Source organism: Callospermophilus lateralis, unplaced genomic scaffold (genome assembly GCF_048772815.1).
Source record: "Callospermophilus lateralis isolate mCalLat2 unplaced genomic scaffold, mCalLat2.hap1 Scaffold_1246, whole genome shotgun sequence".
Taxonomy (NCBI): Eukaryota; Metazoa; Chordata; class Mammalia; order Rodentia; family Sciuridae; genus Callospermophilus; species Callospermophilus lateralis.
This window is the reverse complement of record NW_027512429.1, coordinates 53,282-197,460: the sequence shown is the minus strand read 5'-3', so window position 1 is coordinate 197,460 and position 144,179 is coordinate 53,282. Positions and strand designations below refer to the sequence as shown.

The 144,179-nt window shown below is 44.6% G+C and overlaps 1 protein-coding gene across 1 annotated transcript; it reads right to left on the bottom strand.

Annotated features, from left to right (window-relative positions):
* Positions 1-75,167: 75,167 nt before the first annotated feature.
* LOC143382683 (E3 ubiquitin-protein ligase RNF213-like) lies at positions 75,168-131,322 on the bottom strand. The gene is made up of 39 exons (XM_077108061.1): positions 131,121-131,322; positions 127,370-127,956; positions 126,405-126,570; positions 125,194-125,411; positions 124,084-124,224; positions 123,810-123,974; positions 121,662-122,775; positions 120,524-120,717; positions 115,893-119,174; positions 114,205-114,341; positions 113,581-113,676; positions 112,539-112,657; positions 111,691-111,810; positions 111,060-111,257; positions 110,148-110,286; positions 107,831-107,965; positions 106,915-107,060; positions 105,599-105,757; positions 103,754-103,877; positions 101,987-102,107; positions 98,753-98,853; positions 97,615-97,784; positions 97,436-97,523; positions 95,363-95,474; positions 94,130-94,312; positions 93,262-93,384; positions 92,426-92,536; positions 91,774-92,016; positions 89,291-89,385; positions 86,715-86,874; positions 85,904-86,084; positions 80,960-81,043; positions 80,494-80,674; positions 80,065-80,266; positions 78,820-78,897; positions 78,074-78,268; positions 77,552-77,641; positions 77,289-77,467; positions 75,168-75,321 (listed from the first exon to the last, which is right to left on the bottom strand). Exons 1-39 carry the CDS (start codon positions 131,320-131,322, stop codon positions 75,168-75,170), a joined length of 10,293 nt encoding a protein of 3,430 aa, XP_076964176.1.
* Between the last annotated feature and the right edge of the window lie 12,857 nt (positions 131,323-144,179).

Below are 144,179 nucleotides of genomic sequence, written 5' to 3'. Positions count from 1 at the left end.
ACTGTTTCATCACCTCCCAATATTGCCAGAGGCTGATGAGGAAATATTTATAGACCTTTCGTGGATATTTAAGATCCAAATCACAACACATATTTCATTCTATACTTCCTACATCAGGATGCATATGCCTAACACTGCATGCTGGTATTTGGAATTCACAGCTGTGACTTAAGCAAGGTCAAACTGGGTCTCACATGTAGACTGGTGTGAATCATACAGAGATATGGGATTCTGTCTCCATTCTGGCAGTGAATGAACACTTTGGTTGTTATCTCTGTGGGAGGGGTAAGCACATTTCATGAGAGGGTGGAAGAGAGAGCCAACTACAAGTGGTAGTAGTTCAGTTTATCAGTCGGTTCTCTGCTTCTCAGGCACATATCATAACTGTCTTTCCTGAACTTCTCTGAAAATTGGTTCAGCCAAACTTAATTTTCTGCTTGTCCACCCTGGGACATGCTGGATTCTATAAGGAAGATTATTCAATGTTACTGTAATAGTTAATTCCATGTACTGATTTGGCTAGGCACAAACACCCAGCAGTTTGGGCCAAACACCAGTTAAATGTTACTGTGAAAGTTTTTGTTTTGGGCGTGGGGTGGGAATTCATATATCCACTCAGTGGACTTTGATTAAAACAGATTACCTTCCACTGTCGGGGGTCTCATCTACTTCATACATATATGGCCCCAGGAAGCAGACATCAATTGCCATGTCCCTTAAATACATCTACTAACAGACACCTAAATATTTTTCCACTTCACAACTATTGCTACTACTTCAAGACAAATACACACACACACACACACCTGAGGTGGGGTAGTTAATACAAACTCAATACACAAGTAACTCTCCATAGGTATCTCATCTTCATATACAAGCTCACACACTCCCAAATATGAAGAAATAACTCTGTCTTCCAAAATGCAGAAGCCTGCCATCTGCACACCACACAATGAATATATTCATCCGACTGCTCCACAAAATTAGTAACCGACCAGCCTTCACACACTCAATTACATGTGCATGGGTAATGAAAATAAAAATTATTCAAAATCCCTTGTACCAAAACATGATGTCCAGAATGTACAAATATCCCTCCTCCATTTCCCAACTATAATAATCACATTGCAAGTGCAGAGAAAACTACCCAAATGCCTTCCTTAACATAGCCCATATGCAAACACATGTGTATCCAAACTCCCCAGGGTGTGTTCATGGGAAAACTATATATATACAAGACCACCACACGTAAAATATTACAAAAACCAGAGCTGACTTTCCCTTGATCTCCCATATCCACACAGAACAAGAAGATGACCATCACCACTTCATCTGACCCACACTTCTGAACACGTACCACATTCTCATCAGGCAGTCGAAACAGAGCAAGATCCAAATTATGACTGCACATCAACACATTAGGGACCCCACCACCCCATCAAAGGAACAGTGAAAACACAAGAGCCCTCTGAACTCCTACTAACCCTCCAGGACAAGCGCAGCGTCCCATGTTCTCACCCAAACAACCACCCCGTGAACTCATGCCCATCAAAACGGAAGGAAAACTTCCTGGCACCCAGAAATATCCACAGGGGCCCCCAACAACCCAGCAACGATACGTGAGACCATATCATCAACTTCACTGCCGCCATACACAAGCACCACAAATTAATAAGACAACATGACTCTCTTTATTGCACACGACTTGTGGTCACCCGGTTCTCCCATCATCATTTAGGTGCTCTGTCCAGACGAGCCCCCCAACAGCCCACCTACGATGGCCCGTCAATCACGGGGTGACTACAGCAGACTCAACACACTTGGCTCAGTGTGTTCCCTTCTGCAAACTTGCTAAGGCCTGGGAAATGAGCGTCCTTCAGCTAACAACCCGGATGCCAGGTGACAGTGTCCTCTACATTCACAGGTTTCAGGCGGAACAAGAAGATGACAGTCACCACTTTGTCAGACACCTACAGGAGCCTCAGACCTGCTGACCAGGACTGCGCTTCTCAGGCACCAAACAGGTGCCCTGGAGCCGGGTTTCACACAGGGTGCAAGGGACATGGATGGAGGATGCTTCGACGTGGGCGCCGCACTGGCCATCTCACCCCTCACTGCCAGGCCTGCTGCAAGCGGCCTGCATCCCCTGGGCTGCCTGGCAAGGGGCAAGGGCCAGAGGAAGGGGCAGGGACACAGTGGGAACAGAAGAGGTTCGCGGGTCCAGTACCTAGAGGCTTATGGGACTGAGTCTGGACGCCACCATGGGAGCCCAGCTGGCCATAGGGAACCCGCTGTTTGTGCTCGCGCCTGTGCCTTTCCCAGCAGGAGCCCCAATGGACGTTGGAGCCTTTGCATGGCAGCCTGTGCGCGCGCCCTTCCAACCAAGCATGTGCTCAGGCGCGAGAGATGCAGGAGGGACACCTGTGGCCCTGCAGGAGGAAGAAATGGGCAGGGAAGCCTGCAAGGTGTCTCCGGCAAGAAGGCTCCCATAAAGAGCGTCTGGGCTGGTCCTTCTTTCAGTGGGAGCACCTGAAATGACAAAGTGATCTTCGCAGTTACAAACTGCTCATGCCTACAGTAGAGACCACCCTGCTGCAGTCCTTGGAAGCTAAGGAAGCTCTCTACCCTGTGCTCCTTCCCATGGCCAGTTTGCACAAATTGAATTTGACTAGTGTTATCATATGAGCACCTGTGGTATAGCAGTTTGAAGCAGTGCAAACTGATTGCATGGGTAAGGGCTGAAGCTCAGTGGCAAAGCACTGACAGAGTATACAAGGCCCTGAATTCGACCTTGGTTTAGCAAATAAAATTTGCTTTAAAAAATCTGGTCTCCAGCATTCATTACAGTGTATGATTATTTTTTAAAAAATTTAAAAAACCTGTGGAATGAGAACAGAGTTTTTCTGCACTGCATATTTTATATCACTGCTTCAAAAGAAATAACAAGGGAAGAAAGAATGGAAGAAGCTTCTTTTTAGTGCCTAAATATTATGGTTTGCCCCCCTCCTGCCATTTATTGAAAAGACTTATAATAAGGTGTTAATATTTCATGAACACCGAACTGTGTGTTTTGCAAGCCAGGGATGGGAGAAAAAAAAATCATCACCAACAAAAACAACAAGAAAAAAACATTTTATACATAAAACACAATCCATACCCCACAGTTTTTTAGAGTATTGACTGTGTATACTGGTGATTTTGTGGCTCATGAGAGCCATGGTTCACTGGTCCTGCCCATGATTGGAAGCAAAGACAATTTGGTTGTTGAAAGAGAGGGTCACCTTTCACACCCCTCTCCTGTGGATTTTAGAAACTACTTCAAAATGACCCGGAGGCACACACCACTTGTGTCACCCCTGAATTGCCTGAAGGGAACTCAAAGTACTTCTATACCTATTAGAGCTCTTCCTGGAATGTCTGCCCAGCCCCCCTGCCCAGGCCAGCTGTCCTTGGCCCCTCCCCCCCTACAGAATGTCTGGATCCAACATTCCACTGTGGTTTACATTTAAACTTTGGCCAGTTTGGCTCACTTGGACCCTGAGCATCTGTTACAGACAGGTCACTCTCTGGGTCCTGTACTGACGTTTCCCACTGTGGAGACTGTGAGACACTGTGTCAGGTGTCCTGCCTGGCCTTCAGAAGGAGGTGAGCCTGGACAGTCAGGGGTCTGTTATCTGAGGGCAGTCACCCCCAAAAACCCTTGGGAGTAAGAATGGAGCACTTACCCTGTGGTCAACTGATTGAACTGAAGTAAGGGAAGGAAAGAGCCTTAGACAATACACTTGAAATGGCCCAGGAAGCCCTGGGAAGACTGATACTGCTCATGGGGAGGAGAGCTCCTAAGACCCAGGTAGACTAATCCGGGGAAGTACACTGGGTCAGCAGAAAGGAGAGAGGCCACGGGATTGATTCCTTGTAGAATGGACACAGGTCACTGCATGGTTTTTTAGGCAGTCACAGATGGGGTCCCAGTGAGGCCGTCCTGGAGTCAAGATGCTGAGCCCTGTGTCCATTCTTCAGACACATGGAAGCTGCCTGGGATATCATTCTGAGGGGACTGACTGGGAGTCTCAGATCATAAGTGGGCAGGGGTAAGAAGTGTTCTTAGCTAGAAAACTGCCCAATGGGGATCTCAATGACCACAGATGCAGTGCGATATAGTCTCTGTGGGTGAGGCTGCAGGGCACTCCAACTGCCATAGCCCAGGGTCCCTCACAGACTTCCTGCCCAGGAAAACTTCTCCTTCCATTCAGACAGCAGGTGTCATTGATTCCAGAAGGGCAGGGAACCCAGGAAACCTTAGCCAACATAGATTTGGGCCTCTGGGGGATCTTCTGAATCGTTATCACTTTCACACTCTGTGTGTGTAGCCTCAGCTCATTGTTTTCAAGACAACACAGAAGACTTTTGCTTATCTTCATGGTTTGGTTGGTACTCCATGATAAGGGAGCACATGTGGGGTGTTCTTCATTTTCCAGGATCACGTTTAAAGATGACTGGGTTCTTTTGAAGACAGGAAGGAGAATAGCACACAGTTAGGAAGGGGCTCTACTCATATTGTCATTGGAACTTAGGCAGCTGTCCCGATTGATACATGCAAGTGTTGAAGTGTGGTACACCTCCCATTCTTTGTCCTCACTCAGCATAATGTCCTGGTGAACAGGAATGTGCTCCCAACAACCTTGCTACAGGTAGCAGCGGGTGCAGGCCTGAGTCTCTGGGACACTTTCCTTCCCATTATTAGGAGTGCAAAGGAAAAGGACATCAGAAAGGCTCTAATTCCCAGGCCCAATAAAAAAATGACCAGTGTCTGTGAAAACCTCTGGAAAACCCCAATCCTCACCATCCCATCAACTTCATAAACCTCAGTAACCTTTGCTGGTCAGCCCAGGAGAGGATCTCCGGGACTCAGTGTCTATCACATAGACCTCTTCCCTGGGAAAGGAGCTCCCTGCATTATGGCAGCAACCAGTGAGCACTAGGATCACAGATGGCCAGGATCTGTCCCCCATTCGTGTTTGGTGTGGGAAGTGCTGGGAGAAGCACCCACATGCTGGGCAGGATGTGCTCCTGGGTGAACTACAGAATTCCTCAGCCTCTAGCTAGGCAGAGATCTCAATCAGGTGTTTCTTGTTTGTGTGTGGATGCCTAGGAATAAAGTGGAGGGGTATATAAGGAGTATTAGCAAAAGGAAGGCTGAGGAGGTGATGGGGGAATAGGTTTAGAACCTGTCACCTTCACAAGTGACCCTAAAGTCCCTGCATCTGCCCTGGAGAAGGTCCCTTTCCTGTTGGTGAGAATGAGGAGGAGCATGGTGCCACTGAATAGAGTCAAGTTGATCCATTTCTAGGGAGTCACCTAGGAGGCCAATGGAGTGTCTGCAAAGGATGCACAAGGGGCCTCTCAGAATCAGAAAAAGCTGAGTTGTCACAAATCCTGGTGTACTGAAAATGAGATTTCTCTGGGTAGAACTATGACTAAAGGAACGGAGCAAGAAATTCACTCAGGGACATTTGCAAACTGCACAATTTCCCTGCCCAAGGGCCCTGAGCTGTGAGCATTTGTTCGCAGATTTCCACTGAGTAAGAAACTGGGGGTCCTCAATCCTGCTGTCATTTCCCCTCCCCCATTCTCCGCTTTGCTTTGCCTCCACAGCATCTGCATCGCGGAGACCAGGCATGAACTTCAATCCTGGTGCCCACATGTCTGCATTCAGGGGCCTACCCTTTCTTCCAGCTGCCCCTGTGCCAACACACCAGCCATTCTGGGAGTTGTCCCTGGCACCAAGGGTGACTGCACCTATCTCCCAGGGTAACCCTCTAGTGCTGTCCACTTACCCTGGACAGTCATATGTGCCAGGGCTGTCCACCTCTGGAAAACATAGGCCACAACTGAGGCCAGTGGGGCCTCCTCATATTCACAACATTATCCACACTCAGACTCCCCTCAACTGGAGGGCCCCAGGGGCCTTCTGTGGGGGTGTAGAGCATCCTGCTCCATTCCTCACAGCACCTTCTGCCCTGAGGACCACTGTACCTGCCTCAGACAGTGGAGGGATTCAAAACTATGGGATCCACTGGCACCTGGGCCTTCGCCCTCCAGCACCACGACCATTTGCCCAGATGGCCCCCATCATGTTCCCAATGAATGCACGCCAATGGCCAGGTACAGTGTACGGGGAGGGCACACTACCCACCTTCCCAGCTGCAGTGCCACTAGATGACTCCAGCAGACCTCCCAGCGTGTATGAGAACTTCCGGCGCTGGCAGCGCTTCAAGACCCTGGTCCGCAGGCACCTTCCTCAGACTCCTGATGTGGAAGCACTTTCCTGCTTCCTCATGTGAGTGTTCTCCTCAGGCTCCCCCTTGAGCTCTGTCAGGAGGAAAAGCATGGGTTGGAAAGAGGAGGCTGGGATGTAGGGGAACTGGACGAAAGGTCCTGAGGGTGAGGGGACAAGCTGAGACCAGGGAATGAAACGTGCCTTATGTCCGGTGCCTATCACAGCCCTGTGAGTGCAGGCAATCTTTGGCTCCAATGATCATCACCATCACATGGAGGACTCAAGGTCAGAGGAGGTTCCTGGGGGTAATGTGGGCCAGGAATCGAAGTTGGCTGTCTGACTCCATGCCTCCCCCAGTCATTTCACCTTCCACCATAGACCTGATTGTTCTCAGCACCAGGGACATCCCAACCACAAGTGGGTTTAGTGGTGCTGGCTCCAACACAGAAATCTATGGCTACCCATACACATTGTCATGAACTCCTGATCAGGACCCTCTGGTGATGTCACACTCGAGGGGAAGCTGTCTTTGGATACTGCATGGGCATGTTCAACTTTGCCCCAGTTTGTAACTGCTCCCAGGCCATTCTGTGCCCTGTCTTCAGTCAGCCTGGGCCACCATGATGCTATGGAAAATTTGTGAAAAAACAAAAAGGCATTCCTTTCTCACAGTTCTTTAGTCAGGATTCCCAGGTAAAGGGTAACTGACCTAAAATCCCATGATTGCTCTCTCTTCTCCTTGCTTGAAAAGACAGCTGGCTCACCTGTGTCCTCACAGTGTCTCCTCCTTCTCCCAGAAGAACACTAATGCCCCCTCATGAGGCGCCACCCTCAGGATCTCATCTAACCTTCTAAGCACTAAATGCAGTGTCCAGATACCATTCCATTGGGGGTTAGGGCTTCAACAGGTGAATGTTGGGGGATAAAAACATTCATCACATAGTACACCTCAATGATATTTGAGGAATCCAATCACAATCATGCTGGTCAACGCAGCCCTTGGTGTTCAAGTTTTGTATAAGTCTCCTGGAGTCCCAATGTCAATACTTTGAGTTGAACATCATGGGGCAAATAAAACCAAGGTAGGAAATTATGCTGTTGGTCTACTGATAAAGGAGGGTGACCTTGTGGACACTGATCCTGATGAATTCCAGCCCAGTGCTTCGGTCTCTGTCCTGACGAGAGCCCACCACGACCATGGAAGAGGGCCTGAGGAAGGGTTTGCAGGAATGGCAGCGCACCAGCAACTTTGATCGGATGGTCTTCTATGAGACTGCAGAAAAGTGAGCCAGTTTTCAAGGCCCAGAGCCTACTGATGGGGGATCATGGTTTGCACAGCAAGGTCTGGTACAGACTGTCACCTACCTATGTTTTGGCTCCGAGGCATCTAGCTCTCCAAATAGCGGCTCCTTCTAGCTTGAGGCCTGGGCATTCTCTCGGCAACAATCCCAGAAACTCCAGGCTCCATACTCTTGATTCCAACTCTGCCTTGAGGTTCAGGGTCAGGATGGGGAGGAGGTACCAGCCCAGCCAGAGGGTCTGCTGCTGCTTTGCTGGCTCTGCAGAGGGGAAAAGTTGCACTAGATTCACTCGGGCCACCTGCCTGGGAACTGGTACCTCTTTCTAGAGTGAGGTCCATTATAACTCATCAAAGTGGCCACTACTTCAACCTGATGTTCCAGAAGAGGGTGGTGGTGGGGAGTGCATTGTCAGGGCCAGCCACCACCTCAGGTGCCCCCAGGACATGTCTCTGGTCCTTACTGCCTTTGCTCTATGTAATCCCAGCCTTTCTAACAAGGGAAGGGAACCCACCCTCCTTGGAAGAAACCCAATGTTCTCAGCTTAGCTTTCACTTCCACATGACCCTGCCTGTAATTTGGTCTCCCAGGTGATCCTTTCAGGGCCCAAGGTCCCAGCCTCGGTACCCCTGAATTGGGTCAGGACCTCTGGTGTTCCCTGATATAAATCACATCCCTGACCAGTTTCTACAACTAAACTGATGATGTGGTTCCTCCTGGCAGAAACAGGAGAGAGCCAGAACAAGGATCAGCTAGGGGCCCTGCCTGGGTCCCTCAGATCTGATTCCCTTAAGGTGCTAGTTGATGTAGTGTTTCCCGAGAACTCTAGTTCTTCCTCTGTAGCAGCTCCCTCCTGTCACTGGCCGGACCTACTCCAGGACGCAACTCCACATTCCTGCCACTAGCTCCTGACTGGTAGCTTAGAATACTCCATCGCCTAGAATCCCACACCAGCACCTGCCTGGTATGGCTAACCTGATTCTCAGCTCAGCCTGTGCCTGCCTTACCCAAATCCCATCAAGGTTCATGGAGTTTGAGGCTGCAGAGGAGATGGAGGATCCAAGGATGCAGTTGTCAGGGGTCTTCCAGTGCCGACCTCCTCCTGCAACTCCGAGGCTGGAAATCCGAAGGCCTCCAGTCCCTGAGGCTGTCCAACAGCCAGGTAGGGTACCCACATTCACACAGTAGTCCATGATAGTGTCCAAACAGTGAAAAAGGCCAAGGCAAGTTGTTGTCCCAAATAAGAACTTTTCCTTCAGTATTGGAGATTCACTCTTACAAGAAAAAAAGCCCCTAACACCTGAGGTCCCTGCCACCCAGCTATGAACTGTGTATTGACTGGGCCAAGTACAGATCTCCTTTCTCTCCTTGTCTCTCCAAAGAAACAACACAAGATCTGCCTGGGACTTGGGTCCCGGTAGGGTAGAGTGCATGCAATACCAGTCACTACAAATGTCCTCCCACTTGACTCTCCTAGATGTTGCATCTGGTGCACTATTATATCCCTCGGTTCCTGGGTCAGGTTGTCCTCATGCATGGCATACCAGGTTAGGTCCCCTGAACCCCTGAACCCTGCCTACTACCAAGTGTTTGGGATGAACATGGAATCCTCATTCACACACCACTCTGGTCCTCCCTGTCCTAGTGTGCACCTCCAGAAAGACCAACACTAAGGTATGGTCTGCCCGCTCATTAGCGGCCAAAACCAAGGCACCAGAGACCAAGGTGCCTGAGACAAAGGCACGCAAGTCCAAGGCACGCAAGAACAAGGTGGCCAAGACCAAAGGGCCTGAGAACAAGGCGCCCGACGAGATCCCACCTGAAGCCATCCAAGAGTACATGGACATCATGGATGAGCTATTCGGGCCTACGAACTTTGCCACGTGGGAGCCCTCCTACTTGTCTACAGAAGAGCTTGTGGCAAACTTGGGAGAGGAAGGACTAGAGCAACAGGATGATTTATACCCAGATCCAAGTCTCATGAGCTTTGTTGATGAGAACTTTGTCAACAAGGTGAGCTGGGCTTACAATCTTGGTGTATACAAGGTTTTGGCACCCATGGAATTGAGTTTCCTGGCTTAGAATCTCAGATTTATTTTGTGCATGTGTCTGTGTGTTAGAGTGAGAGAGAGAGAGAAAAAGAGAAAGAGACAGAGAGAGAGAGAGAGAGAGAGAGAATGTGCATGCACACGTGTGCACTCATACATGGGTGTAGCTGGTACTTGGGATATAACAACCCCATGGTGCAAATGAGCATGGGATTATTATTGCTTCCTCTTTCTCCTAGAAGTCCTCCTGACATGGGGCCATTTCCTCCCAAGGTCACTCACACTCTCTTCCTTCTCATCCCAGGCAGAGAATATAATTCATCCTCGCTTCCTGCAAGAAATGCTTTCCTCCAAACCATATATAAATATCTTGGCCCTAACAAAAGAACTGGAGCAGCAGGAAGGACTCACTACTGACCAGGTAGAAAGCAGAAGGAAGGTCTCCCAGTAGACCAGGGGTAGGTGATACAGAAGAGAGGCATGGACACCTGATAAAGAAGTGCAGGGACACCAGGAATAACAGTGGTTGGGAAGAAACAAGAGGTAGACAAGAAGAAAAGGGCACCAGGTAGAACAAGGAGATAGAGACACGAGGTTTACCAGGGTTTCAGAACAGACACCAAGGCACAGAGCAATATATGGCAGACTAGGAGACAAAGGGACACAAGTATACAGGAAAGGGAGTTACCACAGGTGGAGAGGGGAGCAAGGGATAGCAGGTAGATGAGCAAGGCACAGGACCTTACTCATGTGGCCCACAGGATGTTATCATTATCCTGTCTGTGATGGCTCCCTGAGTGAGTCTGTTCCAGGATACAGGATGTAGGATGGGAAAAAAAAAGGAAGGAGACATGAGAGCCATGAAAGGGTTCAGGATATCAAGCAGAAAGGAAGCCCAGGAGTGTGGCCAGCAGACACTCAGTGTGTTTTTATGACACCAAGATGAGTAACAGATCCACTTCCCACTGAAATATGATTGTCCTGATCCCTGTGGCCCATTTCATGCATGAAGAAGAGTTGGCCAGTGCCCATATCCTCCTTCAGCTTGTGAAGAAGCACCTTTGCAGGTGCCTCAAGGTCATAATATGTCCCAACAGGACACAAGAACTTCCGAGGCAGCTGCAAAACACGGTGCAGAGAAGCGGAAACATCACACTGATCAAGGGGCCAGCATGGAGGACTGGTCCACAGAGGTGGCTTCCCAGGTCATGAAGAGGAGCAGGACCATCGAGCCAGAGTTGCTGGGTTCAAAGGACACTGCTATCCTCCAAGGCTGTCACGGGTCTTCTTCATTGGGGACCATTCACTCCAACCATCCTCCCCCAAACCGCAGATCCTCCTCCTCAAACCTGGGGAACAAAAGTGTAGTGGGTCCCAGAAAAGCCACTTCTTCTGGGCGGCCACATAAGACAGCCAATAGCTGCAGTGTGGACGAGGACCTCCAAAGCCTGGATTTCCTCCTTATCTCCCAGCACCGCCTGCTGCCCTGGGAACTGTCCCAGAGCCAGGCCCCTCCAATAGAAACCCTGTGCTCAGGAGATCAAGCAATCCAGGCCCCACCTCCCCAGAGAGGACTCCTCAGCTCCCACCCTCCTCCAGGTGCCATGTCCATGAAGAGTGCTCTCACTGGACGCACATGCTTCATGAAAAACACACCCTGCACTGGGCCTCCCCTCCAGGTCACTGGAGGGCAAGATGTGGATCTGGAGCTGGCTAAAACCTCACAGCCTCTGAAGAGGAAGTGCACATCATCAGGCAACCTAAAGGAGAAGAGGCCCTGAGGACAGTCCTGTTGACCAGTGGCCTCTGGGGTGTCTGCCCCTCAGGCAAGATCTCACCTTGCTTCATTCTGTTTTGGAAGGTCCAAAGGTTCTTCATCACATAGGACAGTTCCTGTGGGTTCTCAGAAAAATGAAGGGAGTGGGAGGGTATAGTAAATGTAGAAAGAGGGTAGGGGGACGTACTGAGAGGGGAGGGTCACAATGTTCAATCCTGGGTGGGAAGCTGTACCTTGTTTGACTGTAACTGGGAATAAAGGCACTTTGGTAGGAAAAAAATCTCCAGCTTCTGCCTTCTGCCATGTTTTCTGTGCACCTAAATGCAGTGAGAATTGAGAGGTGATAACTGGGGTTGCTAGGACCCAGGGTGCACAAGTGTCCATCTATTGGGTCTTGTTTCCAGATTTAGATGAGTCCTCCCCCTAATCCTGAGAGAAAACAGACAAGATTCCAAAACCCAACTCATCACCCCGTGGGAAATGCCTCTCTTGGTTTAGGGGATCTTCTCTGTGTATCCCTCCATGATCTTTGGCTGTTAAACATCTCCCTTACCAATCATCTGAGGGCCTGCTATGAAGAGAAATAACAATGAGGCAAAGCACATCTCCCTTGGTATTCACAGTTCTGAGGTCTGAGGAGGAACTGGTGGCTCTCAGATCTTAGTGTTACTAGTTCTGAGATTGAATGTCAGGGACCCTCAGCTCCTAGTGATAGAAACTGCCATGTTGCCTTCATGGGATCAGTAGCCAGCCACTTCCATCAGTTCCCTGGAGGTCATCTGACAACTGCACCTAGCAGTGCCTGCAGTTCTCCACTGCTTTTGATTTAAAAGGTGAACTCAGGCATGCACATTGTCCTTCCAAGATACCCATAGTATGTCTGCTTAGGCATGGTTAGGGCAGGGGCTCCTTGCACTCCACACTAAGGACCATTGAAGGGTCCCAAAGGGTTGAGTCCTGTTGAGCACTGCAGATTGGAGTCATCTGGGGAGGACCTGCTATGGAAGCAAAGCACTCTGAGTGACTGTGAGGCATTTGTGGCAGCCAAGGCCACCACAAACAGGGGCACAATTTTTTATCAATTTATTGAGAACATTGGGCCCTTCTGTCTCATTTAGATGGAGAGCTGCTTTTGAGCCTTCAAGCCCCTGTGCAATTAAATAAATTCTAGAAATAAGCCTGGGAACAATTTTTTCCTAGACAGCTTCTTTCTCCACTCCAGAATGATGATGAACAATATTATTCAACTGATCCCCAGTATGGCTGTGGTCTTCCTGTGTAGGCTTCCTGATGAGAAGACAAGGCCGACCTTTATACCTCTCCCCCCTACAGTTCTGACCGCAACTCACTAGGGACCCAGCTGGCTGCAAGTCCTGACTTCATCCCAAGACAGACCCACCCCCCAACTCATGCAGTGCTCTGACCCTCCCATATGTAGTATTGGCCCCACCCTGACCCCAGCCTGACCAATACTGAGTGTGACGGGCAGAAATGTAATGTAATCAAGTTCTCCTACAAATCAATGAGGAAAAAAGAAGGCTACACATCACATGGTTTGCCAATCAACAAAATGTGGAAGTTTACCAAAGAGAATACTTAAACAGCAAGGAGAACAAATTTTAGTGCCATTTGTGAGATGAAGAAATGGGGTGACTTCAGACATGCACAAAAGTGATTGGAATTGAAGTCGTTTGTGGTCTGTCATGTGCAATCAAACTCCATGGTTCTTCATAGGGCCCAGGTTCCATGCCATCAGTATCAGGGTCACAAATTTTTATCAAGTACCTATTGACAACTTTGAGCCCCCCTGTCTCAGTTGGATAGAAACCTTCTTTTGAGCCTTCAGGCCCCTCTGACATTAATCAGGTTTCTAGAAGTAAGCCTGGAAATAGTGTTTCTGAAGACTACTGAGTGATGCTGGAGAGTGGGGATGGATGAAAAAGTGTGGCATGGAGAAAGGAGGCTGGGATGTAGGGAAACTAGAGGGAACATCCTGAGGGTGAAGGGATAAGCTGAGAGACCTACATTCCCAACCCACTTCATCACACCAGGGGAGGAAATGGGCCTTATCTCAGGTGCCCATCACAATCCTGTGAGTGCAGCAATCTTGGTGCTCAATGAGCATCACCATCACTCAGGGGATGTAAGGTCACAGGAGGTTCCTGGAAGTAATGGGAGCCAGGATTTAGAATTGGTTCTCTGACTCCATATGATTGTCTCTCTCTCAGTATTTTCACCTTCTTGCATTGATCTGATTGTTCATGGCAGACAACATCACAGCTAGTGTCAGAGATACGGGGGGAGGCACCAGTATAGATCTCTCTGGACACCCAACCACATTGTTCCGAGGAATTTCTGTTTAGGATATTGAGGTGGTGCAGAATACATGAGTGAGTACTCATTCCATTTGAATCCTCCGTGGACATGTACATCATTGTCTCAGGCTTTAACTCTGCTCCCAGGGCACTCTGTACTCTGTCTCACTCAAATAAGGCTGCCATATGTACTGCTAGAGAATGGGAAGTTGAAACCACAGGCATTCATCTCTCACACTTCTGAATTTGGGAAACCCCAGAAAGATGGTGTGAGATTTAATGTCCAGTGAGTTTTCCCCTCCAGGCTTGAGAAAATGGCTACCTTGCCTGTGACCTCCTAGGGCTAAGAGAGCTTTAGCATCCCTTCCTTTTTCTAGAAGGGCACTAGTACTATCATAGGAAATCTACCCTGATGACATCATTAAAATCTTAAGAGCCACTGAAGCCACCATCTCATGGAGGTTAGGGCATTCACTCATGCATTCTGCAGGCCAAAACTTTCAGGTCACAATACACAAAAACATCAAGAACTCAAGAGAAATCAGATTCCAGGATAGTACTTGATGTTCTCTCTAGTATATAGAGCATGTCCTGGATGCAGGGAGCCCACATGGGGTGGTCAAAGTGACTGAACAGAAGAGGCAAAGGCAAGGCCTGTGTTGGGTCAGGTCAACTTGCAGGGAAGTGTGGGTTGTGGATTGTGACTGATCCTGAGGAACCCAGGCCAGTGCTTTGGCCCCTATCTGGACTGGAGCCTACCATGAATCTGGAGGAGGGATTGTGGAGGGCTCTTCAGGAATGTCAATGCATACCTTTGATCAGATGATCTATGAAAGGGCAGAAAAGTGTGTCAGATATCTGGGGCTAGGCCTAAGTGCTAGGGAACATGGGTTGAACAGCTGGCTCTGTTGGAGCTTCTCACCCAGCCAGGAAGGGCATCTGCTACCACAGAGAAAACCACTGATCGCTTACATCTCCAAGCATTACTTCCCTCTACCTGGAGCGCTAGACACTCTCTAACAGTTCCAGAAGCTCTGGCCTCAATGTTCTTAGTTCCACCACTGCCTGGATGTTCAGGGTTAGGGTGTAGGGCAGTAACCAGGCAAGCTCAGGGGGTGTCCACCATCAGTGAGGTCTGTTCACAGGGTACAAGTTTCACTACCTTGGGGTTGGCCAACCACCTGGAAAATAAACCATCTTCTAGCATATGGATCACCCCTGCTCATGAACAATGCCACAATAACACCCTGATGTTTCAGAAAGATTTAGAGTTCAAAAAACATGATCAGGGAATGCCAGTGTCTCAGATGCCCCAAGCACACACCTCTGGCATCATAATTCATGTAATTCTCACTATTCAAACAAATGAAATACAGCCCTCTTTGGAAGGTGGGTTGGGGTGGGAACCCAGGTGTTCCACTACTTTCAGCACAGCTTGGACTTTCACATGACCTCTCCTGAGTCTTGGGTTCTTGGTATATAGTCCTAACCCCACCATTAATAGAGAGAGAGTTGTCTTCCATAAATCATATCTTTGACCAGATGCTGATGCTTGGCTTTTCTGCGTGGTTCAGGGCAGGGACATGAGAAGCCTGGAATAAGTGTGGGAGGATCTTAGAGAAATGTGCCTGGTTCACTAAGGACCACATGCTTCTCTTCAGGTGCTAAGTGATGTCAGGAGCACTCAGAATGGTTTCTGCATTGGGAAATAATCCCTCCTGGGACCAGCCCATCCCATGGTCTGAGCACTACTCCCCATGCCTGCTACCAGCTCCTCATTGCTATGAAGCTACAGCTTGAGTTTTCCAATAAGAAATCTTTTTTTAAAATAATCCTATGTCTTGCTTACCTGTCAGGTTTGTGGATTTTGAGGCTGAAGAGATAGAGGACCCAAAGCTTCAGTTGATGATAGATTCCAGTGTCAGACACATCCAATCCCATAGAGGCTCAATCTTCCACATTCTCCAGTCTTTGAGATTGTGCAGCAAGAGAGAGCTAAACACATTCCCATAAAAATTTATGATTAAAAAAAAGGTGATAATGGGGTGTGATAGCACACATGTGAACATTTTCTCAGAATAGGGCACTTCTCTTGCCAGTGGAACAGCCCCTGAGCATTCGGGATTCCAGATGCCCTTGGATTTGAAGTGGATATAGCCTATTCCAAGGTGCTATCTTCTCTCCCCCTGCCTATGTAAAGAGTCAACACACCGTCTGCCTAGGACATGAGTCCATGTGGCCCAAGTATATCGAATATGGGTATCTCAAAATGTCCTCCCACATGACATACATTGTCCCACTGGTGCAGAGTCTCCTCTAATGGTTCCTGATGTCAGAATGTGCAGGGCCATCCTGGACCAGAGTAGATCCCTTAAACACTTTCTTTCACTGAATGGATGGAGCACAGCTAGAACAACCATGTACGCATCACCCTCTTACCCTCTGTCCTAGTGTGAACCTCCAGAAAGACTGGCCCTGAGGCTCACCCACCAGAAGTCTAATACTGCAGGTATCCAGAGACCAAAGTTCCTGACTAGATCACACTTGAAGTCATAACTGTATAGATGGATATCATGAACATCTGGTGGGGTTTCCCAACTTCACCATGTGGATAGGCCCACATTTGGCCATAGCGAAGTCCATGGGAAACTTGGAAGAGAATGAAATGGAGTGACATCTAAAAGGGGACAATTTGTATCAAGATCTAAATCTCCTGCCCTAGACTGATGAGCTGTGCTCCAAGAGGACTTTTTCACCAAGGTGGGCTGGGGTGGGAATCCAGGTGTCTACAAGACTTTGGGAATGTCAGCCTGGACTCATGGAATTATGTTTTATTCTTTACATTCTCAGCACTGTTTGTCTGTTGGGTGGGGTAGCTCATGGTCTTGATTTAGCAACTCCACGGTGTGAACCAGAAGACACCATCCATGCTTCCTACAACTCCCAGAGGTGTCTTGGGCTTGGGGACCCTTCCTACCAAGGCCACACACAATTTCTTCTTCTAGAGGCACAGGCTTCAATTTCCACACCCCCATTTCTTGGAAGTGTTGCTTTTCATAGGACTACACATGGATATCTTGACCCTAATCAAAGAGCTGGACCATGAGGAAGGACTCACCCAGCAGAATGGCCATCAGAACTTCAGTCTGACACCAAGACAGGTGATACCTCCCATTCATTTTTACACATGCCACAAGTCCCTCTGTCTACCCTCATACCCAATACAGACTGAGCATGGGCCATTTCTGTTCTGTAGCTGGTGAAAATGCAACTATTGCCCTCAAAGTAGAAATGATCAGTGTAGGTGCCTGAAAGTTATGTTGTACCCCGACTATAGTGCTTCTAAATCAACTGCCAGCCAAGGTATAGAGGGACATAGTGATAGCACTGAACATGAGTCCTATATGGAGATCTGGCCCACCAGGGGTCACATAACCCTAGGTCCTATAATGAAAGCACACTGGTATCTTCCTGCACTGTTGTGAGTCTTCCTCAATGGGGCCCATCCAGTCCTCAACTCTTCCCTGGACCACAGAATCTCTTCTCTAAGCCTGGGCCAGTGAAGGGCAGTGGGTCCCAGCAGAACTTCTCCTACAGGAGCCACATGAGAAAGCAGAGGTGTTTAGTGAGGACAACCATGACCCTCCATACCCCGAACATCCTCCTGGCTTCCCAGCACCTTCTGCTGTGCTGCAACTGTCCCAGACCCAGGACTTCACAAAGGCCCCTTCATCCCTGGAGGCTGAGCACTACAGGCTCCTCTGCCCAAAAGAAGAGTCCTCATCTCTATCCCCCTCCTGATGCCAATCTATGAAGTGAACTACAGATTGACACCCAATGCATGCAGGAATGACACCCTACTCTGGGTCTCATCTCCAGGTCTCTGGAAAGAAACATATGGCTCTGGGGCTGATTCCTATTGCCCAGCATCTGAGAGGAATGTCAGTCATCAGACCCCAGAGAAAGAAGAAGAGGCATTGAAGACAGTAGGATAGGTATCGGGTGAGCCAACCTCTCAGGCAGGGTCTTGGTGAGATCTCACCTTCACTACATCCTGCAACACAAGGGGCAAAGATCCTTGTCATTCAGAACTGATCCTGCTAGTCCTCAGGAAAGGGAGGGCAAGGAGAGGGCACTGGGAATGTAGGAGGAAGGCCAAAGGTGGGAACTGGGAAGGGAGAAGGAGAGAGGTGCATACCTGGGGCAAAGCTATACATGGCGGGAGTTGACTGTCAAGAGTGAAGAAAAAGCATTTAGTAGAGAAATGTTCTCATGGCTGCTGCCTTCTGCTGTGGTGTCTGTGCTACTCTGTGGGGTGAGGACTGAGAGGACGAGGTATCTGCAGATTCCACTCCTCAGGGTGCACAGATGCAGGGCCAAGCCCTTGCCTCCATATTTAGCCTGCACCTTCCACTGATGCTGGAAGAAAAACAGAACAAAAGTTTAACAGAAACCCAGTCATTATGTTGTTTACATAGCCTCAGTTAATTTAAGGGGCCTTCTCTGTACATCCCTTCATGAACTGTGTCCCATAACCATCTCTGTTACCAATTGGCTGAGGATTCAAACATCCATCTGGAGAGCAACCACAAATAGGAAAAGTGCACCTCCCTTAATATTATCCGTTCTCAGTTTCCAGGGCCAACATATCCCAGATCTTAGCATTCACAGCCCTAAGAGTGAATGACAGTGACCCTCAGTGTCCAGTGAGAGCAGCTCTGCCATTGTGTTCCTGACAGGAGGAACGAGTAGCTACTGAGAGTTCCCTGGAACTCTTTCAACAACCAGACCTAGTAGCTCTTAGCAGCTCTCCATTGCTCTCTGTCATTCTCTTTCATAACTGTCCTCAGGGTGACCTTCCAGGTCTGCTTTCAGTGCCAGCAGCCTTTCCTGTAACCAGTTCTTAGTAAAATCAGCTCTACCTGCTCTACTTGAGATAAAAGGCATGCATAGGTTGAATATAACAATGTACTTGAGGCCTCACTAGGAGTTATGCTGCACCACAAGGGTAAGTGTTAAAGGAACTTTTTGCATAAGGAGATTGGGAAGGAAGCTCATTTACTTAAAAAGAAAAAACAAGGTGGGCTCAAGCACACACAGTATCCTTCCAGGAAACCATGGGACTTCCCTGAGGTATGGGTAGGAAGAGGCTCCTCATACAGCAGACCAAAAACAGCTAAGGAGATTCAAAATGGTGGTATCATTGAAAGAGATTGAAGGATGGAGTGATCTCAAATATACTTTGACCAAATATAATTCTAGGTCACAGTGACATCATTGGGTCAGCCATGAATGTCAAAGACAGGGAAACCAATGTTTTTCTTTCCTTTTTGTATTTTTGGTGGTACAGGTTATTGAACTCTGGACCTCACACATGCTAGGCAAGTATTTTATCACTGTGCCACAACCCAAGCCCCCAAAGTTTTCTTTAAATGCCTTTTGGAAAGTGTTGGCCCTTTCTCTTCTGTCTCATGTAAGAGAGATGTTTGGAGCCTTCCGTCTTTTATACCATCATAGAATTTTCTAGAATTGGCAATGGGGATGGCATTTTACTTAGATAGCTTATTTCTGATCCTGTGGAAGAGGCTAGATATCCAGGATGAACAAATATTCAGCATCACAAAGGGCTTCCTGCATAGGTGGACAAGGCTTGGTTTCTAGGGAAAGAAGTCATGGCCCCCTTTGAAACTTCAGCTAACAACACAGTCAAGATACATTCTGCCTGTTGTCATTACTCCCCAGATGGCAAGCCAGACAGGCATCCTACAGATCACTGATAACAATTTTAGAAAACAGGGGAGTGATGGACCACGTAAGTTGGAGCATCATTCAAGAACTGAGGAGCTGGGGCAAGCTGATCCATCACCCTGCAAGATCCCCACCTACACACATGGGTGATGGCCACTGCAGAAGCACACTGTACACAGGCCCTGAAGTTCCTGACACACCACTAAGCATGCACAATTCAATGACTCAAATTCTTTTTTACCAAAGCATACAGTAAATGAAAGTGAGGAAATACAGAGTGAGATTGGGGCTAACTAATAGTGTTAGTGCTTTTCCAAATGCTAGTTAGCATAAATTGGGACCAATAGCATTTGTCTTTTTCCAGAGCCTTACAGGCATAAGCTTGGACACATCACAGTGATGCAAGGGCAATATAAACCCCTAGACTAGCACACTTGGTCAGAGAAAGCCAGCTATCAGGTCCCCTCTTGCACTGCAGGAGTTCGATACATGTTCTTCAATAAATCCTACTGTTACACTCACTCTTCCTGGTCTGCAGAGTTCATTCTTTGAATTTGCAAGAAAGATCCCAGGAAAAGGAATTGATGGTGAGCCACTGGGTTCTGCATTGACATAGAAGTGTATAAACCACCTTTGAGAGGAGCACAAATTCTTAGCTGCAGAAAACTGCACTTCACACAGTCTTAACCTGCCAGCGGAAGCAGAAAAAACCCAGTTTCACCTGCTAACAGGGGTAGAAAATCAATATTCTTCTTTCTGTGCCCAAATTGGGGCTTCTATGGAGGGTGACTGAAATGGAGCAACAAACTGTCTCCTTCATTTCTGCAGTTCTATACTCCTTATAAAAATAACTCTCTCTTTCAAAAATAATTAATGTCTGTCACCCATCTAAAATTCAGTAGAGCACCTGCTAGTCTAAAGCCACAAGTGTCAGACTTACTGGAGGAGGCTTGTTCAATATCTTTTGTCACTAAAGTAGAAATGTTGGTCAAGCTCAGCTTCAACCTCTCTCTGAGGAATACAACACATCAATGGATCCATTAAGTGTTTGCTTTTTTTTTCCACTTTAAGACTGACTGGACTCAATGGTGGGAAGGGGTCCCTTACCTGGTGTATCTTGGATCCTAACACAATGTCTTAGTCTGATCCAAGGTCTTTGAAAAACAGTAAGACACTAATCCCCAGAGGGTGAGCCACATTGTCTATTGCTCCAGTTTTCTTCCCTTCTTTTCCTTTCTGTGTCTCTCTCACACATGCGCTGTAAACATCATGTAGATTCTGATTTCTTTTACTCATTTAAATCCCAATTGTTTCAATAGAACACATGAATGAGGTTTTGAGGAATTTTCAATCCTTAGAGCACCTGTTAGGACCCAAATCCCATGCTGTCTCTGGTGAGCTTCACTCAGGAGCAAGGTCCCATTCTCTGGGTTTCCAAACCCTGCCTGTTCAGAGAAGAACCCTCTCCTAGTCTAGACTTCAGATTAGGAACTTTGCCTCCACCAGGGGAGAGAGCCAAAAAACTTTTTTTTTTCCCCCACAGCATGGAGGGGATTCTGGTGCTCAGAACCCAGGAAGAAAAAGACACAGCATGACAATCCACAATTCAAAGTCTCTTAAACCATATTTGATTTAATGTTTGTGCTGATGCAACAGGATTGTAGTGGCCCTAAGAATGAGTATGATAAGAAATATATTAGGAAAGACTAGAATCTTCTTTAGGGCACTTAACCTAGAGGGACATGGCTCTCTTTTAGCATAATAACTAGGTTCCTCAAGGACATGTAACTCTCTTTATACTGCCCCCACAATGCATGGCAAAACAGTACAGAAAAACAGAAGATCACTCCTTTGAAGAGGGAAATGACACAGGAAAGGATTTTTGAATAATGCATTGGTCAGCACAACTAATATGTTATGAAGGCCTCAGAATGTGGTCACTCATGTCTTGAGGATCATAGTACTTTGTGGTGCTAAGAGCAACTACTCCACCTAGCAGGATTCAAAGGGTGGTCATCCATGGCTTTCAGGTCCACATGGCACTGAGGGATACCTCAATATGCCAATGGAGGGATGCCAAAGGAGGTCTTCTTCCCCTTTGTCTTTTAGATGGGTTATACTCCACCTGGCACCTGACTCCTTGAAGAAGTATTTGGAAACATTGGTATTTCTTTGACACTCAGACCCTAAAGAAGTGTCTGGTATTTTTCTGAGCCCAAGCTTGGCCTGAATACCAGCTGGAGGATGTGGAAAAATAGCCTCCTGAGGCAAGTATAAACTGTAATCCAGTTTACACTTAAACATAAATTGTAAAAGGGAGAAAAAAGTGGCCACAGGTACCCTATATACAACAAGCTTTTTTTTTTCTTCCTGGAGACACAACCCAAAATTATGCAACCAATGTAAATTAGATTCTTCACTCTTGGCTACACTAAAAAAATGCAATCCAAAGATTCTCAAGCTATATCAGCACCAATATTTTCAGCAAATAGAATAGAACTTTACTGGCTCTAAGTATGAGTATGATTGCAAATATATCAGGAAAGGCTAAAATGGAAAGCAGTTTCTCTTAGAGAAGGATCAAATACAGAAAAGCCTTTTTTCTAAACACTTATATCCTCCTTACTCAGGTTTTGCCAACAGAGCCCCAACATGCTGAGGAAATAGAAAATCAGGAGGAATGCACTTCAGCTCCTTCCTATACCTACAAGTCATAGGAAAGAGTCCCAAAAGACTCATTATACTACAGGTCACTTTTCTCTGCAAGGCTTGAGACAAATTAAGAGTGACTTAGAAAGATTCCAGGATGACCTTGATAAATATACAGAGATATTTCATGGCATTAACCAAACTTTGACCTACCTTGGAAAGACATAATGATGTTAATGAACCAAATTCTCTCTAGCACTGAACACTAGGATGCTTTATGGGTGGCTGAATCCTCTGGGGATGAATGATATATAGTGCAAGTCCCAGGAGGCCTTCTCCTTCTAACTGAAATGGACTCAGAAGAAACATAGCCAACAAAGCAATAGGCAGTTCTCTAGGAGGATCAAAAATGGGATACAGATGGGTCACATGGGGCAATGGAAGGGAAAGTACTTTCAGGATTGTGTGGTACAGGGCTTTAGGAAAACCCATACTAAATCTCCAAATTATTTTCAAACAATCTGGAGAATGCAGAAACTTCCACAAACATTTTAGAAAAACTCAGGGAAGCATTAATTAAATACACCACAATGTCCCCTGTTTCCCCAGCATAACAACCTGAAAAACAAATTCATAACTCAATCATTAGGAAAAAATTACAAAATCAACTGCAAAAGGGAGACAACACTTTAGATAGTTTCTTAAAACATGCCACTTGGGTGTTTTACAATCATGACCAAGAGGAAGAGGAGGAAGAAGATGAGGAGAGAGAGGAGAGAGAGAGAGAGAGAGAGAGAGAGAGAGAGAGAGAGAGAGAGAGAACAAAAGAAAGCAACTGCCCTTATGACAGCCCTACAGATGGCTAAATCCAGTAGACAAGGTCCCCAGAGTGGTATTGCTCCCACCATAGCTGGCTAGAACTGTGGCCAAGAGGGACATTACAAGAAAGACTGCCCATGAAACAAAGCAATGCCACCAACACCCTAACCTGTCACTGAAGTGGATCACAGGTGGTTAGAATACGCACACAGGCAAGGACCAGTTTACAAATCCCTCACTTCAAACAGTCCAACAATAGGAATGATGGGTCCTGGGGAATCCTTCTTAGGTTCCAACTATTCAGACTGTTTTATTTCTGTACAGGAGCCCAGGATGACCTTGACTGTCAAGGTATGGAAAATTAATTTCTTTCTTGACACTGGTACCATTTTTTTCTAATGCCTCTCAAACCTCTGATAAGTCCATCTAATTGACCTTGACTCTTCTACCCCTGCCTCAGGAAGACCTGAGCCTGGCAGGCCAAAACCAAAGTGAGCTGAGGCAAGCCGATCTGCTATCCTTCTGCAACAAATCCTGCCCACAGTGGGGATGCCCACTGCACAACTTTTCCAAACCCCAATTAGCATATACTTGACCAATAGTATTGGTTCTCCTTCCAATTAATAAATACAATAAATATTTTTTACTCAGGAAAAAAGTGAAGTTGAACCAATGGAATTCCCAAGTGCAAAACAATTTCTGACTACCTACATGCATTTTTTAGAATATTTATTTTTTAATTACAGATGGACACAATATCTTCATTTTATTTTCATGTGGTACTGAAGATCAAACCCAGTGCCTCATGCATGCTAGGTGAGTGCTCTACACACCTCTGAGCTGAAACTTCAACTCACAACCCTGCATTTCCATGAATTCTAAAGACAATGTGCAGTGTGAGAAAGGTTGTCTAGTGTTACATTTCACATGGTGTAATACGGAAATGACACATTAAGATATCATAAAACAGTGCATAAATACTTTTCTCTCTTTACTGAATTCGAGAGGTTTAAAGATGTATGAAGTTTTGAAGCATTTTGGTGATGGCTTTCCATGATAGAGAGTTGCTGTCTCAGGGTGCCAGGAACATATTGGGAGTTCTGCTAATGCTACAATCTGAGAGCCACTGGTACTCCAACCACAGAACTGCTAATACTAAGGGAGCTAGTTGTACTCTGCCTATTTGTGATTGCATCTAAATTAATCCAAAGAAGCCTAAGATGTTTAAGAACCTCTTCTCTCCTGATGCTAATTCTGAATTTCCTTCCTGCCCCATACATACCAGGATATGAAGGTTTTAATGCTTAGTGGGTGAGCAACATGCAGAAAGGGCACTAAGAGAACAACTTCCTCTGTAAGCAGCCCAAACATGTGTTCATGCAGGTTTACTCATGTGAGAGTTCTTCAGTTCTTCCAAATAATGTCCCCTCTGCACATCACCACATCAGCCTACATCTACCTGGAGAAGGCCACATTTTCTTGCAGCAGTGCACTTTGTGCTTACTTCTGAATCTAGGCCTCAGGGGCCTCTTCTGTATATTGACAATTCTTCCTTATTTACTTTCCCTTGTTCCTTGAAACAAAGCTCTATTACATCTTGTGGTTCTCATTTACACTTTCATGTTATCTGTACTTCACATATGATACCACACATACATATATACACATGTATGCATAGATTCATATGTCTACTATACACATATATGTGTTCTAATTCAAATTACAAGGGTGAATATTGTTTACTGGCTGTATCATGAATGATATGCTCAATAGAATAGTGGCTTTCTGGGGTGGAATTTATTTCTGGTTACCATGGGCATGCCATGGAATCAGGGAGAGTGATTAAGGAATAACTGTAGGAATTAAGAAAATTGTTTGTGAGAAAATATTTATCAAAATAGTGCCCAGTCTGGGTTCAAATATCTTTGAGACTTAAAACAACACTTGTATTCCCAATTATCTAGATGCAAGACTCAGGATGAGAATCCTAATTACTCTAAGAAAGATAAGGGCATATTGTTCAATGTCTACTTAAGAAAAGGCCAAGGGGCTGGGGTTCTAGCTCAGTGCCAGGGTGCTTGTCTAGGATGTGTGAGGCCCTGGGTTTGAGCCATAAGTGTAAATCAAACAAACAAACAAATCATGTCAATCGTCATCTACAGAAAAAAAAAACTTAAATAGAAAAATCCAAGATGACAACAGAAAGTTTTCTCAGAGAAAAGACCCAAGAGCCCTACAAAAATGAGATAAACAATAATGTGAAAGAACTCTTGTCAAATTGAGTAATAATCTCCACTGCATAAAAGACAGCATTAAATTATCTGCTCTGCAATATCTAAGGAGTGTTTTAGAGCAGGCATTTTGATCTTTAATCTATCTCATTACATTAGTCATCTTTCTGTGGCTTTGAAACCATATGTAAGGTAAACCAATTACAAGGAAGAAAACTTTATTTTGACTGAACATTTCAGAGAGTTCTTTCTATGTATACTTGGTCAGCTTCATGGTTCTGGAGACTCCATGGAGGCAGAACATCATGGCAGAGATCACATATTGGAGTAATGCTGCTCACCTCATGGCAGCTGGGAAGTAGACAGCATGAGGCCAGGGTCCCAATATCCCCCTCAAGGGCATGTCCACAACCACTCAACCTCCTTCCAGCAGGACCCACCGCGTACTGTTTCATCACCTCTCCATATTGCTAGAGGCTGATGAGGAAATATTTACATTATAGACCTTTCGTGGATATTTGAGATCCAAAACACAACACATATTTCATTCTATACTTCCTACATCAGGATGCATATGCCTAACACTGTATGCTGGTATTTGGAATTCACAGCTGTGACTTAAGCAAGGTCAAACTGGGTCTCACATGTGGACTGGTGTGAATCAAACAGCGATATGGGATTCTGAATACATTCTGGCAGTGAATGAACACTTTGATTGTATCTCTTTTGGAGGGGTAAGCACGTTTCATGAGAGGGTGGAAGAGAGAGCCAACTACCAATGATAACAATTCAGTTTATCAGTAGGTTCTCTGCTTCTCAGGCACATATCATAACTGTCTTTCCTGAACTTCTCTGAAAATTGGTTCAGCCGAACTTAATTTTCTGCTTGTCCACCCTGGGAAATGCTGGATTCTATAAGGAAGATTATTCAATGTTACTGTAATAGTTAATTCCATGTACTGATTTGGCTAGGCACAAATACCCAGCAGTTTGGGCCAAACACCAGTTAAATGTTACTGTGAAAGTTTTTGTTTTGGGCGTGGGGTGGGAATTCGTATATCCACTCAGTGGACTTTGATTAAAACAGATTACCTTCCATTGTGGGAAGGTGTCATCCAATCAGTTCAAAAACTGAAGAGAACAGACTGACATCTCACAGGAAAGAATTCTGCCAGAAGACGACCTTCAAATTTGATCTGCAACATCAATTCTTCCCTGTGTCTTCTGTTTCCATTTATTCCATACTTTACAATAAACAGTTCAAGTGCATCAATATCTTTGTTTTATTGGTCATACTAGAGCTCATTCTAAACTTCCAGGTCTTTAACATCAGATAATGCTAAGCCTGATAAACTTATAGTGGCCCATGTACAAATGTCTCCATATGACTGTACTCAAGCTTCTCACTCCTCACATAATCAGAATGCTTCCAATCCACACACAAAAACCATATTATATGACAGGAAGCTCAGCAAATTGTTCACTCTTGCCCACAGTGTATGATTCACATTTCAGCTTCACCCACTTGGGTAAATCCCCATGGTTTATAGGCACATCAACTGTGGCAAATGGATGTAACTCATACCCCTCAACTTTGGCAAACCATGTTATACTTGTTCTTGTTTCATTTTTGCCACTGCTCATATAAAGAAAACACTCATGTTGTGTCTCATTACTTAGCTTCTTTGACAGTACTCATTTATTTTTTATAATTTAAGGCTAATGATGTTCCAGCATATACCAACTATTCAACTATTTTACAAAAGACAAAAGGGGGTGATAGTACCCCACAAATTTGTTTGTCATGCTCTTCTTGTTTTATCATTACAATTTTTAAATTTTTAAAAGTCTTCCTGCTGTCAGCCAGTTTGGTTGTGCACACCTGCGATCTCAGTGGCTCAGGTGGCTGAGGAAGTTCAAACCATCCTCAGCAACTCAGTGAGACCCTGTCTCTAAGTACAAAAAACAGCTGGAGATGCTCCTCAGTAATTGAATGTCACTTAATTCAATCCCTGGTACCCCCCCCCCCAAAAAAAAGTCTCACCGCTGCTGAGCAACACAGGGCTCCTACAATACTTGTCAGGCTTAGTTTTGTGGAAAGACAAACAGGACAATGGATGAGACCAGATTCCATAATGATAGAGGATACAGCCTTTTTTCCAGAAAGCTCAACATGCCATTATAGAGACAACTAAAAATGCTGATGTATAAGGCCAACCAGATGATTGAACAACAGGGAGGTACTAAGTCTCCAGCCACAATGTTTGTGGCTATGTTGGCTCCATTGAGCTTCCAAGTAAGTGGAGTTCATGGGGAAACTTTTTGGACCTATTTCTCAGACACACCTTCAGTACACCCAGCAGGGTGGACTGGAGAGTCCATCCCAGTACTTACTAATGACACTCATATGATAGGAGGTTTTACAGATAAACACGTTACACCTATTCATGTAACTGGGTTTAATGATACTGGCTATAGTGGAAATTTACCAAATGTTGGTCCCATGATAAACATGCTGGCTGCTGAAAAGTAACCTTTGATGAAAAGGTAGCATATGAGGGGGCCTAGACTGGCTAATCATTATAGCACTTACAGCAATAATCATTCTGCAATGGAACTTAGCAGCTTTCCTAAATGGATGGAATGTGCAAATGTCTTCCCAGTGCAACATGAAATCTCTAGAAATGGTGGATATACTTTGTATTGGTCTCAAAGAACTGGTAAGAGACAGCAAGGTCAGGATTCCATGATTCCTGGAGGATTTGGTGGTAATATTCTGACTTCAAGTGATGATGGCATCCAAAAAGATCTGTGGCATTTAATGGTTGACTTGGATTTTCTCCATTATATAAACAGCCATATGCCTGACTTTATAGACAGGAACTGTGAAGAGGGCTCCAACTGTGGCCTGTGGGCCAGTGCTCAATCTCCTTATAGTTTAACTTCTGGAAATATAAGAGCAAGAATAAAAACAGAAAAATGTTATATAACATCCTGTATAGTTTCAACTGTGACACCTTCTTTATCCTTATCTCAAAACATTCAAAATACTCATTTTCTTTATAATGTGGCTCAAAATACTTCCAATTCCTTGTGAATCAGGTAAATATTGATGAAAAGTTTGAGACTAAATTAAATTCTTTGAAAGCTACTGTTGTAATTAACTTTCCACTCTCAAATTTAAGCAAAGGCTTAGATGCCATGCTGGCTATGTCTGTGTTACTGCAGCCAAATATAATTCTTCCCAATTGGATTGGATAAAGGCAAAAAATCATCTGGTGGGCATTTTGCATAGCAATAACAAAAGTGTGGACCTTATGGGGTGATATCATCACATCTAGGATATTCAGAAAAGCAGGATCAATCTCATGGATCCTGCATCTGTAGCTTAAGAAATACTTCATGACTTAAATGGCTTTAATCCTGGGAATATGTTGAAACATTCTGCATGCTTTATTTTTGGAATGATGTGTTTGCTACTAATTTTCTTCTGTGTTATTACAATAGATTGCTACACTCTCAGAAAAAAGATCCAAGAACCTCATGGAATCACACAACACTTACATTTAAAAAATTAAGTAGGAGGAGATGCTGGAGGCTGTGAATGAATTATGGGTTATTTGAGCCATATCAAGGGGGTTGCTTTTCTGGGAACACTCAATGAAATTCCACCAATTCAAGACTGCTCAGATTATGCTGACACCCTGTCCATTGGGTCAGGCAGTCCTGGTTCCAACACAGGAGAAGGTCATAACCTGCTAAGCCCCAACCAAGTTGTCTTTACCATCTTCTTCCTGTTTTCCTCTGGAAGTCTTTCACTCTGAATACCACTGGCATTCTGACTCACTTGAATAAAGTGCATGGACTCCACCAGAAGTGAATCATCCCACTGTGCCCCACTTTTCACTTATTCCTGTGTCTTGTCCTTATTTCTTACATTACTCATACCTTCAGTATTTCTGACACTCTGCCCTATTTCAAAGATATTGTGTAAATGTCATAAGACTGGCTACTCAAAGAATTTAAGTTAACTATATAAATGATGCTTAAAAAGCTAATGAAATCTTTTTGAAGTTTTTTTTTAAGTTGTCAATGGACCTTTATTTTATTTATTGAGATGTAGTAGTCAGAATTGAATTTAGTGCCTCACACATGCTAGGCAAGCACTCTGCCACTGAGCCCCAGCCCCACTAAAGTAAACTTTGAACACAATGTAAGAGGAAACCCAGAGAATGGCTACTCACCAAAGGAAGAATATTAATACAAAGAAGGAAATTACAAGAGAAACCAAATGAGAGTCTGGGCACTCAGAACCTTAGTACTGAAGTGAATAGAAACCTTAGATGATGAACAGTGAATCAGAACATGCAAAACAGTTTGCAAACTTAAGAAGATTATCTGGAATGACATGCAGGTAAAGAGAGCATGGAAAGAATGAACAGCAGAGTAACATTTTTGATATGAGGTGTCCCCCAAATGCTTATGTGTTATACATTGCAGAGTTGAAATGATGAGTTTATGAGAGCTGAAAACCAATTCGTAAATTACACCATTTGATAGACTGATAATTTGGATACAATTCATGAGTGGTAACTTGAGGCAGATATGGTATTGCTAGAAAAAGTATGTCACCAGGGGCATAACCTTAGGGATTATAGTATCCCTGATGACTTGCACTCAAGCTCTCTCTGCTTCTTGGTGGCAACATCTGGACTTGTTTTCCAATGCAATACCCTTCAGGAATCATGTATATACTGCCACACTTTGGGCAGACAACAATGTGCTCAACTCACCATGGACTGAAACCCTGAAACCAAGAAAAAAATATCTTTTTCTCCTCAAAGCTGTACTTGTCATGTCTTCTGAAAAAAGTGATGAAAAGATGACTAGAACAACCACCTAAGAAATTTCTAGGAAACCATGAGCATTGCCAACAAGTACTCAATTGTAAACACCAGAGGAGGGAGAAAGAGTGTAAAGAGAATCAAAACATACATGAAAAAAATAGTGCATAAAACATACCAAATATGATGATACACATGAACCCATACACCAAGGTGATAAATACCAAGAAAACACACCCAGTGAGACCCTCATCAAGACTCTGTAGTCCAACTGTCCAAAACTGAAAAACAAAAGTGACTCTGAGAAGAGGGAAAAAATGCAAATGAAAACACAGAAAAACTGTATATCATAAAATGAGCCTCCAGAAAATAAAGGGATGGTGATGGCAGACTAGGATGCTCCCGGCCCTTGCTCTCCCATTAGAACTCCAAATGACAACAACATACTAGGGAATAAACTTTTGGCAAGTGAAGCAATCAATCCACATTCTGCAGCTATCAAATGAATGATTACCCATTTCAGGAAAAAAAAATCCAAATAGGAAATTTTATGACATATTGGTTCAACTTGCCCCACTTGCTTGTGACATGGAACAGCAAAACTGGAAGCAACATACACACTGCTGCTAACTTGCTCTGACCAAAGAAAGAAACACAAGTAATTTTCAACATTCTGGCATCTCAGAAGGGATGTCTGGGAGATTGTGTTCTGTCTCACTTGACTCAGTATTCACTTCAGAAAGAAAGGGTAGCATATTTTAGATCTCGGGTATAAGGAAGTTTAAAGCTCTATTGGATATGAGGTGTTGATCTTCATGAGGCATGCACAACTAATAGCAACTGGGGTCAAGGAACAAGAGCAGTAAATATAATAGAACATCAGAAGTCCCAGAGAATGAGTATGAAGGACTGTCTGAGAAACAGACACTTAAAAGGAATTAATATAAGCATATTAGGAAATTCCAGGAAAGATTGAGCCACAATGGAACTGAGAAGACATTGTACTTCCTGGATGATAACTGAATGGTTTGCCTTGTATGGATCTAGTGTATAAATACTATAGGCATAGTGACTGTCCTTCAAATGACCAGTTTAAAAAAGAAACAGAAAGAAAGAAAGGAAGGAAGGAAGGAAGGAAGGAAGGAAGGAAGGAAGGAAGGGAAACTTGACCTACCCAAAAGACCAAAATAAATCTGCCTAAAGCAACAGTAGAAAATAAAAAAGGCTTAAGACATATTACAAAAAGACATCTGTCAGACTTCAATATCCTCAAGGGCTAAGGGACAACAAGGATAGAGAACTAAGGAAAACAGGAAAGAGGTGTCAACAAAAAGATTATGAATAAAAGTACAAACTGTAAAGAAGAACCAAATTTTGCAATAATAGTAAAACTTGAGTATAAAATAAAATAGGAATATTAAACTGCAACTCAAATATGAAGAAGAGTAAGTTGCAAAAGAGATCATTTGAAATTATCCACTCTTTTTTAAATTAATTTTTATTGTTGGTTGTTCAAAATATTACATAGTTCTTATATATCATATTTCACACTTTGATTCAAGTGGGATATGAACTCCCATATCCACTCTTAAGACAATAAAATTAATGAAGAAACAAAAACAACTACTAAAGCACACAGCCACAAAGCAGACTTAAAAGTGAATTATGGCAATATTCAAATGAAAAGTCAGAGAGAAAGACATATTGGAAATAATAATGGCTGAAAACTTCCCAACTGACAGCTGGGCATGGTGGTTCACACCACTATACCCAGCAAATTGGGAGCCTGAGTTAGGAGGATCACAAGTTAAGAGCTGGCCCCAGCAACTTAGCCAGGTCCTAAGACACTTATCCAAAATGTGTCTCACCTGGGCACCCGGGCACATGGGTAATTCCAGTGGTTAAGGAGCTTGAGAAGGAGGATCATGAGTTCAAAGCCAGCCTTAACAAAAGTGAGGCACAACTCAGAGAGACCCTGTCTCTAAAAAAATACAGAACAGGGCTGGGAATGTGGCTCAGCGGTTAAGTGCCCCTGAGTTCAATTCTTTGTATGCCTCCTCCCTCCTAGGAAACCCTCACTGCTAATGTGCCCCAGAATTTAATACCTGGGACAAAAAAAAAAAAAAGAAAGAAAGAAATCTTGATGTTAAAAGAAGAAAAAAAATTATGAAAGCAGATTTATAAAAACAAAAACCACTAATACACTAGGGATTCTACTCAAGAATATCAGATTTCTCAGCAGAAACCTAGATCATCAATAGCATCTGGGATGATACGTTTAAAATGCTTAAAGAAAATAAACTGACAAACAAGAATACCAGGGCCAGCAAACTGTCCTTCACATTGAGAAAGGAATTAAGACATTTCTTGACCCTCCCCCCCACCAAAAAAAAAAAAAAAAGAAAATAGGTGATCAACTACATTGCCAGTAGAGATGCTGTTTAAGAAATTTTAAAGGGAGTCCTTCCAATTGAAATTAACAAACCTTCAATAGGAATGCAATATCTTAATATAAAGTTCTCTGGTGTATGTAAATGTATGTAAATGTATGTGTATGGATGGAAAAATATAAAAGATTATTTTTAAATTGGGACTTTTAACTTTTTATTTTCCTGAAGCAATGAAATGAAAAAAAAACATGCAAATTGCACATCGATAATAATGAGTAGCCAACAGATGAATTTTTGTGACAATAAGACAAAGGGGAGGAGGAAAAGCTGCAAAGGAGTCTTGGATGTGATTAAAGATATTGGCTTAAAATGCATTGTGGTAACTTTAGAATGTTACTTGTAATTCCCTTGGCATCTAAAGGAATTTGATGCTCTTTTAACCATCAGGAGTCACTTTAAGTGTAAATGGGTAAAACTCCCAAATCAAAAGCCATATGTTGGTAAAATTGGTCTAAAAACAGGATCTGAGAAGATTGAAAGTGGTGGATTAAAAGAAAGTTTGCTTTTGCAATTGCTCCATTTCTTTGGATTCCGGTGCTTGGGGCTACCGCTTCTCGGCAATGTAGATTAATGAAGAAATTCACTGAAATTCATTATAAGATAGGCAGAGACTCTTAGAGACCCAGAAATTCGAGCCTACAGAACAAAGGAAAAGAGGATTTTTGAGCCAACCCAGTGGCATCTGGGGCAGAGGTTCACCACAAAGGGGAGGGAATAACACAAACAGAAAAACACAAAGGACAAAGATGACATAGAAAAACCTGGAGAACAGAAAAGCAGTCTACACTTGGCTGTATGAACCTGGTGTTTGAAAAGATCTCTGTGCTACTTGACCTGCAAGCAAAAGACCTGAGTTGATTCCCTCCAAATAGGCTAAACCACAGCCTGTTATTGTGCAAGCTGAGGAGATCACAGGAAATATTACCATGCTGTCTCTCAGCCCATTCATGAACATCACACCCATTTTTCACTTTGATCAGGACCTTCCTACCTGCAGTCACACAGAGCCAGAGGAATGACTGCACTGCTGCCCCCCATATACCAATATGGGGCTCCCTCATCCCTCCCCCTCTTAGGACACAGCAGACATTGCCATAACCCTCCCCATGTAGTAGCCTCCACCTTGAGACAATGGACAGACAAGGCCTAGAGGCAGCTGCCCACCACAGCACTGCATACAACAGTGCTACAGCCCCATCAGGTCACCCATGCCAACACAAGGCCCACCCTTTCAACTCCATCTCTGAAAGCCATCACCTCTATCTTGGGACCTCTTTGCCACCATCTTGGGTTACCTCTGCTGCCACCACCACCATCTTTCATTGAATCAGCTTCCATCTTGGGACACTGGATGGGGCCAGGAAACCCAACTACAGGATTGGTTACACCAGAGGTATCCCTGCTAGGTGTGCTATTACCCACCATCTTCTTGAAGAAGCAGGAGAGAGCCTTGCATGGAGTTGCTGCTTTTTCTCTTTTCTCATGCTAACAGCCAATATGTTTGGATTCCTCTTTCACTTTTCCTAAGATCTAATGTCTCTATATTCTCACCCCCTACCTCATAAATACCACACCCTGTACCCCTGGCCTTCTTTCTTTGCCCAACATTAGGAAAAAAAATCCAAACAGGAAATTTCATTACAAGCTTGCTCACCCTGCCCCACTTGCTTGTAGCATGGAACAGTGCAAGAGCAGTGATGAGCTCACTTGCACAGTGGACACCCATACGTGTATGGAGATGCATGTAATCCACTGAGCCTGCAGAGAATTTCTGCCCACTCTCTGCAAGCTACCCACTGCCATTTACTACCTCATTACTGAACAAATAAAAAACAATTTTCAACATTCTGATATCTAAGAAGGGACACCTAGAAGGTAGCTTTCACTCACTGGACTCAGCACTCAGTTAGGAAAGGAAGTATAGCATATTTTAGAGCTCAGGCATATGAAAGGTTAAAACACTGTTTGATATGATGTTCTGGTCTACATGAGCACGATGTAGGGAAACTAGGAAACAAGGAATGTGGGGAGTAAATATAATAAAACATCAAAAATCCCAGATTATGGGTGAGACTTTCATGGAAATAAAGACACTTAAAAGGAAATCAATAAAAGTATGCTGGAAAATTGGTGGAGAAACATATACAAAACCCAGAGAATACTGAACCAAGCAAAAATGTACTTGGCTGATAACTGAACATCTTCCCGTGTGTGGATCTAGTCTGCATATGCTAGGCCTACTAGTGATTCTTCAAATGATCAATTTTTTAAAAAAAAATACAATGAATAAAAAAGGAAAAAACCTGACCTACTCAAAAGACCAGAATGAATTACCAAAGTCAAGCCTGAAAAATAAGTCTGAAGACATTTTACACAAGGACACATGCCAGAATTAAATATGCTGAAAGGCTAATGGACAATATACATTCAGAACTAAGAAAAAGTGGAAAGAGATGTAAACAAAACAGATTTATCAAGAGATACAAACTGTAAAGAAGAGGATTGTAGCAAGAGAATAGACAGGAATAATTTAGAGTAGTGAAGTACATGGGAAAACAGTAGAGTACATAAAACAAACACACAATTGTATTTAGAAAAATATAGATGTTAAAATAGTAAAATTTGGAGAGAGAAAAAAAATGAAAGAAGAAAAAAGAATAAAAGAGGGCATATAAAACACGTCTATATTATATAATTTAGATGACTCGGTTTTCAAAATCCTATTTCCTACAAAGTTCTTGGTTTTATGTATGTTGGGGATGTGATGGCTGTCCACTGGAGATCCAATCTGTGAGTTGCCCCCACCTTATATGGTGAAAATGTTGTGCCAAGATGGAGGTGGTCTGCTTTCAGTGCCAGGTATCTGGTGAGGTGCGGAGAGCCGGGTGATGGTGTTGTGCTGTAGGTGGGTATCAGCTGAGTGACCTGCATGGGAGCAGAGTGATGCCTTGGGGATATGCAGATGTTTTGATAGGTGATTCTGCGAATGTGCTCTCCAAGTCTTGCATGGGCTAGAACTTTGGGCTTTGGGTCCTTATCCAACAGCAGGCATCCTGCTTGAACGCTGAGGCCCAGAGCCCTGCACGGGTTCATAGCACTGGTGATTTCTGGGGAGATTGGCTGTATAGGGGTCTTCTAACACTCTCAGAGATACAGTATTCTGAATAGGTGATATCTGGATCCCAGAGGGACACAGAATACTGCCTCCATCTCTCCCTCCATCTTTCCAAGCTGTTTCATTAGTAAACATGTTAATAACAACAAATTGTTCGTAAGGGGAATGTGGATGATATTGGGATCTGCTAACATTGTTCTTCCCAACAAAGGAGAGGTCTTGGAACCCTACCAGAGCACTACAAACCTGTAGGGTAAAAACAATAACTCTCCAGACACACAGAGCTGGGAAGGAAGACACACAAGCAACATGAAAAGACAAGCGAAGAATGAGCCCCAAACAAATCAAGACACCAAGTCCTTAGAATCATTGGCAGCCACAGCAGAATAAGTGACAGAGAAAAGGTTCAGGATGTGTGGATAAAATGTTATGTGAACTCAAGGATGATATAATAGGGCAAATACAGGCAGTGAAAGATCACTTTGACAAGGAGCTACGTAAACAAATACAAGAAGAAAAGATCACCTCAAGAGAAGATAGAAGTTTTAACAAACAAGCAAACATAAAACCCAAACAAAAAGAAATCCTTGAAATGAAAGAAACGATAAACCAAATTAAAATCTCAAATGAAAGCATGACCAACAGAGTCGATGACTAGGAAGATAGGACATCAGACAATAAAGATAAAATTAAAAGTCATGAAAAGAACATAAATCACAAAGTGATAATGGCAAGAAACCATGAGCAGAACATTCAAGAAATATAGGATAGCATAAAAAGATGAAATTTAAGAGTTATTGACATAGAGGAAGGCATAAAGATCCAAATCAAAAGAATGAACAAGCTATTCAATGCAATAATATCAGAAAACATTCCAAACTTGAAGAATGAGTTGGAAATCCAATTTCAAGAAGCCTAAAGGATGCCAAATACACAAAATCTCAACAGTTCCACACCAAGACACATCATAATGAAAATGCCCAACATACAAAATAAGGAGAGAATTTTAAAACCACAAGAGAAAGGAATCAGATTACATATAGAGGAAAACCAACTAGGATAATGGCAGATTTTTCAACACAGACCCTGAAAGCCAGAAGATCCTGGAATAACATATATCAAGCTCTGAAAGAATATGGGTGCCAACCAAGAATCTTGTCAACCCAAATTAAGCTTTAGATTTGAAGATGAAATAAAAACCTTCCATGATAAACAAAAGTTAAAGAATTTATAGCTAGAAACCTGGCACTACAAAATATCCTTGGCAAAATATTCCATGAAGAGAAAAAAAATCAGCAGAGAGATGTAGTACCCTAAAGAAAAAACTAATCAAAGAAAAAAATCAAGTCAAGATAAATATCAAAAATATAAAAAAATGGCTGGAAATACAAACCATGTCTCAATAGTAACCCTGAATATTAATTTAATGGCTTAAACTCACCAGTCAGAAGATATGGACTAGCAGAATGGATCAAAAATAAGGAAGAAGAAGAAGAAGAAGAAGAAGAAGAAGAAGAAGAAGAAGGAGAAGGAGAAGGAGAAGGAGAAGGAGAAGGAGAAGGAGAAGGAGAAGGAGAAGGAGAAGGAGAAGGAGAAGGAGAAGGAGAAGGAGAAGGAGAAGGAGAAGGAGAAGGAGAAGGAGAAGGAGAAGGAGAAGGAGAAGGAGAAGAAGAAGAAGAAGAAGAAGAAGAAGAAGAAGCAATAATATGTGAGAGAGACTCTTCTGATAGGAAAATACATATACAGACTGAAGGTGAAAGGTTGGGTAAAATCATACCACTCAAAAAACTGCAGAAGCAAGCAGGGTTTTCAATCCTCATATCAAATAAAGTAGACTTCAAGCCAAAGTTAATCAAAAGGGATAAAGGTGGATATTACATACTACTCAATGGAACCATACACCAACAAGACATAGCAAATATATATATTCCAAACCATGGTGCAGCTATGCAGCTATGTTCATCAAACAGTCTTCTCAAGTTCCAGAGTCAAATTGACCACAACCCAATAATCTTGAATGACTTTAACATACATCTCTCTCCACTGAATAGATCTTCCAAACAAAAGCTGAACAAAGAAACTATACAACTAAATAATATAATAAATACCTTAGAATTAACTGAAATATATAGAATATTTCAATCTGCATCATGCAGATAAACTTTCTTCTCAGCAGCACATAGATCCTTCTCTAAAAAAGACCATATCCTATGCCACAAAAAACTCTTAGCAAATACAAAACAATACAGATACTACCATGCATTTTATCAGATCATAATGAAATAAAATTGGAAATCATTGACAAAATAAAAACTAAAAATTTTTCCAACACCTGGAGATGAAACAATATGCTACTGAGTGAACAATGGGTTGCAGAAGACATCAAGGAGGAAATTACAAAATTCTTAGAGGAAAATGAGAACACAGACACAATATATTGAAATCCCTGGGACACTACAAAAGTAGTAATAAGAGGAAAGTTCATTGCATGAAGTGCATTTCTTAAAAGAAGAAAAATTCAACAAATAAATGACCTCACAATAAATCTCAAAGTCCTAAAAAAAGAAGAACAAATCAAGAGCAAAAGCAGACGAAGGCAAGAAATAATTAAAATCACAGCTGAAATCAATGAAATTGAAGCAAAATAAAAACAACTGAAAAAAATGACAAAACAAAAGTTGGTTCTTTCAATAAGTAAATAAAACAGACAGACCCCTAGCTACCCTAACAAAGAGAAAGATAGAGAAAATTCAAATTACCAGCATATGTGATGAGAAAGGTACTATCACAACAAACACTATAGAAATACAAAGGATAATTAGAAATTATTTTGAAAACTTATACTCCAATAAAATAGAAGATATTGAAGGCATTGACAGATTTCTTAATTTATATGATTTGCCTGGATTGAATCAGGAAGATATACACAACTTAAACAGACCAATAACAAATAATGAAATAGAAGATGCCAACAGAAGTCTACCAACCAAGAAAAGCCCAGGGAAGGATAGATACACAGCAGAGTTCTACAAGAATTTAAAGAAGAACTAATATACCAATACTCTTCAATTTATTTCAGAAAATAGAAAAAGAAGCAGCACTTCCAAACTCATTCAATGAGGCCAATATCACCGTGATTCCAAAACCAGGCAGAGTCACATCAAAGAAAGAAAATTTCAAACCAATATCTCTAATGAATGTAGATGCAAAAATTCTCAATAAAATTCTGGCAAATCTAATAGAAAAACATATCAAAAACAAAAACATATCAAAAATATTATGTACCATGGTCAAGTGGGATTCATCCCAGGAATGCAAGGTTGGTTCAACATACAGAAATCAATAAATGTAATTCAGCAGTTCAATAGGCTCTACAAATCATATCATCATCTCAATAGATGCAGAAAAAGCATTTAACAAAATACAGCACCCTTTCATGTTAAAACACTAGAAAAACTAGGGATAACAGGAACATATCTCAACATCATAAAGGCTATCTAGGCTAAGCCTCAGTCCAACAACATTCTAAATAAATAAAAAAATTGAAGACATTCCCTCCAGAAATGGGAGCAAGACAGGGATGCCCTCTTTCACCACTTCTATTCAACATAGTTCTTGAAACACAGGCCAACACAATCAGACAGATGAAAGAAATTAAAGAGATATGCACAGGAAAAGAAAAAAATTAAATTAGCAGGGTTTGCTGATAACATGGTTCTATACTTAGAAGACCCAAAAAGCTCCACCACAAAACTTCTAGAACTAGTAAATGAATTCAGCAAAGTATCAGGATGTAAAATCAATACCCATAAACCAAAGGTATTTCTGTATATCAGTGACAAATCCCCAGAAAGGAAAATGAGGAAAACTACCCCATTTACAATATCCTAAAAAAATAAATAAATGAAATACTTGGGAAGGAACTTAATGAAAGAAGTGAAAGATCTATACAATGAAAACTACAGAACCCTAAACAAAGAAATCAAAGAAGACCTAAGAATATGGAAAGATCTACTTTGCTCTTAGATAGGCAGAATTAATATTATCAAAATGACCATATTACCAAAAGCACTATAAAGATTTAATGAAATTCTGATCAAAATACCAATGACATTCCTCATAGAAATAGAAAAAGCAATCATGAAAATTTTCTGAGAAAAATAAGAGACCCAAAATAGCTAAAGCAATTCTTAGCAGGAAGAGTGAAGCAGGTGGAATCACAATACCAGACCTTAAACTATACTAAAGAGCAATAGTAACAAAAACAGCATTGTACTGGCACCAAAACAGATTGGTAGAACAATGGTACAAAACAGAGGACACAGAGACTAACCCACAAAATTACAATTATATTAGACAAAGGTGCCAAAAACATGCATTGGAGAAAAGATAGCATCTTCAAAAAATGGTGCTGGGAAAAGTGGAAACCCATATGTAAAAAATGAAATAAAACCTTGCACAAAACTCAACTCAAAAGTAGATCAGGACCTAGGAATTAAACAAGAGACTCTGCATCTAATAGTAGAAAAAGTAGTAATCTTCATCATGAGGGATTAGACCCAAATTTCCTTAATAAGACTCTGAGAGTGCAAGAATTAAAACCAAGAATTGATAAATGGGATGGAATCAAATAAAAAAGTTTCTTCTCACAAAAGAAACAATCTGTGAGATAAACAGAGAGCCTTCATCCTGGGAGCAAATTTTTACCCCTCACTCATCAGAGAGAGCACTAATCTCTAGGATATATAAAGAATTCAAAAAACTAAGCACCAAAAATAAACAAACAAACAAATAAATAAATAAATAAATGGGACAAGGACCTGAATAGACACTTCCCAGAAGAGAATATAAAATCAATCAACAAATATATAAAAAAAATGTTTATTTTCTCTAGCAATTAGATAAATGCAAAAGGTAGTACCATAAAAGACACTACAGAAATAAAAAGGATAATTAGAAATTATTTTGAAAGCTTACACTACTCTAAGATGTTGTAACACTCCAGTCAGAATGGCAGGTATTATGAAGATAAACAACAATAAGTGTTGGCGAAAATGTGGGGGAAAAGGCACACTCATACATTGCTGGTAGATCTGCAAATTGGTTCAGCCAATATGGAAAGCAATATGGAGATTCCTTGGAAATATGGAAATGGAACCACCATTTGACCCAGCCATCCTCTCCTCACTCTATACCCAAAAAGACTTAAAAACAGCATACTATAGGGACACATCCACATCAATGTTTATAGCACCAAAATTCACAATATCTTAACTGTGGAGCCAAGCTAGATGCCATTAATTGAATGAATGGATTAAAATAAAATGTGGCATATATACACAATAGAATTTTACTCAGCAATCAAAGAGAATAAAATCATGGCATTTGCAGGTAAATGGATGGCTTTGGAGAAGATAATGTTAATTGAAGTTAAAAAGACCCCCACAAAAAAAATGCCCAATGTTTTCTCCTAAGGAGATTGACTCACAGTGAATTAGGGAGGGGGAGCATGGGAGGAATAGATGAATTCTAGATAGGGTAGAGGGGTGGGAGGGAAAAGGAGGGAGCAGGGGTTTATCAAGGATGGAGGAATGTGATAGACATCATTATTCAAAGTACATGTATGGAGACATGTACTTTGACATGTCAACATACTTTATATACAGCCAGAGATATGAAAAATTGTTCTGTATATGTGTAATAAGGGTTCTAATGCATTCCATTGTCATTTATTTTTTAAAAAATAATCTACAAAAGAAAAAGAAAAATAAAAGAATGGCAACCAAGAAAAAAATAATGTCAGCTGGGGTTGTGACTCAGCAGTGGAGTGTTTACATAGCTAATGCAAGGCTCTGGGTTCAATCCTGAGCACCCATAAAAATACATAAATAAAATATAGGTATTGTGCCCAACTACAAAAAAAAAAAGAAAACAAATAATGTTGCCAAGCACAATGGCACATGCCTGTTATCCCAGTGGCTCAGGAGGCTGATGCAGAAGGATCCTAAGTAAAAAGCCAGCTTGAGCAAAAGCAAGGCACTCAACAAAGCAGTGAGAACCACTCTCTGAAAAAAAAAAAAAAGAATACAAAATCGCTTTCAATCCCCATTAGATCTCCCCACCCTAAATGCAAATAAAATAATGTCTTAAGAGGAACCTATGTGGGTGAAGAAACAGGAAGACTCCACTAGGCCTTTGTTATATGAAAACAACAAATACATTTTCCTGAGGCATTACACTGACAGGCAATAGATGCAGTATATAAGAGTCATTCAGATGTTTATGGACTTCCCAACATCAAAGACCACCCACCAGCTCTCCTGAAACCACTCTCTCTACACCTTCAATATCTTCAGAAAGGTGCTATCACCACCCATCTTAGGACCTGATCAGCACTGGGGATCAAACCCAGGCAGAGACTGGACCCAAGATTTCACCCATATTCCCTAGTTCACAGGATATAAACTCATAATAATCCTCATATATACATTTACAGGGAGGTTACAGATTTTTCTTTTAGAAAGAAAAAGGCACCAGAGGCGGCAAAGGTATTCCAAAAGGAAATCATCCCTCCTTTGGCTTCCAAAGATCACTACAAAGTGACAAAGGTCAAGATTTCAGGCCACAAATTACCCAGCTAGTAGCAAAAGCACTGGGGATATACTATTATCTACATTTCCTTAAGCATCATTTTCGTCCAGTAATATAAAAAGCGCCAACCATTCCCTTAAGAGTACTTCTGCTAAGTAGTCAGGCAACATTCAAAACTGAATAAATTTATAACACATTGGCTTTAAGAGAGTTAGAAATACTCTGAAAGTTAATCTGATGTTACATCCATATGAGATATCAGCAAATATAATCATTGACCAGAAGTGAATCAGATTCTACACTACCTGATTGATCTGGGATGAGTTCAGACCACAGTCCAAGAATAAGGAAATGCCTGTTGGCCATGTCCAGTAAATTCCATAGAGATACACAAGAAAGGAAAGCCAGGAGACCAGGTTTTTCTTGAGACCTGGAAGGATGTGAAGCCATCAAATCAGCTACAACCTAGATGGAAGGTACCTTACACCTCATTTTAGCTCCCTCTATGGCCATAAAGGAACTCAACATAACAAGTTGGATCAACCTCTACTGGGAAAAAAACCCTCCCTCAGGATCCTAAAGATATTCCAGGCTCACACACAGCTTCAAAGAATTCATCCTATGGGCTGTGAATTTCTTGAAGAATCTGCTTACTGTTCTGGCATTATAACTCCTCAAAATCAGATATGTACTTCATAATTATTAAGTGAAGTTTGCTTGCTCTCTTTGCTACTTCACTTTTGCCTTAGGACAACTTCTCCAAGTATGAGCAGTGACTAAAGCCTTTAATCTCTTCTCTTCTTGGCTCTGCCCTTCTGAAACCGGACCAAAAACAGTTTTTACTGAGACTCTGGAAACAATGAGTTGAAAAACAAACTCTTCAACTTCCTCTCAAGTTTCTAAAGTTTCCAAATGAAGCTACAGAAAAAACTTCTATCAACATCCCTTGCTCTTATGGAGCAATATTCCATATCCCATCACTAACTTTAGCATCCCAGATCTGGTGTGTTTTATTTCTCACAGCCAGCTTCCCAGCTCCTTCTTTGCCTCAGAGCCTCCCATTCTCATGGATGAGCCCACTGGCCCTTTCTAAAGCAGTGTACTCTCACTTCAGTAACTCCCCTTGCTCTGTCTACTGTCTCCTCCAATTCTCTGTTCCTAACTAAAAACCCCCTTTTGTTGCATCCATCTGGAAACAACACCTTTTCATGACTACAAGAACAAAACAATTATAAATAGAAGGAAGAAAAATAGCTGGATGTGCTGGAGCATACTGGTAATCTCATAATATTCAACAAATGTGGCAGAAAAATTAAAACTTCTAGGACACCCTGGATCCCTTTACCAGACCCTGTCTCAAAATAAAATTTACAAAAGGGCCAGAATATACTTCTGTAGTTGGTATAATTATGTCTAGCATGTGTGAGGCCATGGGAGAATTCCTTCGTACTGTAAAAGGAAAAAAAAAAAGAACACTAACAAGAAAATAAAGACTACATATTGGAAAAACACACAGCTACTATATTGAATCATCAAAGATTAAAATCTTTTCCACAAAAATGAAAAACAGACAAGGATACAGGTTTTTTTTTTTTTTTAGATAGAGAGAGAGAGAAATTTTAATATTTTATTTTTTAGTTTTCGGCAGACACAACATCTTTGTATGTGGTGTTGAGGATCGAACCCCGGCCGCACGCATGCCAGGCGAGCACGCTAGCGCTTGAGCCACATCCCCAGCCCAAGGATAGAGGTTTTGACTAGCCAGATCAATCAGCAATAAGTAGAGAAAATGGTCATACTAAGAGGAAAAGAAGAAGTATAATTACCTTTGACTAAAAGCCAATATAAATTCATATCTCAAGAACCTTGAGATCCCAGGAAAATAATTAGCAAAATGAATAAATACAGTAAAGTTGCTGATACATAACCCAACCACACATAAGCTATGTTTGTATGTACTAAATTAAAAATATGGGAAAAAATCAAGAAAACAATTCAATCTATCATATCAAATAAAACATAATACAAGACCCTATGTAACCAAGAAGACCAAGGATTTATTAGCTGAAAACTATATAACAATGAAGGAGACACAGAATGACATCAAGAAGTGAAAGACATCAAATATCATGGGCAAGAACACTTAGATGTGTTAACACAAATTTGTTTTTGTAGTTTCAACATTACCCAAAGCAATCTATACTTTCAGTGCCATCCCTAAGAAAATCCTAACTTCTTTTTTATGAATACTATATTCATATTTTCATATTATATTTTATTTGTACTTTTTAGTTCTACATGAGAGGAAAGTATATTTTGACATATTTATACAACTACAGACTACACCTTATTTTAATTAGAATCCCAGTTTTGTGGTGGTACATAAAGTGGAGATTCTTGGCTGCAAAAATTTTAAAATCCATCCTAAAATTAACATGAAATACAAGAGCTACCAACTACTGAAACAATTCTGAACAAGAACAACATTGGAGGTCTGACACAGCATAATTTCAATATTCCCTGCTGAAAAGCTACAGTCATAATAAATGGTGTAAAAATGAAAGACAGAAACGTAGGTTAATAAAAAAGAGTAGAAAATCCAGAAACAAAACAAAACAACCCTCAGGGCTGGGGATGTAGCTCAGTGGCAAAGCACTTGCCTAGCATGTGTGAAGCACTGGTTTGATCCTTAGCACCACCTAAAAATAAACAAATTATAAAGGCATGTTGTTCATCTACAACTACAAAAATGTTTATTTAAAAAATAACAGAAGTTCTCAAGAGATTTCTCACAACAGCATTCCATGGAAATGGACAGTCTTTTCAATAAATGCTGTTAAGAAAACTGGATAGATAGCCACTCACCAAACAAGGAAGTTGCACCCTTATCTGACACCATAGAAAAAAAAATCACTCAACATGGATAGAAGACCTAAATGTAAAACCTGCAACTATAAAATGCATAACACACAACAGAGACAGTCTATTACAATGGATTTGAAAGTGATTTTTTGAATAGAACACAAAAAGCACAGGCAACAAAAGAAAGAATAAACTACATCAAGCCTGAAAACTTGATTCTTCAAGGGACACAAACATCAGTGAAAGGGCAACACCCTAAATTCAAGAAGACACTTGAAAATCACATTTCTGATAAGAAATTAAGATCTATGATATAAAGAGCCCTTATAGCTCAACAACTAGGAAAGAACAACCCAGTATTAAAACAGGTAAAGGACTTCCAAAGAAGATATGCAAATGGCTCAGAAGCACATGGGAAAATGTTCAACATCAATAATCAGTGGGGAAATCAAAATCACAATGAGATGCAGCTTCACACACATCATCAGGGCTACCATCAAGAAACAGAAAACACCAGTGCTCCTGAGAATGTGAAGGAACCGGAATTCTCCTGCACTATGAATTAGAACACAAGTGGTGCAGGCTCTGTGGAAAACTCATTGGTGGTTCCTCAAATTATCAAAAGTAGATTTCCATGATCCTTCAATTCTACTTCTCTGCAAACACCTGCAAAACATTACAAGAAAAGGCATGGAGAGATATTTATACACATACAATCACTCGAGGATTGTTTATTACACTCAAGGTTCCATTGAGGAAGAATTTTTAAAAATTTTTAGCTGTGCATTGTAGTTATATATATGCATGGAATATCATTTGCTCCAATTCAGTCTTAGAACTTGCCTATTCCCTCCCCTTCTACCTGGCTCTCTCTCCTTTCTTCTTGTCTACTGGTCTTCCTTCCATGCATGTATAGTTTTCTTAACTAGAGCTTTACAGACATACATAAAGATGACATTCACTATGGTCTCTTCATATAAGTGCATTGGATAGTTTGATCAAATTCATTCCACTATTTCAGCCTTTTCTTAACCCAAGGAAGAATATTTTACATGTAGCATATGATGGAATATTATTTGGTCTGAAAAATACAGGAAATTCTGACCTATTATAGAATAGGGATGGAACTTGAGAATGCTAAGTAAAGGACTATATACTATATGATACTACTTATATGAGGTACAGCACATAGAGAGAATGAAATAATACAGAGAGGAGAATTGTGGTTTCATAGGGCATAAGAAAAATTGAAATTATTGCCTAATAAATAAGCTTCAGTTTGGAAAGAAGAAAAAATTTCTATGGTTTCATGCTGGTATCAGAAGAATGTCAAAATAAGAGAAATGAACACCACTAATGCACATTCTGAGTAGTTAACTTGGAAAATTTTGCTGTATTTGATCACATATAAAAATTAATCTCTTGTTTATTTATTTAAACATAACTAAAAACCAAAGAGTTCTCCACTAGTAGAACTGATCAGTAAGAAATGTGAAAGGATAGTTCAGGTTGAAAACATGATTTATTCACTCAGTCCTGCCAAGAAATGAACAATAACATTGAGGGTAGCGCCTCAGAAAAATTTAAAGCCAGTATCATTGTACATTTAGTTTTTAACTCCTCTCCTAATGTAACTGAAGTGCGACTGTGTAATATTTATAGAGCTCATGGGTTTGCCAGTACATGTACACCAAGAGCTCAGGCATGTGCACACATGGACCATCAATAGACCCCGGCTGGGAGGGGCCTGTGGGGACTTATCCTTAGGGTCTTGGCCTTTGTCTTGGCAGAAGGAAAAATCCAAGGGAAAAAACAACAGGTGAACAGACATAAACAACTCTCTCAGCTCCTCTAAAGGACATTCTGTCAACTCTAGTGAACTGCCCTTGTGCCCACCTGCCCATGACTGAGAGAGCAATACCACATAATACACTGTACACATTGAACTTAACAGCACTAAGCAAGATGAAACCAGGAGCTAGCCATTCATCTCTAACAAGCTGGATTGGTGAAAAATGAAGCCTTTTCCTCTCGCACCTCTCTGTCTCTTCATTACTGGCTGTCTCAGACAGAGCAAAGCAGCACAACCAAACATTTTATAGTTATAATAGCTGCAATCCTCTCTAATCATCAAAAAGAAACAACATATTTACAAGACACAATGGCACAAGGGGGATTGCAACTGGCCCACAAGAACAGGAAACCAGCAAGCAAGAACGAAAAAGCACAGCAGTGCAAACGTTAAGTCTAGTGCTCCAGGTGTGGAATTAGGACACATGACTGGTGTGATATGGGCCCCTGAGAGCTTGGGCATCTTCACCCCTCCAGTCTGGCCTGGTGTGGGGCCACTCCCTGGAGCTAGCTGTGCTCACTGTCTGTGACTTCCCTTGGCAGTTGTTTCATAGGTCATTGATGAGTTACTGAGGTCTTCATTACAACACTCACTCCACCCTCACATTTGACAAATACCCATTTCTGGGCCTACTAGCTTGGACTCTGTCTGGGACATGCACTTCCGGGCCTCAAGACTTTACTCCAAAATATCAGTGCAAACCTCCACAAACCCATGACCCTTGCATTCTGAAATTTTGATAACCATCATCAAATGGACAATGCCAAGGTCAGCTGTAACAAGAACATTAGCCAGACCAGCCTGGGCCATGGCCTCTGTGGGTCCATATGGTGTTAGTAACACAACAAAATAAATCTTCAGGTAAGGAATCCCATGACATTCTCCTCTCCAACAAGTCCTTGAGCCTACTACAAGTGGGTCCTTCCCATTCCTGAGATGCCTCAAGTTGCCTTCTCTAATGTACTGGTGCCAATTACTCAGCTTCTTTGTAATACAAATAATTCTTTTACCAGCCACACCAGCCTTGGCCCCAACATTGTGAAGCTTTCCTTTCTGGAAAACCTGAGAGTATTTTATACCTTTCTACTCTGGCTTTTTATAGTGAGCCCCAATGTAAATCAGGCTAAAAGCAGCTAGTAATACCCAGGCCTTAAATCAAATGCTGTACTGCCTTGAAACATTCTCTGCTGGATTAATCAGTCTGTGTTTTAGTTGCCTTTTACATCACTGTGACCAAAAGATCTAACAACAACAATTAGAGCAGGACAAGTATATGTAGCTCATGGTTTCATAGGTCTCACTCCACTGACCACCAACTCCATAGCTCTGGGGCCAAGGTGAGGCAGAAAATAATGTTGTAAGTGCAGGGAGTGGGAAATCAGCTCAGGATATGGCAATGAGGAAGCAGAGAGAGAGAACTCTGCTCACCAGGGACAAACTGTGTACCCCAAAGACATGCCCCCTTTGATTGACTACAGGTACCATGTATGAATTAACTGGACTCATTAGGATTAAACTATCAAAACCCAAACATTTCCCCTCTAAACTTTCATGTGTGATGCTATGATATGGGTCTTACACATGAGCTTTCCAGGGACACCTCGTATCTAAAGTATAACCTTCTCTTACCTTAAAATAAGCCTCCCATGAATTCTAAAGACATGTACAATGTAGGCTAATTCTTGCCAGAAGTAATGTGAGTGGGCTCTATACCAATTCCCAAAATGGTACTTATTTCAGTCTCAAAATGTCATGGACACAGCCTCTACTGTCTGCATTTCTCCACACATTCTGATCTGACCTCACGTCAGCATCACCCACAAAGCTCTCTTCTAGCAATCTAGGCTTTCTCTAGCCTGTTTCTCCAAGCTCTTCCAATGTCTCCTGGAAACCAGTTCCAAAGTCCTCTAAATCACATGACCAAGTATACTCAAAAACATGTGCACATTCTCAGCACTCTTTTTCTGGGTTGATCACTTTTCTGAGTTAATCAGTCATGTGCCACAGTACTAAAATATCTGAGATCAACACCATGAAAAGAGAAAAGATTAATTTGGGCTCATTGTTTGGAGGATACAACCCATGATTTCTTGGCCCTGTTGCCTTTGGACCTCAGTCTGGGCAGTATAATATGCTTGAAGAAAACTGCTCACTTCAATGTGGCCAGGAAGCAAAAAGAAAAAGAAAGGAGGTAGTGACAGAAAAAGGCCCATGTCTCAATATCCCATTCCAGAGAACAACTCCAATGCTATGATTAACTTCCACTGCATCCTACCTCCTAACACCTCCCCCTACCTCCCAGTAGCACCATCCACTGCAGACCAAGCTTTTGACTCATGAGCCTTTCCCAGATGATGATTACCCAACCCTTATACTTATACTTCTCAAATGCGTGAGACTAACATAATTATATATCAGGACCACACATTCTACTAACATCATGAAAGTCATCAAGAATTACATGCCACAATATACAAAAAACACAATTACTAAGCATCCTGTATACACAGATATAGGGACATGGGCCTTTATCTATCACTACCACCTTTTTCTTTTTCCTTCCTGGCCAGAGATTCTAAACACACACATCCACAAATCCATGAACATACACCTAATCACTTGGGTGCCTGCATACAAAACACAAAAATGCTAGTCTTGCATGCAATGAGACAGAGAGTTGGATACCAGCACACACGATTAATGCACACATTAATCTCTATCCATGTATGAATATATACATAATTTCCAAACAGGAAAGGAGAGACAGACACATAAATATATCCAAATCATGAATATAAAGAATCTTTAAAATACTACAAAGTATTCCACATCTCCAGAATGCAGCCTGCCAACCTCACCAGCCAAACGTTCCTCTTCACACCCAGAAATGGCATAGCATTCTCCAAAGAAATACACTTTGAATACTCCTAGCAACCTCATTCCCAATGAAGAAATTTATAGAATTCAACCAACCATCTACAAATCCACAAATCAATTTGCATGCCCATGACACAAAAATTATCTCAAGTATATCATCTAAAATACACATAAGCTCACTTATAAATCCCAAATAAAACAGGTGAATAGAATACATTTGATTTTACTCAAATGCTAACAAATAACTGTATCATGTACCCTAAAACATATAAACACAATTCCCACAGCCCCTGTATATATGCACAATGCCACCTCTTCATCACATACATAGATCCTTACTTCCCAGTTACAAATAACTTTCTACATCATACATATATGGCCCCAGAATGCAGACATCAACTGCCATGTCCCTTAAATACACATACTAATTGACACTTAAATATTCTCCTTCTCACAGCTATTACTAATACAGGCAACACAAACACACATACACCTGAATTGTGGTAGTTAATACAACCTCAAGACAGAAGTAACTATCCATAGGCATCTCATTTCTACACAGTTACCCATTACATAAAAATATGCTAATATACCCAATTATAGACAAAACATTATACTATACAAGCTCACACACTCCCAAATATGAATAACTCCTTGTCTTCAAAAATGCAGAACCCTACCAATTCCACACCACACTTGAACATATTCATCCTACTACTCCACCAAATTAGTAACTGACCAGCCTTCAGGCATGCAAGTACATATACATGAATAAAGAAATTTTGTATAAAACCCACATAACAAAGTACCATATCCCAAATATACAAACACCCCTCCTCCACTTCCCAACTACATCAATCACATGGCAAACCCAGAGATATATACCCAAACACATTCATTAACATAGCCCATACACAAACACACATATTACACCCAAACATCCAAAGGTGCATTCATGAGCCTAAACAAATAAACAACAGCCCTCCAAATACACCAAACCCTGCACAGTCTCACAAAACATATCATGACTTTCCCTTGGTCTCAAATAGCCACCCAGACACCACCATCCACACCGGTGAATACTTATCAGATTCTCATGGGTAAGTTGAAAACAAAACAAACCCTAAACTTTGAATGTATTCAACACATTAGGGACACCAGCACACCACAAAAAAAGAGTAAAAAACACTCAAGCCCTCTGAATTCTTACCATCCCTCCAGGAAAAGCGCAACATCTCATTTTCTCATACAAATAACCACCCCATGATCTTCATGCCCATCAAAATGAAAGAAAAACTTACTGGCATCCAGAAATACATACAAGGACTGCCCAACAGCCCACCAACACCATGTGAGAGCATATCATCAATTTCACTGAGTAATACATGAGAACCACAAAATTGAATATAAAATATGAATCTTTTTATTGCAAAAATTCCTTTTGTTCAAATGGCTCTCTTATAATAATTATAATCAAAGAGTCATCATGAAAGAACATATAAGCCCTTCACCCAATCAAAATCCAATTCTCTTAGCATATACTTGCCCTATCTCTCACAGATTATCTGCACACTATAAACCCAGCTAGAAATGCACAAGACCCTCCCTTTTTGGAAACTCCCTAGTACAAAGTTATGGGAGAAGGTCACACCTGAAAACATGCTTGCCAGAAATGTTGACCATGCCAGGCACGGTGGCACACACCTGTAATACCAGCACCTTGGGAGGCTGAGGCAGGAGGATCGAGAATTCAAAGCAAGCCTCAGCAATGGTGAGGTGCTAAGCAACTCAGTGAGAACCTGTCTCTAAATAAAACTCAAAATAGGGCAGGGGATGTGACTCAGTGGCCAAGTACACCTGAGTTTTAATCCCCAGTAAGCAACCCCCCCTCTGAAAAAAATGAAAAAGAACTGTTGACCACAACAAAACCCACAAACCACTCTAATCAAGAATTTTAACAGAGAAACCTTGATCACTTAAGTCTTGTTTAGGTATACTGGACCAGAACTCTTGGTGACCATACATGAATAAAATAAGATATCAACAGACCACACTCCAGAAGAGGCTACTTTTTTGAAATACCAGACAACTGATGCACCCATCTAGGAATATCATAAGTTCCTTGAAGCCTAACATCTTCCATTCCATCAGGTCAGCTTGTTGCTAATAAAGCTCACTCTCACTAATTCTCAAGTCATTGACTCTACTGAGTTACAGTGAAAACACACACACACAATGTAAAATGCTCAACAGAACACAAACAAATTCTCTCCTGAAATTCTTCCATATCAAAAATATATATGCTAGGGGCTGGGCCTGGGGCTGGGGCTCCGTGGTAGAGCACTTGCCTAAAACACCTAAGGCACTGGATTCTATTCTCAGCACCACATAAAAGTAAATAAATAAAATAAAGGAATTGTGTGCATCTACAACTATGCTAGCTTTTAACCTCTCATATACTGGTCTCACTGCCCCTAAATTAACATATATTAACCCAAACATTGTACAAAGACACACTACTCTGAAATACAAAAACAACTCCCACAATCCTGAACACAAACACACATTTGTTTTTTTTCTTCCTCAGAATGGAAATGAAAGTAATGAATTTGAGCTGAACAGTACTAGACTATGTTCGATACTGACACCTGCAGGCTGGATCTATTCTCAATGAAGGGACTTGTTTACCAATTTCTGAGAAGGCTGCTGGAAACAGCCTTGGCTGTCAGCTCCTTTGACACTGCATCAGCTATAGAGAGCACCCTCAAGAGCTCTTACAACTTTCTAGGGAGGTTTCATGGATAGATGGGTAATAAAAAGATGAGCATAGCCCTAATGACAATATTAATCCTCCACTGACACATGAGGTTAGCTGAGACTGTTTGGGGGCCTGAGTCATATTTCAACTTTTCCTCGACCTGATTATGCCTTCTTTGAGCTTTTCTTAAAAAAAAAAAAAAAAAACCAGCATGCTTACAAAACTGTCTCAGGAACTGAACTGCAAGGAACTCAACATAAGACAGCATTCTTTGATTCCTTCAATGTTTACTCATTAAGCACCAAGAGGCACTGAAAGACCATCCTCTTATGGATATTTCACCCCACAGAAGAAAATAGACAATAAGCAAGTATATGTATTATGGATTCACACATGGAGTTTTTGGAGAGATCAGTCAGAAATTAGATTAAGGGACAGGGTCTCTACAGAAAGAAGGGAAGGGCTACAAATATAGACTTGAGGAAAAGTGCAAATGGAAGAATGCATTCCCTCATACTAAATGGTTCCAACTTCTGTGTTTTTCTCTTCACTGGATACAATCTTATCTTAAGGTGTACATTCATTTTCGGGTGCACTAGATACCTAGTGAACCCATATTGTAGACTAACAAACACTGGAAAATTCAGCAATTCAAAATGATATGCATTTGTCCTCTCAGGCATGGCATCTGAGGGCCAGGATTAGGGATGGCTCTGCCAGATAGCTCTCCTTCCCCAGTCTGACCTCACTCAAGTGACAGGGACATGCAGCTCTCCCAGGGCCATATCCTCCAGCAATCAGCCTCATGATGTCCTCCTGTCAATGATAAAAAAAAAAAAAAGAGGAGGTCTCCCAGCAAGGCAGAAATCTCAGAGCCAGGACACAAGGAGTCATATGGCATGGGGGAGATTCAGTGAGGTAGGGAACCAGGTCATTTCTGCTACTCCCTCAACTAGGTGTAGACTCTGGGGAACAAATTTTACCCAAGAGCAAGTTATCATACTTGAACTTTTGGGAAGTCAAAAACACACCCTCCTATCTCTTTTTTATTCTTCATTGCTTACTTAATGCAGTCACTGAAGGATGCTTTGGAGGATTTGAAGACAATGGGACTGCCCCCTTTCCCTGAGGTATCAATCCTACATGAGACAGATTCTAAACTCAATGTTCTTATGAGGGAGAGGTGGAAGTTGGGGCTTTAGGAGCAAGAGCAGGGAGCCCATGTTCCCCATGGGGTATAAAATACATGCTGATGCACTGATATGGATGGAAAGTGGGGGGTGTATTAAAGAGATGGATATTCTGGATGAACCAATAAACAAAATACCAAACATTTTGGCAACTACTAAGAACACACCATTCACTGCTCCAAGCACTTTACACCTTAACTCTAGTCTTCACAATCGTGTAGATTTAGCTTTATCATTCCAGTTTTATAGAAAAGTAAGCTGAGGCTCAGAGAGGTTAAGACACTTGAACAAAGCCACTTGCCAAGGGTCAGTGCATCACTGAACACTGTGATACACTGTGTTTAGTGGCACCAGTTTGTTTGGGAAATTTAAGCATGGTGGGACACTTACACCCCTGTAAAATAGAAGTCAAGGCTCTTCTGCATACTCCTAAAGCACATCTTACTAGCATACCTCTAGTGTGTGTGTGTGTGTGTGTGTGTGTGTGTGAGGTTTGGGAGGCACATGGTAGCTGAGGCACAGATTTTGCAGGCTTTCGACAGCTTAATCCAAGAAACCAGGTATCTCTGCCAACCAGCTGTGTCCCAGAGAAGCCAACAGCCCCTGTAGCTGCCCAGCTGCTTATCAGAAGGTTCTGCATGGAGAGAACATCTCCCATTTCACCTCATGCCCAAGAAATCACACAACTTTATGACTTCTGCCCATGATGTAGCCAACGCTATGAACGTTCTGCTCTCCATAGCTATCTGCCCACCATGCTAACCATTTCATGACCCAGATCCAGGACCACACAAATGGTGAAGAATTATGTTCCTGCTTCAGGAACAGACCTCACTGGATCTATCCACACAAAGAAGAACAGAAATCAAAATTTAGGAGGATTCTTTGGCCCTGAAAAGTCAACTAACCCAGCGAGGATCAATGTAGTTATCTCTGCATAGACCAAGGGTCCATAATCCCTGATGCCCAACTCACAATACATGTAGAGAATCCAAACAGACTGTTGCCTGAATGTCATTACTTCACACAAACATGTACTCATACTTACTGATCACACACACACACACACACACACACAAAAAAAAATCATGAGCACTCACACACACACAAACACATACACACACACAATATGCTAGTAAATATTTAATAAGATATTCTCCAGGGGAGGCAAGCAATCCTTCACTTTTTAAAAAACAGAATATTTATTTTTTGTTGTAGTTGGACACAATACCCCTACTCCATTCATTTATTTCTGTGGTGCTGAGTATTGAACCCAGGGGCTCACACATGCTAGGCAAGTGCTTTACCGCTGAGCCACAACCCCAGCCACCATGCCTTCACTTTCAATGTAAGTGCTGTAACCACCCTGCCATGACTGATTTCAGCCTACCAACCTGATGTCACTGAACACAGAACTAGACAGAGATGAGCACCAACAGCCCTCACAAGCTAGTGCCAGCCAGCTCCAGCCCATGTGTAAATATGTGCACACATTACACCTGTACCCAAGAAGGAACTTCAACTCCAACCACAAATGTACAAATAAATCTACAACACATATCTCTAAAACACACACTGCTCATAACTCCTACACAGACACAGATCTATGAAATAGGGAACAGGGTCAGTAGGTGTCAGTGGGTCTTGGTTTAGCAGGCCACTTATGAGCTGGTCTTGGTTAACAAAAGATACCTGCAGTTTCAGGCCTCCTACTCAACCATAAATATCCTGCTTGCGTCTGACTGGACAAAATAGTATTCTACCTAACTACAAAGTGACTGCAGCCTTGAGCAAGCTCTGCCTGGTTCCTCACACAGATGCTGCAGATATATTCCTAACCCTAATTTTCACCTTGTTACTTATTGAGGCTGATCACCATATGTACACATACACCCATTGGTTGCATAAGTAAATGCTAATGAAACTGAGCAGGGTTCCACAAAAGACCTCCCAGTTCCAGAGAACCCCCTTCATATTCAACCCCTGCTTATAAATATTACTTCCCCTAAACAATATAAGCCACCAACCAGCTGACTGGAAGGCTACTCGGCCTCTAAATACGGCCACACTCAGTCTTTCGAGTGTGTACTTTTGCTTTGCAATCAAGCTCTTTCACTTTCCCTAAAATCTGGGCCTTAAATTTGTTTCTGCCAAGGTTTGAGATTTTTGAGGATCCTACATTTCTGAGGACCTTCTCAAACCCTTCACTGGTGACACCTGCACCATCAACACATAGACAAATTACCAGTTTCTACCTAAAATAGAAAACCCTAGCACCCTGAATGTTCACATCATTCCCATAACTATGCACACACATTCACATGTGCTAGATACAAACATACAACAGACACACTGTCCATATGCACTTTGACATAACAACCACATTTCTGAAAATAAACTTACATGATTCATCCACCCCATAGCTCAATATACACAAAGTAATACACATGCCAAAGACACACAATATTCTCTAGCACGCCACTTAAAAACACACATCAAACCACTTATAAATTTTAAAAATTTTTAATTTTTTAAAATGGAAACCAGATCCTACATCCCCCAAATACTAAGCAATATGTGTAGCATATTACACACCTGTAATATGTACAAACATAATTCCCATGTTTTGGCATAAATGCACAAGCCCAGCATTCCATCAGATACCGACAGCCTTACTTCCCAGTTACATACTAGTAAGTCCCCACATTGCCCCAGAAGATAGTCATCAAAATTGCCATACCCCTGGAATACCTGTACCCATATCCCATAAACATTCTTGCTTCACACAACTCTGATTGTAAAACACCCCATACAAAACCAAAGAATGCTAGTAACTACAAATTCAATACACACATAACTCTCCACAAGCATCAAATAGCTACATATAAATATGCAAATATCATCTCACACTACCTGCATATACAAAGTCACACACTTCCAAATATTCACAAAGAAATAAATCATCCATTTCCCAAAATGGAGAATAACATACACTTCACATCACATCACAATCACACATATTCATTTGACAACTCCTCAAGATTAGCCATAGACCTGACCTCATACAAGGAAATACAAAAACTAATAAAACAACTACAAACAAACCCACAACTATACATGATATCCTGAGTACACAAACATTCCCACTACATTGCCCAAAATGGATTGCATACCCACTGAAAATATACTCAATGACGTTACTAAAGCATTGCCCATATGCACATGCACATATCTATTCCAAATAACCCATGATATAAACTAAAATTGCTGCATTTGTGGGGCGGGCAGTGCGGAGTTCCACAGGTGAAATATCCAAAGCCAAAATACAAACACCTACACCAAACTCCCTGAGTTTATATGTATTATTTCTCACACCCTCCAAATGCAACTTTCCTACTCTCCCACTGCAGATACAAAACTTTCTCTCAATAATCCATCCAGAAACATACAAATCTCAGATTCTCACCAGCCAACTTCAAACATAACAAACCCAAAACTATGAATGCAAATAAAGACATTAGGAACACCATCTTCAAAATGGACATGCAACCAAAAATTCATGGCCTCTGAATTTCCATAATTCCCCAAAAGGTAAAAAGCTTGCAACATAGTCAGATGCAACCATGCACCCCACAATTTTGCACCGCAGGCAAAAGAAGAATCAAAACGGATTAGCATCCCCAAACCAAACTCTGACATTCCAGTGGCCAATGAACATTTACAAAAAAGAACGCATAACTTCACTAATGTAAAAGAAGAGCACCACAATATGCAATAATACAACATGACTCTCTTTATTGCACACGACTTGTGGTCACACGGTTCTCCTATCATCATTTAGGTGCTCTGTCCCGACGTGCCCACCAACAGCCCACCTAGGAGGGCTCCTCAATCACAGTGTGACCAAAGAAGACTCAGCACACTCGGCTCAGTGTGTTCCCTTCTGCAAAGTTGCTAACATCATGAGAAATGCGCGTCCTTCAGCCTAACAACCCGGATGCCAGCTGACAGTGTCCCCAACATTCACAGCTTTCACCAGGAACAAGGAGATGACCTTCACCACTTCCTCTGACACCGACAGGAGCCATGGACCTGCTGACCTGGACCTCGCTTGTCAAGCACTGCACAGGTGCCCTGGAGACCGGGCGCCACACAGGCTGCAAGGGACACAGATGGACAATGGCCATCTCACTGGCCAACTGCGTCCCTCACTTCCAGGCCTGGTGCGGGCAGCCCACGCCCCAAGGGGAGGCAAGGCCGGCGCCTGGGCTGCCCAGCATGGCACAGGGGACGGAGGACCGGGCCGGGACACACTGGGGACCAGAGAGGTTCGCGGATCCAGTACCTCGGGGCCTATGGGACTAAGTCTGGACACCGCCATGGGAGCCCAGCCGGCCGTTGGGAACCCGCCGTCTGCGCTCGCGCCTGCGCCTTGCCCTGCTGGAGCCCCAACGGACGCCCGAGTCCCAACCGACCCTAGAGCCCTTGGGTGGTGGCCCGCAAGCGCCAGAGTGCCTCCAGCCAAGGACGTGCGCATGCGCGAGGGGTCCAGAGCTGACTGGAAGCCAGGAGCAACCAGGAAGAGAACCAAGTGGGGCTGAAGGCTTCCAGGTGTCTCAGGAAAGGCGGCTCCTCCTCGTCCCAGAGACTCTGGGCTGGCCCTTCATTCAGCCTTCAGCGAGTGCATCTGCAAACCTGCCATCCCTGCATTAGAGACCACCTGCTGCAGTACTTGGATTCTCTGGACCCTGAAACACAGGCTCATCTTGGGCCCAGGGATTTTACCCCTTTTGCACTCAGTCCTTTTGATTCCTGTTGTTCACTCAACCAAACATCAGTGTGTGCTTTCTTCCCAGTCCATCTGTAGGTTCCAGTAAGAAACAGTTTTGGCAGACAAATAAGGTCTGGGCAACCTCTGAAAACCCCATTCCTTGATTTTGCCTACTGCTGCATTTACTGTCCTCGGCATATTACTGAATACGGAGAGCTCTCCCAATAGATATGGATGCTCAAATGTTCTCTCTAAAAGTTTTTCTTCTACGTTTAATGAAGACTTGGCAATGTCCACCAATTTCAGCAGACTGCAAAATGATCCTCTTCTTTTTCTCCTACATGGCATACTTTTAGCTGGAAGTTGTTCGAATGTGTACCATGGATTCGCATGACCTTAGAACACACTGAAAAAGAAAATCCACTCCTTTGATGCTCTCTCTGGGGATTTGGGTAATTAGTATCACTCTAAAAGATAATGTTGAAGAGATGTCACAGGTGACACTGACAAGGGCCTCCCCCTGCATAGACCTAAAGGCTCTACAGGAGGCAGACAGGGCCTTTAGCCATTCGGCCAATGTTCCTGATTAAGTGGACATCCATGTTCAGAAATCTTTTTGTTTCATGATAGGGCAGAAGGACATTTCACGGCTCCTTCTCATGGCCTCTTTGCACGAATTGGATTTGAGCTAGTAGGCTTATATGCATCTGGGGTCTAGCATTTTGAAGCAGTGCAAAACTGATTGCATGGGGTAGAAGGTGAAGCAAAGTATCAAAGCACTGAAGCAAAGTATCAAAGCACTGAGTAGAGAGTTTGCAAGGGCCCTGAAATCTATCTCAGTCTAGCAAATAAACCTTGCTTCGAAAATATACTCTCCATCATTAGTTACAGTAAATCATTATTTTTTTAAAAAAATACTGATTGTGGAATGAGGAGAAGACACTTTTTCCATACTGCACCTATCATTTCACTTATTTCACTGATTAAAAGAAACCTGCCAGATATAATATCAATGACATGAATGTGGGAATTAATTAGAAGACTTGACAAGCGAAGAAGACAAAAGAAGCATGTTTTCAGTTCCTGAGTATCAAAGATTGCCTCTGGGTTCCTTTGAAAAGGCTTATAACAAGATGTTGAATATTTCATGAACACCAAAGTGTGCATTTTGCAGACATGATGGGATGAAAAACCATTATATCCGAAGAATGCAAGCCACACCCTACAGCTTAGAGTATTGGCTGTTTATACCCATGATGTTATGGCTGATGAGAGCCCTGCTCACTGGCCCTGCCCAGCAGGGGGAGAAAACAAAAATGATAGGTGAGGCTTTGGAATAGAGGGGCACCTGTCATTCCACTCTCCTGTGCATTTGAGGAACTATTCCAAAATGGCCCAGAGGCACACACCACTTGTATCACTACTAAACTACTTGATGTGAACTTGAGGTCCTTCCATACCTGCCAGAGCTCTTCATGGAATGTCTGCCCAGTCCCCACCCAGGCCTGCTGCCCTCAGCCCCTCCCCCCACCTGCAGAATGTCTGGATCCAACATTCCACTGGGGTTTACATTCAAGCTTTGCTCAGTTGGACCCTGAGCATCTGCTATAGCCAGGTCACTCTCTGAGTCCTGGGTTGACATTTCGCACTCTGGAGACTGAGAGACTCTGTATCCAGTGTCCTAGCCTTTAGAAAGAGGTGATCCTGGAGGGTTTGTTTTTGTTTTGTTTTTGTTTTTGTTTTTGTTTTTGACTTCTGATCACTCCTTAAATCCTTCGGAATTTGAATGGAGTGCTCCCTCCATGTGAGTAGAAGTAGAGGAAGGAAAGACCACTAGAGGACACACTTGACATGGCTGAGGAAGCCCAGGGAAGACTGATACTGCCCATGGGGGAGAGGGCTTCTAAGACATAGATCCAGACAACTCACAGGAAGTACATGGGGCCAGCAGAAAGGAGACAGGCCAAGGGATTGAGTCCTTGAGAATGGACACAGGTCACTGCGTGATTTTTTAGGCAGTCAGAGATGGTATCACAATGTTGGGAAGTTTAGGCTCCCTGAGGCGGGGAAAGGCTGAGACCTGAGTCTATTCTTCAGACACATGGAAGCTGCCTGGGATATCATTCTGAGGGGTTCACCTGAAGGATCTCAGATCAGTGGGCAGTGGTGAGAAACATTCTTAGCTAGAAAACAGCCCAGTGGGGTTCTCCAGGACCACAGATGCAGTGTGATATACTCTCTGTGGGTGAGGCTGCAGGACTCTCCAACTGCCACAGCCCAGGGCACCTTGCCAATTCCTGCCCAGGAAAACTTCTCCTTTCCCCATTCAGACAGTTGGTGTCCTTGATTCCTAAAGGTCAAGGAACCCAGAAAAACCTAACCCACATAGATTTGGACCCCTGTGAGGTCTTCTGAATTGTTATCACTTTCATGGAAAGAGGAGTTCTTTCAGAGCTTCTTGGTGTTGGCCCCTCTCTGTGGGGTAGCCCAAGCCCTTTATTTCATGTTGGCAGGAAGACTTCTCTCATCTTCCTTGTTTGGTACTCCATGAACACATGTGGAGTGTCCTTCTTTTTCCAGGATCAGGTTTGAAGATGACTGGGTTATTTTCAAGAGAAGAAGGAGAGTAGCACACAATTAGGAAGGGGCCCTAACTCATATTGTCACTTGAAGTTAGGCAGGCGTCCTGATCAACGTTTGCAAGTGTGGAAGTGTGGTGGACCTCACATTCCTTGACTACACTAGTGAACAGCGATGTGCTCCAGACAACCTGGCCACACCTGGCAGCTGGCACAGACCTGATTCGCTGTGATATTTTCCTTCCTCTGTTTGGGAGCTCAACGGAAAAGGACCACAGAATGGCACCAATTCTCAGTCCCAGTACCAACATGACCAGTGGCTGTGAAAATCTGTGAAACACCCCAATCCTCACCATCCCATCACCTTCCCTGATCCTCAGCAGCCATTGCTGGTCAGGGCAGCGGAGGGTCTCAGGGAACTCTTTGTCTAACACACAGACCTCTTCCCTGAGAATAGAGCTTGTGTGTCATGGTAGGGACCAAAGAACACTGGGGACACGGCAGGCCAGAATCAGTCCCCCATTTAGTGTTTACTGTGGGAAATTCTGGGAGAAGCACCAACATTCTGAGCAGGAAGTGCTTCTGGCTGACCTTCAGGGTTCCTCAGCCCCTAGCTAGGGACATATTTTATTCTGGGGATTTTTGTTTGTTTGCACAAGTCTAGGAAAGAAGGGGAGGGGTACACAAGGAGTATAAGCAATAAGAAGGCTGAGGAGGTGATGGGGCAATAATCTTTAGAACCTGTCACCTTCACAAATGACCTTGGAGTGCCTAGAACTTCCCAGGGGAAGGTCCGTTACCCTGTTGGCGAGCATGGGGAGGGGCATGGTGCCACTGAGCTGAGTCGCATTGATCCATTTCTAAGGAGTCACCAGCACCACCACCATTTGCCCGCCTGGCCCCCATCACTTTCCCAGTGAATGCCCAACAATCACCAGATGGAGTGTATGGGGAGGGCCCACTGCCCACCTTCCAGGATGCGGTGCCACCAGATGACTCCAGTGGACCTCAGAGCAACTATCAAGATTTCAGGCACTGGCAGCATTTCAAGACCCTGGTCCACAGGCATCTTCCTCAGACTCCAGATGTGGAAGCACTTTCTTGCTTCCTTGTGTGAGTGTTCTTCCCAGGGACCCAGAACTGCTCCTACAACTCTGACAGGGGGAAAAGCATGGGATGGACAAAGGAGGCCGGGATGTAGGAGAAATGGAAGGGAGGTCCTGAGGGTAGGGGACAAGCTGAGAGACCGACATTCCCAGGAACATTGATCTTGCAGCAGTAGATGAAATGTGCCTCAACCCAGGTGCCCATGAGAGCCCTGTGAGTGCAGCAATCTTTTTTTCCAATGTTCCTCTCCATCATACAGAGACTCAAGGTCAGGGGAGGTTCCTGAGCTAACCTGAGCCAGGATTTGGAGTTGGCTGTCTCACTCCATAAGATGGTCCCTCCCCTAGCAATTTCACCTTCCATGGACCTGATTGTTCCTGGAACAAAAGACATCACAAGGAGAAGTGGGTTTAGGGGTACTGGCCCCAAGGGTGAACATTGCACACACCCACACACTTTGTCCTGAAACCCCAATCAGGATCCTGCGGTGATGTGGCACTCATGGGGAAGCTCACTTTGGATTCTGGATGGGGATGCTTATCTTTGCCCCAGTTTGTAGCCCTGCTCTGAGGCCATTCTTTGCATGGTCTTGGTTATCTTGGGCTGCCATACTGAATGCCATAGACTGGGTAGATAAAACCCCACATGTTCATTTCTCACAGTTCTGGAGTCTGGAGTCCCACAGGAAGGGTGCCTAACCCAGAGTTCCATGAGAGCTCTCTCTTCTCCTTGCTAGAGAAGATGGCTGACTCACCTGTGTCCTCACATTACTGACATGTCTTCAGTGTCTCTTCCTTCTCCAGGAAGACCACTAATGCCCCACCCTCTGGATCTCATCTAACCCTCCTAAGCACTAAAGCCAATCTCCAGATATCACCACATTGGGGCTCAGGGTTTCAACAGGTGGATTTGGGAGGATAAAAAGATATTCAGCACATAATACACCATACCACAGAAGAACCCAAGTAAAATCACAAGGCCAATGCAGACCTTGGTGTCAATGTTTGGCATAAGGAACAGTGTCCTCGAGTCCCAATGCGAATGCTTTGAGATGAACAAGATGGGGCAGATGTAACAAAGGTAGGAGGGCATGTTGGGAAGATAAGAACAGAGGGTGACTTTGTGGACCCTGACTGATTCCAATGAATTCCAGCCCAGTGCTTTGGTCTCTGTCCAAACTGCAGCCCACCATAAATATGGAGGAGACTATGTGGAAGGGTTTGCAGGAATGGCAGCACACATGCAACTTTGACTGGATGACCTTCTATGAGACTGTAGAAAAGTGAGTCAGGTTTCAGGGTCCATACCTGAGTGCTGGAGAATCATGGTTTGCACAGCAGGGTCTGGTAGGGCCTGTCACCTACCCATGTTTTGGTTCCAAGGCATCTAGCTCTCCAGATAGCGGCTCCCTCTAGCTGGAGGCCTGGACATTCCCTCTGCAACAATCCCAGAAACTGCAGCCTCCATACTCCTGATCCCAACTTTGCCTTGAGGTTCAGGGTCAGGGTGGGGAGGACTAACCAGCTCAGCCAGAGGATCTCCTTGTGCTTTGTTGGCTCTGCAGAGGTGAAAATTTGCACTAGGCTCACACAGGCTACCTGCCTGGGAACTGGCACCTCTTTACAGAGTGGTGTCAATTATAACTCATGAAAGTGGCCACTACTTCAACCTTGTGTTCCAGAATGGGTGGCAGTGGGGAGTGCATGTCAGGGGCATCCAGCACCTCAGATGCCCCGAGGACATATCTCTGGACTTTACAGCCCTTTCTCTATATAATCCCTGGCATACTAACAAGGGAAGAGAAGGAAAAGAACCAGTCCTCATTGGAAGCAACCCAATGTTCTCAGTTTAGTTTCCATTTTCACATGACCTCTCCTGTCCTTTGGTCTCTCAGGTGATCTTTCCAGGGTTCATGATCCCAGCCTCATGTGGGAGGACATTTTGAGATACCCATATTCGATATACTTGGGCCACATGGACTCATGTCCTAGGCAGATGGTGTGTTGACTCTTTACATAGGCAGGGGGAGAGAAGATAGCACCTTGGACTAGGCTCTATCCACTTCAAATCCAAGGGCATCTGGAATCCCAAATGCTCAGGGGCTGTTCCACTGGCAAGAGAAGTGCCCTATTCTGAAAAAATGTTCACATGTGTGCTATCACACCCCATTATCACCTTTTTTTAATCATAAATTTTTATGGGAATGTGTTTAGCTCTCTCTTGCTGCACAATCTCAAAGACTGGAGAATGTGGAAGATTGAGCCTCTATGGGATTGGATGTGTCTGACACTGGAATCTATCATCAACTGAAGCTTTGGGTCCTCTATTTCTTCAGCCTCAAATGATAATGAGGAAGCAAAGAACTCTGCTCACCAGGGACAAACTATGAACTCTAAAGGCATGCCCCCTTTGATTGACTACTTCTAGGTCTACCCTACTTGCCTACAGTTAACATCCAGTGAATCCATATCAGTGGTTAATGCACTCATTAGTATTAAGCTCTCAAAACCCAATCACTTCACCTCTAAACCTCAAATCAGCATCACCTACAAAGCTCTCTTCTAGCACTCTAGGCTTTCTCTAGCCTGTTTCTCCAAGCTTTTCCATATATCCCAAAAACCAGTTCCAAAGTCTTCTGAATCACCTGATGAGGTAGTGTCATAAAAATGAGCACACACTTGGCACCATTTTTGGGGGGTTAGTCAGTCATCTGTCACAGTGTTAACATATCTGAGATCAACATCATGAATGAAAGAATGATTAATTTGGACTCATTGTTTGAAGGATACAATCCATGACTGCTTGGCCCTGTTGCCTTTGGACCTGAGGCTGGGCAATATAATATGCTGGAGGAAAACTATGGCCAGGAAGAAAAGAGAAAAAGAAAGAAAATAGGGAGAGGGAAAGGCTCAGGTCCCAATATCTTATTCTGGGGAACAACCCAATACATGATTAACATCCAATATCTATGAAGTACCTGAGTGGGGTCTCTTGAAAACTGTGTGAGGTCTCTGTGAGCTAGGTGTAGAGGATTTTCTGTAAGATTTATCTTCTTTGAGATCTCTGTTGTGGTGAGATATCTACATACTCTCAACTGTGGGTTGTCTATATAGGAGGAGGTCTGTGTGGGAGACTGTGAGGGCTTTGTAAGCCTGAGGGGCACTGTAGAAGGTCTGGGAGAGACCTCTGTCAGGACACTCTGGGGCAGTCTTTGTGTGTTGTCTCTGGGTGATGTGTATATGGGAGAATTCTGTGGGAAACCTGTAAAAATCTCTTTTTGAGGTCCTCTGGGTCTATGAGGCAACATGAGGTCCTGGGGAAATAACTGTGTAAGGACTCCCTGAGAGACTCCAGCACCATCACCTGGTAACTGTGCATGGTTTCTCTGTAGGCAGTCACTCTGTGGTATCTATGGGAGAGATCATCCTATGGTGCCACCACACAAGTTTCTTTGAGGCTTCTCTGTGCTGTTCTGTGTCAGAGGTCTCATTGGGGAAAGTCTCTGAGGGTGAGCTTTGTAAGGTCTCTGGGAAATCTCTGTGAGGTTTTGTTGTTGCAACAAGAGTTCTGTACTGTTTCTGTGGTTTCTTGTATAGTCAAATTTCAGGGGTCTCTGTGAGATCTCTGTGAGAATCTTTGAAGCTTCCATAGGGCCTGAGAGGCTGAGTGACATCTCTGTGAGGGAGCTGTGTGAAGCCTGTGGCACTGAGAAGTTGCTCTGGCAGGTCTCTGCCTTAGGTCTCTGTAAGAGGTCTCATTGCAAAACTCTGTCAGAGGACTGTGTGGAGGTCTCTGTAAGATCTGTGTAAGGATCTATTCCCTTATATTTGAGGGCAATCCTTGTTTGTTTTCTGTGTTAGTGGTCAGAGGTCTCTGTGCAGTTCTCTGTGTGGGTCTTTGTTTGGATCTGTCATTGTAGGGTCTGTGTGTGGGTCCATGTGTGTATTTTTGTGAGGTCTCTGGCTGTCTATAGCTTAAGCAACAGACACTTGTTTCTCATCTTCTAGAGACTGTAAGTGCAAAACTAGAGGCCCACCGTGGATGGGTTCTGGGGAGGACTGTCATCCTGAATTGTAGATGGCAGTTTTTGCATTGTGTCTTCACATAGTGAAGAAAGAGGGGATGCTTGTTCATGAGGGCTAAGCTCATTCTTGAGAGCTCCACTCTCATGACACTCCTTTCCAAAGTCCTCAACATCCTAACACCATCACATTAGAGATTAAGTCTTCAATATTTAAAGTTGGGGTCAAGACATTTAATCCATATCTTTTCAGCTACTAGGAATGGAAGTAGAAAATCACAAAAAGGGTTGAGTAATGGATAACACTCAATTCTGAAGATTCATGTTTCACTTTGTACTTGGTTCAGCTTCTCCTGATCAGTGTCTTGGAAGCAAGGACTCAAGGCAACACTTGGACAATGACTAGAGTGACTTACATGCACTGCACACACCCAGCAACAAGGAACAGCACACAAGCAGGTGGATGCTAGCAACAGGCTTTGAAGGAAAGTTGTTTCAAGACTACAGAAAGCATCTCTATAGGTATTTCCAGTATCTTGTGTCTCCAAGAGTTTTTCTGTTTTGCACTTGATGATCCACAGTTTGTAAACTGTTGATTTTTTATTGGTCCATAAAAATTATACTCAGCAATAAAAGAGAATAAAATCATGGCATTTGCAGGTAAATAGATGGTCTTGGGGAAGACAATGCTGAGTGAAGTTAGCCAGTCTCCCCAAAAGAAAACAAATGCTGAATGTTTTCTCTGATACAAGGAGACTGATTCATAGTGGGGTAGGGAGAGAAAGCATGGGAGGAATAGACAAACTCTAGATAGGGCACAGGGGTGGGAGGGAAAGGGAGGGGGCAGGAATTTAGCAAGGATGGTGGAATGTGATGGGCATCATTATCCAAAGAACATGTATGGAGACACAAATTGGTGTGAATATAATTTATATATATTATATGTTCTGTATATGTGTAATAAGAATTGTAATGCATTTAACTATCATTAATTTTTTTTAAAGAGAGAGAGAGAGAGAGAGAGAGAGAGAGAGAGAGAGAGAGAGAGAGAAAGAGAATTTTTAATAGTTATTTTCTAGTTTTCGGCGGACACAACATCTTTGTATGAGGATGTGTGCTGAGGATCGAACCCGGGCCGCACACATGCCAGGTGAGCGCACTACCGCTTGAGCCACATCCCTAACCCAATTTTTTTAAAAATCAATTAAGAAATTTTTTAAAGGAGAAAAAATACACTGAATAGTGGGTTTTATTGTTTTATATTTGTATATGTACCTTGCAAATATTTTTTAGTTGTAGATGAACATAACGCCTTTATTTTATTTATTTTTATGTGGTGTTGAGGATCAAACCCAGTGCCTCATATATGCAAGGCAAGTGCTCCACCTCTGAGCTACAACCTCAACCCATGTACCTTGCAAAATTTGATAGATTTAAATCCTTAGTACCCACTTGCCCTCCCTTTCTCCATTCCCCTCATTCCCTTTCTCTACCTTACTGCTCTTCCTCTAATTTCAGGAGTTTCCCTTTTTCTTCTTAAATTCCACGTTTGAAAGAAAACATGGTTCTTGATTTTCTGAGTCTACCTTATTTTGTCTAACACAGTGTTCTCCAGTTCCATCCATTTCCCTGCAAATGACATAATTTTGTGATTCTTTATGCCTGAATTAAATTTCATTGTCTATATATCATATTTTCTTTATCCATTCATCAATTGACTGATACCTAGACTGGTTCCATAAATCAGTAATTCATAGAATAATTCACAATTCACAAGAGTGAATAGTGCTACTATAATCATGGACAGGCATGTGTCACAGTTGTATGCTGATGTTAGTTCTTTGGATAAATACTGAGGAGTAAATGGTTTACTGGATGATATGGTGGTTCCTGTAGGCATTTCTGACAGTGGAAATAGGGAAGCAGTCCCCCAGTGAGCAAACTCCTGGGATGGGGTGACATAACTGGTGCCCTGATTTCCATGATTGGAATGCCCAGACATTCCCTGCTGAGGCTATTAAGATAACTAAGCTGATGCACTACCTGGCTTACATAGTGACATCATTTGAAGGAGAGAGGCTATGTGTTTGCATTAACCTGGACCTTATCTTAGTTAGCTAGCACTCAGGGTTAAAGGAATACTGGTCAAAGTGTAATCACTGTTAGTAGGTAATATGTAACTTTTTGGGTTATTAAAGATGATGGCAGAGAGGGGTAAGCATTCCTTTTGTCTGCCATCCTTCTGTCTGTTTCCACCCTTCCCTGTATGTCTGTGTCTGTCCTTTGTGTGCCTCCTCCACAGTTCTCCCCACACAAGTGTTCCTTTACAGTCTTGGGGGGAATCTCCATAATGATTTCCATATTAGCTGTACTAATATAGATTCCTAGAAATGATGCGGATGTTCCTTCCCCACCCCGTTCTGCCAGCATTTATTGTTATATGTATTTTTAATGGCTGTCAGTTTAAGTGGAGTGAAATGAAATCTCAGTGGAGTTTTGATTTCCATTCTCCTGATGACTCTAGTTGTCAAACATTTTTAAAAAATTTTTTGGCTGTTTGTACTTCTTCTTTTAAGAAATGTCTCTTTAACTTTTTTGCCCATTTATGGAATGGGTTTTTTTGATATTGAGGGGTTTTTTTTAGTTCTTTTAATATTCTAGATATTAATCCTCTGCCAGAAGAATAGCTGGCATTCTATAGATTGTGTCCTTGTGCTATGAATTGTCTCCTTTGCTGTGAAGAAGCTTTTTAATCTGATGCCTTCTAACTTATTGCTCTTATTTACTGAGTTGGAGAAGTCCTTAATATTTACTGAGTTGGAGAAGTCCTATTAAGAAAGTCATTGTCTATACTTATATGTTGGAGCTTTTCCTTTTTTCTCCTCTATCCTTGTGAAGTTGAAGGTCTTTTCCTAGGTTTTTGGTCCAATTGAGCTGACTTTTGTTACAGAGTCATAGATAAGTACCTATTTGTAATCTTATGGATATCCTGTTTTCCCAGCATCACTTGTTAAGGAGGCTTTCTTGTTTCCAGTGTAACTTTTTGGCACCTTTGTGGGTTTGTTTCTGTGTCTTCTATTCTGTTTCATTGATCTACATATCTAAATGTATGTTAGTACCAAGCTGATTTCATTACTATGACTCTGTAGTATAATTTAAAGTCAGACATTGTGATACCTCTAGCTTTAATCTTTTTACTCAGATTTATTTTGACAATCAAGGGTCTTTTGTTCTTCCGTATAAATCTTGGGATTTGTTTTTTATGGTTTTGAAAAGAATATCATTGATATTTTCATGGAAGATTACATTAGATTTGCAGATTGATTTTGGTAGTATGGTCATTTAACAATATTAAATCTTCCTATCATGAGCATTTGTGGTCTTCCCATATTTTGTTGTCTTCTTCAATTTATTTTTTCCATGTTTTGTAAATTTTGCCTATAGAAGCCTTTCACCTTTTTGGTTAAACTTGTTGCTGTTTTAAGTTCTTATAAGTTATTGTTCATGATTTTTTCCTCTAATTTCTTAACAGATACATCAGTAGTATATAGGAAAGTGATTGTTTCTATATGTTGTTTTTGGATCCTGCTACATTGCTGACTTTGTTTATCATCATTAGAAGTGTACTGGTGGAGCTTTTTGGATCTTCTAAGTTCAGTATAATATCATCTGCAAACAGAGACAATTTGGCTTTTCTATTTGAATCCCTTTTATTTCCCTTTCTTACCTAATTTCTGTGGCTAGAGTTTCAAAAAAATATATTGAATAAGAGTGATGAGAGTGGACATCCTTGTCTTGTTCTTGATTTTAGAGGAAATCCTTTCAGGTTTTCCCTATTCCATACCATGTTGGCACTGGGTTTGTTGTTTATGGCCTTAATTATGTTAAGGCCAGTTCTGCATATCATCATCAGCAGGACGATCACCAGCAGTGTCAGCTTGGGTGGAGGGTGGTTGCCTCAGGGTGGCAGGTGGCAGCTGAAGGCACCCTGCACAGCTGTAGTGCAAAGGTTTGGGTAGCAGGCACCCCTAGGCAGTGACCCTGGGGTGGGAGGCTGTGAGGCATAGAGGCAGACACACTGCAAGGCTTTCCTCTGACCCTCCCTTGTGCCTAGGCAGACAGGGGGCAGGAAGGAACTCAGCAGCAGGGCACTGCTATCCCCTCATTGCTACCTGGAACCCAGGACCTTCACACCTAGAAACCACAGTAGCAGCTAAATGTGCTCCCATAGTGAACTCGGTGTATCTGAGGAGAGGGGTTGAGCACTGGGATATGCTGAGGCCACAACACTTTCTCTGGTTTTCACCCATCAGCAGATCCCTCGTCCCCCAGAGACACCAGATTTTAAACAGTGGCTGCAGCAGCAGCTTCTTGGCCTGGGTACATTGTACTTCTAATCTTGTTGAGTCTTAGAATTTTTTGGTTTCTTGTCAGATTTCTTTGATGATCCACTCATCATTACAGTGTGTATTGTTTAATCTCCATGTCTTTGTATATGTGGTTTACTTCTTGCTGTTGATTTTTAATTTTACTCCATTACCATTGAAACAGGATATGTGGAATCATTTCATTTTGTTTTCATATTTGCTAATGATTACTTTGAAAATCATCAGAGGGAGGTAGTACAGTAAAGGAAAAACTAATCAAAGAGGAAAACTAATTCAAGTTAAATAACAAAAATAAACAAATATGGCTGGAAATACAAACCATGTCTCAATAGTAACCCTAAATGTTAAGGGCTTAAACTCACCAATCAAAAAACAGGCTAGCAAATTGGATTAAAAAAAAGATCCAACAATATGCTGCCTCCAGGAGACTCATGTGATAGGAAAAGACATACACATACTAAAGTTGAAAGGTTCCAAATAATCATACCACTCACATAGACTGTGAAAGCAAGCAGGGGTTTCCAAACTCATATAACATAAAGTAGACTTCAAGCCAAGGTTAATCAAAGATAAAGATGGACATTATAAACTGCTCAAGGGAAGCATACACCAATAAGACATAATAATCATAAATATATAAGTCCCAAACAATGGTGCAACTATGTTCATCAAACAAACTCTTCTCAAATTCAAGAGTCAAATTGACCACAAAACAATAATCTTGGGTGACTTTAACACACCTCTCTAGCCACTGGATAGATCTTCAAAACAAAAAGTTGAATAAAGAAACTACAGAACTCGATAATAACACAATTAATAACTTACACTTAACTGACATATATAGAATACTTAAACCTGCATCAAGCAGATACATTTTTTTCTCAGTAGCACATGGATCCTTCTCTAAAATAGATGATATCCTATGCCAAAAAGCAACTCTTAGCAAATATAAAAAAGTAGAGATACTACCATGCATTTTATCAGATCATAATGGAATGAAATTGTAGATCAATGACAAAATAAAACATAAAAATTTCTCCATCACCTGGAAACTAAACTATATGATACTGAATGAACAATGGGTCACAGAAGACATCAAGGAGGAGACTAAAAAATTCCTAGAAGTAAATGAGAACACAGACACAACATATAGAAATCTCTGGGACACTGTAAAAGCAGTACTAAGAGGAAAATTCATTGCATGGAGTTCATTCCTTAAAAGAAGAAAATGTCAATAAATAAATGACCTCACACTACATCTCAAAGCCCTAGAAGAAGAACAAACCAGCAGCAAAAGCAGTAGAAGGCAATAAATAATTAAAATTAGAGCTGAAATCAATGAAATTGAAACAAAAGAAACAATTAAAAAAATTGACAAAGCAAAAAGTTGGTTCTTTGAAAAAATAAATAAAATTGACAGATTCTTAGCCAGGCTAATAAAGAGAAGGAAAGAGAGAACAAAAATTACCAGTATACACGATGAAAAAGTTAATATCACAACAGACACTACAGAAATACAGAGGATAATTAGAAACTATTTTGAAATCTTATACTCCAATAAGATAGAAGACATTGAAGGCATTGACAAATTTATTAAGTCATACAATTTGCCCAGATTGAGTCAGGAAGATATACACAATTTAAACAGACCAATATCAAGTGAGGACATAGAAGAAACCATAAAAAGCTTACCAACCAAGAAAAGTCCGGGACCAGATGGATACACAGCCAAATTCTACAAGATCTTTAAAGAAAAACCAATACAAGTACTCTTCAATTTATTACAGGAAAGAGAAAAAGAGGCAGTAATTCCAAACTCATTCTATGAGGCCAATATCACCCTGGTCTCAAAACCAGGCAAAGACACATCAAAGAAAGAAAACTTCAGACCAATATCTCTAATGAACATAGATGCAAAAATTTTCAATAAAATCCTGGCAAATCGAATAGAAAAATATCAAAAAGATTGTGCACCATCACCAAGTGGATTCACCCTAGGGATACAAGGTTGGCTCAACATATGGAAATCAATAAATGTAATTCACCACATCAATAGACTTAAAGATAAGAAGCATGTGATCATCTCAATAGACGCAGAAAAAAGCATTTGACAAAATATAGCACTCCTTTATATTCAACATAGTAGAAAAACTAGGAATAACAGGAACATATCTCAACATTGTAAAGGCTATCTACGCTAAGCCTCAGAACAACATCATTCTAAATGGAGAAAAATTGAAGGCATTCCCTCTAAAAACTGGGACAAGACAGAGATGCCCTCTTTCACCACTTCTATTCAACATAGTTCTTGAAACACTGGCCAGAGCAATTAGATGAAAGAAATCAAAGGGATATGTATAGGAAAAGAAGAACTTAAATTAGCACTATTTACTGATGATATGATTCTATACCTAGAAGGCTCAAAAAACTCCATCAGAAAACTTTTAGAACTAGTAAATAAATTCAGCAAAGTAGCAGGATATAAAATCAACATCCATAAATCAAAGGCATTTCTGTATATCACTGACAATACTTCTGAGAAGAAAATGAGGAAAACTACCCCATTCACAATAACCTCAAAAAAAAGATATTTCGGTATCAACTTAACGAAAGAGGTGAAAGATCTATACAAAGAAAACTATAGAACCCTAAAGAGAGAAATCAAAGAAGACCTTAGAAGATAGAAAGGTCTACCTTGCTCTTGGATAGGCAGAATTAATATTATCAAAATGACCATACTACCAAAAGCACTATACAGATTTAATGCAATTCTGAACAAAATCGCAATGGAATTCCTAATAGAAATAGAAAAATAAATCATGAAATTCATCTGGAAAAATAAGAGACCCAGAATAGCTAAAGCAATCCTTAGCGGGAAGAGCGAAGCAGGTGGCATCACTATACCAGATCTTAAACTATACTACAGGGCAATAGTAACAAAACAGCATGGTACTGGCACCAAAATAGACTGGTAGACCAATGGTACAGAATAGAGGACACAGAAATTAACCCCAAAATTACAATTATCTTATATTAGACAAAGGTACCAAAAACATGCACTGGAGAAAAGATAGCCTCTTCAACAAATGGTACTGGAAATCCATTTGCAACAAAATGAAATTAAACCCCTGTCTCACCATGCACAAAACTTAACTCAAAATGGATCAAGGACCTAGGAATTAAATCAGAGACTCTGCGTCTAATAGAAGAAAAAGTAGGCCCTAATCTTCATCATGTGGGATTAGGGCCCAACTTCCTTAATAAGACTCCTATAGCACAAGAATTAAAACCAAGAATCAATAAATAGGATGGAATCAAACTGAAAAATTTCTTCTCAGCAAAAGCAACAATCTGTGAGGTGAACAGAGAGCCTACATCCTGGGAGCAAATTTTTACCCCTCATACATCAGATAGAACACTATTCTCTAGGATATATAAAGAACTCAAAAAGCTAAGCACCAAAAAAACAAATAACCCAATCAACAAATGGGCCAAGGACCTGAACACACACTTCTCAGAAGAGGATATAAAATCAATCAATAAATACATGGAAAAATGCTCATCATCTCTAGCAATCATAGAAATGCAAATCAAAATTACTCTAAGATATCATCTCACTCCAGTCAGAATGGCAGCTATTATGAAGACAAATAACAATAAGTGTTGGTGAGGATGTGGGGGGAAAGGTACACTCATACATTGCTGGTAGAACTGCAAATTGGTGCAGCCAATATGGAAAACTGTATGGAGATTCCTTGGAAATCTGAGGATGAAATCATCATTTGACCCAGCTATCCCACTCAGTCTATACCCAAAGGACTTAAAAATAGCATAATACAGGGACACAGCCACATCAATGTTTATAGCAACTCAATTCACAATAGCTAAACTGTGGAGTCAACCTAGATACCCTTCAGTGGATGAATAGATAAAAATAATGTGGCATATATACACAATGGAATTTTACTCGCAATAAAAGAGAATAAAATCATGGCATTTGCAGGTAAATGGATGGCACTGGAGAAGATAATGCTAAGTGAAGTTAGCTAATCTCCCCAAAAAAACCAATGCCGACTGTTTTCTCTGATATCAGGAGGCTGACTCACAATGGGGTAGAGAGGGGAAACATGGGAGAAATAGATGAATTCTAGATAGGGAAGAGGGGAGGGAGGGGAAGGGAGGAAGAAGGGGATTAGCAAGGATGGTGGAATGTGATGAACATCATTATCCAAAGTACATGTATGAAGACATGAATTGGGTGTCAATCTACTTTATATACAAACAGAGATGAAAACTTGTGGTGATTATGTATAATAAGAATTGTAATGCAACAAAAGTACATGTATATAGACATAAATTGGTATGAAAATTTGTGCTCTATATGTGTAATAAGAATTGTAATACGTTCCACTGTTGTGTATTTAAAAAAAAAATAAAATCAATGAAAAGTAAAAAAAAAAAAATCCATCAGCTGGCACAGTGCATGCTGGCCTTGAATTCAGTGCTATGCCAACACTGTCTTTCCAGCTGCCCTTGAGGCACAGTGGAGGGGAGGGGAGCTATGTCCCCAGCACATAAAGGGACAGAGTAGAGAGTCCTATTTTGCTTGCTGGTCCTGTTTCCGTGCAACTGCCACTTTCCATACAGAGACGCAGCTGGCCAGCAGTATCTCTTCTGGGAACTGGGATTCCACTTCTGGAAGAACTTCGCTCTCTTTAGTTTCCATGTAACTCACCAGAGTGTCCCTCAGGCTGCAAAATCAGGCACAAGAGACAGTGTTTAGAGCATTCAGGAGCCTATCAGCTCTCACTCTTTCCAGGACTGGGGTGCTAAGACCAGAAATACTTAGGGTCAGCTTCAGGTAAGCCAGCTGCCCAGTTCCTGAGCTGGACCTAGAGTCCTAGACTCAAGGCTTCTGGGGGGTGGAGCTTCCTCGATGATGCTCAGCTAGGCCATTTCAGGCACTCCACTGATGGGCCTGTCTGGCTGCATCAGAAACAAAGCTTTGCCACTCAGAAAAAGGAAGGTGTTCCCTCTCATGGTTTATCTTACCAAAGGTTGCAAATTCTCTAGGAAGGGGAACTTTACTGTACAGGCATGTGCCATATGGCCTGAGGGCAGAAACAGCAAATGTAGCCTGACTGTCCATCCAGAAAGCCAGTCAAGTGAAATACCTGCCTCATACCACACATAAAAGTGAACTGACTAATGAAAGAAATGTGCAATGTAGAACTATAAAAGCAGCAGGAGAAAACAGTATGGCTTAGCACCCTGGGATGTGATAAGGAAGTATGTCCCTATGGCAGCTTTTTTTGGGGAGGTAGGGGAAGTACTGGGGATTGAACCCAGGGGTGCTTAGCCACTGTGCCACATCCCCACCCCCAACACTTTAAAAGAAATATATTTTTAGTTGTAGATAAATGCAATAGCTTTATTTTGTTTATTTATATGTGATGTTAAGGAGCGACCCCAGTGCCCCACACATGCTAGGCAAGTGCTCCACCACTGAGCTACAATCCCAGCCCACATCTCCACCCCTTTTCAATATTTTGTTTAGAGATAGGGCCTTGCTGAGTTGCTTAGGGCCTTGCTAAGTTGCTGAGGCCGGCTTTGAAGTTACAATCCTCCTGAGCTCCTAAGATTACAGACACACACCACTGCACCCAGCCCCACAGAGGCTTTATGAAAAAAATCCTATCAATTGACTTCTTACTTCTATCAATTGTAACATGTAGATCAAAGGAAATAATCTATTCTATACAAAGAGCTTTTACAAATCATTAAAAAAGAGATAAAGGGGCTGTGTAGACCACTCACCTGGATTTGATTCTCAGCACCACATATAAATAAATAAAATAAACATATTGTGTCCATCTACAACTAAAAAATAAATATTTTTTAAAAGAGTGAGATAAGGGCTGAGTTGTGGCTCGGTGATAGAGTGCTTGCCTCGCATGCGTGAGGCCCTGAGTTTGATTCTTAACACCATATAAGAATAAATAAATAAGATATTATGTCCATCTACAACTAAAAAATATTTTTTAAAAAGGAATAAACTGGTTAGGGGTGGTGGTATATGCCTGCAATCCCAGCAACTCAGGAGGCTAAGGTAGGAGGATCACATAGCTGAGACCAGCCTTAGCACTGGTGAGGTCCTATCTCAAATTAAAAAATAAAAAGACCTGGGGATGCAGCTCAGTAGCTAAGTAACCATGGGTACAATCTTTGGTACTAAAAAAAAAAAAAAGAAAGAAAGAAAGAAAAAAAAAAAAAAACAGATCAATTGCCCTGCCCAATAACCAGAAGCTACCAAGAGCTATTTCCGAGGATGATAAACAAATGGTGATAGATTTAAAAATGTGCCCAGCCACACAAGTAGGTAGGAAAACAAGTGAAAACAAGACACCATCTTTTGGCCATTAGATTGACACAAATGTAAAATTCACAAAATTTTGGATATTTCAGATTTCACACATTGGTGTAGCTTAATCTACCTAATCTAAAATGCATACTTCTTTGACATAGTTAGGTCTACTTGTTATAATGAGCATATATGATTTCATAGTTATCTTTTATAAGTCCCCAAAAGATTAAAACCAAAGAAATAAGTTCTCAGTTGCTCTGGTGATGGAGAACAGTAGACAGAGGGTCCTGTGGTAAGATGGAACTACCTTCATGTCAAGGGAGATGCCAAACATTCTAGGAGTGCACACCCTACCTCCATTCAGGGTTGAAGCTCTCCCGGGCCTGGGTGTTTCTTAGTTTCAACACCAGCAGCTCATGGAGCTCCATGAGGAAAGCATCTAGGTCTGTGTGATTCAGGAAGGTGCTGAGGAGCTTAGCAATTTCTGGGCTGAGGTCTGCTTTGTACCTAGAACTGATTTCCCAAAAGGGATCCTAAAAAAGATGAACAAGTACAACATCAAAGCCTGGGACCAGTGTGCAGCACCCTCAGTCTGGGCAGAGGCAGGGCAGACTCACTTTCTTCAGTCGCAGTAGCTGTTCCGATTTATGAGCAGAGAGGAATTGCCAGAGGACAATAGCATGTTTTAACTGACATCTGCTTAAAGCCTGGAAAAGGAAGAGAGTCCCAAGTAGGAGTGAAGGCTCACTCTGAGTGGTACCCAAGAGCACTTCTCCCTAATTTTGTCCATTTTCATCATGAGGCCATCTCTGTTCCATCCACAAGTCTACCTGTCTCATCTTGGAAACATCTGAGAGTCTCCCCCTCCTGCAGCAGCTTGTAACTGTGAGTATCACGCAGTGAGCAGGTAGTCAATGTCCTCAGTCACCTGTGCATCCTGCTCTACTAGGTGGTCAGCACTGAGCGTCCCTGCCTCTCCTGTCCTCAGTGTGCACTGGAACTCTGTGGACTGGTAAGGGGTAGGGTTCCTGACCACCCCTTTCCCCAGATACCTGCACCAGGCTCCTGCGTGGTGGCATTCTGGCAGGAAACTAAGACCAGGTGGTCCTGATTCTCCTTGAAAAGCACAAAAGACCTACCTTTAAAACCGGAGTTGTTTGGTCGCTCATTCGCAGGATGTCTTGGACATACACATTTAGGTACATATTTGGATCCCCACCAGCTGTGCCTAGAAAGCCCAGAGTGACCTCTATGATAGACAGTGCTTCACAGACATCACTGTAGGACCGAAGCTCTCCACTGATGGCACCCATGGCCGAGTTGGGGAGGGGGCTCTGAAACCAAAATCAGGACAGAGTCTTGGGTCAGGCTATTGCTTCTCCTACTTGGTAAGAGCCTAACTGTGAGCTGACAGCACAGGCGGGGCCAACTATCCAGCACTTATGGTAAGAGCTGATGCTTGTGCTTGAAGGGATGCTGAGTGCCGCAGCCTTTCAGACTTTGCACAGAAATCAGCCCAAGTTAACTGAATCCTCCACATGATCCTTGAGGACAAGGAGAGGCACAAGAGCCTCTCCACTTTTTGGTAGCAGAACCTAAGGAGCAGGAGTAACCTTTAGCACCTGAAGCAGCTGCTGATCTGTTGCTGAATATTGATATCTGGTCATGATATCATCATTGAGAAAACAACCCCCAAGGGGTCGGTCTGTTCTCATCAAGAAAGTTTGGTGATCTGCCATCCTGCTTGCCTCTCTGAGCTCTGGGCTCTCTAAGCTCCTCAGGGAGCCAGAAAGCCTGGTGCTTACAGCAGACACCAGGATGAGATTGTACTGTCCTTACATATGTAGATGGAACAACCCTGCAAGTGAGGGTTTATCATGACTACCTGTGCCATTTTGTTCTTAATGTCCACAAAGAGATGTTCGAAGTTCCAGTCATGTCTGTATACCAGCGTGGGTATTCCCTATGTGAGAAAGAAAAGAAAGTTTTTGGAAATTAAAATAGAGGAGGCTTCCATCTGATGACAAATGTATTCTTCAGCAGTGACTCAGTGGAAGTACCAAGCCGGACAGTATATTCCTGGGCAAGGCATGTAACTTTGTTGTGTTCTGATGACTCTGTTCCATCCACACTCTTTGGACACAGTAACACAAGAAATCTAGCCTGGCTACAGTGACCTTGCAGATATTGCCCTGTAGAACAGTGTATCTGCCGACCAAAAGAGAGGAAGAGCGCTGGAGGAACAGGAATGGGAATGTGCACATTTGTGATCTATCCAGCAACACTGAGCAGAGACTGTGCACAAGGCAGCCACTGTCAGGATGAATTAAAAATGACTTTAGGCTCAAACAACTGACAGGCTGACTATAATGAAGGAATAAATACATCTGAGAATGACACCTGACTGGACCCGTAAGGATGAGTGCAGCTACAGTAAGGGACAGTATAGAAGTGCCACTGTGTTCAGGGAGTCAGGAGGCAGTTTACAGGATTTGATGCAACAAGGAAGGAAGGGGCTGGAGACACCAGGAAGGTTGAGCTAGGGTCAGGTGACAGGGCCTCTGTGCCAGATGGGGGAGTTTGGTGGAGGCCATGTAACTGTCTACATGCTGTGGACTTGCTGGGGGTGGGGGTTCCTGACCGCCCATTTCCAGGGGTGCCTGCACTGATGCTCCCCACATAGGGGCATTCTGGCAGGAAACTAAGATGAATTGGTGCTGCTGGCACTGGGCAGCTGGACTGACAGCTGAATGCTCTGAAGTGAAGCCAAGGCCATGGCAGTTAGAGGACGAGGGAATGGGGAAGTTCTGCATGGTGGTTCCTGGGCACGGACTGCATATGCAACTGAAGGGGTGGCAGCAGTGAGGTCTTCTTGGTGGTGCCATTAACTATAGTGGAAACCCAGTCCACTGAGACTTGAGGCTGCCCTGGGGGACAGGTGCAGACAGTGATGGTGATGTGGAAGAGAGCTGGGGATACCTCCCGGCCCAGAGAAGGTGTAGGGACCACAGATCACTAGTAGGGAGGAGATAACACAGACAAGATCCTGGGTGTCACTTGTCTGTTCCCCCTGAAACTCACAAGGGCTGTTCATAACTACAGCAAAGCGTTGGCAGAGGGCCCAGCCTACCTTGAGGGTCAGCTGGGGCTTGCCCTGGAGGAAGTGGCTGCTGATCTGCCGCTGGATCTTCTCCAGGTCAAATTCCTGTGAGGTCTCCCCACCTTGCTCCACTTGATATTGGCAATTGGAGAGAATCAGAGGCATCAGGTCCCGCTCCACTTCGTAACTGACAACATGCAGGTCAGTGACGTCTGAGGCATCCACAGAATAGCTGAGGGACACAAGATACAGGTCTTGGTGTCCAGAGCAGATGTGTGAGGCCTAGGGCTTTGGGGCATATGCTCCTGCTTCTGCCCTTATAGTGTAAGCAAGTGAAAACCATGTGCAAATACGGGGCTTTATTGAGGAAGGCTGAGAGAAGATCTGGGGAACAGGAGCTGTTGCTGGCTAGAGTCTGCAGCCCAGCTTGGTGGCAGGGGTGGTGAGTTTACGCAGTACCTGTTGTTTTCCTTGGAGAACTTCTCCATCGTGTAGATGATTTCATTATGTAGATTAATCAAGTAGCTAACTAACGCAGTTGAGCAGAGGCCCAGGCCCCGACGCCGGGGCAGGATGACCTTAAAATCTGTGTCCAGATCCAACTCAGAGTTGTAGTAGACTTTAGGTAACTTGATTTCACCTTTAAAAGACAGGGTCATTACTAAGCAAAGGGATGTTCCTCCAGGCTTTTGTCTGGAGGCAGGGGAAGAGAAGGGAAGCCATGGGCAGCCATGTCCAAAGATCTAGGCCCTGGCTGTTAAGTTTCTAGTGCCTCCAACTCCTTTCTGATTCCATATTTATAGACTCAAGATGACTGAGGGTTACTTTGGAGGTTGATTCATGTATCTCAGCACATCCATCAACAGGATGCGTTGCCACACACACATCAGGGTACTGGAAGAGCCACGTAGAGGAGGACACTTACCATTGGTCTCCAGTGATCGCCTCAGGGCATTCCATGTGGACAGGAAGATGGTGATCCTGTTGTGGAATAGCTGCCTTAGCCCATCTGTTGAACACAACACTTGGTAAGAGCCCCATGGAAACAATCCCCACCACCACGCTGGCGAGGGTCAAACTACAAGGCGTGTTCCCAAGAACCTGACCCTGCACCTTCCCTCACTCAGCAGCATGCCTGAGTTTCAAGTTTTAGGCTGTATGAGAAGCTGGAGAGGCTGAGGGCTTTCTAGCCACAGCATTGGCTCATGGCCATCTCTGGGATTTAGCATCCTTTGCCTCTTTCTCTACCTTAGGACCTGAGCCCCACCCTCATGTCTCAGCCTGAATGATCCTTTTGAACCACCAAACATAGATGGTCCTGATCTTTGGTTGCAGCAGACAGCAGTCATACCTGAACTGTGACTGCTAACAATAACTCCTGATGGAACAGGAATATTCATCTTCTGGAACATTCTGGAATTGTTTCACTAGAACCCTTTGCAGGGCCAAAATCTCAGGTAAGAATTTCACCAGTCTCAGTTCTGCTTCCTGGAGAAGAGAAGATAGCTCAGTAACACTTCCTCTATTTAATTGAGAAACAACATGGGGTGTATAGATTTTAGGGCAGGCTGGGGACTTTCTGTGTAGTTTAATTTGGTCAGTGGGTTGTTTTACATGATTATACCCTGAAACTTGCAAATGGGAAAGGAGTCATCCCATCCTTTCACCAAGTGGTGAGGGATGTAGGATGAACTGGATCAAGTCCCCGCCCTCCTCTAATAAAAAGTTGCCTCAAGGACTGAGCTGGGCCCCATCTCTCAGTTTGCACAAGAATCAACTCTAGATGACCAAAGACCCAGATGTAAGACTTGACCTCTGAAGCTATCAGCAGAAAAACAGGGGAAACACTCCAAGACATTGGCATAGGTGATGGGTTTCTGGATAGGACCCCCAAACCAAAGGAAGTAAGAGCAAAATGACAAATGGGATCACATCAAACTAAAAAGTTTCTTCACAGCAAAGGAAACAACCAACAGACTGAAGGGACAACCTAACAGAATGGGAGAAATAGCTGCCAATTCTTCACCTGACAGCAGGCAAATACCCAGAATATATAACTCAAAATTTTTTAAAAAATCAAAGTAATCCAATTTAAACATGAGCAAATGATCTGAATAGACAATTCTCAAAAAAAAAAAAAAAAAAAGAAATATAAGTGGTTAACAAATATATGAAAAAATGCTCAATATAATAGCATCAAGGAAATGCAAATCAAAACTACAATGAGATGCCATCCTACCATAGTTAGAATGACTCTTATTAAAAAAAAATAATAATATAGGTGTGTAATCTCAGCTACTTGGGAGCCTTAGGCAGGAGGATCACAAGTTTAAGGCCAACCTCAGCAAGTTCTAAGTTAGTCTAGGCAATTTAGTGAGACCTTGTCTTAAAAAAAGAAAAGGCAGGAAATGGGGGCTGTAGCTCAGAAGTAGAGCATTGTTTGCTTAGGAAGCCCAAGAAGGCCCTGGGTTCAATTGCCACTAGTCCCCCACACCCAAAAATAGATGAACCCAAACATAAAATAATAAATGCTAGCATAGATGAAGAGAAAAAGAAAATCTAATATATTTCTGGTACAACTGTTAATTAATACCTCATAATAGAGAACAGTATGGAGGTTCATCAAACTAAAAAAAAGATCTACCATGTGATCCAACTATTCCACTCCAAAGGAAATCAGGTATCAAAGAGGTACTGCATGCTCATGTTTATGTGGCACCATTCACAATAAGACACAGAATCATCCTAGAAGAACATCAGCAGATGAATGCATAAAGAAGATGTGGTTTAAATACATAATAGAATATGATTCAGCTATAAGAAAAATGAACTCCTGTCATTTTCAGCAAAATCAATAGAACTAGAGGACATTATGTTAAGTGAAACAAGCCAGACACAAAGACAACATCAATGCATGCTATATGCATACATGGAAATTTCACACCAATTCCCATTATGTATATAGCTAATGAATTAATAAAAATAAGTAATTTGAGAAAAATTTTTTAAAAATTGACTCTTGGGACCACGGTTGGGTGTGAGGCTGCTGAAAGGAAAGACCAAAGCCTACTGCAGTGGTAGCTGATGTGATTTGGGGTTTTGTTCTGAAGGGCCAGGATCCAGCATCCTCAGTCAAATAAAACCATGTCTTAATAAGAGATCACAACACTAACATGAAGTCCTTCCTAGTGTGAGCACCAGATGTTCCCCAATCATTCTGCTCCCTGCCAGCTGTGGTACTGGTCCATGAAGGAGGTGGTGTGAACCTCTACTGTGGCCCAGGAGAGCTCAAGTGGGTGAAAGCTGGGGATGGTTTCTGGGTCTGGCAGGTGTGACTATACACCGCAGCCCCATCATGCAGCACACTGCCTCCCACCTACAGGGCATAGGGAGGGCTCTGGTTTGGTTTTGGTGTACATTCTTTGTTTTTAATATTTTTTAATTGTAGTTGGACACAATACCTTTATTTTATTTATTTATTTTTATGTGGTGCTGAGGATTGAACCCAGTGCCTCACACGCGCTAGGCAAGAGCTCTATGGCTGAGCCACAACCCCAGCCCCTTGGTGTACATTTTTGACTGTTCAGCAGGCACCTACTCAGCTTCTGGGGATGAACACAAGGTATCACAGTCGAGTAATCAGTGTGGTCTCTCCTGGCCTTCCTTAGAGATCACTGCTAACCTCACCGTGCACTATGTAATGTGCATATTACTCCTGTGACTTCAGCAGATGTGTCTTAAGATCTCTGCGCTCTTCCCTAAGACTCCTGATACAGGTCTTGCATTCAGAATCACAGTGCTGATGGGGTTGCTTAGGATTCTGCCTCCAGGAATGATGACTTTGAACCCAGGCACAGAGCCTCCCATTCCTCAGGGGAAGTCTACCAGGAAAAGGGGGCAGCCCATGAAGCAGACACACCTTCTGCAGGAACTGCCAGAGCACGGGCACCATCTCTTTTCCGTTTTTCTGCTCTACAACGTGCTGGAGGTACTCGACTGTGATCTTCTTCCTGCAGCTCCAAATCTTTGAGCAATGAGCCACACTTTTCTGGGGCAGCTGGGGCAAGAAGCTTGCTGGGTCACCATATATGATTTTGGCCACAGGGCTAGAGCTGATGCGCTCATCCTGGCTGATGAGTGCGCCCACAGTCAGCAGGGTCTTATCTAGATGCTGGATAAAGAAATGACACAGCATTCTGCAAGTGAGTCATTGTCACAGACAACCAGGCAGCTCTTGGACCCACAGGAGCTCCTTAGGAATCTGCCTGCACAACCCGGATACTTGCTTTTGCCATCTTTCACTGATTGGGGAGTTCCTTGTTCATAGGGCTTTTGCCTCTACAAACAGAGTGAGACTCGGGGCCTTTATTTCACTGCCCTTTTGCTTCCTGACTTCCCTGACCTGCTGTGGATAGTCAGCTCTGTGATGTTCTCAGCAGAGCAGTCATGAATCCAGAGAGATTGTCGATGCATTTCCGGAGGGTCTCTGCCTCTTACTTTCACATCCTGCTAAAAAAGCAGTGGAGCAGGCTGCCATCTGCCCTATGGGAACTCCTGATAATCCTTGGCCTTACTTAAGACTAGTGCAGGAGGGGGATAGCAGAAGGAGGGGTTTCTCCAGGTAAGGCCTCTAACAGCCCTCCTGAGGATAGTGGGCCAACAGTGCTCACAGATGAATGGGACCCCCTCCTGGACAGAGGGCTAAGGAGTGGTCACCACTCACCACTTACCTCCAGTTCAGGTAGAAGAAGAGCTTCGACATGTTTTTCCCAATTGTTTCTATGTCCTTTTTTTGACAATTTTGCATCAAAATTTAAATGTCCTACAAAGAAAATCAAAATGTGTCTGTTACCCAACAAACAAAAAGCAGCACTCTCTATACAGTAAACACTGAATAATGTTAATAGAGATCGTCCTCCTTTTGGGGTGATAACTTCCTAAGTTCACCAGGTACTGTCAACACCAGCCTCCAGGCCTTGTGAAGACACTTTAGTCTCTGATAACCCTCCAGCCCACAGCTGTGGCCTTGAAAGTATTTTAAACAAATGGCTAAGGACAGGACGTGAATCAAAAGCCTAGGGGCACAGCAATGCTGACAGCTACCCAGAGCCACCTCACTGCTGCCCCCAGGCCTGTAGGCAAAGGTGGTCCTGGGGAGCTGGCATCTGGTTAGGGCTCCTGAGTCCATGTGTGGTGGAAGCCACACCAGAACAAGAGGTGCTCGGCAAAATCAGTGTTGCTAAGATGGGAAGGACATGCTAATGCTGGTTTCTGATGAAGACACCCTGAAGTGGAACAGATTCTCCGGTGGTGGTAACAGACATTTTATTGCTACTGTTATTATCTGTATGCTTTTAAATAACATTGTTCTACAATGGTACAATGATTGTTTTAAAAGACTTTTGCAAGTAAGCAAGAAGAAACTGAAATCCCTCCTAATGCCACTCAGATAACCACTTACAGATTCCCCTCACAGACCTTTGCTTTTGGCCTGGATTTAAATGTTTAGAGTAGAAGAGTTAGCTTGGCAGACAGTGTTTTGTAGCTTCCTTTGTTTATGTAACAAATTGTGTACATGTACATATTAGGTCAGGGTACAAGTGTGACATCTCTGGAAAGCAGAAGTGGGACATGTCACCTGCTGGGGTGCCACGTGCTCCCAGGGCACAGGTTAATGGTGCATGCACAAGCACCAGGTATCAGTGCTGCAGGCCCAAGCCAGGCAGGTGGTGTGTGGAGGAGCGCAGCAGCCCCTCCAGCCCCCGCAAGGAGAGCAGAGTGCTTGCTCCCACTCCTATCATGCCATTCACCAGGAGCTGAGGGAGCCTGGCCTCTTGGCAGTTATGCCCAGCCCACATCCCTTGCTTACTCCAGTCAGGGAGTGGGTGCTGCTCTTTGAGAAGGCAGCACAGCATGAGGTGGACCACATGGGTGGTCTCGTCGGCACCCTTCCCCAGCATCTTTGTCAACTGCTCCAAGTCTCTCCGGATGTGCTGCTGCAGGAATCCTTTTGGGTCACTCACTGGAGGCTTGATGATATTTATCACAGCCTGTGAGGGCAACGAGACAAGACGTGTAGTGAGATCAATGTGTAGAGGACACAGTGAGAAGCCAAGGGAGCGAAGCACCAGCACTGGGGAGAGGGTGGTTTCTAGGTGAGGTCAGGGTGCTCTCAGCATGACGCAGGCAGCAGAGGAAGGGAGGGAGGTGAGTAGAGCCAGAGATTGCTGGCTCTGATGTCATCCTGGAGCAGCAGGGAATGCTTCCCTGCACCTCCTGCAGCCACCACAAGGGTGTAGGTGACAGGGTCCCACCACCTCCCCATGCCCAGGTGTGGGCATGGACAGAGTTATATACTCTGAGTAGTCTATATGATCTGATTGTTGCATTGTATACACATGCTAAGATGTCACACTGTAACAAACGTGTAATTGTTTTGTGTCAGTTAAAACAGATTTTAAAAATTAAAAAAATGAGGAGGATTTTCCATAATCTGAGGAGTAGTTCCCCATTGCTTCATATGCCCCAGAGGGAAAAGTAGGATCTATAACTTTTGCATTACCCTGTGGACTAGGTAAAATCCCTAGGTGGCTAGGACTTTGTAGACAAAAGGACTGGATGCAAACACAGCAGGTTCTTCCTATATCAACATAAGAGAGTCTAGCGGTAGCATCTTATACCTCGGGATTTTGAGTGGCTCCCAAAAGCATAGCCAGATGAGTGAGTAGGCGCATGAGAATGAAGATGACTGGGGACAGGTCTCGGTCAGACACTACTATGACATCTCTGGGTTGCGGGTGGCCCAGCACATGGCCAGTCTTGGTTCTGTCTGTGCTGTCTCTGGAAAGGATGAGAGGAAACAGGGTGAAGACTAGAGATATCTGTTTCTCCTCAGCTCCAGGGGCCTCACATGTTAATGACTAGGTTCCCAGTTTGGTTTTCTTTTCTTGTTTTTTTTTTTTTGGTTTTGGTAATGGTAATGGGGATTGAACCCAGGGGCTCAACCATTGAGCCACATTCCCAGCCCCCACTTTTTGGGGGGCACTAGACCACTGAGCCACATTCCCAGCCCTATTTGGTATTTTATTTAGACAGACAGGGTTGCTTAGTGCCTTGCTTTTGCTGAGGCTGGCTTTGAACTCACAATCCTCCTGTCTCAGCCTCCCGAGTTACTGGGATGATAGGTGTGCATCACCACACCCAGCTAGGTTTCAAGCTTTGAAGAAAACACTAAAAGAACCAATTATTCCAAGCCTAGACCACCTGCCTCCACATCTTTCTCTCTTTAGACCCACCCAGCTGGATGGGCAAACTCTGCAACTTTCCCAATGTTAAATGGCTGCACGATGTGGCCATTAGGGCAGGGTGTCAGGATGGAGACCAACACCTTCCTCATGACAGCAAGTTTGGGGCATTTTTGCATCCATGTGAGGATTGTCTATGTAATTCTCAATTTTCCCAAATCAAAAACTGGGATATACAGACTGGAAAAAGTTTTCAAGATTCAAGGACATTGATAATTTAAGAAGATAAGTCTAGACTATTTTAAGCTTTGTAACAGAAAAGCCAGATAAATGGTGAGGTAGAAGGTCCTGCATGTCATCTTAAGGGAGCTCTGACAGCCACACTCATCTCAGGATCAAGCATGGGACTGTGAGATCAGATTTTTATTTTTATTTATTGTTTTCAGTTCTGGGAATTGAGTGGGGGCTTCACATGTGCTAAGAAAGTACCCTACTTTTGAGCTACACCCCAAGTCCTTTCTATTTTTATTTTAAGACAGGGTCTCACAAAGTTTTCTGAGCTGGCTTCAAACTTTCAATCCTCCTGTCTCAGCCTCCTGAGTAGCTGGGATTACAGGTGTGCACCAATATTCCTGGCTGAAGGTCAGATTTTTATCTAGTTTCTGAATCTGGTATAGTTAGCCTTATGTATCTGCAGTTCTGCGCCTGTGAAGTCAACCAACTGTGAATCAAAAATATTCAGAAAGAACTGTGTACTGAAGAGTAGCTTTTTTTCTTGTCACTATTTCCTAAAAATATGATAAATGGGTATTTACATAGCATTCAATTTACATAAAGTATAATAAGAAACCTAGAGATGATTTTTTAAAAGTCTATGGGAGGGCTGGGGATGTGGCTCAAGCGGTAGTGTGCTCGCCTGGCATGCATGCGGCGCTGGGTTCGATCCTCAACACCACATACAAATAAAGATGTTTTGTCCACAGAAAACTAAAAAATAAATATTAAAACATTCTCTCTCTCTCTCTCTCTCTCTCCCCGCCCCCCCCCCTTCTCTCTGTCTCTCTCTTTAAAAAAAAAGTCTATGGGAGGCCAAGTACAGTGGTGCACACCTGTAATTCCAGTGCCTTGGGAGGCTGAGGTAGGAGGTTCACAAGTTCAAACCCAGCCTCAGCATCTTAGTGAGACTCTATGCAACTTAGCAAGACCCTGTCTTTAAATAAAATATAAAAAGGGCTGGTGTTGTGGCTCAGTGCTTAAGAACCTTAGGCTCAATCCCCAGTACCATTAAAAAAAAAAAAAATGGTTTACAGGAGGATATTTGTAGGCCACAAGCAAATACTGTGCCATGACATATAAAGGAACTGAACATCTGGACCTGAGTATCTATGGAAGAAAATGTCCTGGAAACAAGTCTCCATAGATATGGAGGAATGGCTGTAGTTAATATGACTGATTACAGGGCTCAAGCTGGAGCTCAGTGGCCGAGTGCTTGCCTAGCACATGTAAGGCACTAGGTTCAATCCTTAGTACCGCATAAAAATAAATAAAATAGTACATGTATGAAGACACGAAGGATGGGGCTCTACTTTGTGTACAGCCAGAGATATGAAAAATTGTGCTCTATATGTGAAAAAAAGAAAAAATAAAATAAAGACACTCTATTCATCTACAACTAAAAAAGTTTCTAAAAAACACTGATTACATGTGTCTTTCACTTTTCTCAAATTAAAAAAAACAAAACAGGGAAGGGGTGCAACTCAATGGCAGAGCTCTTGCCTAGGATATGTGAGGCCTCGGGTTCCATCCCCAGTACCACAAAAATAAAACAAAGCAAAAAAACCAAAAAGCTTCAGCACTACATGACTACAGATGTGCTTGATGTGGATCCCCAACATGACACAGTCCAGATGTAGAACAGTGGTGTTAGTGATCCTATAATTCATATGATTCATCTGCTGGAATGGACTGCCCAGCGCCTCAGGCTCCAAGGGACGGAAGCTGAGTCCACATACCTGATACTTTGGAAGCCAGCATGAGGTCTATGGTTGATACCTCCTATTTTAGCACCACAATCAACACAGAAGCTCTGCTCCATCAGCTTGCCACACTGGGATAGGGAGGACACACAGTCAGCACTGCATCCAGCATTGGTACATGTGCAGAAGCCACCCTGCATAGGAGGTGGTGTGTGCCACAGACTGCATCTGGTGCATGTGTGTGTTAGGGAGGAGAAGGAGCCCTGGGGAGAGGGTGGGCACTTAACCACATATACTGTTCATGGGCAAATGTGGCTTCACTTTCCAAAAATAAAGTTTTTTACTCCCAAGTAGAGTGACTAGTGTGTATAGCCCCATCTTCCTTTCTCCTATTCACCGCCTTCTCCATCCCTGTGTCTAGCATGCCAGCCTCTAGAGCATCGTTATCTAACACCAGGAATGATGGTGTTAATAACTTCTAAGCAGACCTCCTCACATCCACTGGACAAAACCAAAAAAACCCAACCATAAGATTTGCCACCACTAATGGGCCCAGGTTTCCAAGTTAAATGGCACCCCACTACATGCTATGAATCACAGCCACAGCAGGCCCCTCCAGCTGCAGTGCTCAGACCACAGAACTCAGTGATAAGAGGGGCCCTGGAATCTCTTCTTATTTCACTCCTCAGACAAGGAAGCAAGTGGGAGTCAGGAAGGGAAGTCACATCAAGGAGCATCCTGTTCACTTTAGGGAGCAGCACACATAAGCCTAGTCCAGCAGCAGCATGTTGCTCAGCAAGTGCAGATAGAGCAGCCCGGGAGATGCCCTGGAGTCCCAGATGAGCAGCATGTGCTTGTCTCCCAGGGCTCATCACCCATAAGTCTTTCCTGTCCTCTCCTGTCCTTTGGTCTCTAGCCCACATTCCTCTCTGACTAGTGAACCAGCTGAGGATCTATGTGGCTGAGCCCTGCTGCAGGGCCAGGGAGGGAGGTAGGGCTCCCAGCCAGCAGCACCATGGCATCCCAGGAGACTTGGGCAGTGCCTGCAGACATTCTTGGGCATCACACTGGGCTAGGGGGTGCTGCTACACCCAGTGAGCTGAGGCTAGGCGTGCTGCTAAATATCCTACAATGCACAGACAGATCTGCAGGAAAGAATCATGTTCACAGTGCCATTTAGACACTCAGTTGGAACACCCTGAGTAGCCCTCAGAATACACCTATGTCTCCCTCATTCCCTAGGCCCTCCTTCCCCTCCCAGATGGGAAATGCACATTTTGAGCCTCCCCCAAACACCATGGCTCACCTCTCCTACAGAACATGGATGACCATAGGGACAAGCTGTTCAAAGAACAATAGGACACATGTTAGCTAGTGAGTCTCCACCAAATGACCTCTGTGGGAAGGGGAAGTTGCTGCCCTCCTCTCTAGCCCTGACCAACAGGACACACAGCCCATGTCCTCATGATCTCACCAGAAGCCTTGAGCCATGCCATCAGCTAAGTTTACTTGACATGTCAAGTAAACTGGAGCTCAGTGAACACATGTCATCAGTGAAAAATGTCTGCATTTAGCTTTCAGAGAGAGGTTAGATTCCATACACACACCAGGGGTAACTTAGTGGCAGGGGGGATAGTGTTTTATACTTTTATATTCTCTTGGATTTTTCCTTTTATGGCAAGAGAATGACTTTGAACAACTTAAAAAATAGTTTTAGAAGGTTATTTACTCAAGGCAACAGCATAACTCACATAAAGTCAGAGGTTATATGGCTGTCTCCCAGGTCCAGACTACAGGAAGCTCTCTCTGGGTCAAAAACCCCTGGATTGTGACTAGCCTTTGAATGAGCCTCAATATGGTCCCCAGGTCCCCCTTATTCTAAATGGCATGTTCTGCCGAGCAACAGTGCATTCCAAAGGGTCTTGTCCCATGACTATGCAGGGAAATGATTTGGTCATCTAGCCAGCCAAGTCTGTGGCCTTTGAACCACCAGGAGGAGGCAGGTGACATGGGCCTTCAGCAGAACCTTGTGAAGCCAAGTACAACCTCATGTCTGGCATGGCCGCAGGCTGACCTTCCAAGCTGAGAGGAGTGAGACCCTTCCTCTTAGACCGATACACACTATACCAGTGGACGCCTTCCAGACCCTCCCACTTCTGGGCTTGAGCCAGCAGGTCTTCAGGCATCATTGGAAGAAAAGCATTCTGAAAGACCAAGAGCAGAAGTGGCCCTGCTGAGTGAGCCTGTGGGCTGCAGCTGCAACCCAGCAAGAGGGACAGAGTGAGAAAGTTTCTTCTCAGCTCGAGAGCTGTTCACAGAGGATGAACAACAGCTCTGTGTGAAACAGCAAAGGGTAGGGCATGTTTTCACCAGCACTGTGCTGAGGATCAAGTGGGGCAACAGGGCAGAGAATCTAGAAGATGGACAAGTCGGAGAGTTCCCACAGCCACAGGCCAGGTCTCAACATGAAAAACCCTGAAGTTTCACTGTGAAACCAAAGTCATCATCATGCAGCTTACCGCCATGCTGGCTGGGGAGAAGGCCAAGTTCCTCAGGGGCACCAAGACTTTGCTCTGTCCACACAGAAGGACAGCCGCAGTGTGAACAGCCATTTCTGTCACTGTTCCTTCAAGACTGTCAGCACCAGGGCCCGCGCTCAGCAAGGGCAGAGTGTTGGCCACGAGGGATGCTGCGAAAGGCCTAACCCCCGGAGGAGACAGGATCTTGCTGTCCTCAATGAACCTGCTCACAGCCTCGCATTGCTGGCATGAAAGATGTTTTTCATGTTAGGATATGTCAAAGAAGAATACTGTGTGAACTTAGGGTTTTCTCTTTGAAAGTCACATATTTCAATACTGAGTGCACATCAAATATCAAGGTAAATATATTTAAAGGATTACTAATGGAGGAGAAATTCTTCAGGAAAGAGAATTTTCATATAAAAACACAGCAACCTCATTCCTGAGTGCAGATCTCAACACTCTGTTTTGATAAACATTAGGTAATGTTCCTGAGACTGTAAGATTTAGGGTTAACAGAAAATAGTTCTTCCACGTAACAAGGGTACACCCTCTTTTATCCTGATAGGAAATAAAAGTTTATGACTTCTACTGTGCTCAGAAAGTCCCTCCTAATCATGAGACTGAACTCAAGCCCCAATGTGTCACTCACCTCTGGCTTAGGATGGAGGTTCAAGTTGTGGGAGCAGTGGAGAGCAGCCACTTCTCGGAACAGCGCCAGCAGCAGGTAGACGGCCTGTTGAGCTCCGGGGCTCCTGCAGGCCTGCGGGTGGAGCGTGGAGCGAGCACTCAGAAGCTACACAGCGCTACCTGGAGCAACCTTCCATGGGCCACGCACCATGGCCCTCCACGCACATGACTGTGGCTATGAGTTCATGAGACATGCTCAGGTTAACCTCAGTGTACAAGGGCCAGGCAGTCATGATGGAGAAACAGAAGTCAGCACCTGTTCTCCTCCAACAACTTCACTGGTCTTGGAAATGTTTCCTGAGAAGTTTTTCTATTTCCTCTTTCCAGCATAAGGCCCAGATAAACTGGGACTCAAAAAGGAAGCAAGACCAGAGCAATTTAAAGATTAGAATCCTGGGGCTGGGGTTGTAGCTCAGTGTTAGAGCTCTTGCCTAGCACGTGTGAGGCACTGGGTTTGATCCTTAGGACTGCATAAAAAGTAAATAAATAAATAAAATAAAGGTATTGTGTCCATCTACAGCTAAAAATATTTTTAAAAGATTAGAATCCTAAATCCCTGTATCAACATCAAAATAGACACATAAGCATATATGTGGATTGTGAATCCATACAGCTATGGATTTTGCTAATTGTCCTGACATCTTTCACTTACCAGTGAGACCATGGGCATCTGCCTCCTGGCATATAGTGTCACTCTAGAAGCTGTTCAGAGGCCCTCTCCACCACATCTGCATCCTTTGACATAACCAAGGTCAGGGGGGCGACCTGCACCAGGGAGAATCTTTGAGCCCATCCTACCATAAGAGCAGCCTCGAGGCCGGAGACCTTGCACTCGAGCATGGCTTTGCCCACTGCGTCACGAAGTGCCTTGTACTTGTCCCCATGCACCAGGTATTGGTCCATCTGGCCCGTGTGGTCTTTCTGCAGCTCAAAAGAAAAGGGTTAGATGGTGGAGTGGGTTGAGGTGTTCTGCAAGGCCCATCTCCATAGGCTAAGAAAGACAGCAGACACCACTGGAGGCTGGAGGTAGCTCAGCTGGGACTCCCTGTAGGGTCCAGGCATGACAGTCCTGGGAGTCTTCAGGAGCATGGCTTCCACAGGGTCGGAGAGCCCAGGGAGGAGGGAGGCTGACCCTGGAGCTTCTTGCTTTCTCTACACATGGCACCACCCCAAACGAGGTGACAAACAACATGTCATCTTTGAGTCCCAGTTGGTCATATTAAAGATGCCAAGAGCTGCAATGCCATATTTTTTAACCCTAGGACAGTAAGAATTTTCAAATTTTTGAGCACTGGGAACAGAGAAGCCTGAAAGCCAAACTCATTACACTTGTCTCTCAATTCTACCCACCTCTGCCTGGCACAGAGCACAAGACACAGCCTGCAAGAGGTCACCTTTTAATTTACTGGAAGCAAATATTTAAAAAAAAAAATACTCTTTCACTTTCCCTGAAGTGAAGCCCAGATAAACAATGAACCAGAAACACACACAAGTGTGCACACACATGTATCCATGCCTACCTTTACCCTATAGCAAGTGGCCTAAGCCCACCCTGAAGCAGAGACCAAGGACCAGATGCCTGCCTGTGTCCTGCCTGTTGTAAGGGCTGGGAGGGTGAGGAGTGGTGCCCATAGCTTGCCCACTCTGCCAGGGACCTGAATCTCACCTGCTGTGCAATGACTCCCTTGGGAAACACCCACTGGCACCGATGGCCCTCCCTGGAGAGGCTTTTCACAAATTCCATCCCACGCAGGCTCGTCCGGACCAGGTACATGTGGTGCCAGTCCTTCCCTGCCTGGGTGCAGAACTGCTGGACATGGCGCAGGTAGCACTGCTGTTCCTCAGCCAGCTCTGAGAGTGCAAGGAGAAAGCTGGTTAGCGACTAGGGACTGAGGGCCTGCTTCTGGGGAACTCAGTAAAAAACACCCAGAAGAGGGGACCATGGTAAGGTCCAGCAAGACCCTAAGGACAGTTCCTGTCCTTCTGAAACTGTAGCTAACTTCTCCAAGGTAGAAAAGACCTGCCTGATCCCTCCTGAAACTCCAAGAGGAGGTCAGAAGCTCTGTCAAGACACAGGCGAGTCCTGGCCAGCTCCTGCAGGTACTCTACAGATGCCGCAGTGGCAGGTCCTTGGCCTTGTCTCCCTGAGGAGCAGGTCTGTAGGAAATGGCCTTCCTCCCTCAGGCAGTCGAGTTCACTCCTTGTGGAGTAAGCACTGGTCTTCTCCTGAATTGAATCTTGAGGAACAGAAAACAAGAAAGAAAAGGATATTATACTTTATAACAGGCAACTCCCCAATCTTCTAAAATTGCCAGTGAGAATTCAAGGGAAAATAAAAATCATTATTATAGGTCTGAGTATAAATTTTTGGTTCATAGAAAACAATTGAAAAAGCAAACCTATGAGAAAAAAATGTGTATAATCTTGAAATTTGGAAATAAAAATATGAAGACATTAAAAAGGATTCATGATCTCGCCAGCTGGGGATGACCATTGCTAACCCTGATGTATAAGCCTCCAGGCTGTGGAGTCTTCGCTTTGCACTACACGCATGCGACTGACAATGTAGTCACATACTGCTTAAAAACAGGGACACCTGCAAGAATGCATCCTTAGGGACTTTCAATGTTGTGTAAACATCAGACAGTTTCAGATACTAGGTAAGGATCTCACGAGACCACCATCACACATGCAGTGAAGGAAACATCACCAAGTGGCTCCTGACTGTGTGTGTGACATCTAAGAGCAGGGCTACGTCTTTGAAACATCTTTCTTTTTCCACACGGAAAAGAAACATCTGTTAATTATACTGAATAAAGCTGCATTCTGTCAGTTTTCAGAAACTCTGCCACTGCCTAAACCATATGGTTCAGATGGTTTTAAGAGGCAGCCGGCTTACTTCTAGGCAGTTGATGAAGAGCATGTAGAGTTCGGTCTTATCTTCAGTGATGAACGCTTTTTTCTCTAACAGGGACAAATAGGCTTGGATGTAATCCTTCACTGCTTGGAAGCTGTGAAAAGAGAAATATTATTCCTGGTGATGTCAGGATCACCCTACACAAAAGCGCATCTATTAATCTATTATCCATCTATTTCTCTGTGTGAGTATAAAGGTATAATACATACATATGCAGGTATATAGGTTTAACAGCTTTTTATTTAAAATGCTTGCACACTCTTGGAGGAATATGAAATTCCATATTGCAGTTCAGCTGTTCTCAAACATTTTGGTTTAGGGCTCTTTTACAGGCTTAAATTTTATTGAAAACTGCAAGAAACTTTTTGTTCATGTGGGTCAAATCTATCAATGTTTATGGTATTAGAAATTAAAACTAAAAAGTTTCAAGAATATTTATCAATTCATTTAAGATAAAAAGAATAAACCCACATGTGTTAATGATGTTAAGAAGTGTGGCTTTTTTATAGTCCTATAATTCTTGGAAGCCTTGTTTAACAGAAGTCAGCTGACTTCCTACATCTGCTTCTGATGCTACATTGAAGCGTATAAAGAAAATCTGGCCTCACACATGATATAGTTGGAAAAGGAAGAATTTTTAATAGTCCTAATATATATTTGGGGTTATTCTTTCTCAATACTGTACCAACACTTGAAAAGTGATCATTTCTGAAGGGTGGTTATGGGACTTGATACCATGTCAGTTATTTTCATCATCAACTATATTACCATCCCGTAGACTACTCTGTTATGAATTTTTCCCAGTGCTATGGATTGAACCAAGGGCCTCACTGTGTGCTAGTCAAAAGCTCTACCACTGAGCTGCATATCCAGCCACTACATCATTTTTTGATTCTGTGACATCAGGCATTGGTCATTTGGAAAAGCTTTGATTTGCTGAGTAAAGCATATCTTGAGATGTTGGCATCTTTTTAGTCTACAACCTGTTGTTGTAGATACCTACCTACATTCATCAACATCACCAGAGATCTGTGGTCTGGTGGTCACTGGTTCAGGCAAAACGGCAAGGCCTGAGAAAAGCAGCCAATTCTTATCTGGAGACATTTAGGAGTGGAATTCTTTGAGATAACCACTGTCCTCTGGTATGCAATGTTTTGGATCTATTTCCTGCTTCTACACAACATTAAAAATCACGGCCTCAGGCTGAGGTTTTAGCTCAGTGGTGGAGCACTTTCTCCTCAGGTTTGAGGCACTGGGTTCCATCTTCAGCACCACATAAAAATAAACAAACAAAATAAAGATATGCATTCAACCATAACTAAGAAATATTTTTAAAAAATCGAAACCTCAGGGGTTGAGATTTAGTAAGGCTCATATGTGAAACTGGCATTTGAAAAACTACATATACACAGTGGAGAAGATGACCATGACTATGGTTGCAATTTCCTTCATGCAAAGAAGCTTTGGCAAAGTTACTGCAAATATGGACATGTTGAATAGGCAAATTACTGTCTCAGGATTATTTTTTAAAACTTTGAGGTCTGGGACCCCCTCCCCACCAAAGGGTCTCTGCCAGCACGCTGAGAATTGAAGCTCAATGAACACACAGGATCAGCCAGAGAACACCATGTGTGAACATCACTGACCGCGTGTCTAACTGAGAAAACACATAGTCCACGTGCTGTGGAATCTTGACCTGGAGGACACCGAGGGTAAGGTACAGTCTGAGTTACCACCCTGCAAATCACACCCTGGGGTGGCCATGAAGTGAGGGTCAGAACCACCATTCCTAATGCATGGGTTCTGCATGTTTCACCACACCAAGGGTCCTTCCCAGAACTCTGTCTTTTACTTTTACCAGACCCTGGCAATGCCCAACTCACATGCACACAGGGTTCAGGGTCTAAACATAATCAACAGAGACCAGGTTTCCTCACACTGAAGAAACTTTCCCAGATCATGAGCTAGGATATTTGGCAGCACAAAGACCAAGCACAGTCCAGCCCAGAGAAGCTGAGGCCTCAGACAAGTGTGCCTTCAGGGAGCCGCTCCCACCTGTACTTCAGGAGCAGCTTCAGCACCACAGGAGTCTTATCCACAGCATCATCAAATGGCGAGAGAGACTTGGTGTGTTCCCAGTATCCTTAGCCAGAAAGAAAAAGGTGCTACTGCTCATATCATGGCACAAAACAGAGAGGAACTGAATCAAGGTTTGAAGGAAAAAAGTTACTCACGTTGGGGAGTATGCCTCAAAAGCTCCTTCCGCACAAAGAGTAGAGACAGCAGCTCATCAATCACACTCTTCTGAGGAGGGGTACTGTCTTTGAAGCACTTGGTAGAAACCAGATCCATGAAGAAACTGTTGCACATCTGCCGGAACTGGGCGTGTTTCCCAATGGCCACCCTGAGGAAACAGTGAAAACCCCAGTCAGAGGATTCAGAGAGTGTTCCCAAATCCCTGCATGCAGAATGATTTGAGATTCAGACAGCAAATCATTTTACATCAACAGATGCAAGTGTCTACTTCTGTTGATATAGCTTGTCTTCAAAACTGCAGATAGTTTCTACACACGTCTCTTTCAGGAACGCCTCCATCACAGAACCAGACAAAGCCTGTCCCAGAACCCCTTTACTGGGAGGAAAGAGAAGGCAAAGCAACCAGTGATGGAGCACGACCACGGTCTGAAGCCCACAGCACCACAGCTCCCTTCTCGCACCTCCCAAACACTGGGCAAGAGCAGGTGTGTGGCTTGATGGTAGAGGGCTTGCTTGCCTAGCCTGCACAAGGCCTGGAGTCCACCCCTGTACACACCACTCAGATGAAAAGGAGGACAGAAAAGCTGTATCTAAGTTTCTCGGGTCTCTTTCAAGGGCTTCATTTATTAGTTTCTGAATTTTGCTGTCTCAAAATGTTGCGGGACATGTGTGTCTTGGGGAGAGGAATTCTGAGGTACCCAAATGGGAGTCTCACTTCAGAGAGTTCTCTGAAGCCAGGCTTTTATCAGATGGAGGTTAATAGAAATTGAATTTCTGAATATTATATTTGAGAAAAAAGGACAGAAAAAAGAGGAAGACTTTTAAAGAGAAAAGTGTTTTACCTGTGCTTTTGGGAAACTGTCATAGAGAACTCCTCTGGCAGGACAGTTAAACAGTAGGGGCAGGTCATTTGCCTGGAGACGAACCAGATCTTGATGCAAGGCAAGCAGTACACATGGCCACAGGGCAGACACACAGGATCTTGAGCATCTCCCAGGCAAATGAGGCATGGCTGCACTCCAAACCTGAAATCCAAGCAGGTGATGGGCTCCAAGGCAGATGCCAGCACCCCAGGCGCAGCAATCCCTCTCGCCTGGAGCCCAGACCCTCTCTCACCTGGCCAGGCTCTTGCTGGCTTGCTCCTTGCACTCACAGAGAATGGTCATCACAGCCACAAAGGGCCTGTGGGTCTTGAGGTCAGAGTTCTCTTGAACACACTGGAGGAGAAAGGCCTGGTGAGGGGTGGCACCCATTGAGGAGGGGCAGGGGTCAGCTGTGCCTTGGGGCAGCCCAAGGCGTCAGGGATTCTTAGCAGTTTCCCATCCTTTTATCTTTTTGTGGCTCTGCTGCTTTTAAAAGAGAATAACCAAATTCCCAGTGTCTAAATTTTCCCTCTTCCTTCCTTTTCTTTTCAGGTCTGCCCCTTCCCTTCTCTTGATTAATTTCAAACTTTAAATGATAATAATGTAATGACCATTGCTACACACCATTAAGCTCTGAGAGACCTCAGCATTTTTGTAATATTGGCTTTAGATCTTATTTTATTTATTTACTTATTTAGAGATGGGGTCTTGCTGTGTTGTCCAAGCTGCTCTCAAACTCCTGGACTTAAGCCATCTTCCTGCCTCAGCCTCCTGAGGAGCTGGGCTACAGGTATGTACTGCCACCCCTGGTTATATCATATTTTAAAGTAACAACACATAGATCAGTTGTGGCAGCACAGGCAGCCCTTTCTAAATAAGTGTCCCCCCTCCGCTCCCAGGTAACCACATTCCTAAGTTTCTCTGAGGTCTTGTGTGCCTGTGTAAACATCCTGCCATTGTCCTGTGCCATTCTGCCCTTTAAACCCTGTGGCCTGGGAGGCCCCACTGCAGGCCCAATTCTGTGAGTTCCTGGTTGGGAGATCAGCTTCAGATCACTGGCATTAACCACTGTATGGCAGCTCCCATGAATATTTCAGATACCTCTTTCCAGTAATGGATATTTAGTGTGTAATTGGGTTTTCACGATTCTAAAGAGTGCTGTACTAACAGTCTAGTGTATGTCTACTTCAGTAAAAACAAGAAGTTGGGCTGGGAAGCAGCTGGGTGGTGCAGCCCTTTCCTGGCATGAATGAGGCCCAGAGTTCCACCTGAGGACCACAAAATAAATCAAAGTGTCTCCAGGACACTCATTTAGAAATGCACATCTTCAGCAATGCAGGATAGTGAATTTAATGATTTAATGGCTGTTTCTGAGAGTTTGTGGTCAGGCATGATATTGAAGCCAGAATTAGACAGGCTGATGGGTCAATTCAGAGAATGGAAGGATTGAAATGTTAATTCCTTCAGAACACTTCCTCCATCAAGATAACCTGCCCCTGCTCCAACATGTTGCTAAGGTAACCTGTCCCAGGGATTGTCCCTCCCTATAGGGAGTTTTAATTAAGCCCCCTTCCTGCCCAGATTACTCCACTTTGACCCCTCCAGCCCATCTGCTTTTCACCTTTTGGCCATCCCACCAAGCATCTTCTGGGCCTAGTCACTTACACAGGAAGGAGAGAGATAAAGGAGAAGAGAACAGGAGAACAAAGGAAGCCTAGAACATATAAAAAGGCAGAACACCCTCACTTCTTGGGATACCAGGATACCGGCTATGGCCCCCTTCTCTCTTCTGGGAGAAGTCTATGTTACCCATTTTTAAATATGCTTTATATGCTTGCCTCTGCGTGTTTCTCTAATGTTCAAACTTCACCATGTAAGGAAGCAAAACTTGTCACTGGTAACCCGTGGTATCAGTGTTAGTACTGATGTTCTATAAGGGCATTATACAAGTAAGAATAGTTCCCTATTGCTACTTTGCAGAGGGTATATTTTTTCTAAATCATACATTTTGTCAAATGCTCTCTTTACCTTTTGAAATTATTATTTAGAGTCTATTTTTTAGCTTATATAACTGATGACATCCATAGATATTTTTTAGCCATCCTTGAATTCCCAGGATTGATCAAACTTGGAAATGATGTGTGTTTATTATCCTGATAAATTTGATTTGTTAATTAACAAACCAACTCAGCAATGGATAAAGGACTTAAGACATTTCTCCAAAGATACATAAATACCTGAGAAGCACAAGAAAAGGAGCTCAGCATCACTAGCTATTATGGCAATGAATATCTAAACCCTCTGAGGGCTGGGGTAGTAGCTCAGTGGTAGAGCACTTGCCTAGAATGTGTGAGGCTCTGGGTTCTATCCAGAGCACCACAATAAAATAAAGGAATAAATAAAAGTATTCTAAAAAAGCTCTTCATTATTAAAACATTATTCTTCATTATTAAAAACAAACTTCTTCATTATTAAATTTTATTAAAATTCTTCATTTTTAAAACAAAACAAAACAAAAAACTCTGAAGTAGGCAAGGTGGCACATACTCAGCGATAAAGGAGCCTGAGGCAGGAGGATCACATGTTCAAGGCAAGTCTCAGCAATTTAGCCAAATCCTGACTCAAAATTTAAAAAGAGGCTGAGATGTAGCTCAGTGGTAGAGCACCCCTGCATTCCATCACCAGGACAAAAAAAAAAAAAGAGAGACAGAGAAATTTAATAAATTAATACTGTGAGTCCCCTTCTAGTTATACATCCAAAAGAAGTAAAAGCAGGCCTCAAATAAGTTGGTGAACACCAAAGTTCACAGCAATCACAACAGTCACAAGGCCTCTGACATTCTGGTAAAGTCTGGGTATGCCAATCTATTTCCTGTGTGCCCGCCTGCATTTCAAAGGCTGCATACCTGTCTACAATGGCCTTTCTCAGACACCCTGACAGTGGGCACTCTGGAGGTCAATGGCATTCCAACCACAGGATGAGATCACACAACAGTTACCCTAGCCCAGGTCATGGGGTGAAAGAGGTGGGAATCTGGTTGTGCTGAGTGACCATTGTTGCCAGACAGCCTGGCCACAGAGATGGTGGCTTTCTCTGAGGGGCACTGGTTGTGCTATTATTGGCTTTATCTGGTGTTGGGAGCAAAGGCTCAGTGGTTTTCTGTTCCCGTGGTCCAATGAATTGCGTGTATTTTGAAGTCCCCCACTGCAGTGGCATTCTCCTGCATCACTTTCACCCTGCTCAGGGTGGTGGTGACTTTGTCCCTGAGGGCTAGGATGCTGGCCTGCTCTAGGTCAGCTTGGAGGTGGGTGGAGCCTAACTCTTCAGCTCTTGCAAAGCATCCACAAGCAAGTTTCCTGCAAAAGTCCCGTTCTACATAGTCATTATTATCCCTAAGTGACATGCCACAATACAGCAATCAGGCAGGGCAAACTCATGAACAACACATGTCTCTGCATCCCACCAAGAGACATGCCCAGTGCTCACCTTGTCTAGTGAGAAGACGTACTTGGTCACCAGCTGACCCAGCTCAGGAATCTGGCTCCCGGTCCCCAGGAGCACGTGTTCCACAAAGAGTGCAATGGAGAAAACATGACTCCACTGGGTTCTGTCAAAAGAGGGTATTAGCCTAAGATACCATCTCACTCCAGTAAGATTGGCAGCCATTATGAAATTAAACAACAACAAGTGCTGGCGAGCATGTGGGGAAAAGGGTACTCTTGTACATTGCTGGTGGGGCTGCAAATTGGTGCGGCCAATTTGGAAAGCAGTATGGAGATTCCTGGGAAAGCTGGGAATGGAACCACCATTTGACCCAGCTATTGCCCTTCTCGGACTATTCCCTGAAGACCTTAAAAGAGCGTATTACAGGGATACTGCCACATCGATGTTCATAGCAGCACAATTTACAATAGCTAGATTGTGGAACCAACCCAGATGCCCTTCAATGGATGAATGGATTAAAAAAATGTGGCATCTATACACCATGGAGTATTACGCAGCACTAAAAAATGACAAAATCTTGGAATTTGCAGGGAAATGGATGGCACTAGAGCAGATTATGCTTAGTGAAGCTAGCCAATCCCTAAAAAACAAATACCAAATGTCATCTTTGATATAATGAGAGCAACTAAGAATAAAGCAGGGAGGAAGAGCAGGAAGAAAAGATTAACATTAAACAGAGACATGAGGTGGGAGGGAAAGGGAGAGAAAAGGGGAATTGCATGGAAACGGAGGGAGACCCTCATTGTTATACTAAATTACATATAAGAGGTTGTAAGTGGAATGGGAAAATAAACAAGGTGAGAAATGAATTACAGTAGAAGGGGTAGAGAGAGAAGATGGGAGGGGAGGGGAGGGGGGATAGTAGAGGATAGGAAAGGTAGCAGAATACAACAGTTACTATTATGGTATTATGTAAAAATGTGGATGTGTAACCCATGTGATTCTGCAATCTGTACTTGGGGTAAAAAAGGGAGTTCATAACTCACTTGAAGCTAATGGATGCTAATGTATGAAATATGATATGTCAAGAGCTTTGTAGGGTTTTGAACAACCAATAAAAAAATAAAATAAAATAAAATAAAATTAAAAAAAAGAGGGTATTAGACACTCAGCTCCAACAGAGAACTCTGAGACAGGAGGAGGGGATGAGAAGGCAGGTGTAAGGCAACACGGGAAGGCGAGCTGACAGGAGGGATTATCCACCAGCCCTGCCCTCAGCACTCCCCCAGCTCTCCATGCAGGCAGGACTTTGGGTCTCACTTTGCTATCTCAGCATGCTCAGTCACTGTGCTCACTCTCTCATAATCCTGCACACAGTGAGTTCCTCTTGACCCTCACAGCATAGCACAGGTTGGGACCCTCCCCACCCTGAAGGCCTGCCCCTCTGCTTGCTCTGCCTGCCCCTGTCCATTCTAATGGCTCCTTGCCACCACAGTGGTTCTCCAGGTGCAGCTGAATAACCTGCCTTTCTGTGGCTCTGGGGCACCATGGCCTCCCTGCATGTGGTTATCCTCTTTCTCAAGCATCTAACGAGATGCCTGGCACTTGACAGGGTTCATCAAGCGCAGAGTGAGTGCACAAAGAGCCCTTCCCGTGGCAGGAGCACCTGCTCACCCTGCTGCCAGGTGTGCCAGGACCTGGAGTCCACTGATGATCACAGGCCGAGCATGCCAGGGAGAGCCGGGCTCTGGGTCTCACCTGACCTCCGCAGTGACAGCTCTGGCTATGCTCCCACTGCCTCAAAAGTACCCATCCGAGCAGACAAGCTCCAGTGGTATGGACAGCTTCTTCACCAGCTGCAGCCAGGCCTGGGGACTCGGCTTCAGGGTGTCTCTTATCAGCATTTCAGCACAGGCCATTGCAGCCAACACATCTAGTGGGAAGAGGAGAGTGGTCACATGACCCCACAGGGCCCCTTAGGCCAGAGGTCCTGGCAGAGTGTGTCCTTGCATTCCAGGCTCATAACCTGCTCCTTTGGGTCTTGACAGGAAGCACTAGCCAGCTCTTCCCAACACCTCTGGGCTATGCTGACTCCCAGGCCCCTAAAGGGTCTCTCCTTGTGCTCCTGGGGATAGGCGCCTCCCGAGGGGACCATCTCACTGCCAGCCATGTCGTGTTCTGTACAACTTCAGTGAGGCTCTGTAGAATCTGTGGGTGGATGGTCAAGATTCTGGAGAAGTTGTGCAGCCGGGTCTTGAAATGTTGATAGGCCAGGTGCACCCACGGCAGGTAGAGCCCTTCCTCGGGCCTCTCTGAGGCTGCTCGCAGCTCACAGACACAGCACCACAGCGCCATCTGCAGAAACTGGGGTTTTGAAAGGTTTTCAGTATGAATTTTTAAATTATAAAGAGATGTTTTCCTGTGGGAAATCAGAACTATTCAAAAATCACAAAAAAGAGAATTACAACCCAGACTTCCTATCTTTCAATTGCTTTTCAGTAGAGCCTCTAGCCATTTTCTGAGCTGTGCCTTTCCTCAGAATCATCCTCAAATCAAGATCACTGTGTTCCTGATTTTTTTCCACCCAAGATTAGATTATGAGAATCCTCTATCACTCATTATCTGTGCAAACATTGTTTTTCAATGGTTGCAAACAACCATTTTAAAATGGACATACTATAATTTGTCCCTTCTTCATTTATTGGACATTTAAATTGTTTCTAATTCTTCATAATCAGACAAAAAGCAGGAAAACCTTGCTGTGAGCACCTACCTGGCCTCTGATGAGTAGCAGTGGTGGGGGCAGGCTCTCCAATCACCCTGCCATGTGACCACTGCTCAGCATCTGCCCAGGAAGCCTGTAAGCCCTCCCTTCTTTTTGAAAACTCAGTTTTGCCAGATGAGCAGGTACAACTGGCATCTAGAGACTCTATATGTTCTCTTGAGTCACTGGTAGGGCTAAGCATGTGAGCAAAGCTTTCTAGAAACTTGCACAATTACACCCTGTGTACCTGCTTGTGACTTCTACCCATTTTAAAAATAAGAGTATATTCTGCTCCTTCTCCGCAAACTCCTCGCTAACCTTTCGTCATGCTGGCTAGAGTATATTCTCTCATATTCTCCATCTTCTTTTTCTGTTCTGCGTGTGACTACCTGGCAGCTGAGTTTCCATCTTGGGCTGGGCTCTGGCTCTGCAGTCAGCACTTGCCTGATGGGACTGAGGCTCTAGGTTTTCTCCCCAGCACCAAAAACAAAACCTATTAATCTTTCCACTGAATTTCACTTATTATTCTTACCTTAAGAGATCAGTTACATATTTATCTTAATTTTGTCAAGAGAAACTCAACAATTTCAAGAGGGGTGATACAAGGAATCTGGAAAGCTTCTCAAGTTACTAGAATGTGCACTCCTGGAGGCCGTGGGGAGTGATGAGGATTGGCCCTGTGTTCTGAGAAGCTCAGGGGACATTCTCAGCCTAGTGTTCTGCATGGCTTCATTCTGTTCTAATGAATGCCTGGCACTTGACAAGTGCAGATGAACCTACATGGTAGCGCAGATGAACCTAGATGGTAGCACTAGCTCTCAAAAGCTGAGTTCCCATGTTTGCCCCCAGTCCAGACCATGCAATTTCCACACATGACCTTGAGTGGATACCTACCTTCAGCTCCTCCCAGGTGGACACTCTCATGGTGAAGAGCAAGAAGTCCCTCAAGTAGCACTGAACCAGCTCCTGCTGCTGCTCTCCAGAGAGCTTGGCAAGAAACATGCCCAGGGGAGTCTGCTGGAAGATTTCTACTAACTTATCTGACCGTCCTGCAGGGAGGAAGCCAGAGTGGCTTGAGACAATTGAAGCCACAAGCTGAGAGAAGCTTGCTCCCCAGGAAGGAGAGCCATAGGCTAGAGCAGCCCCTGTGGGTGACTCAGAGACAAAGTGATATTGGTTGCCTTATGGGACTAGAGAGTGGTGGATGTATAGACTAGGGGACACAGAAAGGAAGGCAGGATCAACATTCAATTTAGGCCATGCTAGCCTCAACAAGAAAAAATATCTGAGGGAATCTGAGTTTTGTGCTGCACAACTGTTCAGTGTAATGGGCTCCAGTAACCCCGGGTTCCTAGGGAATCAGGACTGAGTGGGCTATTCATCAGGGCTGGGGCCAGAGACTATGCCAACCAGGGAGATTTGCCTTCCAGCAGATGGGGAGTTGGCTCCCAGCTGCACACTCTGCTGGACCAGCAGGGTTGGGTAGGGCATTGCCCCAGGTGAAGAAACACCCTCTCAGCAGGGAACAGACTGCTTCACATTGGTTTAGGATATGCAGCAGAATACAGACCCAGGAAAACAAGTTCACTTTGAACATACTGGTTCTCTAAGTAAATGTTGAAAAGATGAGTTCATGTGTACATGAAAGATGACTTCCAAAAAACACAGCCCTGCCACTGGCTTTTCTGGAATGACTATGGTCAAACTCAGCCCCCAGCAAGTGACAGCAAAGCACACACTCTCTAGCTTGTGTGACTCAGGATGGATGAACGGTTTAGCATGGAAGAAGGGGACACACTTTCATTGCTAGAATTTTCTGAGAAAGCTTAAAGGGGGCCTTTCCTGGGTTTGAGCCTCAGGACAGGAATGGTCAACTTGCAGCAGGTAGCAAGCCCCGTCCCTGCTGGAACATGCTCCAGTTCACCAGCCTGCTGGTCAGTACACTACTAAATCACCTCACAGGCTCACTTGATGGTGTGACCTACAGGCTTCTGACCTCCTGATGACTCTCACTCCTTCAGCAGAAATTTCAAAATGAAGGCAGGACATGAACTTGAGCCTATTCCACATGCAAAGTGTGAAAACTACAAGTCCCAGAATTTACCAGGTGCTGGCTGCTGTCTGCCCACTGATGGTCAGGCAGTGTCTTTGTGGATAAAGGCTGCTTCACCAGGGCTGCATTGGGCCCATCTTGAGCAGGTCTCACCTTTTACATCTATGATGTACTGGGCCTGGACCCAGAGCTCTTCCACGTAGTCCCTGATTCTCCAGCTGAAGGGGACACTGTTGCAAGCACCCTCGGGAAGGCTCATATGGTTCTGCACCACGATGGAGGACATCTCACTCTTGGATCTGCAGTGAGGTGAGGTGAATGAGAGGTGAAGGTGCTATGGGCCAGAGGTGGCTCCACGGTAGAATGCTTGCCTGGCATGTGTAAGGCCCTGGGTTCCATCCCCTGCACCACATCAAAATAAAACAAGGCTGCATAGACAGTTGCTGTCTCCTTTTATGGCCAGGACTCCTGCTGAACAAGAACTGGTGGGCTACCTCATAACCCCTGTTTATAGATAGAATGAAAGCAGTCCACCTATGCAGGGCCTAGGAGGGGCCCAAAGCCTCAGGCAGAACCAGGTATCCAGTGCCTGCGCCTGTCCCTCCCTTGCACCTTATTGGCCTACATTCCAGAACTGAAGTCCCTGCAATCTGAACAGGAAACTTGGGAAGGCCCCGCACAAAACAGGGATACTGAGTCTGGTCTGATCAGAAGCTCGAGGTTGCCATCTCTGTCGATGAGAGATCATGCATAATGGAACATGAGCATGATTAAGGACATATTCTTTCCAAAGGGCAGTGTCCCCACTGCACACAGAGTCTAACCCGGCTTTCTGAGCTATCACAGGTGCCCTGAGAGAAGAAAATAAGGAGAGAGGAGATGGAACAAAGGCCTGCAGCATGCCATGGCCTCTAGGATGTAGAAGGAGCTGGCGAAACGTTCCTTGGAAAACAGAGCCTACATTCTCAAGCCCAGGAGAGCTACTGAGGGTGACATGTGGATTTTCATTCACCTTATGTTATTCATCACAAGCGGAATGTTCAGCAACTTAGTGTTACTAAAAAGATACATCCACAGGTCCCGGGCCCAGGCTGGTGAGCCTGGTCTGATCAGAAGCTCGAGGTTGCCATCTCTGTCGATGAGAGAGATCATGCTGGCCAGCAGAGGCGTGACTGTGCCTTGGACTCGCTTCCAAAGGGGATGCCTGCAGCAGAGTGGGACAGGGGATAGGGGACAGTGGCTCAGTATCACAGCCAGTGCTGTTCTTGACACCTCCTTCCTCTGTGTCAACAAGCCATCTAGCTTACAAGCCAGGGCTGCAAATTGAAGTTTCTATCACTTTTAAGTACAAGAGATTCACAAATGCAATTGTCTTAAGATTAGTTAGCAGGACTGGATAGAACTTAATTCTACATCTAATAACAGTAACTAGTGCCTTGAAAAGGTGAAGAAATATTTGCTGCATTTTTATATAATTTTTTTCAGAACAAGCCTACTAGGTTCTATAAACAAATCAAATAAGAACCAACTTCACTAAAAAAAATTAAATGAATATTTTAAGGAAAAAAAAGTAGCTATAGATAAAATATAATAAAGATGAAGAGATCAAACTAAATTTGATACAAAGTTAAATAAGAAAACATGTTTATCTAGAATTCGGCTTTTCTTATAGGTGTTTCTGTAACTAACCCTGAGTACTTTAGACTGACAGTGCTTAATTGGTTGAATTAACTACATCTCACGTTCATGCTAAAATGATATATTTTTTACTCATGATAAAAGACAAGAATTAATAAATATTTGTTTTGGGGGAAAAAAGTGAAGCCCTTTGTAGGGAATTTTTTTTTCTGGATATATAGTACACAGGATTCTAGAGATAACTTAAAAACATCTACTGAGAAAAAAAAAAATCCCATTAGGCAAGGACAATGACCTTGACTTAAGACCCCAGACTAGAACACACACAATGGATGTGGGGGAGGCGGTGAAAGGGACCCTGGGCCGGAGCAGCTGAGAGCCCTGAAAAGTGCTCCAGAGTAACAGTCACCACAGAGGGTCTCCAAGAGACCAAATTTAAAACAACTTGAGAATCAAAAAAAAAAAAAAAAAAAAAAAAAAAAGAAGGCAACAGGCTACATAACATGATGAACTAAAAACCAGAGGACTCCTGGCATAAAGGACTCCAAGGAGGCTGGCTATCTAGCCCCAAGGGTATGTGACATTAAGTCCCGGACACACAGTGCTGGTGAAGTGTCATGACATCCTGCCAGCCTCAGAAATGAGCATTGAGGGTACCATGCAAACAGGTTCAGTTGTTCTTGGGTGTTGCTGGTGACCACGGGGAAGAAACTGGTCTCGGGTGCTGTGGAGACCATGGGGCAGTGAAAAGGGAGGCTGGCAAACCCACAAGACCAGAGCAACAGTGGCAAAGGGGCGATGGGACATGGCTTGGACATGTGCTAGGAAAGGGAGACAGACCATTCAGGGAGACAAAAGCATGTTCAGTTTCTGGGCTCACAAACTTCCTTCAGACAATGTAACTAGGAAAGAAGTCAAGGAGCACTGCAGAGCGAACTTGAAACAGAAAACTTCCTGTGGTGAGGAAGCCAGCACCCATGGGCCCTGGCCTCCCAGGACTCTGCCTTCGCCAACATTCCTCCTGTGGGCCACGTGGTGCAGCAGGCCTGGAGCCAGGGGGTCAGAAGGGCAGAGCTGGAGGGACCTGGAGAACCTCAGTGGCCTAAGATCATCCTGCCAACAGGTGGTTTCAGACCCTCAGACCCTCCATCTCAGACCCTGAGCAACCCTCCTGTCCCCATAGCACAGGCTCCTCAAAGGTTGTCTCAAGTCTGAAGAAAAGGGTCATGGTATTACAGGATAATAAATGATTACAGATAATAAGATAATAAATGACATTCCTGGGTCCTATTTTTGTACTTGCTATTACTTCAAGCTATAGGGATGGGAAGATAATTTCTGTTACTTCCCTGCACATAACCATCTCAATTTCAATAACCTTGAATGGCAAACCTGGCTTTGGTTTATGACATGCTGGCAAACATCCTGAGAACAATTTTTTTTTAAAGTTTTCTATTATGAAAAAAGTTAAGGACACAAAATCAGAGAAAGGAAGCCAACCATCCCCATGACCACCATTCAGGTGGCCAACAATCCACCAAGACCAACATCCAGGTGGCCAATAAACACCCTAGGACCACCACCTGCATGGCCAATAACCCACACATGCCAACCATCCAGGTCTGTTTTGGGCTCTTGGAGCAAAAACATAGCTCTGCCCCCTGCACAGGTGGAGAAAGAAACACCTGGTGTGCTCCTTCCCCTGGGATGGTATAGTAGGTCCCTGCACTGCCCACTGCTTGCAGTACCTGAAGGTGCCGGCCTCCTGGAGCACATCCTGGTTCGCAGCCTCTCGCCCCACCCACTCCTTCAGACTGCAGAGCTGGTTCTCTTCTTGCTTCTTTAGAAGGAAGGAGAGGCGCATCTTAGATATCCGCAAGAACGCGGCTGTGAAAAGGCAGAAAGGACATAATTTGGTCCACCTGTGGGCACCAAATTGGAGGCTCTGCTGTGCTGCTTGACCAGTTCTCCCACAGAGGGAAGCTACAAGTCCTCTGGCCAGGCCACCTCTAGAGCAGAATTCATGAGATGTCCTGAGATTCCCGCTATGCCAGCTGCATCTGCCAAGCCACAGAAACCTAGAAGGGCAGCTCTCCATACTCAGCCAACTGATTCCCACTGCTCAGGAAGAGCTTGCTGGACTAGGATGAGAAGCAGGGACATGACTCATACCACTGCACACACTATGCCTGTTCAAGAGGCTGAGGAGGATGGTGACTCTCCTCATGTTGCGTGGGCAACTCTCCTGGTCCCTGAGCATCCCCACGGCACTTTGCACACAGCTCCTCAGCAGTCTGGTGGTGTCCAGGACCTGTGCCTGCCAAGGGAGACAGCACATCATCTGCTGCTGCCATGTCCAGGGAGGGTGAAAGCTACGCTACCCACACGAGAAGGTGGCCTGGTGTCCAGCTGCCCAAATCAGCAGTGACCAGTCTCCATGGTGCAGCTGACCTACTGACCTCACCCGGCTGATCCCTGTGTACTGCCCAACCCCCAGAGGACCACTGGCAAGGTGATGGCTGACATCTCGAATTTGGCCAGTAGTTGAGGGACAGCTCCTAGAGCTAACTAAGAGCCTTCATAAAGAAGGGAAAGGCAGATCTTGTCCTGGTAAGTCCCCTAAACTTCCAGCATAAAGAGAAGGCAAGACTCAGTCTGACGCTGGCACAGCTGCCTGTGCTTCTCCAGATCAGCCACCTGCAGCCAACAGGGGAACAGAGGAGAACTCACTTCACTGCCCCGCAGGTCCGCAGTATCCCATTCCAACTCCTCAGAAACTTCCTTTTCCATTTCCATTTCTGCCACCTCCCCTGACTTGCTGGTCTCTGCCTCCATCACCTCCTCCTGGTTGCCTTTCGCTGCAAATGAAGGAAACACAATCAAGTCACCACTTGGAGAAGGAAGGGGGTGGGTAGTATCAGGTCTGTGCCTAGGCTGAGCCTCACCAGGGTTTCCTGTCCCAAGCTTCAGTGGCAGCTCCAGTTGAAGGGACATCCATCATCCACTAGTCAGGTGCCCCACAGCCTGAGCTGAGGGCTGGCACATGACCCACAGCACACCAGCTGATACACTAGATGCTGCTCCTTGGCCTTCCCAAGGCTCTGGTTATGTTGACCATGAGCCAGGCAGTTCAGTGCCACATTCTGAGTTCCTGCTGCGGGCAGGTGCCAAGACTCAAAGGTGACTCAAATGTGGCAGCCCTGACTCCAGCTTCACAGGAGGCTGCCTAACTTGGCACCTTTCACCTGCCTTTCGGCCCCCACCTCTGCAGTCTGTCACCTTGCAACTCACACTTTGGGCTGCCTCCTGGCATGAACAGCTGGCTGATGGTGACACTCTGCAGCTTAGTCACATCAGCAGCCATGACTGTGGACCTTCGGAGGTCATCAATGTGCACAGACTGCCACAGCCCTGTGAAGAACAAAGCCACCAAGTCTTCTCACATCTTTCTGCTTTCTTCTTGTCTGTCATGAGTAGGGGCACACCTCTGTCCAGATGCTCAATCACACTACTGTCAGAGTGATGATTGGTACCTCAAAGCCTACATCCCCGAACACACCAAAACCCATCAGACCCCCTACATCACATCAGCACACTCACCATCAACATGGGTGTTGAGGCTGATTTATATAGTCATGCAAAGTCTCCATGGATCCTGTTCACAGTTCTTTACGTTCATCTTACCGTACTTACTGTCCCATAATTAGAAAGTGCTGCAAGGTGCTGACAGTTTGACTTTCCATCTATAAAATTATTAAACTTGTTTCCCTCTTTCCAAAATACCAATTGTCTTATATAAGCCAACCGGTGACCTTCCACAGAAAAAGGGATGGGCTGATTTGAACACAGTACTTTCCCAGGAGCAGGCAAAGGAGTCAGCACTAGGGCTGGTGTGAGAGGGGAAGATCTCTGAGTCATTTGTATAATGAAGAGTGGGAGCAGGAGTGTGTCCCGTGCACTCCTGAGGTAGACCAGGCCATGCTGACACAGCAGCAGCAAGTCCCAGAGCGATGGCTGTGAACAGTGAGCCCAGAGAAGCCCAGAGACAGATGGGGTTGGTGTCTGACCTAGATGCAGCATGGGACCCCAAGAGGCAGCTCAGACATACTTAAAGACAGTCACTCATCTTTCGGCCCTACCTCCATGGAATCCCATGTAGGATGCTCTGTTCCTCATCCGGGACAGTTTTGTGATGAAATAGAAGAAGACGCAGCCCTGAGTTCCTTGTATTTTGTTGATTTCATTAATAGCAGAATACCTATTGAGAAAACAAAAATCAAAACAAAGCAAGCAATGGAGCAAAAGCTAAGGTGTGAGATGGCTGCCATGTCCCAGGAGCTGTTGGGGCTTTACCACATTCCACACATTTCCAGGGGCCACCACATCTCTCATGAGAGGAGAAGGGTGGCTTCCAATTGGCAGGATCACTTCCTACCTCTCACTGCTGATCAGAATCCCCACCCGCCCTGCAGGTCTCAGGGCACCCACATGCCAGAGGTTGGGGCTTACTGGCCTTCCCATTTTGAGAAAGTACAGTGTGGTATGGTGGCCCTTGCACACCCAGTGGCCGCAGACCACCTCCCTATAGGATCTGGCTGGGCCTTAACTTGTACTAGGCTCCCAGTGTTTTAAAGGGGCAGAAGTCACTCTTAGTTACATGAGGTAACAGAACACAGCAATTATGAAAGCAACAGATTTATGAACACCACAAAAATGTTCAATAAATATTAATTTATTTATATAGTCTTACTGCCCTTAAACTTATGATAAGTTCTTTTCTTTTTTTTTTTAGGCAGTACTGGGGATCAAACCTAGGGCCTCAGACATGCTAGGCAAGTGCTGTACCACCAAGCTACATCTCAGACTGAACTTTAATTTTAATTATGTGATTCAAAATCAAAATGATCAAAAAAGGACTGTAAATGACTGCACACACAGCTTTAACACATTCTCCTAAACACTACAAAAATTCCATTATTGACAGGTCTAGCATTCCACAATTTCTGTGCCATTACTGGCCTTTTCCTTCATCCTTTACTCTCTAGCTTCTCTAGCCCATGTCAGGAGCTGGGAGGGAGAGTCATTCTTATTTCCACACTGTTTTCATGGAAAAAATTCTTCAGGATGTCCTGGGGAGATTTTGGCTTCCTATGTTTTCCTAGAAAACTACTGAGAACATACTTAGCTGATGCAATGAGCTGAGCACTGTGAGTGCCATCATCAAAATCCATCTGGACAATGAGGATTTTATGTCTGTCTGTCTTCATTAAGCTGCTTCTGAAAGGAAAAGAGAATCACCCAAGTGAGTCCTCTGTCCTAAAACACGGGCAGCCACAGCTCAGGAGGCTAAGGTAGGAGGGTCACCAGTTCCAGGCTAGCCTCAGCAACACAGCCAGACCCTATCTCAGAATTAATAATAATAAAAATTAGGGCTGGGGATGTGGCTCAGTGGTAGAGCAGCCCTGGGTTCAATCCCCAGCACAAGCAAAAAACAAAACAAAAACATGGATCATAACACTCCACCAAGTGAAGGGAAACACAGGCCATGCAGAACCCAGCATCCAGGTGGGGTCTCCCTCCACAAAGTGAGGATGCAATCCAATGGAGAAGAAAAGGGCCACACAGTGCTCAGGAGACAGACGGACACAGCTGTCTTACAACTGGGGCCAGAGGGGCATACCAGGAGGCTGAGCAATGAGCCTCCATAGTACTCAGAGTTCCTTACAAGTGGTTACCACACCCTGGCATGCGATACCACGTTCCCAGGGCAGGGGCCAAAGGTGATGGGCAGGCAGGGCACCTCACCGGACTTCCTTGGGGAATGAGTACTCAGTGTCAAACTGCTGCAGTGACAGGATCACAGGCTTAGGGGCCAAGCCCTTCACCTCTGCCCCTAGAGCTTCGCAGTCACAGTTCGTCAGCAGTCTGGAGAAGGTGGTGACCTACAACATGGGCACACAAGCCATCAGCTGAATTTAAGTAAGAGCACAGAGCACCAGGTCAGAACCCAGGGCCAGTGGGCACTCAGACAGAAAGAAGCCCAACCCAGAGCAGTTTTTATATACAAGGAGTGGCTGAGGCAAGCAGAACCTCCAGGGTCAACAGATGGCCGAGAGAAGACTTGCCCTGACTAAAAGATGCTTTGATCTCCTCCTGAGAGGTCAATGTCTCTCTTCTTGCTTTTTTCCCTACCTGGGAGCCTCCTGATCCTTTAGGGCTCAGAACAATGCCATTTCTTCTTGTAATCTTATTTCATGCTATCAGGAGTTAGCCACTGGCAATACTCCCTCCCCTCAGTAATTCTCCATTCTCTGTCATGGACCACACCCCATAGTGCAAACCCAGACATCACCTGGCACATAAGCTCTCCAGACCCCATTTTTTTTTTTGTACCAGGGATTTAATGCAGGGGTGTCTAACCACTAAGCAATAACCCAACCCTTCCTTTTAGTTTTTATTTCGAGACAGGGACTTGCTAAGTTACTTAGGGCCTCCATAAGTTGCTGAGGCTGGCTTTGAACTCTCAATCCTCTTGCCTCAGCCTCCCAAGCCACTGGGATTATAGGCATGTGTCACTCCACCTGGATCTAGTCCCCTTCTCTGGGCCTGTCCTTACTGACAAGCTTCCTATTCCTACATCCAACCACACAGCAGACATCCAAACCTATTCAAAACAGATGTCACCACTGGCTCCCAAACCCATCGTTCCTTCCTGGGAACTCCATGATGATAGCACAAAGCTACAGTGAGCTCAGGAAGGCTGTCCTCCACCTCCTGCCACCCTCCATGGAATTGATGATCTCAGCCCACCCATGCTGCCAGCTAACCATTTGCAGTTTGCACCATGCCAGAACTTCCTGACAGATCTATCCTCTCAATGTCACTCTCTTACTCCACTGTCTTTCCATCACCCAGTCATTGGGGCATGTCTACGTACACTTTCATTCACAGCTCCTCTCTGTGCAGTCAAGACCAAGCTCAAGGCTATCCACAAGGCCCTCCACATGTCTCTCTCCACCTATCCCCTCCCCACAACCCAGCACTCACAGCTTGAATTTCAAGCTCTGTCAGCAGTCCCTTCCTGGTCTCCTGCACAGATGCAAATTCAGACTCAACACCTGTGCCCCAAGGATCCCTCTGCCTCTGACACATACACAGCCAGCCCTCACAGCGGGCCAGTGTCTTTTAAGGAGAACCAACCTTGTCCATTATGAGAAGCTGTCCAAGAATGAGAAGCAGGCCAATCACTCATAACCCGGGTGGGCCCAGCACTCTGGGAAGTGAACATTGTGCCCAGTGCTGCTGTCAGAGGAGAGCTCTGCTCACAAACAGGTGAGAGAGACAAAAATGGACTTATCCTCGTTTTGCCTAACATGGAGGGGACATACTGGTTTTCCTTCTGAACAGTGCCTTAAATGGAGTTGAGACCTTCTGGCACTAGAGACCAAGGGCTCTTGGGTGAAAGAAAAAGGAAAGGCTATGGGGGCAGTCACCTCTGTGAAGATGGCGTGGCGCTCCAGGTCCGCATTGTGAAGTTGGGCCTGGAGGAAATCTGCAAAGGAGTGGTGCTGCTGCTTGTTCCAGTATTCCTGGGACAGGGTCTGTGCAGCAAATGAACCTAGTGTGGAGGTGCTCAGCCGCACCACAGCATCTGGTGTGTCACAGTCCAGCAGGATCAGCTTGGCCTCCTCAGATACTCTATGATACAGCTCCTGTGTCAGGTCCCCAGGGCCCTGCCTCTCCACCGCCTGCAGTACCACAGAGGCACAGGCATCAGAGTGGTAGCCGATGAAGACGTCAGCAGGGCTGTACTTGTGCCCAGCCAGGAACTGATGGGCCTTCACGTCAGCAAACTGCTCTGCCCACTGCATGAGCTCCTGCACAATGCTCTTCTGCCACCCCTGCAGCACCAAGCTGAGGTCCAGGTAGTGCTTCTCCAGCCGGTTAATGAGAGGCACGGGGAACTGCTCGTACACCACATTTTTCTCCTCAATGACAATCACACGGAAGTCAGGGTGGACCCAACACTTGATGCGATGGGTGCCGAGCCCGAGGTCCACGTACTTCTGGCCCCCGAGGTAGACATAGTACTGGCTGAGCGCATCGTACAGGCTCTCATAGAGGTGCTGCAGGTTCAGCAGCACCACCATCTTGCCAGTCTCCATGCAGATCTTCACCCGGTTGATGTTTCTGCAGATCTGGGTGTACTCCTGGTCCCAGGGAAAACTGGAACCAAAGATGATCTCGGGCTGCTGGTCCTCACTGAAGAATGACTGCTGCAGGATCTGCAGGGCCACATAGTTTTGGGTCAGTATGAGCAAGTAGCGGGATTCAGCTTCTTCCGGTTCCCCTACTGCTGGGAGTATGTTCTGCATACTCCCACAAATGTTCTGCTTGATGAGCTCCAGGGTGCTGACCTCTTCCACACACCCGGCCTCAGGTAAACTGGCCATGAAGATGTCCAAAGCAGGGATGTCATCTTTGCCACTGAAGTTCCGAAGGACTGCCTGTGCAATATCCTGTGGAGAAGGCTTCATGTTAGATGCTCTGGCGGTGGCGAAGACCATCTTGATGAGGCTATAGTAGTCGCGAAGCCCAAAGAATTCCTTGTTCTGCCTGCTGCACACTGTTTCATAGGCCTTGGCAAAAGGAGCGAAGTACCCTCGGACCCTGTCCTGCACCAGGCTGTCTGAAGAGCAGATCCCTCTGGCATTCTCTATGAGCTCCTTCTCACTGGGGCTGTCGCGGGACACAAAGATGCCCTGGTTCATCTTGGCAGGGTCGAGGGCCCAGTTGGAAATACCTATGAAGCCGACTTTCTGGTGGGGGGCAGGATCACCTTCAATGCACCCGTCTTCCAGCAGTGGGTGCAGAGCCTTCAGGGGCATTTTTGGGGAATCTTCTGCCAAGCCGACTTCATCCAACACCACCACAGACACGTACTGCTGCAGGTCTTTCCCCTGCTGGAAGCGAGCACACTGCTTGAAAGTGTTTACGATGCCCTGTGGGGTGCAGTGGGGGCTACACTGGAACGACACCAGATGGACCTGCTTCAGGCTGCGGAAGAGAGCGGAGTGCGCGGCCTGGCCCTGCATGGCATCTGCAACAATGGTCTTGGAAAGAGATTTGGAGGTGCCAGGCTTTCTCACAAGGAAGAGGTGTATCTTCAGCTCAATGCAGATGATCATCATGAAGACGTTTTCCTTCAGAGCCAAGTTCTTGGCTATGGTTTTCCTCAGAGGCACCCCACTCAGGAAAAGATCCTGTGCATGCGTGATCTCGTCCAGGATGACCCCACTGTTGTCATATGGTTCTGGAAAATACCTGCAAATGGCTCTGCGGTAGGACTCCTTCTCCTTTAGGGAGGCATGGTAACAGACCCCCACAGCCATCACCAGGGACAAGAGGACGGGGTCTCTCCTGAAGTTATTTTTGCTGACACTGGTCTCACAGAGAAAGGTGTTCAGCTTCACCAAGAGCATCTCGCTGCGGCCAGGAAACCATGTGAACACCTTCACACAGCGCTCCACATCCCGGAGGATGACGAAACTGCACTCACTTTCAGTGTTCCTCATGAACCTCTGAGAGACAGAGTGCACTTCCGTGATCACATGAGTCTCGTCCTCACTGATCCTGACATGGTCCACCAGTCTCTGCACAATCTGCTGGATGTAGAGCTTTTCAGCAGTGTCATTCAGTTGTCCAAAGTCCCACACCAGAGGAATCAGGCTCAGGGGCAGGGCATGGACACGGTACACCAGCTGCCTGAGGGGAATAGAGCCCAGCCTATCTGCTGTCTCCTCTGCACTGACCCTGTACCCCAAACCAGCTGACTCCAAACAGCAGATGGTCTCCTGGGAGTGCTTCCTGTAAGGGTTGCAGACAGCTATTATGCGCAAGCCTGAGTCCTTCTCCAGGGGCTTGCCATCCACGGTCTGGTCACACAAGATTTCCTTAATACAGCTTATGGCTTCTGTTGTGTTGGCTTCATCAAAGAACAAGATGGTGTCCAGCTGGTGTTGGTCTTTATCATATAAGGCAGTTTTCTCAGCCTCCAAGACTTTGGAGTGGATCATGGCTGTGGTTGTTCCTCCATGAACCTTGACCAACTTCATGGTCTCAGTCTGGGTACCAGCACGCCACAGATCACAAAGGAATTTAATGAGCCTGGTTTTCCCACAGCCTGTTTCTCCCATGATGATAACTGGGATCCCACAGCGGAATCGCATCTCAATGGCCAGAATCTTGAGCATGTTGTCTGTTGTAAGCTCATATGTTTCATCGGGATCAAGGGCCTGAGGAATTCCTAGTGATTGGCAGAGTCTCAAGAGTTTCTTATGTCTGGGCAGATTATCAAAGTCAACATTAAAGGGCACCCTCTGAAGCAACAGCCCCTTGTACAGTTCTTGTGTCATGACATCTTTCCTGATTATCTCCCCATTGAGATGGTTGATGGCATCAACGCTGCCATTCTCATTGGGCCGAAGATGGAAGCCTATGAATGTCATGGTCTCGTGGTCACCATTGAAGAACACATATGCGTGAGGCTCTGACTCCCACCTCCTCCAGAGAGTGAAGGGGGTGAGCTCTTCCTCCTCAACCCCATCCATGGTGACCATGTGCTTCCCTGGGCTCTGGTCAGAGATATGAAGCGTTGGTGTGGCAAAGTCTCTTGCCATGAAGATCATGAAGGTGACCACAAAATTCTTGAAGCCTGGTAGTGTAAATCCAGTAAAGCCTGGATTACAGAACATACAGGCCTCACAGTCCTTGAGCTGACAGTTGAGGAACCGAGCAAAGTTCTGGAGCTCTGACCAGGAGGGGTTGATGACCCCACAATATATGAGGAGGTGCTGGATGCACTCCCCTAGGGTACCTTCAACAGAGCCTGCTTGGTATTGAAATGTGTCTAGGTTTTGTTTTTGATGGAATCTTTTCAAATATTGGTAAGGTCTTTGGAAAGTGGTACTGCTGAATTCTCTCTCGTCCGTTCCAGGCTCTATGAAGCTTCTCTCAGGACTCAGCTCCATGGCTATCACTTCTTTGGGAGGTCTGCAGGTGACTCTGGGGAAGATGTCAAGAAAACTAAACTGGGGGGCATGTGAATTCTGCAAAGGAGAGACATAAATATAACTTAGAACTTGATTTCCTGAAAGATGCCCATGTATATTAACCCTCCACGCGATCTACTCAGGATTGGCCTTTATGAAAACAATCACTTAAATACACAGTGATTGTTTGCATTCTGCAGCCTCTCATTCACAGAGGCTGGCATCTGCACCTTAGGGTATTAAAGAAGCTCAACTACAGTAGCTGTATTATTAACCAGGAATCCATTTCCAACCCAGTCTCCTGTGGCGTGATCTCTCCTCCAAGCACGAACACATGTGCGACCATAGAACTCCCACCAGCTAATGGCTTTCCATGTGCAAAGTCGCCCTGCTATCTTCACTGGCAGGAAAAGAGACAATGCCCATCAACAGAGGAATCTCCTGAATACTCAGCACAGGTGAGACTCAACCCAGACATAGCATGGATCTGACAGATCCAGACAAATGCAAGACTCTGCCAATCAATAAATACGAGAGCATTCTCATTCCAGACATCATTAAGATCTAAGTCTAAGCATGCATTTCGCCTTACACATACTCGCTGCTCCCTTAACATGAAAGTGGGAAACAATTAAGATGTGTCAACTCAGGCCATAGGCCACAGCAGCAAAGGTGTGCTGTGATCACCTGCAAATGTCCTGTGTGCTTACCAGCTTTGAAGACCTCTTTGGCAGTACTGAATTTCCTACTAGGATTTCAATGATATATAAATGGCATGGGTTCCGAAGCCACATTTTCCCACTTATATCCATTAGGTATTGTAAAATGAGGAGTTTGAAAAGAAAAACCCAAGTTCCAGTCTGTACCTAAAGACAGAGAAGCATGGGTTGAAAATACACAAACGCCAACCATTTCTTCCAACCCCCAGGACCCTCCTGTCTTGTTCCTAAAGAGAAGGGTACTGACCACAGGTAGGTGTAAAAAGAAGGGACTCTTCATACAGGGAGAAGCAAGTAGGGCCCTTGGAATTACACCTTCTGATGTGGCCATTCAGCTGCCAAATAGGCACTTACCGAAGCAGTCACATCAAAGTGGAATATCATAGGCGTTTTCCGAAACTGAGCATCCCAGAAAGATAGGAGGGAGCCCAGGATGCGGCCTTCATCCACCTGAGTGTCAGTCAACCGAACAATCTTTAAAGGCACCTTTTCACTATTTAACTTCTTTTTCAGTTTTTCATGCAATCTCTTCACATAGAGAGACTTCCCTGTAATGTTAAAATAAGGAAATGAGATCCCAAGCCCATGGACCAAGAGGAACAGAATCCGGAGAGATTAGAAGTTACTTCTTAGGCAAGAGCAGTGGCATACACTTGTAATCCCAGGAGCTTGGGAGGCTGAGGCAGGAAGATTGCAAATTCAAGGCCAGCCTCAGCAACTTAGTGAGGCCCTAAACAACTTAGTGAGACCATGTCTCAAAATAAAAAATAAGAAAGGCTGAGGATACGGCTCAGTGATAGGGCACCCCTGAGGTAAATCCCCATTTAAAAAAAAAAAAAAAAAACAGTTACTTCTCTATGTAAAAATCAAAACTGATGCAATGGAACATCAGATTAGAGCATAATTGCACCATGAAGCCAGAGTCCCTAGCTGTCACCCACTCAGCATCCTGGCATTCTCCATGAGGACAGCAGTGGAAGTATAATAAAGTAAAAGCAGAGGCATGTCCTGAGCAGGGAGGGGAGGGCAGGTTTTGTCCTGACAGGGCACAGTGATGCTCATGGGATGAAATCAACAGAATGGAAGTCACCACCTCTTATTAAGGACACATGACAGTGACTGAAGGGAGGGTGCAAAGCACTCTTCTCCTGGAGCCAGAGCAGCTGCGCCTCCTCTGATCACACCAATGTGACCCAGAAGAGGTCAAGAGTTTACACAAGAAAAAAGTGACCTGCAGAGAAGTCCATGCCAGGAGGAGCTGGGTTCCCAGGAACTGCAACCTGGGTGGAAAGGGGGCCCCTTCTAGAGGAAGCACTGACTGCAGGGAGTCAGACCCTCCTGAGACTCACTTTCCCACCTGCAGAGAGGTGTCATCTGAGGTGCCCACTGCTGCAGAGGCAGGGGTCATTGGGAAGCCCTGAGAGACTGCCTTCCCACCCCAGCGCTCTCATTACCAACTCCGGCTCTCTCTGAGGCCACGAACCCCACACACATCCGGTCTCTGAACACAGCTGCCACCGACAGGTCTGTGCTGGGACCTGGTAGTGATGTGCCAGGTAGTCCTGGATGGCATGGAGGGGTGCCTGGGGGATGAGGTGGACTTTGTACTGGCTAAAGGCTGAGGGCAGGTAGCAGCATTCCTGTGCCGCGACGCAGACCACCACCAGCTGGTAGTCCTCCCGGGGACACTGTGTGCACAGGCTGCGGAAGAGGGCCTCTGCCTGGCTGGCCACCTCATAGCTCAGCTGATCCGCAAACAGCAGGCTGTAGCAATTGTGCCCCTGGGAAACCGGGACCAGGCAGCAGTGCAAGAACAGGGCAACCTCCTCAAATGTGGTCCCTGGAGTGCAGAGTAGCACCTCATCGAAAGTGGGCAGGGGCTGACCTGGGGCCTGCATGTAGATGGCCAAGGTAGCCAACAGCACCTCAGAATGGCCACACAAGACCAGGTTGGGCTGGCCAGCCTGCAAGCCCATGGGGAGAGACCGTTCCACAGGAGGCCCACTCATCGTGGCCAGGCGAGCCAGACAATGGCCCAGGGCCTCCAGGACCAGGCAGCCAGGCAGAAAGACACTCATGCTCTCCAGGGACTGTTCCATGATGGCCCTCAGCTTGGTCACCAGGCTGATCTCAGCAGATTGCAATGGAGGTAATTTTTCCATCACTGTCCTCACGTGGTGTCTGGGAGCCTCACTGAACCCCTTGGTGGCTTTTAAGACATCAGCTGGGGTGCAGTTGACTTTGATGAAGGACAGCATCATGAGGGTAGCTTCGCTGGGACTCTGCTTCCTGAGCTCAGTGCTCAGGAGGACCAGCTGCTCGGCTGTGTAGAAGTTGAGGTAGAAGTGCTCCCTGCGCTTTCTGCTCACCAGCTCCTTCCAGTCTTCCAGGAAGTGCTCCATTTGCCTGCAGAGGGCTTCCAGGAGCTGGGTGACGTCCCCACTCTCTGTCAACTGGCTTACCAACTCCAAGTGGAAGTCCATGCAGATGGAGATGCCATTCCTGGGGCAGCAGTAGACCTCGGCAGTCCAGGTCCGGAACAGCATGTTTCCCGCAGAGTACAGGTTCAGGAAGGCTTGCATGAGCCGCTGCACATAGCAGAATAACTGGGGGAAACAAGGGCATAAGGCAGATGTCACAGTGAGCTACTGCAGGGGGACATGCTAATCTAGACACACATGGGTTCTAAGTCAAGGGTTTTGGGTTCACTCCTCCTTCAGGGTCATTGGGAAACACGAAAAGCCTAGAAGAGGGCAGCTACCTTCAGGAAGAGATCAGGTGGCAGATAAGAATGTTGACTGTGGGCTGGGCTGGTCTCAGTGGTAGAGCACTTGCCTAGTATGTGCCAGAACCTGGCTCTATGGCTGCACTGGATGAAAAATTGTCTACTGTGAAGTGCAAATAAACTGTAAGGAAAGAACCTATAACAGGAGAGGGGGAGGGAGGGAGGAGGGGGGAGAGAGGGGGAGAGAGAGAGAGAGAGAGAGAGAGAGAGAGAGAGAGAGGGAGAAGGAGGGAAGAGAAAGAGAGAGAGACTATTACAAAAACCAACAACCTATATCTACAATTATTTTAGGGTTTTTTTGGTTTATTTTTTTTTTGGGGGGGGTTGCTACCAGGGATTGAACCCAGGGTGTAATACCATTGAGTTATGTCCCAGCCCTTTTTCATTTTGAGACAGGATCTCACTAAGTTGCTGACGCTGGCCTCTAACTTACACTCTTCCTGACTCCGTCCTGAGTCACTGGTATTACAGGCATGTGCCACCACACCTGGCTCAGTTACTTTAGTTTTGATGAAGAGTGTCCATTAGAATATTGAGGTGTTTGACTTTGCCAATTTACAGAGTAAATGAAGCCATTCATACTTCTTCTCAGAACTATCTACTTGGTCACCTCCTGCTAAATGCAGCTGATTAATCACCAGTGGTGACAAATCTAAAGGATGCCTCCAGGGCCTCCAGGGCCTCCAGGGCCTGTCCCACCTCAGATGTGGCTCTAGGCAAGGTGCACCCTGCAGACCCACAAGCTCCACTCTCTGGAGCCACTCTGTCCACCAGAAGCCAACCCCTGCCCCTTCCCCTTTGCAGGAAGCAGGGCAGTGAGCATGCCCAGCCTGAGGGAACAGGGCACCTGCTCACCTGAGAAAACCTCTCCACTTCCATATTCTTGTGGTCTTTCTTGCCAGACATCAGCATCAGCTTGTTTAAAAGATCCTTCAGCTCTTCTAAAGTGTAGGAGCGCTCTGGCTCCAGGCCACTGTGACCCCCAGGGAGGATCCGGTGCAGGATGGCATCTGGGGAGATCTGGGAGGCAAAACGTGATTAGAAGCCATTTTCTGGTGGCTAAAACGCTCACTCTGCAGCAGACCAGTACGTGCCACCAACAGTGCACCTGGAATCTGAGAGGGCTCACCTTGTGGTCGCTTGTGGATGCCCTGATCTCATAGATGCCTCTGCTGTTGATTGCTGTGGCCAGGGACAGAGATGACTGCTCAATGGACCCATGGGTTTTCTTCACTGTCTTCAGCCACTCCAAGTTCCTAGCAGAATCTCGCTGTTGGGATAAAAGCAGAGAACATGGGCCAGGGTTCGAATGACTATCTTCCTGGATGTCCTCCTCCTGCCTCTGCCCTTGCTGGGCAAACTCCAGCCACCCTCCTCTAGGGCTCCAGGCATAACTTCTTGCCTGAGGCCGCCTCAGGTACCCCTGCCTGTTCCCTCAAGACTCTGCCTGTTCCTCAGGACCCTGACCACTCATTGTGGCTGCACTGGTGCCAGGTTTCTAGCTGACACTTGGAATGCACTTGGCCTGCACTTATGGTTGATTCGTAAGATAGCCACAGGCCGTGCTCTCTGGTGGCAGGCCACCATCCTCCTGGGTTCCCAGAACAAAGGCCCTCTGAGGAGAGATGGTTGACTGAACAGGAGCCCTAAATTCTTAATGTCCTGCATTGGTCCCTGAGCATGACCAGAAGAACAGAAAAAATCACAACAGAAAATGAGCTTCTAGCAGAAAAACTGCAAAACTGCTCTCTCTGTCCATCTCCCCACCCTCCAACCACATACGGGACTGTCCCAAGGCTGGTGCAGGCCTCTGGATATCTCTTCTCATTGGGTAAGTTATGAGTGTAAGTTTACTCAGACACTGGTACAGGTAGTTTACTTAAATGTTTTATTTTTCTGATAAAAAAATTAATCAACATCAATTGTGAAAAATACCAAAAACTAACTAAATAAAAGGACAGTTACTAAATTCAGAGAAAACTGCTGCACACCCTTTCACACGCTTCCTACTGTGCTCTTTCCACACTTGTCCTGTAGGGTGGTGACTGCTCTTGACATGCAGCTCTGTAGTTCTCTTCCAACCCAAGACAAAGAAAGCATTTCCATAGTGAAGAAAATCTGTTTTTAAACATCAGTTTAAATGGCTGCCTACACGCCTCCATGCCCACGTGCCCTCAAAGCACAGCTGCTTCCCAAGGCTGCAAGACCTCCACACCTTGGAATCAGGAACAAAACTCACCAGCTTACTGGGCAGATGGGGGTCATTTTGCAGAGCCTTCCAGAGTTCTCTTAAAATTTCCATGAACTTTCTGAAGTCTGCCTTCTTGTCCAGCTTATACAGCAGGGACGCATAGCCCTGCACAGCAACATGGAAGCAGGCCACCCGGTCCACATCAATGTCGCTTTCTCCAGCTGAGATGGAGGCCAGGTCCACAAATACCTTGAGCTCGGTGATGCCTGGGGCAGAGAGGGAGTCAGCACAGGACCACTCCATGATGCTGCACAACTCTCACCTGGGGCAAGATCCTTCGTGAGGCCATCGATAGACACTAAGTAAACACCTAGCGTGTGTGGCACTTCCTGCCTTCCGTTAGGACACCAGGACACATTTTCTTTTGCAGCATATGATGACACCACTGACCAGCATCTAATGTTTACCAAACAATGTCCCAGGCACTGGTCTAGGCTTGTGTGTACCTTATTTCCTTTAATCTACAAACATTATCACCTAAACAAAAACACGTTCCATTGGTAAATAATTTGAATCAAATGTATGATATGTCAAGATCATTGTAATGTTTTGAGCAACTAATAAAAAAAATAATAATAATGGGCAATCAGTTATTTAAAAAACTGAGATAATTCCCCTAGGTTAATTACTAATCAAAGAATGTAAGTCAAAGCAGACTCAGGAGTACAAGGTGGAAGCAGCAAAGCTCTGGATGAGAGCTGGAGCCAGTGACGCCTCAGTGGCCAGCAGGAGGTGGTGTGTGAGTGCTGTCCCCACTCCACCTCCTTGAACTTTCTTTCTTACCTCTCCTCCCCTGCCTCTATCTAGTCCACACAACCACACAGGCTCTATCTAGTTCACACAACCACATAGGCTGCCCAGCCCTAGGCTGGAAGAGAAGTATACAGGTTACACAAGCTTACAGCAGCAACACCCCTCTGTGGGCAAGAGCATGCCTAGGCCTCTGGTAGAATGAGCTTGAAGGAGAAAAAGGAGTCAGGATGCTTGTGAAAATGATGCCAGTGTCCACAAATGGAAAGAGCAACAAAGAAAAACAGTTTTAACCAGAAGTCTGAAAAGCTGTCCTGATGCAAACTCCACTGTGGGCCTAGAAGCAGACACTGCCCCCGCAACCCAACACATGCAAATGATTGAGGCAGGACATCCTTAAGGTCAGGAACCCCAGTTGGCAAACACCTGAAGCTGAGCTCCCACCATACCTCTCAGCTCGTCATGTAGCCAGCTGACCAGCTCCTTCTGCAGGGCCAGCTCCTCCAGACACTGGCGGCGGGACTCACTGATGTCCTGCAACAGCTTCTTGGCCTGGATGAGCTGAGGGCTAATCTGGTTCAGTCTCTCATGGTGGGTGGCCTTGAAATCATCAATCTGCAAGATGAAGCTCTGCTATGGGCTGTTCCAGCAACCACCCACACCTGCCCTCCAGTATGCCTGGACAAGCAGCTGCTATAGCAGAGCCTGACACATTCTTGCACCAAAGATAGCATGACCTCCACAGCCCTCCTTGCTAAGCTGCAGTTGCTACTGTCCCCAGTACCCAGGTCCTGTGAGGAAGCTTTCACAGACTTTGAAACCTGCTACTCACAGCAGCCCAGCCAGGTCCATGTTGTTAGCTTCTCTGGGGGGAGTTACTCATAGACTTACCGAAGGGTTCAAGTCTAGGTATAGACAATTCCACACTATGTGTTAAATTTTAAGCATTAACATACCTGCCTCTACTGAAAATCCACACACCTTAGAAATGTGAGACTAAGAAACAGGAAGAGATTCAGGCCTGAGAAATGTACCATTGGAGCAATTGCACAACAGGAGCAATGTACCATTTGGCATTCCCACTGCAACTAGGAGAGGTATCTGGACAGATGACAAAATATTTCCCTTTGAGCTTTCATAACCTAAAGAGATGAGATTCCTCTGGAAAGGGGTTGGTTTTTCTACCCTGAATTTTTGGTTCTCATATAGACCCGAGAAAACTCACTAGCTAAGGAACAGTCACACTTTCTCAAGCAAAGGTAAAAACCCAGGGCTTGGAATGTTCCAGACTTAGTGCAGCCCAGATGAGAGTCCATGGAGGGGGCTGCCTCACTGATTTTCCCAGAAAACCTGGGGCTTCTAAGGAGTCTGAGGTAGACCCCTACCTCCCAGGAGTCCCCAGAAAATAACTTACAAAGTTTATTAAAGTGTAAATAACACTGAAGTCACCAGTCAATCCAAAATCCTTTTTGAACTGCAAGATGACCTTGGCCGAGCTGATTGCCTGGTGCAGGCTATAGTACTCCTTGATCTGTTCAACACGCTCTGAGATCCAGCCCCTCTGGGCCTGGGGGTCTACTTCACACATGATCTGGAGGTCTAAAGTCAGGTCATTGTATTTATCTACAAAGTCCTTGAAGAAGACATTAATATCTCCAAAGGTGATCTCTCCTGACTTCAGATCCTGAAACAGTTTCATGAACCTCTGGTAACAAGGCGAGTACAAGTACTCATAGGCCTCTAAAAGCGCAAGGGTTTGTCTTTCAGATTCTCCTTGGAGATGGCTTAATGACTCTGCAGCTTCTTCCCAGAAGACCTGGAAGATGTGGCTGTCCATCAGCAAGTCTATCCTTGCAGCCATTCTTTGGACCTCACGGTCCAGGTTGTAGTGAGTCATCAGCTTGCAGGCTGAGGACGCTGGCTGTCTCACCCTCATGGCTTCATTCAGTCTTTTGCAGTTCAGGTCTTCTGAGTGTCTTGCTTCAATCTCTCCAAAATCCACTTTGGAAACCACAAGGAAACATGGAAGTTAAACTGCTAGACACGGTAGCATCTTATTTTACTTTCCTAGTATTTCTAATAACTTCTTTGAGAAAACACAAATTAATATTATTTATGGGATTTTTTTTTCTTAAGAAGAATTCATCCCTCCTCCCCTCCACCCTGCCACAGGATTGTTCATCAGTTTTCATGATAAAGAACAGACTGGAAACTCTTGTGTGGATAGAACAGTTGGAAACACAAATCCATCTCCCTCCCAAATCCCATTCCAGTGACAGATTAGAGAATGCTTTTAAAACATCAAAACCAGCAGGAACAAGGACAGTAGAAAAGAAGCCCAATAACAACACAAGCTAGAAGTAGAAAGATGACCACACCAGTGGCAAATAACACTTGGGGCCTGAGAACAGAGACCCTAAGGACACAGCAGAGGTGAGTTCAGCCAGGCCCAGCACAAGTTTCTGGCACTCAAGGACACTAGATGTTAAGGTCACCCTAGACTGGAGGAGGCAGAGAGGGAACTGGAATTGGGTTCAAAGTCTGTTTAAGAAGCATTTGGTGAGAGTCCGCCTCCACCATGGAGGCAGATGGGGGCTGCCCGCCCCTTGTCAAGGGGCAGGAAGGACCAACTGCAGGGCTCTCTGGCCTGGAGGCTACTTCTAGACACACACCTGTCTTGGGCAGCTACAGAGGACAGGGAGTATTCAATCTAAGGACAAAGAGGATGACACAGTCACCAGGGCAGGAAAACTGGAATAAAAGTGGGGCTCACTCTCCTCCTCTCCCTCTTGGCTCCAGAAATCTGGCAGCAGGCAGGGGGTGCAAATATGACCAGCTCACAAGAGAAGCCTCAAGGACTAGGTCAATTTAAGGGCAGCCACAGAGCCCAACAAGTCACAGCCCAGAAGCCCTTTGCCTGTCCATCCACCTGTGGGGACTGTCTTCATACAGACAAACGAAAATCTCCAATCAGAACAGAAGAAGTTTTAATGTGGGAAATATATCCAAAAAAGCCAATAGGTATTGTGTAGCTCAGTGGTAGAATGCTTGCCTAGCATGCGTTCAATCCTCAGTGCCATTAAAAAAATAAATAAATAAAAAATTTAAAAAAGCCTAGCATCCATCCCCAACATGCAAAAAAGGAAAGAAAGAAAGAAAGCCAACAGATAAAAGCAACTTGGATGAAACGGGAAAAAATGGGAAAACATGCTGCAACCATGAACCACAAGAACATAGTATATAAATGAATATTTCAAGAGAAAAGGGAGGGGCTGGGATTGTGGCTCAGTGGTAGAGCACACACCTAGCACATGTGAGGCACTGGGTTCTATCCTCAGCACCACATAAAGATAAATAAATAAAGGTATTTTGTCCATCTACAACTAAGCAAAATATCTTTAAAAAAAAAAAAAGTTTTGGGCATGATGGTACACACCTGTAATCCCAGTGGCTGGCAAGGCTGAGGTAGTAGGATCACGAGTTCAAAGCCAGCCTCAGCAAAAGAAAAATAATAAACAAATCAGTGAGACCATGTCTCTAAATAAAATACAAAAATAGGGCTGGGGATGTAGCTCAGTGTTCTAGTGCCCCTGAGTTCGACTCCAGTGCCAAAAAAGAAAAGAAAAAAGGGAGTGCCTTCAAATTAACTATATATAAGAGCTGAAATGAAGAATTCAATGCCCAGGTTATAGGAGGAGATTGAAGAGAAGGCTCAGGAAGTGAAGCCCAAGCAGGAGAGATGTCATGGGAGTCAGGCAACCATGCCAGGAGGCCCAGCAGCTGCTGATGTGCACCCTGCAACAGGGAAAGCATAATTAACCAATTCAGGAGAACACCCTAGAGCTCTAAGACTAGATCTCTGGCTGAGACCTGCCAGTGCCCCATCCTAGAGATGGAAAAGAGACCCAAGGCCAGGCACAGATTAATGTCAACTTCAGAACACTAGGGCCCGACAGTTCTCAAGAGTATCCAGAGAAGGACAACAAGCTCCATATAGAGGATCAGTAGTGAGAATGCATCTGACATCCCAATGCAGCATTCAGGCAGCACTCTGAAGGAAATTCTGCCCTTGGCCCAATGATCAACCTATAGCAGGGGCATAGTTCTGTATCTGGCCTCCTGTGTCCCAGTCCCAGCAAGCAGTAGATGCCACCCTCTGTCAAACAGGAGTCAAGCACAGGCCAGAGATGCAGGACCTGCCCTACCAGCCCAGAGGCCAAGGCAACCCTGGGAGACAGAGGAGATTAAGGGCCAACTACCCGCTAGGGAAAATAAGCCCTCTGTCCTGGGAGATCTTCAGAGACATCTACTCAGATAGCTGGTTCAGTTTGGGGCTGAATTTGAAATAAACACAATAAAAAAGGGGAAAAGGAAGTACCAAGGAAAGAAATGCAATTCTACCAGCTACAGAAACTTTGTGCCAGAACCATGGAGTGGCCATAGTCCACCACACGGCTCGCCTATGAATCCTATGTTCACACCATGGCGAAGGCCCTATATCCTGAAGAAGGTACCAGTAACTCAGGACACCACTGGGAGTGACAGAGCAGCAAGGAGCCTCATGTTCAGGGCACAGACTGGAGAAAGATCTACACCTCCCCTCCTTGGGAAGCCAGCATAGGACATTGACACTGGGAAATTGGGGACATCGACGGGTGTAGAGGCACACAAACAAGAATGTACAAGGGAAGCTGCTTCCCTGGGCAAATGCATTGAAAACTGGGTCAAGAATGTTTTTTAAAAGCTTCTCCCTGAAAAATAAGGCCCCTCTATTTGTGGCCTGCTTCATCTCCGTGACAGCTCTCAAGGGTTCCTTGCGCAACTGCGGGAGCAGTACCTTGGATGAGATGCTTCACCTTCCCACACAGCCTCAGGAGGCTGTCCACCTGTCTCTTCTCTCTCATCAGAAACATGACTTCGCCCATCCTCCAGTCCAGTGTCTCTTCCATGTCACAATTTTTCTCTTGGAATGAAGAACTTTCTGTCTCTGGAAAATAATGACAAAGTCAGCCAAAGGAAACAAACTTCACGATATCCCTTTCTCTCCCTGGGAGTGCCCCACAGTCACCATCGGAAGGACAAGGAGGCCCCCACTTGGTGGTATAGAGGAGGACAGCCAGCACACATGTGAACATAGGCTTCTTACCAGCCTGGCCTCAGCTCACCTAACTGCCACAGGTCCAGAAACTGACTTTTGTGCTTCAGGATCAGCTCCAACCGTCTGACCAATATGGACCCATTCAGGACATCACCAGCAACCTCTGTGAAGACAGAGCTGGCGGCAGCCATCAACCTCTTGGCGTCCTCTGTGATGTTGGCTAAGAGTTTCTCATCTGTCCCTGAGAAGATAACGAGCACAATGAGCATGCGGCCCTCCCCTCTCCTTGCCATTAGAACCTCTCACCAGCCCCATGCCCACACGGCGCTGGCAGCAGTCAGTGGTGTTTCCAAATGCGCTGATGCCTCACTCAGCTATTCCTGTACCTATGAGGTTCAGGTCTTAACCTAGGGCATCTCCTGTATGGGAGGAGGAGACCCTTCCAATGGCCAAAGTCAGCCAGGAGAACCACAGTGCTCAGGGTTGAAGTCCTGAGCCCATGCTACAGTGAACGTATTTCTTGAACTACATATGATATTCTTGGAAATTCACCTTGTGGGAGACCAACCTTGCATGTGACTGAGTCATACTCCCTGGCTGGGTGCTGATGCACTCAGTCACAGAAATGTGGCAAAGCTTTCCCCATCCTTCTTGGGTTTGAGGGACAGTGCCTTGTGCATAGGTGTGTCTTGCTACAGCACCATGGGTGAAGTTATGCTCACCTATTCCTTTGTAATATAACCCCTTGCCCTGTTTAGGATAGAATCTTTCATGGAAGTGCCTGTGTGTGTCCCCTTCTCTTACTATGCCCTTGGATGTGGCCTACTCAGATGTCAGTCAACATGCTGACAACAGACATCATAAAGATAGACTCAGCCCCCTGAAACCTGACCCCTTGCCTCATTTGAATAGCTTCTCCTCAATAAAAGGGGTCAGCACGTGCTCTCGCTCTCTCTCTCTTCCTGCGGACCCTTAAAGTCAGAGGAGCCGTCACTGCGACCCCAAACAAAAAGGTATTTGTGTCTCTTTTATTTTATTTGGTGTACCCCAGTCAGCCCAGTTCAACTGGAGTGATCCCTGAGCCTTTTAGTCACAAGTACAGAAACCCGGCACATCTGTCTTGAGAATCCCTGCAGTAGTAGGAAAATAAACTGCAACAGGACAAGCTCATATCAGAGGCCACTCCACGGGTGCAGGGAAGCATCTGCACAGCACCCAGGAAGGAGGCATATCCATGCTGCAGCTTCATGCTCTGCCTATCTTGTCTGTGGATCAAAACCTGGAACATGAGCTTTTGGAGCAACTAGAGGACAATATTTTAAAACATGACTAGTTTAACTGCCAGACTATCTATCTCACAGTAATATGAGGTTCATATAGTATTATGAGAAGACCAAGTTTATTTTTACCATAAAAAACAAAGATAAGGGGCTGGGGATGTGGCTCCAAGATGTAGCACACTCGCTTGGCTGCACAGGGCGCTGGGTTCGATCCTCAGCACCACATAAAAATAAAATAAAGATGTTGTGTCCACCCCAAACTAAAAAATACATATTAAAAAAATTCTCTCTCTCTCTTTAAAAAAACAAAACAAAACAAAGATAACAGGGGGCTGGAGTGCAGCTTGATGGTAGTGTGTTAGGCTAGCAGGCATGAATCCCTGGTTCATCCCCAGCATCACCCCTATACAGAGTGCAGCTGAGATGACCTTCAGTGGGAGAATGGACCAACCCAGGCACATCCAGACAAGGGGACTTTACTCAGTGATAAAAGGAATGAAACCATGAAGCCAGGAAAAGACAAGGAGGAGCCTTAAATGCATGCTGTGGAGTGTGACAGTGAACTCTTCCCCAGCAGGCTGCTGTGGCCCGTGCACACAGCAGCCACCTTCAGAACCACACACTACTCCTGCCTATGACCTGGTGTAGAACAGAGCAGCTGGTTTGGCTGAGACAATCATTGGCCCTGGGTTTTTATTGCCACACAAGTGTTTTCCCACTACAGGATCTGAATCTAGCAATTTACACATAAACCTGCACCATCATTTCCAGGGCAACACACGACACTTGGGAAGGTGATAGCTGAAGAGTCACTTCATGTTGTGTTAGTTATCAATATTGGTCTCAAAATGTGACACATGAGCTTCACAGGGAGGCAAGCTGGGCTTGGACTGATTTCTAATCATTTGTTATCTTGGACACAGTGAGTCTCCAACATCCTGGTTAAGCAATGTGCCCTGGGTACTTCCATTCCCTCATCTGGAAATCAAGGGGCTTGGGGACTTTCAGAGAGGTTGCTTCAAGGACCGTGTGTCCCCCCAGGAACACATATTCAGCAGGCACTCAGCAGACAATGGTTCTAGTGTTAGAAGCTCTTTATGCCTAACACCTGCCTGGGCACCTCCATGCATCCTGCCTTTACCAAACCTCAGCACATGCAGGCTGAGGACCAGGTCAACTACCTTGCCTCTTCATTTGCCCAAGGAAGGACAGAAACTCCAACCAGTCCTACACGCACCGTACAACTTGAAGAGCTGCTTCACATCAGGCCCCGTGAGCAGGTGTTCAAGAATCTCATCCAGGCCTTCCACAGACTCCCTGTTGTTCCTGGGTCAGGACTTGGTGATCACAGCAGACACAAGGCTGCCAAATTTCTGCAAATCATGACAAGAGACTCCCTCCAGTACACTGATCTGAGACTAAAAGAAAATGAATTAAAAGAGAGAGTTGAGAAGATTTTACTGATTTGTCTTTTAATGACACAAGTTAGCACCCAAGAGCATTTCATAAATCTACTGAAGCTAGTTTTATAGTGCCTCAAAAAAAATAATAATACAGAAGAGAGGTTGGGCTACCCCCTGGTAGCTTGGTGTATTGGAGGCCCTGGGTTTCATCCCCCATATTGCAAAAAGAAAAGAAACATAAAATACTAAATATTTCCTAGGGAATTTCCATTGTCCTGGCCTGGCTCCTTATGTGAGGTGCCAGAGGTTTGAAGATGCATACACATGCACAAACACACCCCTACAACCCCAAGTCACACACCCTCCCAGCTCATTGTCAGCTTCTGTATTTCTCTTAGACTTGCCTGTCATGAAAAATGCCAAAAACAAGATGAGGAAAACTTCACTACATCACAAACTGCCCTCAAACACCAAAGACACTCCAATTCTCCTTCTGATGCTTCACCAAGAAACAAAACAGTTTTCTTCTTTGCATTCACATTTTTGTAAAAAAATGAAAAAGTTTCAGTGATCAATAAAAAACACAGGATGAACTAATAACAGGTACTTTTGACACTTAACAGGATAAAAGAAAACATTAATTAGCAATGAATAAAAAGTTATAGACCATAGGGAAGTAAGATTTATCCCAGGAATAAAACCATGTTTTTACATCAAAAATCAGTTAATAGGCCTGGTGTAGGGGCACATGCCTGTAATCCCAGCAGCTCACTAGGCTGAGGCAGGAGGATCACAAGTTGGAGGCTAGATTCAGCAACTTAGTGAGGCTCTGTCTCAAAATGAAAAACAAAAAGAGCTGGCAATGTGGCTCAGTGATAAAGCACCCCTGGGTTCCATCTCCAGTCCACACACGCAGACACAAAAACATGAATACATCATACTGATAGAAAAAGTGACACAACCATTGTAATAGATACAGAAGAAGTATCAGGCAAAACTCCAAACAAGACCAGGATAGCCAATTTCACTCCTTTCACAGTGCCAGAGTTGCTATCCAGGGCAATTAGGTAAGGAAAAGAAAAAAAAAAAAAGTATTGGGATTGTAAAGGAAGTACTAACTTACAGGCAGATAACATGGTCATCTATGTCAAAACTTCAAAGAAGGTACTCTCCCACGGATACCCCGCTAGAGAAAAGAAATGAGCCTGCAAAGCTGTAGGCCACAGAGACGAGGTGCTGCCCTGTTCCAAGTGCTAGTGATAAACAATCCAAAAACATATTTGAGAAAACAATTTTTAAAAATATTTTTGGGGCTGGAGATGTGGCTCAAGCAGTAGCGTACCAGCCTGGCATACGTGCGGCCCGGGTTCGATCCTCAGCACCACATACAAACAAAGATGTTGTGTCCGCCGAATACTAAAAAATAAATATAAAAAAAAATTCTCCCTCTCTCTCTCTCTCTCTCTCTCTCTCTCTCTCTCTCTCTCTCTCTTAAAATTTTTTTTTTTTTTTAGTTGTAGATGGACACAATACCTTTATTTTATTTAATTTTTATGTGGTGCTGAGGATCAAACCCAGTGCCTCACAAGTGCTAGGCAGGTGCTCTACCACTGTGCCACAACCCCAGCCCTGAAAAAATAATTTGTTACAATAGCAAAGGAATAAAGTACTTAGGAGTAAATTTCATAAAAGAAATGCAGACTTCACCACTTGCAAACTGCAAACTACTGTTGAAAGAACTTAAAGACCAAAATAAATGGGGAGACATTCCAGGTTCAGAAGCCATGAGATGTGACATTGTTAAGAGGTCAACACTCCCCAAAATGACTTACAGATTCAAAGCCTTTGTTCCTGGCCTCTACTTCCTTCAGCAGACCTAATGACTTCCTCAGTTTCTGTTCAGTCACACTCAACCCTGAATGCCTCTCAGTCACCAGAGTCTGTGATTCCTCTAGAACAATGTTCACCTCAGCCACGTGGACTTTCCTCTCCCCCATCTTATCCCTCCTGATCCCATGGCCCATTGTGTATTTCTGCCAGACCCCAACCTGACTCCTCAGTGTGACTCAATGATACTCTCACTGGGAACCAAGCCACAGAGCTATCTCCCCACAACAACTATTGGTTGCCTTCTCCTATCCGATCGCCATCCCCTGTGCCATTGCCTTCTCCTGTCCCATTGCCATTTCCTTTCCCAGCAGTCTCAGGCCATATTCTCTCCACCTGTCTCATCTCATCCCTCTCTTAGTGGCAGATGACTGCCAAAGTCTGTGGCCTCTCCCGCTCCCCACACAGTGAATCCAAGAGAGATCATGCTTCCCACCCACCAGAGGACTCACTCTGGGCAAACCACCCACTCTCGCAAGTAGAGGCTGAAGTGACTTCTTTCATTAACCCTGGTGTCCAGAAACTGATGGAGATACCAATCAGGAAGAGAGCAGGAAGGAAAATTTGTAATGTGAAGACAAAAGATGAACCAGTCTACTCCCTGAATTCTCTGGGAAGCACAGTACAGTCCCTGGCAGGGAGCAGGACACCACTATCCCACGACCCTTCTGAAACACAAAAGGCAAGCCTAGAGATGCTTACTTTTCCTCGGCAGCTCTTTTACACCAAGGTCCTGGGGGGACCATTTACAGCAGAAATGCAGCCAGCTCTTTTGTGGCCTCCCCATTCTGCATAGCAAGTCTCTGGTGGCTACTGTCAGAATGTCTGGGCCCTCAGCAGACTTTTCCTCCATTGCATTCAATGAAATGCTTGATTACATTACAGGGCAGGTGCAGGCTGCACCTGGGCCACTCTTTTCCTCCCAGGTGCTCCACCCTCTTGTTCAATTTCAGCCTGTGACTCCAACCTTGTCTTGCTCCCAGTCACCATCACTGGCTCAGATCCACCATCAGGCCCATCTCCCATCATCTCTCCCAAGTTTGCAATGCCATGTTCCACTGAATATCACATGTGGATTTCCATGCCCCACAAGCCAAGAGGAGACCCAGCTGCTTTCCCCTTCTGCTCTTCAACACCTGTAATACTACATTTTAAGAATACAAGTAGAAAGTAGAGAGGCTTTACCTTATTTGGTCCAGAAGTCTCAGAAAATCACTTCTGAGAACAGGGCCTCCTGTGATCACAAGCCCATCAACAAGCTCCCAGGGGATTTCTTCAGCCTTGAGCTTCAGGAGAAATGGGAGCAACACCTTCAGAAGAGGTTTATGCTACACCAGTACAGACAACCACCCAATATCTACCCACTTCTGAATCTGAACGAGTCCTGGGACAACATCCCAAGGGCAGATCAGGCAAAGGATAATTGTGGGTCTTCCTGTAACTCAGTAATTCCAGACAACAGAAGCCCTCCTATACAAGAGACTGGTTCAGAGAGGGCAGAGATAATCCAAGAAGGAAGGATTCCTAGGGTGTTTGGCATTCCGGGCTGGGCACATATCATGTCTCTGCCCCACCTGGAAATTCAAACACCCACAAGATAACTTGGGATAGACCATCCTTAAAAGGTGGGGAAGTCTTCAGGAACACCTCCCAGGAAATCTCCCTCCTTGATGCTGGCACAGGTGGGACCTACCCCTCAGGGTCCTCAAGCACATAAATGTCTTGAAGATGAAAAACTCTGAGGCTTCACTACCTCCACAGCCCGCCCTCCCCTCCTCATCCTCCTGTGACTCCGCGGCTGACTCTATTGGCCATGATGGGAAAAACCACCCAGAAAGGTCCAGGACTGAAGGAAGTAGCACAAACTTCAGTTCCCACCCTGAAGAGTCCTCATTTGAGTCCTTGAGCAGAACTCCATCTAGTGAGAACTGTGGGCTCTCAGATGCTCCTTCAACCACAGAAGAGGGCAGCTTGCCCTCTCAGCCTCACACTTACATTCTCATGGGCAGAACCTGGCACAATGGTACTGTCCTGGGATCTGTAAGAGAGCCTGGAACCAAGTCCAAGCCTAGAAATGGGCAGACATGAGTCCCTGGGGAGTGGAGGTGTGACCTTACAAGTCTCATGCCACAGCATGTCATCACTTCAGGTAGGACACCAATTTTTAAAGGCTGAAGAAGTCAGAGAAATAGAGGATGAGGAGGAGGAGTCTTCTAACTGGGGAATCACCAATGAAATCAGAAAGACCATAAAACTTCCCAAATGTTCATATTAATCTGGGGAATTTAGAATCTCAGAGGATCAGTAACACCCTCCTATAAGTTCTATTTCCCAGGGCCAAGATACTACTCATGCCTGAAAGCAGAGACTGAGCCAGAGAACCAGCCTCAAGAACTGGCTACAGGTGTCATCCCGCAAGACTTTGCCACTGACATGTTTCATCAGGACTGTGCCCCTGAGGTGCTCCTGGCTACAGACATCCTAGCTTCCTAGGAGCATGTCCAGTAGCAGTTCATCAACTTCTTGGGGGCTGTATAGACTCTTGACCAGTGAAGACAGCAGCGAAGACCTACAGGAACCCAAGATCCCTGAGCTCCAGGATTCAGGGAAGAGCAGGAGAAATAAGTTAAGGCCAACTGCCAAGAGGGAGGACAGAGTGAGGCCCAGGTCAGAAGCATAAGAAGAAAGACTTTCAGGGCCACTCTGCCTCAGTCATGAAGGTAGGAGACATTGTGGGGGACAAGTCCTCCCAGGCTCCTTCAAAGAGGAACTTTGGGGACAGAATAAAGAACTTTCTGCAGAATATTGTCCCCAGGAAAGGCAAAAGGCAGGCAAACTCCCTACCCAAAGTCATGACCCCATCAACTACTACCCAAAGCCAAAGGTCAGTCACAAGCCGACAGCTTACAGATAAGAGGGCATCGGAAGCCCAGGCACTCATGACCACTGTTGAATGGATCATAGAGCAGAAAATGAGGTTTCATCATAATCTTTCTTCCCACAAGAAAAACATGGTGAAAGAGGAACCACAGACCCCTGTGGGTAGGCAATCCCATTATTCCAGGGGTTCCTCCTCCCTGGAGCAAAGGAGAGGGATGAAAGCTATGGCTCCTGGTCACCAGGCCACCCCAGGGGCCACAGACATCCTCCAATCAGGTGAATCAGAAACCAGGATAACAATCCAGCCTTGCTGCTCAAGGAGTCTGCACCTCTGTCCAGCCCCTGCCAGCAGAGGACCCAGGGTGGGAGGTATCTCGGGCCACAGTGTGCACTATCCAAGGCACTGTGCTCTTCAGAGACGTTTGTTGTCTCGTCAGCATCAACATGCTTCCCACTCCTATCCTGCTGGGAAGAAGTTTTTCCCACAATTCAGACCATACTGAGAAAAACTGTCCTCATGTGAGCCCAACCTGTTTAATAATGGTTTCTTCTTAATGAGGTGAAAATGGCTTAATAATACTGCTTTTTTTTTTTTTTTTAATCAGAGAGGCTTTTGTCTGTGTCTTGCTGGGTCTAGGGAAGGAAGTCATATCTGTTCTTCATTACTCTGGATTCTAGAAGGAAGTGGACATGCAGGGAGGTGACAGTGGCATTGAGTACCCACCCTTATGCCAGATCAATCCTCTCATTACAACTTAAGAATTCATGACTTGATCATTAGAAATAAGAGAATGCCTTAGGGACTCATCAAGAATGGGGCTACCCCACAAGAAACCCACCCCAAGGTCTGAATCAGCCTTTCCCTCAATCCTGATCTTTGTGAAGGTATACAGTTTGGGGTACAAGATACCATGGAACTTAGCAGCTTCTCATGTCCAGGAAAGTTATACTTTCATGGTCCTGAGTTCAGAGGTGGCCAGAAAGTCCCTGCTGCTGGATGTCTTGGTGGGAAACACAGGAAAACTGCCCTGTGAACCCTTGCCTAATGGAGGTTAACATATGGGCCTTTCCAGCTCCTTTTTCTTCAGGCTGCATGCAGTGGCCATGTCACCTATTTCTGCTCCTGCCTTCCTCACTCTCTAAAGCAGTGGCCAGAATGAAAATTATAGATCTGTATGTGTCTGGGTGGGAACAGCAAGTTGGCTGCTAAGGGCTGTGTCACATGCAACTTGCTAACCCTGAACCCCCCAACCCCCAGTTGGCACAAATATGTATGCACTAACCATCTGACACTGGGGCAGAGTGGGCAGAGAATGGGATGTGGAGGATTAAAATGGAGCCAAAGAAAGAGAATAACATGGGGATATCACAAATGGTGTGGTTTATGGGAAGCCTCTGCACTCCTATTACCAGCCACCAACCTGAGGGACTGAAAATTGTGGACTCACTCTGGCCTCAACCCTGTGCACCCTCTCTAGCTCCCAGACCACAGACCTGGAGAAGCCCCTTTAGCAAAGACACAGGCTGGAGAGAAAGAACGGATGAGTTAATCAATTGGAGTAGCCAGAACTAAGGAACTCCAGCTGTGACTCCCAGTTAGATGACCTTTAGACATGGCCCTAGCACTTCTTCTGCAGTGGAAAAGCAGGGACCTAAAAAGTCCAAAAGGAGTAGCCTGGAATCACAAAGCAAGATTCTCTAGGCTTCCAGAAATTGCTTTTCCAGAGACTAGAGAAGAAAAAGTGATTCAGTTAGAACTTGTCATATCATGGCAGTGACTTGTCCAAAATGTAGGAATAAGCTGGGTGGGGGCAACCAGCAGACTTCCCTGACCTCATTCTGCTTCCAACACAGGCTTCTTCTTCCTGCAGCCTCTCCACATGGGAAAGCAGGCAGGTCCCAAAGGACAAAGAAGAGAAACCATGTCTGCAGAATGTTTGATGCTATGGCCCACCTGGGGAAGGCAGCAGCACCACTCATGGGCCCTCTGCCCTGTTTAGTGATGGAGAGTCCTGTACCATGAAGTGCCACCAAGGCAGATGACACAGGCATGGTCCTGCTCTAATGTCTGAAAGTACTCCATAGGTAAAGCCAGGTAGTCCTTTCCAGTGCGAGAACAGGCCCTACAGGTCAACCCTGAGCCAGGTCCTGTCCCTTATTTGAAAACAGCAGACCTCAGAATAGGCCTAGGATCAAGAAAAGACCCAGGCACCAAATGGGATAGAACAGAGTCAGATCCTTGAATCTGGCCCTGCTGGGCCCTCTCAAAGCACAGAGAGGCAGGTTCTCTGGGAAGAGGACCTGGATGTGGACCCCAGGTATTGCGAAGGGATAATGCCACAGATAGCGAAATTGATGGACAGCCAGAGTCATGAAAAAGGAAGTCCTGTTTCCCTCTGCTTCTGTCAGCTTTGTCATCTAGAAAGGGCAGTAATTCCAACAACCAGGAGACATCCCAGAGACCCACAGTGAGACCCCCACACAGAGATGTAACAGAATCCTCTGTCAGACACAAGTAAGACCCCCTGGCACATAGCCATTCACAGACCCAACCTAAAGATGGCCACAGAAGCCACTACAGAACCTCTAACACAGCAGTCACAGTAACACAAGGACTTCCCTCAGATATAGCACCAACTTCAGGGTCCTCACAGATCTCACAGAACCCTTGACAGACTTCCTAAAAGAACCTCTGAAAGATCTGTACTAACAGAGACCTCAGAGAGACCTCAGAGACACAGAGTCTCCGACAACAACCTTTCACTGCCACATGGTCCTCATGCAGTGATCTCTCACATAGAACTCCCACAGAGTTCCAGACCAAGGGGAAACATCTCCACAGAGATGTCCCACAGATTTCCTCAACGGTCTCATAGAGACCAACCACAGATAGTACACAGACATCTCACACAAACACATTGACCACATGGAGTGTCCTCCTCACACAGAGACCTCATACAGACTTTACACAGATTTTAAAAGACCCACACAGAGATATCACACAGGCACCTCAGAATTCCCACAGGGACTGAACACAGAGACCTTTCACAGAAATTTTCTACAGAAAACCCCACATCATTTTTCTTTCACGTGAAACTCCTTAGCCAACTGGAAGCACAAGGACACTGGCCAGACCCCTGAGACACTGAGACACTGTCAATGTGGCCTCTCAGATGACGTTCTCTGCTTAGGAAAATCCTCAGGAACTTCTGTTCCTCTGTAATGTCATTGCCTCTGAACAGAAGAACTGCAGATTCTAAGTGTAGACCTGAAAAATTCCTTCCTCTACAGGTGTTCACTATCCTCAACTTTGACCCACAGTTTAGAGAATCACAAATTTTAAACACGAATAAAATGCAGACAACATTCAGTGAGAGAAATCATCATCTTATTTGTCCAGTATTAGTTATTATCTTGTCAAATGTATAAATGGCCCCCCTTTTATTTCTTTGGAGACAGGAACTGAATTCTGGATTTTTGACTAGTCTGGAAACACAATAAACACCTACAGCAGATGGACTCTAGGAATGATATGAACCAGCAAACAAGCATCTGGACTCACATCTACCTCCCAGGGGCTGAGCACCCACACAATATCCTAGGCATCTACACAAACAGAGAAGAATTTATGGAGTTACAAATGTAAAGTGATAGAGAAGAAAAAAGAGAAGCTTCCACTATCAGAAAGTGTACAGTCTCTCCTCAACCCCGCCTCTCCTCCCCGCCCCCACACAAATATAACCCAAGTTGAGAAACCAATTCACACTAGGCACTGTAGTTAAAATGGGATATATTGTGAATTAAAAGATAATATTCTGCTACTATGAATTATATAGTGCAGAGCAGAAAATACAAAATTAGCCCAAACCCCTCAGCCATCCAGCTGCAACTACAATGAGGGACCATAACCACTGGCTTCAGTAGGGGAACTGTTGAAAGTCAAGTGATCTACATCTGCCTCAAAATAATCCTGTGCAACTCACCTGGTTAGAACAACCTCAGGTTCTCACCCAGTGCCTCAAAGTCCTGCAGGGTGTGGCCTCTGGGGCTCTGTGGCCTCACTCTCACCATGACCCTCCCCCATGGCACGCCACCCATGCTGAGGTTTTCCCTGAACCATTCTGGATGCTGTTCCTTCACAGAAACCCTGCTTGATTTCCCTGTGCTTGGAATGATCACTCCTCAATGCTGCAGGGCTCCTTCCCTTCTCAATGGGCTTCTTTCTCAATGCCCATCCTCAAGATCTTCCATGGTTCCCAGGAGGGCCAGGTCTGCTCTTCCTAGTCCATAACCCCTGCCTGACCCAGTATTTTTGTATTTATTCATTGTCACCCCCTTCCCTAAAGTACAAAGAAATGGGAAGCTGGCTGCCAGAATCAGGCACTTGGAATATGTCCACAAATGACTGATGAAGACATGAATGGAATCCATAGGAAGTGGGAACTTAGGGCCAGAGATGACCTGGATTTGTCTTAGAAAGCAGTTAGAGACACTCTAAGTGGTCACTTCCCAGAAAACTGACAGCAGCCCAGAAAACTCCTGTTGGCCTGGCCTGGTGCTGGACTTGGGAGGCAGGAGGGTGATGTCCTCAGTAGATTTGGAGGGGCCACTGTGCAGAGGTGGCTGAACTTGTGGGATCCTGCTTTACTCTAGTGAGTAGCGACAGAGAGTAGGTGGAGAGGTCTGGGGAGCTTAAGGGATTGGGCACCTGATTTGTCAATGAAAGCCATCTGATGTTAGGGTAATGGCAGAGCCCGGCTTTGCTGACAGACCCACCACCCACCAGCACTTCTCAGTGTCATCTCCACTATGAAAGAAAGTAATTTCCATGGGATTATGAACAATGGTTATGAGACTTGGAAAATGAGTCAAGAAATAACATGAATGGAAAATAAAAAGCTGAACAAATAGAACGTTTAATTAGGAAACTTAAAAAATTTACAAATACACGGTTTTCTATCTGGCAACTGCTAATAAGGAACCTAAATGAATCTGTTATGATCATTAATCAAAATAATATTAAATTTCTATAACTTGCTGAGTTGCTGTGGTGACCATGCATGTGAGCAAAGTGAATATTCTGATATCTTTATCTTGTTAACCTAACTAATATTCATGAATAAAATGGTAATGGGAAAATGTAAATAATCTAAATATATTTTATCGCACTTTATTTTTACTTAATAATACCAATGGGATTCAACCCTTGATTCCAATTTACTATTTTTCCAAAATATTTCCTGAAATAATATTAGTAACCCACTACTAACTTTATATGTGCAATGAAGATGATTTTCTTAGAATTTCCTTCCCATAATGCACTGTTTGCTCAAGTTCTCTAAAAACAATTCTCATAAACATAATTATGCAGATGTAAGGCATGTTTCTTAGTTAAAAAGATCATCTGCCAGGCACACTTCCTCCTCTTTTATTGGTGCCATAGATTTCAAGTTTACTGAAAAATGTTTTTTTCCTTTACAAGAAAGGATAGTTCAACCCCACAGCCCAGTGAAACAGCAGTTTCTCTCTTCCATCTGCTGTCATTAGATGCACCCAAGGACATCTGCACAATGCTGGCACTTCCCTGGGTGTGTATGACACACTCCACATTTCCCAAGGGCAGGAGTGAGTCCCTGCAGTTTTCCTTTGCATGAGGGGCTTTTCAAGCTAAGGTGT

Bases quoted from the DNA above. Each gene is read 5' to 3' on its own strand.
- LOC143382683 (XM_077108061.1), bottom strand. From the start codon at position 131,322: ATGCTCATTGTGCTCGTTATCTTCTCAGGGACAGATGAGAAACTCTTA. The intron at 112,658-113,580 runs GTATGTTCTCAG...TTTTCTCAATAG, and splicing joins CAGCTCATTGCATCAGCTAA to GTATTCTGCTATTAATGAAA. The intron at 80,267-80,493 runs GTACTGCGTAAA...TGTGTCCCTCAG, and splicing joins TTCTCCAAGGAAAACAACAG to CTATTCTGTGGATGCCTCAG.